Here is a 144,179-nt window from a genome sequence, read left to right on the forward strand (position 1 = left end):
TGCTAACGAGCCCCGCACGGTTGACCCCCGCACGCGGTGCAGCCGAGCGGGACGGGGAGCGGGACCCCGCTGGGTGAGGGGTGGGCGGCGGGCGCGGGGCTCCCACCGGGGTCTGAGGGAAGCGGCCGTGGGGGCTGCGGGGTTGGTTGGAGCTCCCAGTGCCTCCCAGTGCCTCTCTCCCAGGATCCGCTACCCAGGGTGACAGCGCTGTCACCGCAGGCAGGGTTGGTGGCCCCTGCCATCTCACAGAACCCTTCGGGTAGGAAGGGACCTCTGGAGATCATCCAGTCCAGCTCCCTGCCAGGGCAGGGGCACCTGGAGCAGGTGACACAGGAATGTCTCCAGATGAGTTTGGAATGTCTTCAGAGACTCCACACCCTCCCTGGGCAGCTGTTCCAGGGCCCTGCCACCCTCCATGGAAAGCAGTTTGTCTTCATGCCAAGGTGGAACTTCTTGTGTTTTGGTTTATGGCCAGTGCTCCTTGTCCCGTTGCTGGGCACAACTGAAAAGACTCTGGCACCATCCTCTGACACCTGCCTTGGGGATATTTGTATGCATTAATAAGATCTTCTCCAGACTAACCAGGCTCAGCTCCCACAGTCTCTCCTCCCAAAAGAGATTCTCCAGACCTGTCATCATGTTTGTGGCCTCCACAGGACCCTCTCCAGTAGCCCCTCATCTTTCTTGTACTGAGCAGCCCAAAACTGGACCCAGCACTCCAGATATGACCACATCAGGGCCGAGCAGAGGGGAGCATCACCTCCCTGACCTGCTGGCCACACTCTTCCCAATGCACCCCGATGGTCAACTGGTCACCCACCTGTCTTTTTTTGGATGACATTTTTCAAAGCTTTATCATCTGTATTTAATTGTCACTCTTTCTTCAAAAGACAGTTCTTTTACCGTTAACAAATATAAATAATCATAAATATTCCCTATAAGCAAATAAAGGTAAATTATGTGCATTAACTGCCCAGTATTTAGAAATAAAAGCTGCCTGAGAAACAGAAAGCTGCCCTGAGTGTGAGTTACGTATCTATTATGTCTGACCAGTGACAGGACTAAAGGGAAATGGCTGGAGTTGTGTTGGGGAGGTTTGGTTTGGATATTAGGAAGGGTTCTTCCCCCAGAGGGTGATTTGGCACGGGAACAGGGCAGTGGTCAAGGCCAGAGTCCAAGGAGCATTTGGACAACGCTCTCGGGCACATGGGGGGATTGTTGGGGTGTCCTGTGCAGGGCCAGGAGCTGGACTTGATGATCCTTGTGGGTCCCTTCCAAGGATTCCAAGGATATTCCATGATTCCGTGACCTATAACTGCGTGCTCTGACCAGCATGTCATCAAACGATCTGGCTAAACCAAGCAACTAATCAAAGTCCAAAGTACATTCAAATCGATAAAACTGCACTGGCACAACCAAAAACCTGAAGACTGGGGATTGTGACCGTCAGGCCCTGCAGAACCAGAGACAGAGTGACACGAACAGAACTTAGGGCACGGCTGAGCAGGGCTTGTGGAGAACCTTTGGATGCCACAGATGCCACCTGGCTCAGGACTGGAGCAGGAGTGTGACAGTATCAGCACAGGAGTTTTTTAAGGGTCACCTAACCAAGAAAAAAAAAGCCCTGGATTATTAAATGATTGTACACATCCCAATGTTGCCTCAGAAAGCCAAATTGCTGGTTACTGGAAACCTTTAATTACAGAGGTACAGATGAGTGACATAAAGATTAGGGCGATTGCCAATCCATATGCAGATGTGGTACAGAATGTTTGTTCTATGCTGTATAAAGAAAAATAGATACATTTAGCAGATATGATAAGCAGGGAAGAGGAGTAAACAGAAGAGAAGATGTAAATGTAAGGGGGATATTGGGAAACACCAGTAAGAAGACTAGTTCAGGGTGCAGTGGAGACTCAACTTGAGGCAGAAAGAAACAACATTTTCAATGCAACAGAACGACAGGAAACCTGCACTGTCTCACTGCTTGACACAAAATGGGGTAAATTACATGTAAATCAGTTCAAGAGTGGAATAAAAGGAAGAACCAGACACTGAGCACTGGGTACAGTTACAGACCCTGCATTCCCAACACCCAGGAGCTGGGAATCTCCTGGGTGAGAAAGGCAAAACAGCTCTTCCTGGTTTATGAACCTGCCAGAAAAGCAGAACAGAGTGAGTACCTGAGCAGGGTGCTGGAGCTGTTCTTTTCAGTTTCACACTACAACAGGAGCAGTAACTTAACTCCAGCCTTGCCACACAGGCAGGTTTCCTCCAAAGTAGCTTAAATTCCAGACTGTCAGGACACCATGGTGTTGTCTGTACCTACAAGTTACTGGTTTTTACTGGCTACAATTCCTTCGTGCTATTTTGACCACTGGCTGACCCACACATGCTGCAGTCCAGGTAAGGCCAACTGAGACGAAACACAGCTAACAACACACTACCTGAATTTCTCCATTTTCCAACCAAAATACTCTTTGTTGGCATGTGTTCTTAGCTGAGCATTCACCCATGAAATGTTTATTTTATGGCTTATGAAAGACTATGCAGCTGCTTAGTTTTTGTATAGAAATTATCTTGATGGGTTCCCTATTAAGAAAAAAACCCAATCTCATCCCATTTTTCTGTTACTACTCCTGGTTGTTTCCACTGCAGAAGTGGGATCATTTATATGGCCCAAAAATCCTATTCTTTTCAAACCAATTACCCATCGGTTAATGTACCATTAAGAGTTTTGGTTTGTTTGTTTGTTTGTTTTTTTTAATGCAATTCTTTCCTTTAGCAAAGACAATCTGAGAAGACAATTTTAAACTTGAAATTCCTTTATACTTTTCAGGGGTCCTTTTACCAAGGTGTGCTGGGGACACTCCCATGAGATATCTCTGGTGCCATACGGACAGCACGGGCTGGGGACTGCCAGGTGACCACAGCCCTGGGGCCATCCCACCTGGACAGGTGTTGGATTGGGAGTCCCTGGTAAAAAGTCTGAGCACCCACAAACATCCATCACTGCCCAGCTCTGAGCATCCACGGACACACAGACACACAGACACACGGACACAGACACATGGACACACGGTCACAGACACACGGACACACAGACACACGGACACACAGACACACGGACACACAGACACACGGACACACGGACACACGGACACACGGACACAGGGACACACAGACACACGGACACACGGACACACAGACACACGGACACACGGACACACGGACACACGGACACAGGGACACACAGACACACGGACACAGGGACACACAGACACACGGACACACGGACACACAGACACACGGACACACAGACCCACAGACACACGGACACACGGACACACGGACACAGACACACGGACACACAGACACACGGACACACGGACACGCGTGTCCCCCCCACCCCACCCCGCCGGTCACGCGGCGCGGGGGGAGCGCGCGGGGCCGTCACGTGAGCGCGCGCGGGCTGTGACCTACTTTGGGCCAATGGCAGGGCCCGCGCACAGAACCCCCTACCCCCAAAAAATAAATAACAGCCCCCCCAAAACACCCCCAGCCTTGGGCCGCCCCCGACCGGGGGTGTCCTGCTGGGAGAAGGGGTGTCCTGTCGGGCGGGGCTCCTGCCGGCCAGGGATGTCCTGCCGGGAAGGGTGGGTGGGGAGGAGGGAGAGTGTGATCTGTGCGGGGTGTCCTACCGGGGGAAAGGGGGGTGGGGGGGGTATCCTGGCGAAATGGGGGTGTCCTGCGGTGGGATGGTGTCCCTGCTGGGGATGTCTTGCCTGCGGCTCCGGCACCGACCCCTCCGGCGCAGCAGCGCCCCCGCCCCCCCCGCGTCACCTCCCGTGACCCCGCCGTGTGCCCGCCCTGTCCTCGCAGTGTCCCCGCCGTGTCCCGTGTCCGACCCCACGGGCAGGACCGTGCGGGACGTGCGCTCTGTGTGTCGGGAGCCCCCCCGCCCCGGTGGCCCCTCGGGGGGCTGCGGTGCCGCTCCCGCGGGGGCGAAGCCGCTCCGGCCGCGCTGCGGTTCAGAGGCCGCGCTCGGGTCGCGATCTCCCATCTGCAGGGACAGCGGGGACAGCTGGTGACGCGTTTGGGTGACCCTTGGCCTGGCCTGCACCTGGTCCTGCCCTCGGATTTAAATCTGCTCATGCCCCTTCGTTTAAAACTCGATATTAAGTCCCCGCCCTTCCCCTCTGCCTCCCTGCCCCAAGTTATTTTAAACGCACTTTACAAAGAAGGCACTGCATGTTTTAGGTAAAAAAACCCAAACCTTCAGCATAGATCGTAAGATGTGTTTTCTCCACTGTTTTGCAGCAGTCCCCATTCTCCTGCCCCTTGCGCTGGCATAGCCTGTAATGGAAATTGGGAATTCTGTCCTGAAATATCTCCTGGAAACATGACTGCAGTTTTCTTTCCCCATGCAGAAAGCTGGAGCGAAAGGCTTTTTTAGGCATCCAGCTGACCAGTCTGTTCCAGGGGACCTACTTGTATTAAAAAAAAAAAAAAAAAAATAAATTAAAAAGCAGGTAAAAGTGGGATAAAAGGGGGATGGAAGACAATGCAACAATCATGGCTCAGCAGAAATGGGGATACTGGTAGATGAAGAGACACCTGCTCCTGTGCTGGGACACAGGTATCACACAGCTTGTGATCTAGAGCTCTGTATGTATTTAAATATAGACTGGTTTGAAGAAGTCAGGCTTTTCCCTCTCTGTCTCAGGGTTAAATGGAAGCCAATACTGGATGTGCAGGGTGAGAAATTTTTCAAGCCTGAGCAAAACCTCCTCTGGTCAGGCATGTGTATGGTCACAGCTGGACTGCCACTGACACTTAATTCCTGTGTTAGGTTCTGTTAACTACATTCTGTCTGGAGAAAAGAACTGTAAAAGTAGGTGGACAGAGAACAAGCTACAGTTTGGAGGGGATAAATAATGCAGAACAAGTGTTTGGGTCAAGGCACAGGACAGGTTGGAAAAGCAAATGGTTTACAGTACCTTAAATACCCACTATTTTATCCACGGAGTGGATCTCCACCTCAGCCCTTTGGGAGCCAAAGAGAATTTGAAGAGGTTCAAGATTCAGCCTTTTAGTTCTAATTTGTCCCAAGCCGGTGGAAGGTTCCCAGGCTGGCCTGGGAGGGCAGTGCATTTCCAGCTCCCTTCTGTGACGCAGAACTCAGATGCTCCATGAAAAGCCGCATGAGAACACTCAGATACCCACACCCAACTGGAGCTGAAAAGCAGCAGCTTCTGAAGAGAAGGTTGGGAGGCACTGAGGACCAACGCCTGCCCCCCACTTCCCTCCCCTTCCCAGAGGTTCTGGATGTAGCCCTTGCTTGGCTTTCCAAGTGAAAGCTGCTACCCACAGCGCTGAATTACCGAGAAATGGATGTTTATTGTCCCCACGGGGTGCAGCTGAGTGAGCTGCTGTGGCTCCTCACAAGAGCAAAAATGCCTGTTGAATGAACCATGAGCTGCCCACGCCTTTTTTTTTATTATTATTTTTTAATTTTTGATTTCTTCTTTTTTTTTAAGTCTAATTGAACGTGGGAGAGACAGGTTTGGAACTGCTTTTGGGTGATGGCAGAGCAGCTTCTCTTAAGTAATCTGGGGTGGTTCCAAAAGGCATTCCAGTTCTCAGAAAAATAGGTATTACCAGTCATTGCTTATATGCTGAGAGTTGAAAGATTAATAATTTTCCCTGCCAAAGTTTACAGTCAGCCTTTACCATGACAGTAGATCAAATACATGTACTTGCCTGGGCAGCTGACCTGATTTGAACTCAGCAAGTGTGGCTCTCAGTGATGACTACAGTTTTGGAACAAATACTCTGCTATGCTTTTTAAAGCAACCTTACCCTTGTAAAGCATTAACCAGCCTCTCAAGGCCATTCCAGGCACCTCGTGCCCTTGGTACCTTGGCAAATTATTTAGGCCCATTAGGTGTAAGCAGCCAGATGACAGGACTGGATTGAGACGAGTGATAAGGGAGTAGCTGGCCTGTTTTGCAGTCAGACCTTCCCCTGAATAAGGACAACTCCCAGCTGGTGCCAATGGGAAAAACAACTTGATCCTTCCATTTATTCCTCTGCACTCCATTCCTCTTCCTTTCTCGCTTTTGGCTTGCATGCTGCAGGAAGACAGTTAGAAATAGCTGTTCTTACATGCTCAGGCTGTTTGATTTTGGAACTTGGCACTGGTTTTACTGGAGACAGGAGAGCACCCACGAGCACAGAATAAAACAGCCCATCCTCAGGCAGAGCTGCAGCAAAAGGGAGGAGGGAAAGGTGCAGGAGCTGAGCATCCCCTCCTTAATCGGAGTTTCTATTGAAGTCAATGACCCAGATTTCTCTGACTTCAAATGGCTGCTTTCAGAGAGCCTGCCTGAGGCATGGTGCCGGGGAAGGTCAGGCAGAATTTAGCCTGAAGTATTCCGCATGCATGGGCTTATCAGCTCCGGATCTGGGCAGCCTGATCCTGCAAACCCACCTTCTTCGACCAGGGCTGTGAAAGTCACTGAAGTGACTTGCACCCCGGGCTTCAGACTTGCAAAGCTGCCTCCAAGCTTGGGGTTTCTTTCTGTCCTGTACTTCTGTGATCAGTTCTGGGACATCCACCTTGCTCCCAGGTTTCCCTTTTCTAAAAAGAAAAAAAAAAAAGAAATGCAGAAAGCACAAACTAGATTTTAATCTTGTGAATTTACATTATTAAGAACACAGAAACATGATAAATCTCTCTTCTCTTTGGCAAGAAAGCCTGACCTTCTGCAGAAGACTGGGAAAATTCCTATAGACCGAAATGAGGCTTCTAAACATAAAGGCATTAAAATCATGCTATGTTTCTTTATGAAAGAATTGTTGTAGCAGCAGCAAGTAGTGCAGAAATGCACATTATTAACTGTATGCAGTTTATCCTGCAGGTTTAGATTCATTAAATCTTGTTGATGAGACTGGGGTGGTTTTCCCCCCCACTTTTTTAATGTGCTCCCCTCTCAGTTCCATGCAGCAGCTGAGCAGGTTCCTGTCACTGCTGCCAGCCCCCAGTGCCCTTCCTGGGTACCCCCCAGCCAGGGGGTTCTGCTAATTCACCATGCCTCTTATGGCTTATTTTATTCTGTTTAAATCTCTCATCAGAAATTTCAACTGGAAACTAGCTGCTGTCTCAGATCAGAATATGCACATGGATATGTTAAATATCAGCCTACCAGGCTTCCCAGGTTTTTGGAAACCTACTTATGCAAATACCATAATGTAACACACAGACTGAACGCTGCCTTAAGAGGCAAATGCACCCTGGATTCTGTGTGTGCATCTCCCTACTTTATCTGATACAGAAAGTCTGATTAGATCTCTAAAGATTACAGTTTAAAAGAGTATTAGTAACTTGGATTTTTTTTTTTTTTTAATGTATATCCCAACACAGAATCAGCTTTACTGGTAGAGAGCATCCCAAAGCTGGATTTCAGTGGCATGGCTGGGTGTTTATCAGAAGGAGAAAGGAGGTATTTTCCCATAATCATATGTTGGCTTTGTCTTACCCACGTCCAGGGCCGCCGTGTGCAGCAGTGTGGGATGGAGCAGCTGCACAGTGGGGATTGTGCTCCCAAGGACAGGGATGGACTCGGAGCCCTCCTGCCTCTCCCAGCTGGAGTCAGTGGCTCCACACAATTGCTGGTGGCTCCTCTGGAAGACCAAGCTAATTGGTGGTGTCTCCTGCGAGGACAGATGTGCGCAGAAACCAAGTGCACTGACAGAGACCCGCAGTGTTTGCCATCTCAAACAGCGCTCGGCCCTGGAAAGTTGTTTTTCTGCATTAGAGCGAAATGTTGGAGTTAATTGAGATGAATGCAATGATAGCTGGCAGCTGTATCATAACAAGCCCTCCACGTACACACAGGCACAAGAAAGCAGAGCAGCCCTGCTATTCTTTGTGGCTTTATTCTGCCTTTGACTTCTTTTTTTTAATTTTTTTTTAATGCCATGTTTTCTTTTAAAGTTATCTGCTCTAATCTGCAGCAATGTGGGTGCATAATTGACTGTATTTGGACTAAGGATATTCTTGTCCCTGTATTTTCCTGGTCAGGCATTTAAGAGTACAAGCTGTATTGAAAGCTACACTGAAAACATCAGACAGAACTAGTGCAATATTAAACCAGCTTTGTATTATTTTTATTCCCATTCATTTTTAAAGCCTTAACAACCCCTTTATTTAATTGTCTTGCAGAGTAAGTCGTTACTGAACGCTTACAATTAGCATTTTCATAGCCGGTTTCATGGGTTTGTTTCTTTTTTTTTAATTTGTTGGGGTTTTTATATGTATTATTTGTTTGTTTTAAACTGCCAAAGGGCATAAACATACTCCCAGTTTTCTGTAGCCACCTGACAGCATGTATGGAGAGGGAAATAAAGCTGTTCTCCTCCTGTATTTTCCCTTGAGTGGCTTTGACCTGGAGAATACATTATGTTGAGTGGCATGAGAAAGAAGGCTGTGATCTTATTTTTACTGTTTGTTATAGCAGCTTCAAACTTATCAAAGGAAGAAATAGAGGCTTTTTAGATGGCTGCTTGCCAGCAGCACTAATCAGAATTTTAATGAGGTTTTTTGAGGCCTAAATTAGGTCTAATTAACAATATATAAAGCAAATGTATAATGCCATAGAAGGATGCAGCCTACTGCATGTAGAACAGGCTTCAATCTCTTTACAAATAGAAATGTTGAACAAAATGCACATTTTGTTATGTGGTTATGCTGGTTTACATATATGCAACTTTTGGGCTCTTTTTTTTTTTTTTTTTTTACTGTGATGCCTTAATTAACAAATTGCCTTTGGAGAAACACACTTTTAAATTTCATAATGATTTTGAGATCTTTTTGTTAAAGGGAATAGTGCAGGTTCCAATGGCTGGGTGATTTGCACTGACTGGCACAGCCTCTGCAGCCCCTGCTCTGGCACTGCCCGAGTGCTCCCTTTGCCATCCCTGGGTGTTCCCATTGTTTGGGGGAGAGAACTGGCCTGCAGTTCCCATTTCCCAACCAGCACTAAGGGCTCAGTTATATTTAGTCCACACACACTAATTTTTTTTTCCAAGCACTTAAGACAGAAAACAATTAACAACTCCAAACCCTCATCCTCAAAGCACAGTTTCTGCCCCTAAAGTGTGGTTTGTGCAACGAGGGATGAACCAAAAGGACTTTTCTCTTTCTGCCTTTGCAAGATTTTCTGGGTATTTGTGGTACCACAGTTCAGTTCTGTCCTTCTCTGACTGAGCTGTTACATACAAACTGTTAAAAAAAAAATAAAAAAGGATTTGGATCCCAGTTGCTCAGATGCAGCTTAATTCAATTAAACACCTCAAAGTATGGAATCGCTGCTGCTTCTGCCTAAGCAAACATTTTTATTCACATACTCAGACCATTAACTGGGAACTCTCCTGCGAGGCCTTTTTCCAAATTTCATGTTTAGTAAACAATCTCATTTCTTTATCCCAGCTAAATCAATACCTCTTCTGATTCATTTAGCTCACAGAATGAAAGAGGAGCAGCAGCAGTAACAATGGGGGCAAAGGGCCCACCAAAGGACACCAGAACAGGATGAATATAAACCCCAAAACAAACACCCTCCCCCCCCCTTGCACAAACTCAGGGTCATCATTTCTGCAGTGCTGGGATGAAGAGTTCAGAACACTCGAGGGGGAGTTTAAATGTTGCTCTAGTCCAGGTTTATCTGCAAAGCTGTAACTTGAGTTTATACTAATTCATAGAATCTGTAGTTAATAAGACAATCTGTCAACTGACCATCAGCTTTGAACCAACATCAGACATACTCCAAGGAAGCTTAAATAGCCATTTCAGATGTGTATTTCTTGAAGTGTTTAAATAAATATATTCACATCACTTTTAAGGAAAGAGCCAAACCACAGGGCAGAGGGAGCCAGAATCACTTCGCATCTGTTACAACACTCAGGATAATGTTTGGGTTGATTTATAGGGGAAATATTTGTTTTTGAGCTGGAATTTTGGTAACTCAGAACAGATGTCCACAGCAATGCTGGAATACTGTCTGCCCCTGTGTCTCTGTTAACTCAACTGCTGTTACACACAGAGATTAATCTAGGAAAAAATTAATATACTGTGAAATTACGAATCTTAAAAAAGGTACAAACTAATTGGATTTCAATTTGATTATCTTTCCATTTTATCAGAATCTCAAGCCATACAAAAATACATGCAAAAAATTAACAGAGCAGTGAGATTTCATCTGTTTTGTGACCCTGGATGGAGAGGAAGAAATTGTCTATCACTACCTGTTTTCAAAGCTTTGTAGTGTTGAACCAACTCAGCTTTCTGACTTTTTTCCCACCTTCACTGAGCCAGGGAATATTTAAAAATAGGGAGAGAAGAAGGTCCTTGTAATGAGACAGGTATTTGTGTCTCCTAAAAGTCATTAAGAATTCAGTATATTATTTTTTAGAAGTCCTGGGTGTATCCCTTAAAGACCTCTGACTACAGAGCAGCCATGAATGCTGCTCTCTTTCCCCACTGATTTACTCACATCCCTCAACATTCAACGAGAAAAGGAGCAGAAAGACATCTCCACACTCATTACCTTGGCTGGGGAGCAGCATGGTCTGAACCCCAGATGTCTTTGCATTCACTTCAGGGGCACAAATCCCCTCAGCTTACAAGCAAATGGCACTTCTCAATTTGGAGAAGTTGCCTTTTATCCTTTTTCCCCTTTTTCCTAGGGAGGCAAGTCCCAGTCTCCTCTCTAAGTGCAAACATCCCCAACTATGTGCTGATGGGAAATCCATCCTGCCAGCAGAGCCTGATGGCTTTACCTTATGAGGTCTGTGATTTCTTCTAGGAACTCACAGATACCCCAGAGCAACGTTCTTGCTTCCCAGGAAAGATGCAAATAAGCTGGCATGCAGCTATTTAATGGTTATCCCATTTGCAGCTGCCTTTCCATCCAGGTGCCATCGCTCTGTTCCCAACACCTGATGGCCCTGCCCGTGTCAGGGAGGAGCCAGTGACTTGTTTCTGAGTGAACAAACACTGAATTACCAGAGCTGTGTCGAGCTCTTGCAGATTTGACTAGAGTGTATCCTTAACAAGCGAGTTTGTATTTATAGCTGTGACATGAGTCACCTCCTCAGGTGCCATGGATACAGCCATCCCTCCACTCAGCCCCATCAGCCTCTCCCAGTACTTTGCATTTGTGCTTGTACAACTCAGTGATTGTTTTGCTCCTCAGGGAACTCCTTCCTCCTTGTCCCGGCGAGGGCTGGGGACAGCAGTGCCTCCATGGCCAAGAAGCTTCCATGACACAGGAACAAAACTTCAACTGCTGCAGGCTTTTAGACAAGATTTTTGCAACTTTTCTCTGATGCCTTGCTCAGGCATCCAGCACCACCATTTTATCTGGGTCATTATCTAACTGTCTTGTCAACTGTTCTGTTCTGTGAGTTCTTCCCTGCAAAAGCTGTCCCTTCTGCAAGCCCATATTGTCTCATCATTTTAATTTTCTTCAGCAGGAGGTGTTAGACCCAGATGGGAAAGTTAAACACCTTTTTTTTTTTTTCTTTTAATGCTGTGTTTGAAAAATAAAATTGTCTTCTAATTTAAACCTTTACACCTGATCTGGAGCCTTATTAAGACAGTTCAGGGCAGGGGTGGAAGCATCAGGCTGGTGACCAGTGTTCACCTCTCCAGCCCCTGCCACCACTTGCTGCATGACCCTGGACTGAGTTTCCATCGCTGTTGTCTCTCTCACTCTTTCTTTCCTGTAGGAGAGACCAGAAAGAAGGTGAGAGTGGTTTACTTACCACATGCATTGAGGTCCTTTGGAAGTCAGTCAAAGGCTTTATTGTGCTAAGATTAGTAGCTCTCGAGTAATCTCTGCTAGAACAATTCACTCTCACTAGGCTGTTGGAACTTGGAAGGTGCTACAGCTCCCTGCCACAGGGAATGGGTTTTAAAGCCAAAGAAATCTGTGGAAATGTCATATTTCTGGCAGAAGTGTCAGAGAAGGGTCCGTGGTGGAGAGGTAACACTGACTTTGTTATCCATGTGGGATTTGTTGTTGATTGAAGGTGCTTGTAAATTTGAACACAAAACCTGCGTGAGTTCATGGGGGAGAGTTCTGTAGCTCTGACACACACTGCAGGTGCAGACACAGAGCACTGTGGGTTTGGTTTGTTTGGAGAACACACTTTTCAGCCCCCAGAGAGCCCCCTGTGACATGGCAGCACTGATGGGAGCTTGCAAATCAACCGAGAAAAAAACAAACTTAAGCTTTCCAGTTGTATAATACCTAACAGGAGATGTGATTTCTTTTCGATGTTTATAACACTTCCCTTCAAAATTACAAAAAAATCAGGTTGATTTAGTTGGTTTTTTTTTTTTTTTTTTTTTTTTCCCAGGTTGCAGGTTCTCCAGGCAATGAGTAACTGCTGTTCCTTAGCAGAGGATGCTGCACACAAGAACTGAGCACCCTGGCAGTCTGTCCCTGGCTGTCCCTGCTCACAGAGTGAGGTTGTGACAGAGGATGGCAGCAGCTATCCTGAGCTCAGAAGTCCTCCCCAACATCACTTTCTTTTCATTCAGGCAAGGGTTTAGATTTTTTTTTTGCTCCAATGCCTGCCATTCCATGTTACAAAGATCTCAGGTGGCTTTTCTGCAGCAGAATTTGCTCTGCTCCGAGCCCTGAGTGCCAGCAGTCCCTGTGCCCCTGGTTTTTTGGGTGCTATTTTACAGCTGCTGTAAAGCCCAGAGGGGCAGCCTGGCACCAAGCAAATCACAGGATTGCCACTGGGCTTTTCAAGAGCACTAAAATCTGCACTCCAGCTCTGGATCTCACCAAAGCAGGTGAGGTTTAGTGACTTCTCCTTCAGCCTCAGTGTTTGGACAGTAAGGGTGATGTTTGCTTGCCTCGAGAACTACGGAGGAATGCCGGTGTTCCCATGAGGATCAGCCTTGTTATGAGCACGAGTGAGGCTTCCCTGGAAATGTGGTACCATTTCAAGTGGAGACTCCAGGGAGAAGTCTGCCAGCAGCCTTTTCATCTTCCCTGCACCCCGACTCATGAATAAACATAGGGAGAGCTGGATGAAAAGCAGCCAGGGCCCGTGTTGCTGCAGAGCTGTGGATCTTCCCGGGCAGGAGCTATAAATGGCTCCTCTCTTTCAGGGATATCCAGGCTTTTAGCAGGTGTTTCAGTGTCTCCCTGAAGGGAGGCAAGAGCAGCCCGTGGCACCCACGTGCTAAAGCAGCTCCCACTGATTTTAGGTCACATTAACAGCAAATCAGGGGATTTGCTCTGCTCCCTCTGCTACTCTGACTCCAGGCATCAGCCTCCTTCTGATCTGGCTTCAAGAGAGGCTGGGATCTCTTTGAATCCCACTGTTACCTACAATTTTAACATGTGCCTCACCTCCCAAATTTGTGTGACCCAGCACAGGGCTATCATGTGCAAAAGTCTTAAAAATCTTGGCAGGTTAACTTTGAAGTAGTCCCTGCTAGCAATTACCAGGCTTTTATCTGTGGCTGTCAGTGCACTGTAAAAAGTGGCTGCTACTCCCATTTTATAGAAGAAACAGATGTTCTAGGGACGTCTGAATAGATTTAATGCAGAAATGGCATGCCTAAAAGGTGTTCTAGAAAATCCCATCATTATCACATGACTGATTTTATTCAGTGCACCCAGGAATTCAGCAGATCTGCTGGCTGTGCTTTGCTTCTCTGCTTATTTATTTTAAAGCAATAGTTCTGGTTTGAAGTTTTCCTCTTTCTCCCTTTCTGGGGCAGAGGAGGGGCTGGAATGAGTCTATCATGGTTTTCTTTTTGAGGCAAACTTTTAGGGAGGGATTTGTTCAGAACTTCTTGAGGTTTAATTTGGTTTTGTGATCAAGAGACACAGAAGTCACATTTGTGAAATCCAATTAGGCTCCAGCCCTGGCAGGGACACATGACATCAGGCACGTACATCCATCCCAGTCCCTGCCCTTCCCTGCTTTTAAAGCCCTCAGCCTCCATGGCAGAGCTGTGCTTCTTATCTCAGGTATTTGGGATTACTGCAAACTCAATTTACCAGCTCGGGAGCTGTCAGAGCTGACATCCTCCCCTTGGAAACGTGGCAGTGACAGGGAAAAGGCAGCTGGGAGCTGCTCTGCTCCAGGGGAGTGATCAGAGCAGGGTAGGGCAGGGGGAGAGGCAGAGGTGGGTGCTGTGTGGGCACCAGCAGCCCCAACAGCCTGTGAATGCAGGGAGCACAAAGAGAAGGAGGAGGATGCACTGTGGCCTTGGCTTTAGCCAGGAATTACGCCCTGCTGTGCATTCTCTGCTCACCCTCCTGCTGCAGCTGGAGCCTGTCGTGCCTTCACAGGGCACACTGGGTTTGGGGATTGACTTTCCACTACAATAAGATCAAAATTGCCAGAGCAAGGAAGAGCTGACCTGGTAATGATCCCTCCTTAGGATCCAGCTCCTGGACCTGCGCTGCGGGTTCAAGGAGGTGATGATGGTTCTGACACTGTGCCACTGTCCTCATTCCCAGGGACTCCTCGAGGACTGCATTCCCAAAGATGAGCAGAGAAGTGAATTAAGAGGAGGTGAATTGCATGTATACATTTTCCTTCAATAACAAAGTGATTCCTTTAGGTTGCACCTTAACAAAGAGCCAATTAACAAGCCAGCCACACCTCAACACGGTTGGGTCCTATTTCCTGTTCCTCTGTGTCTTTATTATTTACAACACTTTTGCATTTAATTTGAAGGAGTAATAAAGGTGTGAGAGTGCCAAGCAGGTTCTTAAGGGGCTTCTCTGCTCCTGCCACACCATCAGTGATGGACAGTTGTCTTTGACTTGGTTCGTGTAACCCCCCCAGTGACTAATTACAGTCTCTGGAATTGGGGTCCCCAGTGGCTCAGACTGGAGATTAAAACAAGCAGCTCAGGCTGCTGCTGGGGGCTGAGAGCTCCACCATCCCTGGAGAGCCCCGTGCTCCTGGTTTCTCAGGCCATTGGAGTTGGAAAGGAGTGGGGATGAAGTACCAGCCTTTGGAGTGAAAATGAAAACAGGAACTTCAATGCTTTGCTTTCCTAAGATCTTTTCTCTTTCCCACATCAGTGCTGTTACTGTTATATTTCTGTTTTAGGCCACAAACATGAATCTCTGTGTGTAACAGATTTTGGCCCATGCTTTTTTTTTCCCCCAACTTTATGACCTAATGATGAATAAAACAAAACTCATTGCATCTTTATGGGAAGTGAATTCAATACTGTTATCTTGTAATAAAATAACTTACCTTCAAAGAGTGTTGTGAAAATGTCAACCTATTAAATCCAAGGCAACATCAGCCACTGTTTGGGGGAAAAGATCTAGAATAAGCAGTAAATAATCTAGAATAAGCCACCAAAAATCTGAACAGAACCTGTATGGTACAACCTGTGAGCTGGCTGGTATTTTTAGTGTAACATGAAAACAATCCCCAGGGAAAGCAAAGCTGGTTACAGAGGACAAAGGTGAGGCTTTAGCCACTGGTCTTTGATTTTTGGTAGGCTATCACTGCAAGCAGTAAGGGGAAAGATTTACTAAGGTATTTAGGTACCTAAACATGCCTAGCAGCATTTATAGCAGCATCTAAGTAGGTTAGGTGCCTAATTCCCATTAACTCCACAAACGTGTTTAAGCTGCTAAACATCTTGGCCAGGCTGGCCCCAGTGCCTGGGCTGACAGGTGCCTGCTTGAACTGGTGCAACTGGGCTCATTCCCAGGAGCTGAAGCTCAGGCTGATGCTCCTTGGAGTGGGTGGAATGGATGTCACACAAGGACCAGGAGCAGAGAACTGAGCAAAGGCTCCTGAGCCGACTCCAGTTTTTGCTCCTGACTTAAGGTAGAGCCACACAAAAGTCACTCAGAGCAGCATTTGCAAAAAGGCCACTGAACTCTGGCGTGAGGTTTGGAGTGAGGATTAATGTTCCTGCAGGAGTATCTTGAGCTGAGTGTTAAGAATCCCATCAGTTCCCAGAAAAGTAGACATTTCACAGGCCAAGTCAGAACAGCATTTCCTGAGCTCCTGGAGAGCCTTTCCCACTGCACAGCCCAGCCTGTGCTACAACCACAAACATTTTTTCTTAAAGGATTTTCCTTGCCCTCCCTCAGTGCCACCAGGCACCTCCTGCATGTCAGAGCCAGACCTAAAGAAATGAACCAAACCACTCCTAAAGCAGCCTGTTACAAGAAGCATTTGAACAGATGAAGAACATTACATGGCACAGATCTACTGCCATATAAAGCTGTAGTTTCATTATTTTAAAGGATACAACATTCACTGTAATGTATTTTCCACTTAAATTTTTTTTATTCAGGAATAAAAATGAAAAGTTGCTGTTTACAGCGTTGCATATGCTGACAACTGCTCTTTACAAATTCTGTTCAAGTTATCCTACAACCATTTTCTCAATATACACAGTTCAGTTTAATGAAAATAATTTCACAAAACTATTTCATAGAAAGGAAGAGACGAGGGGAAATCAAGAGAAATAACCTAGGAAACGGTGTATGGCAATGTACAAAAATAGATTAGAACATTTTGGAGATTGTAGGTATGGAAATGTATTCCCAGCCATGGCAAACGTGAACTAGTGGATTATGTGGAGAGGTAAAAGCCCACTGGAGCAGCTGGAGAGATGCAGAGACCTATTTCTAACACCTTTAATTTCTAGGCAAATTTATAACAGGGAGGGGGGGAACAGGCTCCAGCTTTCTGGCACGTTCTCACCCGTGGGTGGGGACAGGGAGCAGGGCAGGCAGATCCCCCTCGTGCAGGGCAGGCTGAGCCTCCTCGCCCGGTATCATTCCCTGCTCCCTGGGAAGGGCAGGCAGCATGTGCAGGGCTGTCCTCCTCCAGCTGATCCAACAGAAGGACAGCTCTACATTGCTCCCTTCCCACGAAGTCCCTGCTCCTGCAGCCTCCCTGATCCACAGCCCCCGTCCCTAAATAGCTTCTCCTCCTTGGAACACCCGCTGAGTTGTCACAAAGCCACGAGCAGAATAAATCGAGGCTGCAAGAGGCAAGTGGAGATTCAAATCTCTCCTGAGCAGAACTGGAAAACTGGAATCTATGTGCAGGCTGGATGTCACGGAATTATGAACAGAAAGTGCTGGCATAAAGCATCCAAATGATTACTACGGCTACAGCAAACACCACCAGGAATTCAGAGCCTCACACGTCCTCTGTGGGTCAGGAGTCTGTGCCATTTGCAGAAAAGGGGATAAATAAAAATGCTTCTGGAGTGTCCAAGCCTGAAGCTGAAGCACAGGCTCTGTCCCTTGGGACTGTGCTCTCCAGGAGAACAAAGGAGGCTGTGAAGCTGCAGGAGCCACTGGGGTAAAAAATGGCTAAAATATTCATGTGTTATTGTTATGAGAAGTTTTCTTAGAAATATAAGTTACTGTGGGTCTGCTGAGCAAGCTCTTCTTAATCCACACCACCTGTGTAGATTCACAGATAATTTGGGTCTGACCTAGTTAAAAGTACAAAACAAGTTTTTGCTATTTGCTTATTCAATATGCCCTGACATCTACTTCCAGCAAAGACTGCAAAAGCCTCTTTTGTGAGCTGCACACTGTTCCTCCAGGAAGAACATTTGGTGATGTGTCTGCAGCTCTCAGACCAAGTGCAGGAGATTCCTGCGCTGCTATTCAGAGACATGACTTGGATTTCAAAAAAAGGTGTATTATTTTGACTCAAAAGGATCAGCAGCTCCAGTGTGCCTGACCTGGCACGGCTCTGCATGCTGAGGACAGACAGTGTGGCTGAGGCCCCAGAACTGTGAGGAAGTCTGATCTTTATATCCATTCCTCAGAGGACAAGGATTCTTAAATCCAGGGACACACCTACTGGACACAGACCTCAGAGATGTGACTGCAGCCTGTGCCTTCCTCACACTGTCACAGTCCCCTTCTCCCTCTGGCACTGAAGGTCAGAGTTTTCCTTTGGCATATCCATCAGTGCTTCTGCAGAGTTCAGGTCTGTCTTTCATTCATTAGGAACACCCACCATTGCACACACACACACACATATAAAAGGAGCCTCCAGAAAAACACAGCACAGAATCATGCATTTGACAAAGCTGACATCAGACATTGTGCTGTCAATAATGAGATTTAAAATATCCTGTGCTATTGAGGTAAACCCAAACCTGTTCATTAACTTACATCAGCACCCCCCGTCATTTTCTTTATCCTCTTTAAATCATCACCAACGTGTACAAAATGATTTTGTTCTACTTAAAGACCAGCTCTGAGGAGGTGACTGATTTCTGCTGATCCTGGAGGTGGTTTCACAGGTTTCATTGTACTTGAAACTTCACAGCTTCCACTGAAGTATTTGATGTGTGTATGTATCGGTTTAGCAGAACACAAAAGTGGAATAATTTTCATTCTTGCCTCATATTGTTGAAAGAGCATGGTGTCCTCTACCAAAACTTTCTTTTTACTTGACAAGATATCAAAGACTCATTTTTCTAAAGCTCAACAACTATTCTTAATAAGTATTCCTTTTAAAAGTCACCAGGGCTCCAATACTTGTAACAAATGGCTAAATTTCTATTAGCAAAACTTATTTGAAGATTTCTTTCATAAAAATAAGGATTTTCAGTAAAGCCACCTGCATTATACTCACCAGCATTGGTTTAAAAACCCCACCTGACCTTGCATCTCAGTCAGCCATCAGCTGGAATCTACCACCAACTGTCCCATCTTAATTCTATGTTGGCCAAAGCTGTGAAAACTTCAGGTCAGGGTAATTATGTCAGTGGGGAAGTCATGGAAAGACTGGACTGGGGCCTAAGGTGAGACTGATCCCTGCACACTAAACTGGGACAGATTAAGGATTCCTGCAGCACCTGCATCCTTTGTACCTCCATCAATAAACCCATCACAAAAATGGCAGAACCTCCTCCAGCCTGAAGGGGAGAAACGTCAGCAGGTACAACTACATTACACTGGAAAGCAGGTAGATTAAAACCTGGGCATCTTCTCACTATGGAACTGGAACCAGACTAATTACTCAGCAGCCTCAAGTCCTCAGCTCTTGGAGCCGGGCGGGTCTCTCATTCCATCCTCCTCCTCCTCGGAGCAGAGCAAGCTCAGAGCGCTCGTGACGGGATGGATCCAGGACGTTGTCTGTGTCACGTGGCTAAAAAGAAACAAGAAATGCCATTAGCAACCCAAAAGAGGCTTAGAGACCTCAAAACAAGAAATGCCAGATGCAGTCTGGAGTTGTAACCATCATTTCAAATGCAGAACTGTCCTTTTCTTGCAAACTGTGGGATTTCTACAAACAAGATGTGGTGTGTTCTGGGCGCCAGGACCTGAACTGAAGGTCCCATTTCCCAATACAGAGAGAATGCTTTTGTATGAGACTCCTGATACAAACTGGTGACATTGCCTGTTAGTTGTCTGAGCTGTAGACAATTAACCCAGCAATGATGTACAGCCCAGACAAGGGAGTCTTGTGAAACTCCAACATGATATTCATGTGGCCAGCACACCAGTTCCAGCCTGGGGAACACTGGGCAGGAGGAAGTTGAGCAAATGTGGAATCAAATCACAGAAATACACTCAGCTCCTTAGTACATGAACCCTGGAAGTGTCCAAGGCCAGGCTGGAAGGGGCTCTGAGCAACCTGGTCTAGTACAGTGTGTCCCTGCACATGGCAGGGGGTTGGAACCAGATGAGCTTTAAGGTCCCTTCCAACACAACACATTCTATGATCCTATGATCATTATTTTAACATCATTAAGTCATTCCTCTTCTTTCAGAGAAAGGCTGGTGAATAAATAAAAAAAATTATGTTTACACGTCCTCTAGACCAAATTCTGGATGTGCTTCCACAGCCTTTACATGAAAGGGTGTCAGTGCTGATTTTTAAGGCTTAAACCCTACATTTGACATGCAGTCTAAGCTGCTTTCCAGTGCTGGGAAAGCTTCTCTGTGAATGGCAAGAGCCCGACCCAGGCTGGGTAAGGACAGATCCACGGGCTGGGTTTAGTGTTTGAGGGTGAGAACACTGCACACCTTGTGATTGGTGTGTGCATGTGAGCCATACTGTGTGTGGGCAAGACACTGCCTCTGCTCCCTTCTGGAATAATGTGTTCTTGGGAAAGGAAATAGCTTCTCTTCACTTAAAAAAAAAAAAAGAAAAAAAAAAAGAAAAAATCCTGCTAATAAATTCACAGTTTTTGTAGTCAAGTCAGTGCAAAGATTAATTCTGTAATGTAAGTTCACTGCATGAACTAGCTGAAAAATATTGTACCTATAATATACACCACAAAGGACAAACAGCTCTTCTCACAAAGTCTGACACACAGTGTCCCTAAAGCCCATGTCTGAACTCACCTTTCAGGTGCTCTGGTTTAATTAAATAGGAAGTGCCATGATGAAACTACTCTAGATTTAGCTTTTCAAGTTTTGTCTTTCTGCCTTTAAAAACGCTCTCTTAAATACCTGATTATGGAAAGGGATATGTTAAAGTAGAAATCTGGGGTCACTGTTCCCATCAACAAGCTGGTGCCATGATGATCTTACCTGGTATTTAAACCTTTCGTTTGAGTACACTGAGCTCAGGCTCAGCTGGGTATGATGAGGATGTTACTGTTCGCCAAGAGGTAAATGGGATGATAATTTAAATCACAGCTCAAGCCAAATGAATAAATTAACCTGCCTCTGAACAGGTGACATGAATTTAGGCACCACCTCAACTGAAGCAATGCCTGAGTAAGGACCACATAAAAAACCCAAAATGTGGAATATAAAAACTATCAAACCCAAAGCTCTGGTTATGTGTAAAACAAATTCAGAAGTGCTCTTTTGGTGAGAGCAGCACTGGATGGACTCCATTCCTTTACAAGCATGTTATAAAAATGTCCATTACTGGAGCTGTAGAGAGCAGTTTCACAGGAGTTAAAATAGAGGGATAAATGAAAAACATGTTCCTACAGAAAATACACTGCAGCAGACAGTGACCACTCTCAAGCACAGTAATTGTTTCATTCTAAGAAAGTGAATGTACCATTTTTACTAGGAATGAGAGCCACTTGCCAATGTTTCCAGTGTTTACCTTTAGAAAGTCAGATGACAGCCAACATGAAGAGAGTCCTTTTACACTGTTTTATGAGAGACTTGTGAATAAAGTCTATCTAATAAGAAGCATAATTCCTACCATTCCACAACACAGGGAAATGTATATATTCATATTTATATTATGAATATATTTATATTTGTAAATATACAAGGGTAAAATATCTTGCTGTATTTTTCTGCAATGTTTTCCACAATGTCAGGAAATGCCTTCTTGTTTCCTAATTTAAAAATTCAGTCAGTAAGGCTATATAGTGAAGATAGCACTTTAAATTGAAGTCCCAGCATGTGATTTAATTTATCAGTGCAACAACACAGAACCCCTTCCAACACCTGCAGAATCATGGGAGTGAACAAGCCAGATTCCATCCATTCCAGCTCTGCTAATGCAAGATTTATTGCCTCCATTACTATTTTAAGTGTTTATATCGAACTGCTTTTATCAAGCCATTTCTGAAAGATCCATTATGGAGTTTAAATAAGAATAAAATGATTTTAAAATTTGTTTTTCTTCCCATTTGCCTCCTCCACATGGCCTGCCCTGCCCTGCTGTGTGTGCCTGAATCCTTAGTTCCATTTTCTCCTGAGCAATCCCGTGAGATGGGAGAGGCTGCACAGGAGTAGAAGAGTTACAGGGAAAGGCATTCACAGGGCTTTGATACAACCAACTGAAAAATTCCTTGTTAAGTGTTTCTTCAGGTTTTCCTCCTACCAACTCCAGGGCCAGGAGGCAAATGACAGCACATGTAACTTCCTGCTACTGCTGCAAGAACCTCAGTTTGCTCTCACATGAATTAAATGTAAAAAATTCTCCAGACCTTTAATAGTGCAGAATTGTGGCACTGAAATCAGGATTACAGTTTTCTGCATTCAATGGCATAACACTGGCAAGAAAGGACTAGTTTTCATCCCCTTTCAAAACACACAGGGCCAAATTTTGCCCCAGTGTCAATCTGCTGCTGTAGATGCTTCTGATTTGAACTCAGTTCCTTTCAACTTGCACTAGACTTTATCCCATGAGCGACTCCTCCTAGGACAGTTTGCTTTAAACCCTTGGCCAAAATCCTTACTAGGAAAAGAGCTCTTATAAATAAACATTAAGTCCAGATACCACGTCTCACATTGTAGGCACAGACACACACACACACAGTACACGCAGATTATTTAGGTAGAGAATAAATGTATAAACCCCGCTGCTATTTATTTTTAGCCCTCCAAAAGTGCTGTGGCTAAAGAGCTTTTGACATAATCAGTCCGAAGAGATAATCCCAGATTTACTGGTTTGCAGAACATTCTTGTATTAGACATACATCCTCTCTGATTTGTGTGCTGGGGCCAGCAATAAAAGTGAGAGGGAGTCCAGATCTACCTCTAGGTTTTGCATAATTGATGCAACTGGTTCGAATGTGAAAGGGATATTTGGGAAGCCAGCACCACAAATTTCAAGTGCGCAACGTTTTCCGTTTGCAAAAATCCTCCTTTCAAAAGTCTCATTTAGCGTTTTCAGAGCAATTAACAAATTTAAGGATTTTTAGGTTTTCAAACAAATCATTGCTATCGGAGGGCAGCCAAATTTATTGTTAGAAAACAGAAACATTTGATCTGGAAATATGTCAGCAGATTTAGTCTGTCGTTTTAACATTAACAAACTGCAGGACAAATTTTAGAGCTCGGGAAAACAAAACATGAGAACAGAGGGATGTTTTGGCAAAGGAATAGTGGTGGATTATTTCAAATGCCATTATAATTACCCTCCTTATGGCTCTGCCTTCTTCACATGGAAAATTATTTCTTTTAAAATGACAACTACAGATGATCTTTTAAGAAGAGAATCACTCAAAGAAATCCTCAGATAAAAACTAATTGAAAAAAAAAACAATGTCTGCACCTTAGATTTTAAGCATTGTCAAGACACACTTTTCACCTTAAATTGTGTTCTCCAGCCAGGGCCAAACTCTGGAGCCTGACAGGGAATTGTGAAGTCTTGCAGACCCCCATTTTGACATTCATAACACCTGGCTCAATGTTTCAAGTGCACCAGGGTTCCTGCAGCTTCAAAAGCAGCAATCTTGTGCAAGAGCCTTTTATTTGAGATCTGTTCAGGAGAAGAGATGCAGCTTTAAACAATTCAAACTCTCCTAATGAACAGGGACCACTCCTCTTTATGGGCCAAAGAGGATTTAGTTGTAGCTGAACTTGGAAAGCCAAATTCTGGCCTCAGATGAGCCCTGTTTTTCCCTACCAAACACCATGATGGAAAATGACAGTGAGAGCAGAACTCTGATCATAGGAAATAACACAAACCCCACAGTAGCTGTTTTCCTCCTAAATGAGCACACCCCATCAACTAAACCCACGAAACCCAGAGTGGTAATTTTGCTAAACTTTTAATCTTTCTTACCTTAGTTTTTGATTTCCTGAATTTCACTTGCCCTTTAAAGTGCAGTAATGCTGAGCTGAAAGGCATTGATGGAGCTGTTCCTGATCTGCTCACAACTGCAAACCTTTGCTGAACAGCCTGAGACACGGGCACTGCACACTCTGAAAGCTTTACTCTTTGCTTCTTTCACTGGCATTGAAACAATCATTAAAAAAAATGTAGCAAAGAAGAGAATAACTCAAACAAAGCCCTGCGAGATGTAGATGCAGTGGGTTGGGACATGCTCTACATTACCCAGAAATACATTCTGTACTGGGCTTTTCCAGCTTTTAGACTTACATGCACATCCCAGTGGGAAGTTTTGAAGTTCCTGAGAAAGGAGGACGTGCCATCTGCTAGAGGAGTGGGAATATGGAGACTGCACATCCTGTGTTACCCGCTGGTATGCACAGCCCTGGGCACTGGAGGCTGATGAGGGCCAGAACAACAGGAAAATAAAGAACAGTGCCCCTCAGTGAAGATCCTGAAACTTAATCCTTCCTCTAGAGGTTCTCCCATCCTGTCTGGTTGCTCTTGCACAGACTGTGTTGCTCTTTGCCTTGAATTACTGCCTTTGTCTTCTGTTCCCAGGCCTTTCTGTTCCTGTTCCCCCTGTGCTCGGGACAGCCCTTTGCTTGCAAGGATCCCTTTTCTCTTCCAAATCCAAATCTCACACCTTAGAGAAGGTCTCTAAGCTCAGAGACCCAGCTCTTTCATCTTTATTTTACTCATGTTTCTCTCACTTGCTAAAGCAAATCTCTTGGGCCACGATCAATGCTCCTTGGGCATCTTTGGAAATGCTGCATAATTAGAAAATACACCATCCAACAGAGATCCTGCACAAAAATGGAGCAGTCCCAGTTTGCACCAGGACCTTGAAGACCTTCCTGTCCTGGTAGAGAGAGGCAGAATCACTTTTCCCCATGCCAGCAGGTGGAAATGGAGCCTCTGTGGGAGTAGCAGGGAGCTCCTGCTCTTGAAGGGAGACCATGGGATCATGGCAATAGCAGGGCTTTAGTTATAGAGGAGCCCCCTCACATGACTGTGGAATTTAGATAAATGCGGCAGATAAATGCAGCAAGATCTGGTACACAGCATGGTCAAAATACTGGATGTGAGCTGGTTTTCTTGCCCTCAAATCTCTACCTGACAGAGTTTCTACATCACTCCATAACCAGTCTGAACATAACGTGGGGTTCCTGGTGCTGCACCCCACACATTTTGAGAATGCTTTCCTAATTTCATCTAGGATCACACGATTTTTGGGAGCAGAACTATTTCTCAGCTCTCAAGAGCCCGTGTTTTTAATACCTTGCTGTTGCCCCTCATGAATTTAAACCTGGTATCAATTCTTTGTTTTCTTCAGCACCACGAAAGCTCTCGGAGCCAGCACACACCTGCAGAGCCAGCCAAGGATGGTGTCTGTCATCTTTGGTATTCCCTCTGGAAATGCCAGTGCTTGGAAAGCAGATGTTAAATGCTGTAAGGGGATACCAAGTCAAGCAATGGAAAACTCTTGCTATTTTGAAAAGCAAACGCTGGGAAGATCTGCAAGGAATAACTTATTCTGAGCTGTAACTAAAGCATTTTACAAAATAAGACAAGTGAGTGACATTGATGCAAGTATAATCTATCAATCAACCCTGAGAGCATCCAGGGACAACAGTTTCCAGACACAAATCCTAAAGGCAGCTTGCATTCAGTTTTTGCATTGTATTTATCAAAATTGTATGATTTTAACTGAAACATTCATTTTTTCCCTTTCCCCTTTTCTGTTAAAATTGCTTTAAGCCTGTACCCTCTTTCAAGCCATTTCAAAAGGAACATACGACATCTAACAGTTCCCCAGGAGATGCTGGGCAGGTCCTGGAAGATGGCAGTGACCTTAATTTTATTGGCTGTAATAACATCAAGAGCTCTTGTCACCTCGTGGAGCTGTGTCCTGAGGCAACATAAATGTTGCTTGTATTTCCCTCAGGGATCACAGATTTTGTTGGAGTATTAATTAAAGATTGAGGGATATAAAGTGAAACCCCAGAAGACAGTCTTGCTATTTATTCCTTGATTAAACCGATTAAACCCTTGTCTAATAAGAAAAATCTGTGAGCCATTTCAGAAGGCAGTAATCTCTAGGCAGAAGATTTATCAAGCCAAATAGTGTGCTGCATCATTAAAAGTTGTCAACAGTAAACAAATGGCCCAAACTGAAATAAAACCAGTAATAACAGTAGGATCTGAGCCAAGGCTGAATCAGCCCTAAGGTTTGAGTGACAGAACGGCACTGTTTGAAAGCACCACCTGAAATCTGTCTCCCCAGTATCAGCCAAGTGCTGTTTCTCTAGAAGTGCTGGTTTAATATGTGCAGTTACCCAGAGTTCTGTGTCTCTAAGGGAACTTATAAAAATTCTGGTGCCATTTATTTGCAAATGCATCAGAGCACACTCAAGGTTTCTGTTTAAACTCCAGCTTCATGTACTAAAGTGACATGAAGCTGGAGCGATGCTTTTGGCCCAAAGCACCTTGCTGTGCTTTGATCTGTCTCTGATGGCTCTCCCAAATTCCAGGGAACAAAATAATTTCAGCTTCTTGTATTTTCTCACAGAAGAAATTTTAACAGCTGCCTTCTCTGACAGGCCAGAACCTGGACAGAGTGTGCAGGATCTGTGGAAGCTGAAAAGAATGTTTCTCCATTTTGGTTCTTGATATTAAAAAACAAACAACCTCTCAGGAAAAAAAGATTGCCCAACCAAAAGCAGCTTAAGGTCTTAACATTCTTGTATTACAAGCTCATGTTATCATAAAATCCAATGCCAAGTTTCCTGGTTTTACATCTGAGATTATTTTCCTTATAGTCATGCAAAATGATTTCAGTGAAAAAAAGCAGAGAAACTGAATTCCAAAAACCCAAAAGAAACATGTCAGGACTTCCTAAATTCATGTTACATCTGAAGGTGTGTGAACTGACATTATGCTGACAGGTGCAGATAGCTTTGGATTCTTATCCATTAAAAAGCAGTAATAGCAGTTAGCACTTGGTTAATGCTGAGCCAGTTCTATTTAAATATTTGCCATTTCTTGTGACTACACAACTATTCTTTCTCTATTTTCAGTCAGAAGGACTTGAGAGTGACAGGTAAAAGAAAGCATTTTCAAAACCAACCTCTGTTTTTTTTTTTGGTGACCTGTAAAATGGGAAAGGTCCAATTTTAAGAGAAGCAAAGTAACTGCAGCTCTCTCTGAACTCACTGGAACCAGCACTCCATGCCTCAAAATACCCATTTCTGCCCACAAAACATCAAAGTTAAGATGGGGACACCTCCAATGATGATTTTGATAACTGCTAATTTTGGTGGAACTAACTTGCCTACCACTATCCTGGGAGCAGGCTCTGGATTCAGTCCAGGGGGATTTCAGTAGCTGTTGAAATCAGTGTGGCAGATCACGGTTTTTCTTAGTTTGCTGCTCTGAAGTGACTGAAACTCGTGTGGAAGATACAGAAGTTTACACTTCTAGAACGGGTCTGCTAATGATTTGAATTTTATTGAAGTTGATTCCTTCTAGGAAGGGCTGCTCCAGCCCCTGCTTAGATAACCAGGAGATTGTGATGTGCCAGGATGGACTGGAATGAAACAGCAGAGGCAAAGCTGGACACACCTCAGCGTGTTGGGGTTTGGGTCCTCCTTTAATAAAGCAGCTGAGATGTGCTCAGTGCACTTATCTGAGGCACAACTTTCTTGTTGCAATTTATTTTCCCGTAAGTAAAATCAACTGTGATTTATTTTCCTTTTATGACGGCACCTTAACTCTAGTGCTATAAAACATCAGTGTTTATACTACAGGAGTTCTTCATCTCTCACACATTGCTATTCTTAGTTCAGCTGTTAGATCATAAACAGCTTCTGTGAATGCCCAGTTTTCAGTAAAATGAATGGTGGGTCTTTTCCAAGCAAGACCAAAAAACCCAGAATATTACAAAATATTGAATATAGAATATATGATGTGTCAGCTTTCCAAGTAGAAACCTGATTTTTTAGGCTTGATTTAAAAATCCACTAGAACACATAATGTGTGGTTTTTATGAATCTGTATTTTATAAGGATTGACTTTAGGCTTCTACTTAATATGAACCAAATTCTCTGCCTTCCAATGAAGGCACCTTCATTGCCTTCTTCGACACACTGAAGCACACAAAGGCCTCCATAGGAAACTTCTAATTTTTAGATAAACTGCTGAAAGATAACCCTAAATCAAACCCTACTGTTTCCCCTTTGCTGTAAGATAGAAAACATCACAGGCCCTAATACATCTGAGGGGAAAGATCCCCAAAGTTTAAAACATTTGGTAACTTTCCCTTGCCTTTCAGGGAAATTTAAGATAAATGTTCTTGAGGAAAGTAGCAGTTAATGTGGAATATTTGGAACGTAGTCCTATTAAAATGCTAGAAAAACAGTGTTTACAGGGGCAAAATTCACAGCTGGTCCTTATAAACCATATACATATGCAAGGAGTGGGTGGGAGTAGGAGGGAGAATAGCAAGGCCCTACCTAATTTTAGGTGCCAGCCTCATGATACAGAGCTGCCATATGTTAAAGGTGAACACAGTGGGAGGGTGGAAGAGATTAACTAGAATGGGTTTTCCGGGGAAAAATCAGTGGCCCAGCTCTGGGGTTTTATGCTGTTCCTGTGGGATTCTGAACTAGCAGAACATAACCATAAATTAGCATGTCTGGGCCTCACTGGGAGGGCAGTTCTGCAGAGACTGTTTGAAAATCAAACCCAGAAGTTTCTAATTCACAGAATCTGTTCAATTGTAGAACTCACACTGTTTGCACTGCTGGACTTCATTGCCAGAGCATACAACAAAAGTTGGATTTTATCCTAATATTGGTTACAGCACTTAGTAAACTCACTCAGCTTTACACCTGAACTAAGTCTGGGCAAAACCAGCCACAGGTCTTACTTTAAAAGTGAACAAGATGGCCTTTCTCTTATTTACAAAACTTTTCCCATCCTATTGCCTCCCAGCTGACTGAATAGTGCACACACACTCATCTGGATGTAGGTGATACTTTATAAGGGCTCATTAGCCCCTTTGTCTTTCTGGGACTTACAGATAAAATGTCTATTTCAGAGAGGAATTTCTATTAGAAAATCAGTAATTAAATTTCTTACAACAGAGCAGTCTTAATTGTCTAAGAAGTAAAATTAATTAATGAACTTTTTAACCTTATTATGTGGGGTTTCTTCAATACACTGGTCCTCCAAGCTCAAGACAAACAATGGAAAAATTGGAGAGGATCCCGTGGAAGGTCACCAAGATGATGAAAGGGTTGGAGAACTTGGCACATGAAGAAATGTTGAAGGAATTGGGTTTGTTCAGCCCCTCTTCTCACAAAGATGTACAGCACAGACAAGAAGCAAAGGGCACAAGTTGCTTCAGGGGAAATTCTGTCTAGATTAACAAAATATTCCTCACTGTGAGAACAACTAAACTTTGGAATAGGGTACCCAGGTAGGTGATGGAATCTCCCTGACTGGAAATATCCAAGTCCTGCTTTGCAGGGCTCTGGGTGACTTACTCTTCAACAGGTGGTTAAATGAGATGACTCTTCCAATCTAGACTTGTCTATGATTTTATTCCATCGCTTTGGAATGGCAATGGACTGCTGAAAACCCCATCAGGGTACATTCAAAACCCCATCAGGGTACATTCAGCTGTCACCTTGAGCAAACAAGGTCAGAATCTCAACTCCTCTTAACCAACCTGGCTGAAATAAATACTGACAGAAATTCCAGATGGAACAGGTGATGAAACAGGCACCAGTGCTGTGTTTCTATCACTCACTGATTGATGGGGCCGTGTCTAAATGACTGGCTGTGTTGCTACATGCAAAACACAGCTTGCCCTCTCTGATACATTAAAGTACACCAGGTTATCTTAAAACACATCTGAGGTCCAACTCAACCTTTCTTGTCCAGCAGGAGAAAAGTTACATTCTCAGTGGAGCTGATCCCTACCTACTGGTGTAATTTTTGTCCGTCTAAGAACTGATAATTTATATTATATTAGTAAGACACTTGAACTTGCTTTTTTTCCCCAATGCACACTGAGCTGTAGCTCATTATAGTTTACATTACAGTTTGCTATCCCATGGTAATTCCTGGCTTTAATGCCCAGCACAGACTCATGACAGTTTTAGCAGTCTAAAAGTTAGTTTGCTCACACTTACAGCACTTTGTGACCAAATCCTGGCAAGCTGGTTGATTGAAAATCATTTACTGAGACTGAAATGATTTGCTGAATAAAGGGGTGATTTCAGAAATTGTCATAAGGTGAGGCTTCATGGGCAAGATACAGCTTTCCCTGGTAGGTACAGGGAGCTGCTCAGCCCCATGTAAATGTTTTATTCATGTCAGTTATTCACATAAGTGGGTTTCACTTTAGTGTGTAACACAAGCCAGCTGGTTTGCTTCTTTTAAACTCTGATTTCTCATGCACTTCATATTGCTACACCCCTTCAGAGATATTTATGGAAATTTCACAGCAAGCTGTCTCAAGCTTATGTGCTATTAAGATTCCATTCTGGGGTGTTTACTGCATTAGATTTATAATGTATAGATTTATGGACTCAGCTACTTGATAGCCCAATAAAGCATGTTGGAACCGAAGGCAACTACTAATTAAAATAATATTTGATTGTCCTTAGCATACTGTAAAACTGCTGTGGATTTAAACAAAGCCTTTGCAGCTCCTACAGAGCCTCACAGCCAACTGCACAGTAAGAAAACTGGCAATTCACATCTGAGAGCAGTTCAGTTGTGGCACCACTTTGGGAATGTTTTCCTATTTGTATACATGGAACTGGGCTAGTGTTGAAATACTCTTAAGCCCCTCATGGCTTTGGCTGGGCTAAAAACGAAGGAAAGGATTCCAAAATAGAATAAAAGGATTGACATTCACAGCCAAAGAGAACAAGAAGGTTACAGCATTAGTACTGGGGTTGTGAGGTATCAACTATTCTGATAATCCCCATTTAAACAATTAGATTAAATCCTACTGGGAAGGATCAGCGGCTAAGATGCCTCTCAAGCTAAGTTCCTCCTAGAAAAGGATATTTTCAATGTTGGTTTTCACCTTGAAATCTCCACCATTGGATGTCAGAAACAAGAGGACTTATGCAACCCCTGCTCCTTGCTCCAAACTGAACTTTCTCAGATGACTCTGTACACATCACAGGGTGTAGTAAGAGGGGTGAATTGCCAAGCACACAAACAGCCTGGCTTACACTCTGCAAAGGCTTTTGGAAACAGCCATGAAAGCAAAATAAGGAAAGAGTTAAAAATAAGATTAGTTGCCATGATGTGCTATTGAAATGCTCAGTTAATTCCATTCTAATGAACTGCATTGACAGCTCTGAACACCACTTGTGGTGACTCCACTCAGAAGAAGTTTTCAGCCATAAAGGGTGATTTCATACTCTTCTCTGCAATTAAAATGGGTAAATTTGCCTTGCCTGCCACGCAAAGACTGACAGGCAAAACATTATAGGACAGACTACAGAAGGTAACAGTGATGGCAAACCCAGGGCACTGTCACCTGCAGTGCTGGGAGCACATGGAGAGAGGGCAGAAAATTCATGATTAATTAACAAACAGATGTGCCAAAATTCCTGAAAAAGCTTTCTCATGTGAACTCCTGAGTTCAAATCTGTAGTTTCAGCAAGTGGGGATAACACAGTAAATTAGGCTTCCAGCACCAAGAGTAGCTGAGATTCTACTGTTGCTAATAAGCATCTGGTTGTCACCTCTGTAATGGCTCAGCATTCAAGTGCAGAGCTCAGGAGGAAATGCCTGCACCCATTCAGCAAATCCAGCTTTCTGCTGAGTCATCCAGGTGCCTACTCGAGGGAGAATCACAGCAACAAACCCAAAATAAAACAGAAAAGGGGGGATGTTTCAAGAACGTGACATTTCTTCTATTCTGATTCTAAATTTTGCTTGCCACTGTTGGTAGATAACACTGTCGTCAAGCTCAGTTCCCAGGCACACAGGTACAAACCCAGGGTACTACCCAGAAAAGAATCCAACATCCACCTTAACTTCCCAACTGCCCTCTCATGGCTCCCTGTATGAACAGACAGAGCCCAAGGGAACAGTGCTCTATTTTAATAGTTGCTCTTGTATTTATTTTCATTGCTGCAAAATTGGCTTTTAATTCGCTTTCATTTCCTAAGTTATTTTTCTACCATTTTTTTTTTCTTTTATAAATCTTATGTAGTAACCTACATCTGTCTGGAAAGAAAAGCCACCCTTTGATTAGAGCTGGAATGCAGGATCATATACAGTGTGTTTGGAAACCTCTGCAGAAAAAAACCACGTCTGCTTTAATAGATCTTGCTGGAGGCAGCACGGGGTGAGGCAAGGACAGCAGAGCAGTGTGCTTGAAAAAAAAGGGAAAAAAAAGGTCCCTGCTTTTCTTGCCTAGTTAATGCATCAAATTTAATGTTACCTACCTGACTTTTGTAAGAGTTTGGGATAGAAGTAATTTATTTGCTGCCCTCCCTCTCTTTTCGGAGACTGTAGAAATCCACCTGCAAAATGGCATCTTTCTGGCACCTCTAAGAATTAAGCTATATGCAAATTTCAGCAGCTAGAATAACCTGCTGTTAATTAAATCCATGATATATATATGGAATGGAGATGAACTGTATTTTTCACCATTTGCTTCAATCGTAAAAGCCCCTATTATACAAGTTAATATTCACTATATTCTGAAAAAAACAACTGCATACAGTACAACGTACAATAAATATCTCCACTAATTCTAGGTTTAAAACTGTGCTTAGTTTGATGTGCTTTTATTACTACTCTGACCCGTTTTCCCCAGAACTACTCACTTGATAAAATACTTGATTCCATCAGCTGTATAAGCCTCTTCCCATCCATAAGGCAGACCTAAGAGGAGATAAAGAAATAAGATGTCTCTCTAAGCTCAAGTGACACACAGTACAGTTCTGAGATAGTGAAAGTTAGAACACTGTAATTTCAAACCATGTCATAAGGAGATTATAAATGCCTACTACTTTTGCAACAGTTAATAATGTAAACAATACAATTTAACAAATATTTGCTGTGCTATAAACCATTTTATGATATTTTTATTATTAGAATGATGAGTAATACTTTCAGTAGGGTACTATACTGTATTCCTTTAAAAATTAAATTTTCCTATCAAATCTTTACCTTTTTAATGACTATTTGTGCAAAACCAATTTTCTGTAGGGCTTGAAAAGTGCTGGAGAAAGAAGCATCAGTCAATGTGTAAAAATGCTCCTGCTTTTGGGATACTGTACTGTAAAGTATATAAAGTGCAAGGTCCTGAAAAAAAATCGCTTTTTTTGGAGACCAGAAATATATATATATATATATATATATATATATATATATAAAATTTAAACACGCGAGAAAAATTGCTCTGGAGGAGTTTTGCTTTGCAAGTCACCTCGAAATGTGAGTGCCTTAGGAGTTAAACTATTTTTGTTCCAGCCCAAGTGTATCTCAAAGACCAGCTCATTAGAACCATCTGTGAGGCTGCTTTAGATGGGAAGCTTTGATTTGGGGAATGTGCTGGACCGCACGCACCATATGAGCTCTGGGAGCTGCTTCCCACCGAGGGCTGCCCGAAGTGCTCACACACACACACATAGAGATTTTTTAAGATTTCTTTTCAAAGGCTCGTTTGCTTCTGTTGTCACCCCTTTATCTCTAGTGGGTCTTTATTTCTTAAAAATCTGGATGAGGGTAACCTCGGTTCTCCAAGAGACACTTGGCAGACTGAAGCAGGTACAAACCGTCTGAGCAGGAATTATTCCCTGTAGGCATCAAGGGAAGAGCACCAAGGAACCAGAACTCCAGAATTCAGGAAGGGAACTTGAGAGGTCGGGGTAAGAACAGCACCATGATTATTGAGTGCAGCTTGAAAAAGCCCATTGGGTTAATATTCTTCCTCTCACTTTTACCCCATTAGTCACTTGTCTCAGGCTTCTTCTCATTTTCAGTTTAGAACAGATCTACACAATCTGTTCCTCAAAACATGCCACCTACTACCTTGCAGAGAGAATAATCCACAGCCACTTCCCTTTAAACACAAGGTACCTGCTGTGGAGCAGTTTTCAGGCTCTGACTCCATTGTGAAGGAAGGAAGAAAAGGATGTTTCAAGTTATAAATATGCTAGACATGATCACTAGTTCTTCCTTCCTCTCCCATGAAAGACAGGACCTTTATTCAACATGGATATTTTCTGATGATTTAAATGGCAATAGGATTCATCCTTCAATTGCTTCCATCTGCCCTGGCCTTTCCTCGTTCCTGCCTGCAACATGCACATCCAAAATAAATGACAATGGATTTGCTCAATTATGAATAAAAGCTCAGCATCTGCTCTGTGCTCACATGGATCCCCTACATCACCTCTTTCATTCATCAGTGATAATTACACTTTTTTCACTAGTGATCTGATTAAAATGGTGTCTTTTTTTTTTCCCCCTTCTAAATGAAGAACAGCACGTAGGTAGCAATGGTAACTGAGGTTCTGTATTCTTCCCTTAACCACTGAAGACAAATGCTTTTTAAAAACACTGAATACATTTGTCACCTAGAAATGGAACTCTGGAGCTATCTCCACAGCTTTATTTGCCTTTTTGACTTTATATGCATTAGATTGTATATCCTGTCTCTTCTTTGCTTCAAGGTTCCACTGTATCTGTAGGTTTTTTAATGCTTTGATTTGCCACATTTTTACTCTCCACTAGTTTTTCACTGCTGTTCCCTTTACTCCTTTCCTTCCCTTTCAGATTTGTACTTCTATTTCTTGTATTTCCCATGGTAGCCAGGAGGCTCTCATGTTTTGCATCCTATTTCCCCTGACATCATCTCCACTTCCTTCAAGCTCGTTTTCTCCATGAATCATTCATAAGTTGTTCTACTTCCTCGTGCTCTATTTTTTCACACCCTCCAGGGTCAAATTTGTTGTCTGTCCCAGGACCTGCTTTGAAAGACTGCTGAGCTCTCACCTGGAGTAAATGGGAGGTAAAGGAGCTGAAAAAGTCAGAAATACAGTCTGAAAGATACAGGGTTTAGCCCACATAAACTCCAGCAATCTCAGATTTCCTGCATATTTATAATTTCTTGTGTGAACTGCCACAGTCTTTGATGAATCCTCATAAATAATAAATCTCGGCTGCAGTTGTCTGCATAGATCATCCTGAAAGATTACAGATTTACAGTATTTAAAAACTAGTTCTTTTCAGCAGAAAATACAAGGCTCCTTGCTATTCAAATATTTGTGATTATTTACCTTCTGGAAGGTAAAGCTGCAAAAGCAATTGTGCATGCAAAAGGAAGAACAATCTCCTGGGAGAGTGCACTTCAGCCAAAACACATTGTAAAGTACCAGCATTTTGTTCTGAGTATATGCATTTAATTAGGGTTAGTGCAAAAAAAAAAAAAAAAAAGGAAAAAAAGAAAAAAAAGTCTATAGTTCTATGTGAAAAAAGACCAACAAGAAACCAGTTGCTGTTGTTTGTGCCCCAGCACTGCTGCAGCTGGTCCCAGAGAGCCAGGCAGGATCCCTGGTGACTGCTTCCCTCCTTCCCTGCGAGATGCCTGCTGGGATAACCACTGCTGGAAAGCCACCATTATATAAAGCTGAAAGGAAATGAAGCCCTCGGGCAAACAGAGTCCTCCTGATCCTTGGTAAGTGCGGAGCTCACGGATCTTTAGCACTTCCCTGGGTTAACAGCACAAACAAACTGCACCAGCACTGGCACTGGCTGGGTTGCAGGAAGAAAGATGAGCATCAGCCCAAATGATAAACTTCCACGAAGTGATAGTTATTAAAAGCTGTGCCTCCCCAAGGTAGAATGTGTGTCCTCTCCCCCCATAACAGCTGCACACAGCATGAGCAAAGTGTGTCTCTAAAGGAGAAAGGGGAAAGTACAGATATTAGGAAAAAGCCTCATTTTCCCGGGTTATCAGTTATCAAACCTATAAACTAAGCAGTAATGCAGCTGAGTGGGGCTTTTTTCCTCCATAAGTTAGTTAAAAATTATTACAGCAAAAGGTATGTGGAGATCAGCAGATGAAGCCAGTAAAGCAGATACCAGAGCAGAATATTCAGTCGACTCAAAGCTGCAGTTATTTCCCTAACACAGAAACACTGCAGTCCAAATACCTTCCATTTTGCTTATTTTCTGATAAAATTACTCAAAGGAAATGAGAGATTTAGAGACTGTAGTAAGAATTGTTCAAAAAATAAAAATAAAATGCACTGTGCACTAGGATTCTATCTAGATTTGGCCTATTTAGATGCTTCAAGATAAGTATGTCCTTAAGTGCTTTATTTTGGCCTTGAGACCAGACTTTAAAACCCTCCTTCCATTACAAGCAGGCACCAAACACCAGTGGTGAATTTGGAAGCAGTGCTTAGGGACAGCTGCCTACCAGCAGTGCAAACCTCACCCTAAACACTCTTTTGTGAAGCACAAACTAATTTCCAGCATCGTGCACAGCTCTGTTATCCACCATTAAAAGGATGTCTGGCTGCAATTCCTTTCCTGTTAGGGGCAAACAGCCTCGTGGCTGTACCTGGAATTAATATCAAGTATCAAGCTTAAGGGATGTAATGTCCATCTGGAATTCAAAAGCCATATTGTGCAAATATTCTGTTTCACAGTGAACCATTCTGTGACCAACAACAGAAGTAAGGATGTCTTTTTTACATATCCTTTGACCTTTTACAACTTTTTCAGCTGTACATACCTTTTTAATGTACAAGAGTATGGGCTAGCTCATACCCTTTATTTATCTCCTTGTGATTTATTTATATTTAATATTAGAGTCTCAAAACTGATGAGTTTTTTTTAAAAAACAGGAAATACCTGCTAAAAGGATTTCTGATATCCAAGATGTGCTACAGGATATTAAACCCAGTTTTCACTGTCACTTCATAAATATGGGTTTGAATTCTGATCTCTTTTTCAATAGCCACCCATTTCAGCTCTTATCAACACTTAAAACCTTCCTCATGTGGCCTCAATAATGCAGCAAAATTTGTTAGTGAAGATCTGCAATGCCTGTGGCTCTTCCCTTTTGAGCTTTCTGGGCAAAGCAAAGGGAATGCAAAGCTGAAGGTCTGACTGGGTGGTTCTAAAGTTATCTGGTCTTGGACTCCAGAGTGCTACTGGAATATGGGAATATCCCAGATAAGAGACCACAGGTATCACATGATGTGAGAGCAGCAGAGGAACTTCTCTGTGATTTATTTACTTTGACACAGCTAAAGCAAAAATTTGTGGAGAAATATCCACCCTTGTTTGTTGAGCGTGTTCAGTGGGGTGCTGGCAAAAAAAATGGCCTTTTGTTTTTTGGAGGCTATCAATAATATAAACTGTATTTTTTTGCTTATTTGGGAATTAAATATGAACAATCAGATTCAGAAAAACAGCTTTCAGAAGTGAGTATGCACTTCTGGCATTTGCTTGTTTGTCACTTTAGACCATTTCAAGTGCTCTTCCCAAAACCAATGTGTTTCCTTTCATGAATAATACTCTGCTAAGGGGACATTCCATTCCTTTCTTTCACATATCAAATTCCATTTTAAAGAAATTGCTTTTTTCCTTTTGTTGTTGGTAATTTAATAAAACAAAGATGGAGTCAGTAGTCTTCAAGTGGAGACATCTGGGAAATACTAGCAACTGAAATTTATGTTAATTTAGAGTATGGCTGGCAGATTGGCTTGTCTCCCTTCAGTCCTGTTCCTAGAAACCATGCTTCAGGAAAAATATTTGTCTTACTTTGGATGTTCAGGGCGTGGTGAAAGATGAGTTTGTGTATTCCCACTGCCTCTAAATCATAATAGATTGACCCATCTATGTTGGCAAACTCATTAATCTCTTATTAAAACAATTACAAATCAAGTTACAATACAGAATGAGTTATTAAATAGTTTGCTTCCCATGCTGAAGGATTATATGATCAACTTTTAGATCTTTTGGTAATTTTGAAATTACAAACCGTTATAAATGTCTTTCTTCTAATACTTGTTTGTGAATAGCTTGGTTGGTACAGTTAATTAGAAACAGTTTGGACACAACAGCAATTGAAATATATGAACAATGACCAGTCAACTGACTGATTTAAGGAAATAAGAATGACCTCAAACAGTGCATGTGATCAGACATTAATACAGGAATATTCCTCTCCTACTTAACAAGGGAATTCCACATTTAGAACAAACTCTGCTCAGTGTGTGCATTTAAATTCTTCAGAAATGAGTGAGAGCCACATTATCTGAGCAATGAGGTTGCTGCTACGTGGCTTCAAGAAGGATAATTACCTTTAAAATTGTACCTTTTCAGAAGCTGAATATTGGAAATGCAACAAGAAAAACCCAAACTACGTATTTTTCAAACAAAGACTAATTTCCTCCAGGTCTGTAGGTTCCAAGCAATTCAGACAGTTATTAAGATGAGAAGCAAACAGAGGAACTGATGCCCATTTTTACCTGTGCAGGAGGTCGGGAGTCAAAGCACAGGTGATGTCATCACCTTTCAGGAAAAAGTAATGAATTAACAACTTGCACAGAAAAAAACAAGCTTATTTCAATGTGCTTCTAATAAAATCAGTATGTACCACATTTGGCTTCCAAGGCCTTTCCACACACCACACATTTGATAGTCAGATGTTCAAACAACTGGTTTTGAGGAGGACAAGATACCATGAAGCAATATGTCCCTCACCATTATTGTTATTTTAGTTATTTATTTATTTAGTCAGTAGGTCAAGAGAGCATCAGCCCTCAAAAGTGAGGGATAGTGAAAGCAGGGACGAGTTTCAGACCACCTCATTCTGACCAAACACTGGATTTTGCATAATCTACTGGCTCTTATTATTTGCTTATAAAAATGCTCTTAACACCCTGATTATCTGTCAATTATTTTTGTATTTTTCACCTACACTGCTTCTTTCTCAAATGTACTGCCTGTCCAGTGAAAATGCAAAAGAATGTAGTGACCAGCTACCCCCAGATTATTTTGCTTACTGTGGTTAAGAATCTGTGGATAAGGTGGAGGCAACACAGAAAAATCAGAGAGCTGCAGAATGCAGCAATCTACCAATTCACAGAGAAGGCTGCTAAGAAAAAAAAAATCCTAGCAGTCCTTATCCTCCAGTGGCTCCCATCTGCCTTTAGTTTGCCAACTCTAAGATGTTTTGTTTTATTTCAGTGTTAAAGGCTGCAATAACAGAGTCTCAATTAGTGACACAGCCAGAGAAATGCAGCACCCGGGGATCACAGAGTGCTCCCTGGTAAGGTCTTAAAAATGGTAAAAGCACATTTTTTTCAGTCTTGTCCAGCTTTTAAAAAATATTCCTTTCTAGGAATTCATTGCAGGCTTTTTCTTTTACAGTCTCCCACTGCTGACTGTTAACATGCCATTGTCTATTTGGGATTAGTCAAGAACACATTATTGCTTCCATTGCTGACTGAATACACACTGCAAGTTCCAAAGTAATTTTGGATGAATATTTGCATAAGTGAAATTGAAATTCATTTTGTTTATACCTGTGAATCTCAACCTGCTGAAGAGAAGACAGAAAACACATTATCAATCCTCAAATTAGAGAAACAGCCCATCACTGGGGAATTCTACACCAATGCCATTAGGCTAAAAACACAGTTAAGATCACAGAAGTAAGTACTCTCTTGAGAACATTCTTGTTCTCAATTGGTACAATCCACTTTCAGATGATTAAAAAGAATCTGGAATAACACATTCTTATTCCAGGAATACAAGGCTCTGCACACAGGGCTTTCACAACCAGCTCTAGGTAACAGCCTGGAATAACCGTGTGGCCCAGCTCTAAACTGTTTCTTTTTTCCTCAGTTTCCCTCCTTTCTTGCTGCCCTCATCCCTCTGTTCCAGAACTCAGCCATCTCCTCCTTCCCTTACTGGATCAACTCCTCTTGTCACCATCTATTGTGTGATCCACCCACTTCCATCACTGTCATCTCACATTGCTCACTGACGCATGTGATCGTTAAATAGAAGTTTAATTAGAAAGCATTCATTGGTAACAAATTAAAATGACTGGCTAAAATTAGAATTGAGCAGAAATTGTCTGAGATTTAAAAAGCAATAGTATTACATGATAGGCCTTTCTTGCTAAGTAATATCTTACTTTTTTGCACTGATGATGAAATTAAAACTGCTCAGGGGGCTGGAATGAACCACCTACAATTGAGAGACAGAACCACTCTCTGCTGAGCTCATTTCACGAGTAAGTACAGACCAAAGTAATACTTTTTCCTTTTGCAGAAAAATTGTAAAAATACATCAATTCAAGATATCCTTTTAGCCTGATACAAAAAAGCCTGCAGTTACACCTAAGTTAAAGAAGGGGTCTACTTACAGGAAGATATGATTTTAAAGCCAACATATTTTAATAGTAATGCTTAGAGTTCCTAAAATCTAGGATAGATGCATTTCGTTTTTTGTTATAAATCTGAAAGGAAACAAAAAAATGCACAGTGTGCCTCAATTTAGCAACCTGGATTTTACCTGAACTGTAAAGGTGACATTTACAGGTCAAGGTAAAATTGTGTTATCAAACACAATACCCAGAGCAATCAGTAATGCAAGGTAAAAATCCCCATCCCATTGCCAGTTAATGATCCATATGCCTCATGCCATGAGGTAACAGATCCAGTATGAGCCATACACACATTTTTTTGTACCTCTTTTAGATCTCCTTCATGAGCACCAAGCAATTATGTTTTCCTCTTGCAAAATTCTCCTTGAAATACACTTTCAAAAACCTTCCCCTCTCCTTCTTGGCAATCAACTTTCTCTGTACTTCTTCCCATTTAAATTATCACACTTGTGCACCATACATGTCTAAGGAACTCTGCTGGCCCTCAGCTTCTCACTCCTACCTACTGAAGGAGAAGTGAAAAAATGTGACAACTGCAGGAGCTGACAGCAAATCCTCCCAGCCCTCCGAGACAAGACGAGCCCTGATAGCTCCAGCACACACTGAATTCCCAACAAAGGTCTGCTCATCCCCCCCTCCCCTTGTCAGCTGCAATCCAGATCTCTCAGGATGCTCGTAGTTGTGAAGCCAAAGAAAATTAACTCAGCATTAGCTGCCAAAAGCAAACACTTCTTTGGTTCAGCTCCACACTGTCGGGTTGGGTTATTTGTTGAGACCTGAAATCCAGAGGCAGGTGCTCCCTGAGGGGGGTGTGGACACACAGAGCCATGGAGAGACATGGGGGTACCCACCTCTCCCCATCACCAGCTAAATCTGAACTGGGCTTGTGAGTCAAAAAAGAGGGATGTCAGCCCTGAGCTTGGGACTGAGAGCTCAAGGTCCAATTCCCATCTTACCACCTGCATGTTTTCTGAGTTTCAGACACTGATCTGGGACTGAGACCAATCCCTGTCTCACCTGTGCCTCTCCTCTGACTTGTGAGCAACTTGAGTCTCCACGCTGTGGAATTCCAAAGTTTCTTTCCTCCTCCTTCATGTCAAAACCCAATACTACAATGAAGGTTTAATACACTGAAATGCTAAGCATTATGTCAACAGAAATTAATAGAAAGACAATTTAGGAAGTATTTACCATCCAGTAAAATTGTTGATTCTGGAGAGTTATTACTTCAGTCTCCATAGTTACCAAGAGCAAGTACAACTTGTAGGGGAAAAGGCAAAAAGTAAAATAATTTTTGCATAGAGGGGTCACACTATGAACTAAACAAGTCTGTAGACTTTTAAAGGTCTGCTTTTTAATGAAGTTGTCCTTAAGAGACGCTGAAAATTATCCTAATGAGACTGCAGTAATCTTGTTAGGTCATCTACATTGTAAGATATTATTATATCACTTGTTTTTCATTATTAAAATGTTTTGATTTGAAAGTCAGGACAGACAGTGCCTATTCACAAGCTGACTCATCTTTTCTCATTAAAGGTAAGTGAATGGAGAGAGAATAATTTGCTTTTCTAGCAGCAACAACAGAGTTCTGAAATCTAGGTCACCTTAAAGAACTGTCTCAAAACACAAGCTTTAGACATTGAATTGTGGTTTTCCTTGCTGTGGAACATGGGGAATAACATGCATATCCAGTTACCAATAAATCAGCATGCAACTCCTTCATAATTGATACTCTAAATATATTTTCTGATTTGATCAGGCTATAAAATTATTCCATCCTTATTAGTGTCATCTTTTATCTACTTTCTCTGCTTGCACGTAATTACTGTAACGTTCTGATTCTTGGACATCAAATTAAACAAGCAGGGTCTGATTCCTGGGCCCTGTAACAACATCTACAAGTAAGACCAGTTGGGTGAAAACAAAGCCATTCCTCACACACATTCAACAAAGTGTGGGTCTGGTCCAAGGAAGGAGGGTTCAGGGATAATTCAGGATTTAAAACCCATCGGTAAACAGACATTTCCTTGAAATGCCATTGAAAAACAGGATTAGAATTTTGTAGGAGCTCGACTAACTGGATCAAATGTTTGAAATAAATAGGGTGCAAGCGAACAAAGACAACAGCAAAGTGTTGTATGTGAGGTGTGGATGATGAGCTGCACAGAAGGAAGAGGGTACACCCAGCTGCCTTTGGTTCTGGGGCACAGGAAAGCCCCAACTTCCCACAAACCAGCAACATGAAGCTACTGGGGCAGGGGAACACCAATCTGCTGTATTTTAAAGCAAACAAGCTTATTCCATTTCTTTCTCCCACAGCAAGGTCCCAACTGCAGAATTCAACACAACTTGGATGAATTGGAGAGGAGTCAGAGAAATACAAGGGTGAGGAAGAAAGGGAAGGGTAAGGAAAACAAATCAGCTAACTGGTATTATTTATTTGGGGAACAGAAAACAGAGGGGAGACACTACATGGCCTTCAAACATGTTAAAAGCTGCCACAAAGAGGAAGGTAGTGGGGTGTTTTCAATAACTCCAGGGGTCAAGACAAGTAGTAATGAGCTTTAACTGCAACAAAGAGGATTTAGGCCAAAGGGAAAGGTTTCCTAATGGCAAGGATAATTAAGGATGGGAATAGTTCGCCCACAGAGGCTGTGGGATTTACTAGACAAATACCTGTTTGGATTAATGGAGATATAATTCATGTTGCTGGAGGCACATGGATGCACTACCTGACTGCTGGAGGTCCTTTCCAGCCAAATCTTCTCTGATTCCTTGGTGGCAAAGTACTGAGCACTACTTTTACAAACTTTTGTGTGATTTACATTACATGCAGACAGCTCTTCTGCTTCCCATTTGCAAGGCATTTTTATGTCTTGTGTTCACAGAAGTAATACATTTTAATTTTATCATGTACCAAAAATCTCTTCTTGTCTCCTTCTAAGCCTTTCTTGTAAACCCAAGTCAATTCTGGACACAGAAACAGGGTTTAGATTATGGTTTTTAGGCTTATTATGCAGCATCTGAAGTCACATCCCAATAATAAAACTAAAGCCAAACAAGACAACAAACCCACAGCCAAAGGTGAAAATGCACAAGGTTTTGGGTCGGCTTTCTCTTTTTCCCTTCCTAAAAAACTATTCAACACTGATTTGGTTTCACTGATGTAACTTATTTCCATAACATTATAGGCACTGCTTTAAAGTACAGGCATGCACATAAGTATTACAGTTTCAGCAGTGTTGATGCTACAGCTCAGCATTCTCACTTCTTTCTTTTTTTTTTTTTTTTGAGTCAGGGATCACTACCCAACCTCAAAAACTCTCATAGATTATCATAATAAATCTTGTAATTGAGAAGAGTATAAAAGTGTCCAGGTTCTGCAGGCAAGCTGTAAATTGGTCATGAGAGTTCTGCGGTTCAGTGGCTGATGACAGAACTGAGCCTGGAAACCACAGCTGTAATTCTAAATTGCTCTGAAATATGTGGATGGCTGTGCATTAAAAAATTAATGTGGATCAAGCACACAACACTGAAACATTGCATCAAACATATAGTAACACAGAACTGCAATTAAAAAAAGGCAACAGACCCATTGTCAGATAATTATCTGTCTCTGTTCTCCAGTCTGGGCTTCTTTGTAAGTCATTCCCTTTCCTCAGGAAGATTTCCAGAAGGTAAAGGTACCACCCAACGTATTTTTCTTTTACATGTCAACTCAGGTAAGTCTCAACAGCAAAAAGTTCATTGAATAACTTAATGTTATTACTTCTGACAACAATGAAATTACCTTCCCATTAAGTATTTTTGTTTTGAGGAAAAAATCTCCAAACTTCAGGGACTTGCTAAACTGCGCAATTTTTCTTTGGATAAAACAGTTGATAAATTCTCTTTTGGGAAAACTCACCTGTTTTGTTGTTGTTGTTGATCAAAGTTTCAAAGGAATAATGCATTTTAATTTCACCAAAAGTAATATTTTCTAATGAAGGTACTGTCTCAGAAAGTGTTTAATTGACAAACAAAAGCTTTTTATCTTTAAAGCATGCAGCACTGATTTCAATTCTTTTGCTAGCAAAACACTATTAAAAAGGGAGCTGTATAGCTGTGTTCAGGATATACACTGTATAATTTAATAGGTCTCTTCTATTTCTGATTTCAGTAATTCACTGAAATATTTATGGCCTTGCCAGAACAATGAATACACAGAGTTATGTCCTTAGTTATCATTAGGCTGCTCCTTCCCAAGCAGCAATTCCAGTAAGAAAGAAAAGGCACAGTTCTAGTTTATTAGCTGAAAGAATGTCAAAGGTATTCCCTCCCAATGCAAGACTCATCCCCACAAATTGGATCTTGCAGGAAATAATTTTCTCTCTCTAATACTAAAAATACAAGAAGGCAAAGCAACATGAGTTTCAGCAAACCTGAGCAATCAGCCAGCACTCCTGGGCTCAGCAGAAGACCCGTATTTTGATATTCAGCCTCTGCAAATGCATCTTTAATATCACCGACCCAGTAATAGGAGTCAAGTTAACCAGGACACGCCTGTCCATGCTACAGTTACATCTGGATTCTGATGTACAGGCATAAAAAAAGGGGATGGGGAACAGCCCATGTTTACATGTCAGTTTAATAGAAATTCTCCTGATGAACTACAGCCAGTGACCTGTGCCAAGTTACAGCACTGTTGTGTCCATAAGATACGAGGGTCAAGAACAAAATAGCAATAATGTGTATGGCATTATTCTGTTGTAATAAACACCAGGCCTGCAATAAATAAACACAAGAAATGGGAATACTTAGCAGTATTGGCTCTTCTCAAAATAGCAAAATTGTTATTTGTGAAGATTTGCCTGCACTGCCTTATAACTTAGCTCCACTCACACTGTCGAAAGAACAGGAAGGGATAACTGAAATGTCCCTGACTATGGAATGGTTTTGGCAGTTGAACATAATACAGTTGAAAAAACCCTGAACCAAAGAAACTGCTAAAATTCTATATTTCAGTTTTTTATGCCTGAGATGTAAGACTTTGTGGCCAAGAATCAAAAGCAATTTAACTACCAAGAGACCAAGCCCTAACTGAGCCGAGCACCAGCAGATCCCACTGCCTTCTTTTTATCTAGTCAGCGTCCAAGGAAAACGAATACAAAAACTGGGCAACTGAACTTCTGCCAGGAGGGTCTTGGACATCAAATGCACAGTGACAATTGTGACCAGCAAGATCAATATGAGCCAGGTAAGCAGGAGTTTTGGAATCTATATGAATTTGGAGATCATGGCAGTGAAATTCAGCGTGATCGCCGTGTGTCAGATCCCAGGCTGACGACAGATTAAAGGAACATGATGGGATGAAACAGTTCAGGATGCACTGCTTGAGTTCCTGCCGACTGGAGAAGCAGGCTCCATAGCATCTCATGGATACAGATGGCTGGGATTATATCAACAGGAGCGAGATTGTATTTTTGGATGGAAGTTTCAGAGGCAGAGTGAGGAAATTAGCAGCCAAAATACTTGAAAGCGGCGTTAAACCAGTGCCCATTTCAAAATGCCGATTGCCTGCTATTTTATGGGGAGATAAGTATGTTCCAGGGTTAATCAGATTTTGCCCATTACCAGCATCAAGTGTATTTTCTTTTCTAATTTTGTAATAGAAAAGAGGAAAATGCTTTCTCTATTCTTTTTAGCCTGATTTGCACCATATGGTCTACTAAGTGCAGGCAGCAACTACTTTTAAATGCTGCAGTTCTTCCACTGAGGCATTATTACCCTTTGTATGATGAAAGTAATTTTATGTCTTCAGGAGATCCTTGCATTCTGCAAAGCAGAATGGCCTCTCAAGGCTTAGTTTCTAAAAATACCTTACAGCCTTTAAAGAAGATGAAGAATGAATCTTTCAAGGGATGAGCCTGATTATTCTGTTTATTGCTTTGTTATTTGCATTTCAGGATCTTGAGGATCCTGCAGTAGTAAGCATTGGAAAATGAGCTGTTGGTTTTGTGGGTTTTTTTTGGTTGTTTTTTTTTTTCCCCAAGAGTCCTCACTTGAAGAATTGCCAAACTGCCTTCACAGAGCTGTCATTCAGCCTGCAAAGCTGAAAACTGATCTGCAGCACTATCACCAGGCAATATGCACTTGAAGATTTTCAGGAATACACTGAACTTCTTCAAGCTTCTTCCCTCAGGCAAAATGTCTTGCTATTACAGAAGAAGGGGATGGTTCGTGGGGTTAATTCATAAATATGTCATTTTGACCTGGTTGTCAAGGATGATCTTTAACAAAGGATGCAGTTTTTCTCTGGAAGAAAGCTCCACAACCTTGTCTTGGCACACAGACTTAGTTTCAGATGTATTGTAAATGAATCGAAGAGGTATTTTGGTTGGGGCTCCTTTCCTTCATATTGCAGAAAATGAAGCAAAAAATGAAGGAGAAGTTCTTTTCAGAAGGCAAAATACATCACAATGGCTTCCCAGCCAGACATTCTCATCCACTGAGCAACATCAAAAATATTAGCTCCAATTCTCTAAGAATTCAATAACAAATTGTTATGTTGGGGACATCTTTCTGGAAAAAAGGAAAACTTTCAGTCTGCGGTGCAATGTCTTTGTTATTTTTTTTTTGTCTTTGATATCTGATATTTATGAAACGCTACATCCACAAGAGCCCCCTTTTTATGACAGCCCATCTGCAAGAAAACTTTAGATCACATGGGGAACAGTGAGTGAGAAGCTGGCACAGAGGACTGCAGACAGAATGCTATCAGATAGTTACTTTGCCTTAACTACTTCTTTTTTTTGAGGGAAAGAGTGAAAGCAAGAGAGGTTTAAAGCTTTAATCTCATACCCAAGCTCGTCAGAGCCTAAAATCTATCTGTAATACTCTCCAAATCAGAATGAACTCAGAAAGATGACGTTCAATCTTTAAATCCTTCTCTGCAGACCTATTTTTAATTCTCAGGTTCAGAAAATGGATCCCTGCTGTGGCTCCAGAGCTTTCTAACATGTATCCTACCTATTATGTTTGACACAACCACATGTTAGAATTCAGTTGCATTTAGAACTAAGAGTTTTCCTTGCACAGTTTCCTGTGTAGGGTGATAAAACCAACTCAGTGTGACAGAAATACCATTGTCACTAGTGGAAAATCAATTGTCTCCTCTCCTGGTCACTGTTATTTTTTTTCTCTTCTACCAGTAACTCTTAATTACAATATTCTGGAAACTTCTGAATAAATTTTAGCTTCTCATTTTGCTTTCTTTGGACTAGAGTGATGTAACAAATAAATGCCTCACAAATAATGTCAAATAAAACATTTTTCATATCTTGAAACATTTTTTCAAACACAGTTCTTCAGTCCCCTTCTAAATTAATTCTGAAACTATGTAAGATATTCAAATCTTTGATACAATAATTATTGACAACCATAATTAACCACCTTTCCCAAACCTCCTGTGGTTTGTACCAGGCCATTTCTTTTTTTTCTTTTTTTAATCCATCCATTTAAGATGGATTAGAACTGACATGTCTGCTCAAATGTGATCAAAATACACAATCATTTGGATGATCTGAACCAGGGATCCTACAATAAGCCATAGCTGTTTCTTAGTTTTCCAGCTGATGTAGCTTATTACTCAACTCGCATGAATTATCATCATTTTTACCAGTGGGAACAGCTTCCTGTTAATGACCTGAGGATATACATGGATATCTCCAAATGGAACTGCTGGCTACATTCACTCCCTACAGCAACAACATCTTAATGAAGACACTTTGATACATGTTAATGCAAATCTAGCAGAGAAACAAGTTGTAAATATTCCAGTATGAAGAAAAAGAGCATTAAAGTAACGAAATTCTGCAAGTTTTACATGATTCTGGTAATCTTCATATTCCTCACTTTAGCATTAATTTTCTGCTTCAAGTTTTTCAGGGAGAAATGTACTCTGGAATAACTTTATATTCTAATTCTAGTTTGATTAAGATGCATATTGAACTGACACTGAACCTGCACTATCCTCCGGTTCTATGAATGATTTATTCTGCCAGTTCCCATCCAATTTAGCATCAAATTATCCATCTTCTTTGGCTAATGAACTGATACCAGATTTCAAAGCACACAAAGATGCACACACTCACTCACAATCTACTTCCAAAATGGCACGGACAGACTTGGCAAGGTCTCTGGCTTCTGCTGCAAGAGCTGCGGTGGCGGCAGGTCCGACCCTTCCCAGCCGTGCAAGAAGTGCTTTAGTGGACAGTGTTGCTCTCCTGTCACTAAGAGAACAAACAATAGTCAGTGTTTCTTTAGAAGATGATCAAGGAAACTGCTGCTTTTGATACAGTAACCCCGTGTTTCCAGGTTGGTTTTGGTCTCACTGCATGAACAAAACCCACTGATGCTACCAAAGCCACGGGTTTGTCTCAGCAGCAGCTCCGTGTGTACAACAAAGGGATTTGGAAAGCTCAGTTCAAATCACAGTCACGGCTTAAAGGGCAGCATCAAGAACCCAGGGGGTGCCAGGAAAGGAACCTACTTTAATGGAATTATTGTATTAGCATTTAAGAAGGGACACTGCTTTATAGGACCCAGTTCTTATCTTTGGGGCTGTCACTGAGTCAGTTTGTCACCTTGGCATTGTGTTTGATACTTAATCCATTTACTAAAATAACCTCTATAAACTTTATAAAACAGACAATATCACTGTTGTGCAGTGCCAATGGGAAGTGCTTTTCATTGACTATCTGCAGTATCATCATTGGTCTGAGCCTCTATATTTTTTTTTTAAATAATGTTCCAGCTCACTTCCCTTAAATACATTTGATTTCCTCAACAGCTTTACTGAAAAACATCACAGGACAGAGACCAAACAACTTTACTGTTACCAAAATATTAATGGAACACTATCTGGGATAAATAAGTTACAATCATGTCAATATTCTGAAGGACAAAAGGCTGCTGAAATCTGTTTAAATATTCATAGGCAATATGCCCAGGATCTTCAATAAGATCAACTTCTTTTACAAGAAAAGTAATAAAATGTAAATGGATATGCATGTTATCAATTTATTTATATGCTACTGAATTCATCATGATGCAAAATCACTTAGGCAATTCTCAAAAAAAAATTAAAAAATTATACCCACTGTTAAGGTTCATTGCATTTTAACTAATCCTGAGTACATTATAATTACTTCATGGAAACATCCAGACAACCATAGCTATGTAATTACTAACTGTTTTAATTTAATTCAGAGGTTTTTAATGAAGCTGTATCCTGAAAGCCTAATTTATAATTCATGTCATTCCCTCTCCTCCAATAAAATGACACTCAGAACTATACAGTAAAAATATAAGGAAAAAAATAGCTACAAGAGAGTATTTGGAGACTTGGGAACAATAGTAGGGTTTTCAATATTAACATTGCCATTTCATTACCTTAAAACTGTTGAGGAAGTAGAGTTATCTGAAAGTATTTCATGCACAACCTGTTGGCCACAGTCAAGAAGTTAACAGTTTAGAGATGGACACAGTCAAAAAGTTAATATCTTAAAATTTAATGGTCTATTTGGGTGTGGGTAATTTGATTTGCAATTAAAGTGTCTAGTTTCTCCCAGCTAGAAGTGTGAAAGTATAAACCAAAACATTATATTTACTTAATTTAAAGGGGTTATAACAACATTGCTTTTATTGTTGTTTCATAACATTCATAAGTATTATCAAATATCAGTTTTTCTGCCTTTTGCTTCTTAGGAATTTCACAGAAATTGATATAGTTTGTGAAAAAAAAAAGTGAAAAATAAGTTTTAATATGATCATTTCCATTTGTTTAATACAGCAAAACAAAGATTAAGTAAACTCCTGGATGGATCTGTACACTTGTTGACCATCCTTTCTAGCAACGAAAGGATCCCTGCAAACTAGTTCATAGGCAGTCTACTATGCTTATTGTTCAGAAACAAGGACACAAAAAACTTTTCCAAATAAAATATTGCCAGAAATGAAAGGCAAAGTTACCTCTACAAATTGTAGCAACTTTTCAGTAGCCACCTCAAAGGTCTTCCTTGCTGATTCTGATTTCCTCAGCTGGCAGTCAAGCACCGTAACTCTCTTTCTCAAGTCTTGAATGTTATCCTGGGAAAGGTATTTTAAGGCTTTTATTCTAATAATTTCCTCCCATGGCTCAAACAGATACATGGTGTGAACTGAAAGGGATGCTTGAAATTCTATGAAATGCTTAACACACTCTTTCCTACATTTCTGGAAAACATGTCACTGCTCCTGAGGCAGGAATGCCTGACCTGCTGGCAAAACAGCTCCAAACTGCAACAGACTTTGGCAAATGATATAAAGGTAAATTAAAACTGGAAGATAATAACATTGATAGGGCTGAAAATGAAGGAAGTTTTAACTGATTTATGAGTGGATCAAAAATCTAACCTGATGGTGAGAGCATCTGTCAGCAGCGGGGCATAACCAGCCAGTATGTGAACAAACTCAGTCCTCCAGTTTGCAGCCACACATCCTTTGGCCAGCACAATAATTATGGCCCAGCCTGGAGGAAATTACCCCCTGGGATTTCTCTGCATGCACTTGTGTAACCTATTGATCAGTGTTATGTATCCCTCCCTCCTTCGGCTGTGGGGAAAGTGAGCCCTGTCAGATCAAGTCCCGGAGGCTCCAGGTTTCAGGCTGAGCCCCTGTTTGTGTGAGAGGAGCACGAGGAAAGCCTTCACATGGGCATGTTTGTTCAGCTGAGCTGTCTGCTGAATGGGGCACCTGAAAAGATCTCTCCAAAATTAAGAAAATGTCACTATAACTAAAAACAAACTTGTACATCGCACTGTAGGTGGTCATTCTGAAAGCCCACTACCTACTCCCAAACTCTCACAAGAAATCACCATAACCCAATTATTGCCTTTACTTGAAGCAAGTAAGTACAGATATTTGTTTGTATGCATTGTACAAAGCAGCAGAATCAGCATCACCCTCAATGTCAGGGAACCTGTTGAATTCAAACACCTTTCTTTGCTACTCTCACTGTCCACTCTTGGAGAAGGAGCTGGTGAGGGACCTCGCTCTTTCATACCAGAGAGAGTATCCTATAGAGTTTGGTACCTACTTGATACTGAAATGTAGAGACTTAAATCTCAACACAGGTATTCGAGTACTCAACCAGAATTTCAGGAATTCAAACTAGTATCTCCAGAACAAATCTCTAGGAGAGCAACCCACACCCTCTGAATTTCTTAAAATGTTACTATTTATACCAGTCCTAGAAAACAAACATTGCTTCAAAAACACTTGACACAAAAAATGGGGCATCTCACCCAGATGTTCAGAAAGAAGAACTTCCAGGGCATGAACTCACAATTAAATGAGAGGAATCCCTTTCCAACAGCCACAGGGACTTGCTGTGTTGTTCTCTGCAAGCTTGGTTACCAAACAGCTTGGGTTTATCTTTTAATGCCTTGTAATATTGAATTAATTCTAATGATGAAATAAGGCAACATTTCAGTAGGTTTTCTTCATCAAGTCATATTCACATCCATTTCTCATGAGAAAAGTAAGGTAACCACACAATTGCCAACCTACTTGCTCTTCTACTGTCAGCAGAAAATGGGTCTGCCATTATTGGGAAAAACATAAAAGTGCCTCAAACATTTTCTTCCTTGGCATATTCTTAAGTGCCTCACTGGACATGAAGTGAGTTTAAAATACAAGGCTCAATTATAAAGAATTTTTTTTTTTTTGCAAGATTAGTAGCATTTAAGTGATTATCTTGATTAAACCTAAATTTACTTAAGGAACAGGACTGGACTTTAGATTGTTGTTATTTGCCTACCAGAAACATAAACATGAAGGCCATTCTTACATGAATACAAAGGCAGATGTGTAGCTTTTAAAGACAATATATCTGCAGCTCAGAAAGTACTCCGTGCTTTAATGCTTGAGATGTGCCACTCTGACCTATGACCCACATATGCCTGCAGCTCCTGTTTTTCCAGCCCAAAGATATCTGGATAAAGGAAGACTCGTACACTCCACATCACCCCTTTCACCACGCATCCTCCCAGTTATTGAATAATACAAGACAAACAGTGACCTACTTTAAGCAAAGCAGATGAAAAGAAAATGAAAACAAGACACACGACAACAGCAAGGAAACCATGGCAACCATGACAGGCGACGGCTTTGCTTACTTTATTTTGGCCGGAGTGATCGGCGAGCTGAGCCTTCAGCTCTCCAATTTCAGCCTCCAGCAGGCGAATCACTTCTTCATAGTCCATCTCCATGCCCCGCGCCTGCCTCTGGGCGGCCTCGGCGAGATGGATCCGGCTGCGCAGGGCTCTGGTCTCCTCCACGGCTGCCTTGGCTTCCTGCAGGTTACACAGTCCCACTGAAGGGTTACAGCTCCACTGAACAGTTACAGCTCCATTGAACAGTTACAACCCCAGCTCACAAAGAAGAACAGGCTGAACTCACAAGCGCCGCGGTTGATGTCAGGGCTACCTGTCAGCGTTTACGCTTGGATGGTTCAGTTGATAGTTTTTAAGTGAAGGGACGTGCGAGCTAAACCCACGTATTTACTGAGACAGAATTTGCCTGATAAATTAAATAATGAGAGTTATAATTACTGTAAATGGAACGGAATGAAAGGTTTTATAGAAATGCACCAGGTGCTGTTCATCTGCCCCCTCACTTCCATACTAAAAAAGTACCTTACTGAGATATTACTTCCTTTTATTATTATTATTGCCTGAATTCACACTCCAGTGAGTATCCTCCAAGGTGTATATCACCCAGGCATATCCTTGGTTTTCCACTCCAGTCAGAGCTCACACATCATAGAGATGGACTCTTAATTCAAGTATTCTCAAAATCATTTGCTTTTTTAAAATTTATTTTTCTGCCTTGTTCCTGCTCCTATATCTTTATCTTGTATTATCACAGAAGAGTGTAAAATAAAATGTATATATAAGTAATGTATGGAAAACAGAAAAGCAGAAACTGTTAGCTTTTAATGCAGCTAACGTAATCCTTAAATGCAAAATCTCATTTTGAGAAAGATACTACTCAGCTCATTTCACGTCTGAATATTAATTCAAGTTAATTTTGATTTGTAAATTTAGAAAGTCAGACTAAAGGTCTGGACAACAGATGAGTTTATACACTAGGAATAAAACAAACAAACTGCTCATAAAAAATGTAGACATACAGGCTCACTGGCACCAAAACCAATAAACCTTTTTTCCCCCTTAGCTTTTAATTAATCTGTGAGAAAAGTAACTTTATATCAATTTTCTGAAGAATTAATGTTCCAAGCTTTAAACACACAAACGCACAGAGGCTTTTTTGTACAAATTCCTCAGTTAAGGACACTTAGGTGAATATCCTATTTCTAGTCCACCTATTATATCTTATTATTATAACTATATCCTGGTTGGGAATGGAACTAGAGGGAAAACAGGTGGGGGAAGAGGGTCACTGTTTCTGAAAAACCTAAATGACCAAATCTCCTATTTTTGTGGAAGGAATGGCATATAATATTTAAGAGGTGCCATAATAGAAATGTCTGGAGAGGTCAGTCAAGCTTACAAATGCAGATTTAATTCTTTCCTAACGTAGAAGGTTTTGCTCTGTGCAATCTGTCCTTCAAGTCATGTTTTCCTGTACTTTGTCATAATGTTTCTTCTGTAAAATGATCTACTAATCTCAGCTCCAGATGACTTTTGACCTGCACGCTGTTAGCCTGAATGAGCAATATAGTTCAGGCCATAGGTCAGCTCATCTCAGTGACATAAATACAGGACATAATTTTCCTCATATTTGCAAGGGTCTGCCATAAAATACCACTGTGCACCCCAGCCTCTTAGAAAATACAGAAGTAGAGGTGATCCCACATGTAGAACAGCAGCATCAGCAGTGAATACAGGTGACATTTGTGGTGTATAATTTCAAGGTTTCTGTTACAGAGCACAAGCAATAAGAGATCTGTTTAAATGACCTTTAATTTGACAGCAGGTAGAATGAATTTTTTTTTTTCCTTTTGAAAGCCTAAAGCATGAAATGAGCCTCTTCTACACTTATTCACCTCCACCTGGAGACACAGGCTATTCCAAAGGTTATTGCTCCATGTCTGCCTGTGTATTTGGTGACTTGGTTTCACAGTTGTCTGCTTGCAGCGCTACGAGCAGCGCAAGGGTCATTACTGAAAGCACACTAGAACAAATCCACCCCTCCTTAAAGCTGCTCAAAGCAGTTCTTTTTCCTAGAAACAATTCAGAGAGCACAGGGACTTCTTAGAAGTTATGAATCTATACAAGCAGAGGTCAAAATTACTGCCTCTGTAGAGGGCACTTTTTTGCCACTCTAAGAAACAATATGACTGGAGAGTAAGAAGAGCTGGGCCCTGCTGATACAGAGTTGTGAGCCTTCAGCAACAAAGCTATCCTTCAGAAACAGGTTGGAGGTGGTTAAAAAACCCTCTTGGAGACAAAAGGGAAAAGATGCTCTGATGTTAAGTTTGACTAATATAAATGAATACAAAGCCTTGACAAAGGGTGGCATCTTAAAAACCCCCACACAGGAATTATTTAAATAAACTGACACCAGGAAAGTGAAGGGAAAATTGCTATAATGAAAAGGGAGGTCTTAGTTTTGAAATAAGACCTCCTTGAGATAAAGGTTTAATCTCCTATAATCCAGAATTGCCTTTACTCCTCCATTGTTTTTTTTCAGAAACTCAGTTGTTGAATATTAATTTCTCTGTAATAGCAGACTGAGTATGACCAGATTTCAACAGTGAGAGACCTAAAGGAATAATTAACAAACAATGGCTTCTTACATTACAATGAAACAATTACACACACTACAACTGAATTAGTAAAATTTTCTGACAAACCAGAGCTGTTTTCTGGAGCAGGGAGGCACAGAGGGAAAGGATACCACCAGGTTTCCTTGTCCTCTCGTTACTGGAGCTGGCACTGGGGGTTCTGTGCAGGTAAGGGGCCCCCAGCAGTGAAGAACAGATGGGTAACACCACAATTCAGCAATGTTTGCTCCTGTCCCACTCAACTGTTGTGTGCCAGAAGTGTTCCAGGCCAGGTTGGAAGGGGTTCTGAACAACCTGGTCTCGTGGAAGATGTCCCTGCCCACGGCAGGGGGTGGAACAAGATGGTCTTTAAGGCTCCTTCCAACCCAAGCCATTCTGTGATTCTAAGACACAGCAGAAAAAGGATCTGCAGCTGCTAATATTGCATTTATATAAATGCCTGTTGGGACCATTTTTCCTGATCTGGTACAAAGCCACTTCAACCAATAAGAAACTGAAAGTTGGAGGAGAGAAACCAAACCCTTGCAAAGTTTCAAGGTACAGTTTTCTTCCTGTGCCAGGTTCTATTTCTGCCTTGGATAAATCTAAGTGTCTAGAGAAGGTTTTATCCATGTAATACTCCAGCCACCACAAACACTGGAACTAAAATATTCTTTTAAACGATGTGAAAATTCTAGTTGCAATTTGATTATATTTAGTCATTAATTTTACAAACACTGTATGCTGAAAAGTTAATGAGATGAAAATAAACCAAATACTTCTTTCAGGCAGGGTGAAATAAATTACAAAAAGAGCAGCCATTCAAAGCCCCTCTTTTCCCCTTCGATAAAATGAATAGAACAGCAAATCTCAGCCCTATGAACAATGAGTCCAGCAGTTTGGGATATCACAAACAGCATCTTTACAACCTTTCTCATTTACTAAGTTTAGCTGAGGTGCTTCAGCTGACAATAGCTATGGAAAAAGCTGCAGTACAGAAGAGATCATTCAGGTTGATATGACCCAGGACTTTCAGGCAGCACAGGATACAGTCAAACTCCTCCAGGACGACAAAAGACATTACAGAGTCTACATTCATGCTGTTGACAAGACTTCAGGGGCTCAAAAGCACCTCTCTGTGTTTTGTGCCAATTTCACCCCAATTTCAAATTAAAAAATATCAATTCACGTATTTTAGTTGTCACACATCAGTATTAGAAAATAATTACTACCTCATTTCAAATTTAGCAATAATTCTAATCCTAAGAGCTCATCCCTCCTGTTAGGTACTGATTCAAACACTGTTTAATGAACTGGTACTAACAAAACATGTTCATTAACCAGAATATTTGTACCCCTGTCTTAATTAAGCTGTAATCTCTGCAATTCACAATTAGTAGACAGCAAAAATACCACAAAAGATACTCCCATATATGACTGGTAGCCTATAAAACCTTGGGTTTTTCCAGAGGAGCAGTGATTTAAAAAAAATGTTTAAATGACCCTGAATTCAGAAGGCCTTAAGCACATACTTAAATTGGGGGTTTGTTTACTTTGGTTGTTTGTTGCTTTTAATCAGGCCGTTAGGGCTCAGTAACGTCCTCATTAACTCATTTCACGAGCTTGCAGGCATCACAAGTTAAATGGAAACTTGTAACCTAAGTAGCCTGTTTTTTTAAACCTTTGTATCACTATGAATTGCACTGTTAATATTCGTTCCAAACGACAGAAATATATATAATAATATAGATATATATAAAACAATTGAAAATGCACCAAGCATAAACAGAACTAAAATTTCCATTAAAAGCCCACTTGTAGTGCTGTAATTACACATAATTTATTATTTCCGTTTCACTTCACTATGTGGAACCTTTTCAAGGCTCACTAGAGGATCAGTATTTATCTCCGGGAGGTTTGCACGGCAAAGCTGAACTTGCCCACCACAGGAACAGTACCTGAGAAAAATAAAAGTGCGAGGACCTCGAGTGGTGGCAAAGGGGCATTGCTGGTGCTTAAAACACCCTCTCAGAGCCGCCTGGTCCAGCTCTGCCTTCCCAGTAAGAGCAGGTTTGCACTGGGCTTTGCACTTTCTAATAGCTTTAGTCTAGACTAATAGGCTGAACATCTGCTCTGGTCTGAACACCCATTAGCGAATGGAAACGTGAAATGCATTGTTGGAACACACTGCCAGTTACATTTTATCCAGAAGATAATCCAGTTTATTTCCCTGCTGTCCCACAGTGCCACTGTTGGAACGAGCTTTCAGGCAGCTCCCTAATATTCAAGGAGCAAAAGGTAATAATGAAGGTGCTCAGCAAATCTACATATACAAGCAAAAATACAGAATACAGCAGTACCTAGAAAGACTTTTTAAACTGTATCTTGCATTTTTACACGACATCTGATGGAGCAGATATTCCCTATAGGTGGCTATTTGTAACAGTACAGGAGAGAAGAAGGGCAGGCAGCTCATTAGAGGAAATGAGCTGACAGGATGTTCAGGAGAATCAGGCAACAGGAAAGTTACTCAGGTTTAAATCCAGACTATAAATGACATAAGACTTACATGCAATTGAAAATTTCCTTTAAGAGACACAAGAAGGCTGAATTTTGTAAGAAACTGTGATTCCTTCCCTCATGATTACAGATATATTTGGAGACAGAAACAAGACATTCCTCACAAAATCCTTACCACCATTTCTTTTCCTGGTAAATGTCAGGTAGCATTGTCAAGTGTGTCTGTTTTTTCATGCTGAAGACTCTGGCTGCCATACAAAGTAGTTAATGTTAGGACTGTAAATTAGGGACACTGTTGCCTAAGAACAGCAAAATCCCTTCTACCTCATTATCCATCTTCACTGATCCAGGTTGTCTTAGGGTTCCTGCCTCAATTCTACAATTACTGCTCTAAAAACTGAAGGATTAATACTCTCCACATCTAATCAAAAGATTTGTAGCAACAAAAGAACCACTCTGTGTTGAAATCAGTGTGAAAGCATAGTCTATATGAGCATCGAGACACAAAGAAGTGTTCCCTTCTCCCTTCCACAAGAAAACAGTTAAAAAAATAAAAAAATAATTATAATTTTAAGACACTTCAACATACTTGCTTGACTGCTTGTAGCTGCTCTGTTAACTGTTTCTGTGCATTCACAGATTCAGACAATTCTTCCTGTTAAAAAAAAAAAAATAAAAGAGGAAATAATTAATAATTCAGTCTAGAAGAGAAGAGTTTTTAGTCCTAAAACCCAATTAGCTCCTTCAAAACTACAGGGAGCAATACTTAAATTCTATCCATGTATGTTCTGCCTTCTGTACAACTACCATGTCTGTTAACAGTGCTGTATAATCAGAAACACACATATTAAAAAAGTTCTGGTGGGAATAATAAATAATCAACAGCTTTTATAAAACCTGTGACAACCCCAAATTTCCCCCTCTAAAAGCCAGCTCTTCAGTGAGTTCAGTGATACTGGTTAGGGTGCTTGGGCATTTGAGGATTATTTACTGAACATTTCTGGGATAAGTGGGAAAAGAGTGTAAGAAATGAGGCTATTGCAGATTAATCATTGTCAGTTTTCAACGTTAGCAATTTAGGGACTCATGATTTAAGTATTCACTGCTTCAACACTCAATGTAAATTGGGTTCTTTCATTTCAGTACAAAGCTTTCAGAAGAAGAATCCTTGTGCACAGAACAAAGCACAGACTTTTGGCCATATCAACCCAATGTTTTCGTAATTTGTAGCAAGAAAGATTTTTTTTTTTGGACCAGGAGGGAATTTGTATAATTGTCTATATCCTCAGATCAATTTTCCTGTCCAAGAACAAAAGCTACATATGCTGAATACAACATTTTGTATCTTTTGGTATGTTAATAAAGCAATTCAAGACCATAGGGTTGTGGTTGTAACCCAGGGTATTAAGAAACAATAAATACATTTGTTGCTTTAGGTTTTAGGAATTTTGTGAAGTCTGTGAAAATATGTATTACTTTGGAACATGATTAATTTATCCCCCAGTTCTGATTTCTTTCAAAAGTATCAGCACTCGCTCAGACTCGGCAGTCACTAAGATCACACATTTCTAAATAAAACTGCCTTGCAAATCACTCACTTCTCCACATTCACTTTTGTGGAATGTCTGCTTAGTTTCATTTCTCTGTGGATCAGATTAAAAAATGTGCAATCTTCAAATGTATTAGGGCCGTTTGCTCTGCCTTTTTTACTTAATCATGACAAATTCCACATAAAATTCCAAAGGAGAACAGTAAATTACTACATACAGTCCAAGAAAAAGATTAGTCTCTTGAATAATTTAAAGCAAATAAAAATGGTTACCTTTAATTTACTCATTTCTTTTAAAGCTTCATTTCTTTCTTTCTTAAGTCTTTCCACTTCATCCTCCAAAGAATTACAGGTTACAAACTGTATTTAAATACATAAGGTTAGAAAGTATTTCTAACTGTAGCTTCCATAATCTTTAACATCTTATATTAAGAGGTCTTGTTAATAAAATTAGAGGAAAATCTTAATTTTCCAATAATTTAAAGCTCTGAAAATGCTAAAAATGTTTAAGAAAATTTTGAACAACTTATATCTTCCCAAGGAACAATTATTTTTACTGTTAAAGTGGATTAATAAAAGTATTTTTTAAAGTATCAAGAAAACATCAATAGCCCATTTTCTTCATTACTTTATCCCCGGATCTACTGAATACTGTCCATTTATTATAGTATGTCTTTATTTTAGTATCTATAAAAATGCTCTTTTTAAAAGTCAGCTCTAGAATAAAATGATTTTCACTGTAGCAGTAGCTCAAATCACTGGGCCCAGTAATTGTTTATCATTCACACAGGTTGTAGCAACACGAATTCCATTAAGAAACCTCAGTAAATCCCTGTTGTCCAGGCTTATAACAAACCACAACATAATTATATTAATTGCTCTCTGCAAATTAGGCTGCTTAATAAAGCTTCACAGAAACTGGGTTACCTTAAAGAACCCCGGCACATGGAGCTGTTTTAAACATCTGCCCAAGATGTGAAGTAATTTCACAAATAATTCACTCCAATAATCTCCTCCCAGCAGTTAAAACACTGTTCAAGCACATATTTTACCTGTGAATCCTGTAAGCTGGAAACTTCACTGACCCCAAACGTTACGGGTTTGTGGCCATCATCTGCTGTATCTGACTGCACAGAGAACAGATTCCTTGACACTTCAATGAAATCTGAAAAAACAGTTCACATTTTGTTGCTGTAGCCCATAAGTTCAGGTCTAGCAGCAGCATCACTAAATGCAAATACCTCCAAATATCACAATGAACAGCCAGTCTTTAATAAATGCAGCATTTGCCCTGTGTAAGCTTTCTGAGGGAAAATATGAACATCAGGCACATCTCTCTGAAGAGAAACTTTTGGTAAAGCTGGTAAATATAAAAATGTCCAAAACACGTCTTGGGAAGAAACACCCTCAAAATTAAGTTGTGAAGGACAAAAGAAAACAAAGGTGGTGTGAAAGTTCACCTTCCAAGTGCCTGGTTAGAGATGGAAAAATTTCATGCTCGTGGTTTCCTCTGCAGGTCCTTTAAACCCCTGGTAGAGACCTGGGAAAATTGATGTTGGCCAGATTGAAAGTTCTAAACACAAACACTGCATCACTCACAATCAACATGGCTTGGAGGACCATTCATTAGGAATAGATTAAAAAAATACCTGCTACAATATGACAGAAAAGTGGAAATATCAAGGTCAGTTAGTTTATTCCACATAAAATCTGATGGAAGATCCAGGATCTTTCTTGATGAGATACTTGAAAATCCAGTGTCTTTTTGGACGGTTAAGTATAAAATATTACTTTTCACACACTAGTTTTTGATGCTGTTCTTCATAAACTTTAGGAAAAGTGAAATTTCCATCAGTTTTAGCATCAGAACTTTCATGTCTCACAGCTTTTGAAAAATATTTTTAAATTGTCAGTGTCACCAACCAAAATTGTCATAACCAACAGCAGCAACTCACTCCCATCAGAATTAGGTTTAGCCAGAAGAATTGTGATGTCTCCATGCAAATCTCTTTCTATGTGCAGTAGCTGAAATGTTCTTGCTTCTCACAAACTGAAGTTAAAAAATCCATCAGTTTAGTCACTTCAAGCAGTCTCTTTAAGCATCAATACTTTCCCAAGTAATTTCTGGAACAATTACAGCTCCCTATCGTCAAGGCAAAAAAATTTAGGAATTTGTGAGCACAAAATAAAACTTTCCCAGGGCTGCTCCTAATTAGATAAATTTGTGATTTGCTTTCCCAATACTTAGTTTCAGAGTTTCGAGCTTATTTTTATACAGTAGAATAAGGTTCTTGCCTCAAACTATCATTTTATTTGCAGCAGCAACTCAATACTGACAGAAAATATATTAATGGTTATTATCTATCATTTCTGTACTCCTACTTTTCATTCTTTTCCATAGTAATTAACAAATTATTACCTCCAAAAGACACTGTTCCTTTAGAATCTTTCTGAAGTTGCTGCCTGAGGGCTTGCTGCTGTTCATCTGTGAGCTGAATCCCAAGATAATTCAATGCCTGGAAGGAAAAAACTTATTTTGGAGAAAAAAAAAAAAAAAAGAAAGGACTAGGGATAATGACTGCAGGGACATGGGGGAGTAATTAAAGAGCTATACTTCAAAGAGCCTTTGTATCCTGGTACACTCTCATTGACAACACTTTTATTCCAGAGCCACTCTGTGACTTTTCCTTCTAATTGAGAGATGTACAGATATTATTTAACCTTGAATACAGATGAGTGTAATAAGCAAAACCCTTTGTCCTTAATAACTGCCTTAAAAATCCTGAGGGATGTTCGGATTCCCAGCAGAGTTAATCAGTAATTAGATTAATAAAAACAGTAATTTGCCCAATATATAAAATGAAGCATTGCCCTGCAACATGAAAGAACTACTCAAATGGAAAATTTTGTGTTGTAATTTACACCTTCAAAGTTTGTCAGCCTAGAAATATCATCCAGATGTTTCACCTGCATCAGGAGGGGGAGGAAGGAAAACTCAAAAGATTGTTAAGTATTTACCCTCTCCAGCTTTTCTGTTTTGAGACGAATAGTCGAGTTCCTTCCTTGAGGCTCATAATCATCATTCTGGCTGGGGGCAATAACTAAGAGGAAAAAAAAATTAATTAATAACGATCTAGTTGTAACTATTGCTTTGAAAAAATTTGTTCTGAAGCTCTGCTTGTCAAGTGGATGCCAGCTAAATACCCACTTGCTAAAAAGACATGTTAACACTTAGACTGACTTTTATTTTTTCAAAGGACATAGTTGTAATAAACAAAAATTACGGGTATCAATCACCTACACTAATTTTTTTTTTTGGTATAAAAAAGTGACAAGTAGCAAATTGGCAGAAAGAAACCAGGAATAACTGAGTGATCCATCAAGTATATGGCTTATACTGGTGGTATTTTCTCTTCTCTCAGAGATACACAGATACTCAGGAAAACAGAAGGGGAAACACACTTGTGAATTCCAAGAGAGACCTCCAAGACACACCCTCATCACAGCTGACAGCTCCCCAAGGCATATGGAGTGATCCAGAAAACACCGTGGAAAGACAGGGAACGACACCTGTTGCCAACTAAGGGCTGTGTGGAGGGAGCTTAGACTGAATTTCCCAGGCTCCTCAGGAACTCTTTTCCAAGAGCTCCCACCCATCAGGCCACCAGCCCCTTCTCCAAGTTTCCATGATTTTAGCCAGCTGCATTAATAACTTGTGGTGCACCTACTGTATTTCCAACACACACAAAGCATGAGGCTGAGGAAGGGAGCAGAAGGCAGCAGCACCAAGCAGCCCCTATGCAGGACTTCAGAATAATTGCCTTTTTTTATTATTATTATTCTTTTTTGTGTGTGCATGCTGAGTTTTAGTGGAACTTGAGAAACACAGTCACAGCTTTGTCATGTTTCAGACACACCTGTGGGTAGATCACAACCACCTTTGGCAGCCTTTGCTCACAGACAGGAGGCAGAAGGAGCAGTGAACTACCTATTTCTTTGGATTTTAGATGTATGAACAAAGAAAAAATTCATTGCTTGCATTCATTATTTATAAATCTAATTTAGATCTTAATCCATCGTTTCATTAATGGATTAGAGAGGTACCAAAACCAAACCCAGCATTTAAAAATCGAAGGATTTTGCAGCTTGAGATTCTCTCTATGGGAACAGAAGGAATTGCAGAGAATTCTATTTTTTTCTTAAATTTTTTTAGTTTCACAGTATATCTGTTTCCAAGCTCAAAGTGGTTTACATTCTCTTTATATGCCAAAAGCATAAACCAAAACATCTTGAAAATCTCTGACACTAACACCTCTCACATGCTATATTAAATTCTGAAGACAGTGGGCTAAACCTCGGTGGAATTGGCACACTTCCTTTGAGCTCAGAATGAAAAAGCCTCTCGTACGGGTTTGTGCAAAAAACTTCTCAAAACTACGCTGATTTTTCCATAAAGCATAAAAAGAAAAAATACCTCTAAGAGATACTTTAATTTTTTTCAAGGTTATCTTTCAAAGGTTATCCTTGATAAAAGGCAGCATGAAAGAAGTGGCAGCTTTGACAAAGGATGTGCCATTAAATAAGAAGAAAATGAAACATAAGCAACAGCACAAACTGGAGCTGCAAGTGTTTGTCCTTTCCACTCCACTACCCACGTTATTCAGATGTGTTAAGAAACTGTGGCCTTCTTGGTCTCCTTAAACAATAAAGCTCCTGGGTATTGCATTATATTAACCAAGAGTCTCATATCCTGAATATATTAAAAAAACCAGCCTTTTGTCTTGTTTCTTTCATTTAGTTGAGGTGTTTGTCATGGTCAGTATGAAATTCTGTGTGATCATTAATCTCCAGGTATATTCAATACTACAATCTTCCCCATTCCAAAAGTTCACATTCATTCAGCTCACCCTTCAAGGAAGGGAGACAACTGGTCAGATTTGCACTATAGGAAGTGTTTCATTTTAAATCTGAATATCTAATAGGGGCTATAATAAATGCAGGTATAATTTAAGTAACATCAGTGGAGAAACCTCTGGAATTAATCAGACCCTGTATGTTTGTTCTTCCTCTTCTCAGTACATTAGACACCAAGCTGAGGAGCTCAGGTTATGCTTAATTGCTGCTACCTGAAGGAAAAGGATACAGTTCAGATCTTCACACAGAAATACAGAAGAGTCAGTTCTGTCACTGTGTCAATGGGGACTCTCATTATTGGGTCAGACTCCTGCATTTTCACTGTTTCTAAACACAACACATATTTGTTTCCCAGAGGAGTTACAACTGTTAAGCCCAGTTATCTGGTTCTGACCAAATTCCACAAACTCTGTTTTTCCTGAAGTGTTGGTTCTCAAAATAGATATTTAGAGAGATGATCCAAGTGACTCTTGTCTTTGTTCAAATGTCGTGACCCTCCAGTATTAACATATACATTCTATTTGTCATGAATTGCAAGGCTGTTAGAGGTCTGCATGTTGTTCCTATCCCTCCAATATGCTGCCCTGATTTAAACAAAAAACCCCATGCAAGCAGCATACATCCACAGAATTTCATCAAATCAAGAAAGCACAGTTTCCATGGCAACCTAATCTTGATCTATATGTGAGTCTTCATTATCTGGTTTCTCCTGAGTCTATTATCATTACTGCTGTACAGCAAATGTTGTGATCACTCGTTTTTGTTTGGTTTCAGCTGTTTGTTCAAGACAATGTAAGTTATACTTGACAGAAGCTCCTAAAAATCCATCGATCTCAGTCCTTTCTTTAGGACTATAAAAATATTCCCTTTTTTTAAAGACTGCTGAGTCTCACCATGTACTGTGTGCTGCAAGACAGTTATCAAAGGAAAAAAAAAAGGGTGGCAGGGAATGAAATCAGCACTTACCCGTGGCAGACACATCAGCAGGACTGTTGTCTAGAGGCGTAATTGGAGGTTGCTCTCCCATCTTGACTCCAGTTTCCATCTATGAAAGAAAATCAAAAGTCATGATACACCATTCCTAAAGCAGATCACAAGCCAAACTAGAGATACACATTGATGTAAAAAGAGAAGGACAGGAAGGAAGACCAGGGGGACTAAAAAGGGCTGGATGGATCAAAGCAACAATGGAAGGCATGGAGGGGGTGCTGGTGGTGAGAGGGAATGGCATTGGAAAAACTCAGATCAGGGCCTCTTCAAAACCTTGGGTTTTGAATATCTCCACAGATTAAGATAACACAGTCTCTCTAGGCAACCTGTTTCAATATTTATATCCCTAACAGGAGAGAAAAATGGGCAAGAATTTTAAGTACAAACAGAAGAAGAATTGAGAATCACCTGCTCTGTCTTTGTGTTTGACACGGAACATTTTATTCATTCTTGTTCCAAGGCAATATTTTATTTAGCGTTAAAAGTAAGATAAACTGAAGAAGTTCTTTCAAAAATTAAAATGATAGTTTTAAAATCATCTTTCTTATGGTCAACATTATTTGTTTTACAAATTTACTTCTTTAAGGTGAGCTGTATGAATTAAAACAACAATTGTTGTTGAGCTGAAAGGGGAAAAAGCCCACATTCTTCTAGGAATTTTTTAAAGCAAAAATCTCATCATCACAGAGCAAGTGTAACTTGTGAGATTGTCCTGTTCACATACTTGTAGTAAACAGAGAGTATTTTATCTCTGAAATATATAACTACAGATATCAAACTCCAAAACTTTACGACCTAGGGAAACATTAGGGAGAACTTTGTATCTAAAAACACAGTTAATGTTTATTTTATTTGATTTGTTTTCTTACCCCAAGTCAACTAATAGTCTTATTCCTCTCATCAGTGTGGTTTAATCTCCTGTTACAAAACATGAGTTTTGCAAAACTTTTGATATTCCAAAGACTTAATATTGTGCAGAAAAATAGCCATTTTCTTACTAAAATGGAAACTCAAAATTAGGAAAAAACAACCATTTGCTCACTTTTATTCTAAGAGGAGTAATAAGTGTACTCACAGCATCTGGAGTGAATGTTGAAACAAGCTTCCCATTAGGAGATGGAAGAGCCTGTTGCTCTCCATATGCCACAGAAGATGTTAAGAGGCTGAAAGGACGTTGCAGATTCTCTGGATAACTGGGAGTATTTTTTTGCCTAATAAAAGCTATCTCCCAGAAGTTTTCCAACCTAAAATTAAAGTTTCAACAAATTATATGCTATACTGTTTCTAAGATTATATGTTACTTCTGAAAAAAATTACAAGTTTCCAAACACTGTGTGATTTTATTAAATCTTTTCCTAAAATGTTGTTCTATTCCCCATCATTAAAAAGGCTTTGGGTTTGGGTTCCCTTTTGATTTTTTATTTTTGAAAGCATTCAAGTATCACAATTTTGCAGGTCTAAAAGGTGCATCTCAGTCTTTTCTATGAAATAATATTGCAATTGAATATTAAAAAAATTAATATGCCTGTGTTTCCTCTAAAGTCAATTCATTTCAGATTAATCTGATCATAAACATCACATAATAAACCATTTTGGAGGGTTAGCTGTTTGACAGTAGCAGATACCTCATCTTTGTTCTGTTGATTATACTTTTTGCCTCTTCATAGGAGACACCAATCATGGACTCCTTGTTGATGGACACAAGTTGATCTCCAGGCTTCAGTCGTCCATCCTAAGAGAACAAATAAAAAACCAACCCCACTATTTCCATATGAATTGCTAACACTACAGAAAGAACTGTAAAATCACAGCACTTTCACATATTCCTCTGGATCTGCTGAGACAAGAAATACCAAGAGCAGCTGTGCATTCTGCCTGACAATCTCCCAGGAATAAACAGATCAAATGAGCATTAATCACCATCACTGCAGTCATTAGAAAAACTTCATTAGACAGAACACACCCCAGATATTGTCTAAAGAAGAAATTTGGACCCACATACATATTCTGTTAAAAAAAAACCCACGCAAAGGAACCACAGATTTTTCCAGCAAGAAGCACCAGCCCATCTGATTTTAGGAAGCTTCTTTAATAATTAATTCAGCTGTGAGCTCGATTCATTTGTATTTCAAACCCAAATGTTCACAGCAATACATGGGACTCATCAGGCACTCACTGGCCATCTTAAGTTAATGAGAAAACTAGATCAGTCTGTTAGGAATTCACCAGGCAAAACCATGACAGAAATAACACTGTCAGCTTTGTGCTTCTGTTAAATTAATTGCAAATGCTCTACCAACACAAGAACACATCACATTTCTGTCTGAGAGACTATAAGACTTTAAACATGCTAGGCTAGACTTCTCACTAAGAAAAAGCTTTCTTTACTCACATTTTATAAGAGGCCTCAACAATTCAGTTGGAATTTCATGTAACCCACCTATAGTGCCAGAGTTTGTTATGACATTTGTCAACTGTAATAAACATCCAATTACACGTCTCTGTTCCTCAGCTCTTAAGAAATTAATCACCAGGTGAAACAAACTGTGCACAGATGATACACGGGAAATAAGAAAAATACCTTTTCAAGACCAGTATAATTATACCTATTTAATACCCACATACCACAATTTTAGCTGTGTCATCTCAAACCTATGATAGCACTTTATTACATTTATTTTTTCCCTTAGTGTTTTGGTTTTGACTAAAGAAAAAAGCTGTAGATCTTTTACTTTGCTTTCATCCAGTCTATTATAAAGAATATCCATTTCAACGGTGCCCTCATGTGGCAGAGGTTTAAAACACGTTTTCTGCTTCAGCTTCCCAAACGGGATAACCAAGATTGGGAAATTACCTCTATCATTGCTAATATTGGAACTCACTGAAAATTGATGTCTCGGCCTGTTGATTATGTGTGACAGGCTTTCAATGACATGTTTGCAATGAGAAAGAAATGTTTTAGAAGCCACAACAAAATAGGAGAAACAAAAGGAGAATGATTAACATTTATGCACTAAAAGAGGTCTTTGAGAAACACTGAATGTTTTCCTTTACTTGATCTTTTAGGATTAAACTTAGCCTACAAAAGTTCAGTAACAAATAGTTGTAGACTGTTTGGGGACAAAACTCATTGTTTGTGAAATCAGCTTGTACCCTTTTGCTTGGCCAGAGGCAAAAGCTGGTTATCTACACTTCAAAATAATCATAATAACTCAGGATGCCAAAGGAGATTCTTGGATAAACAGTACTGTTTACTTAAACCAGATAGTTACAGTATTTATTTACTTTTTAAACTGACAAGTCCTCCTGATTTACATAATGCAAGAGTGATCAGAACTGATTCATACATTTTATTAATCTGCAGTTTCATAGTATTGCCTTTTAATTTGCCTACACAATGATTTCCAACTGCAAGGATTCATCTAAATAAAGCCTCAGGGAAACATGATTTTTAGAATGTCCAAGAATGACCAAAGAGATGCAATTTGTAGCTCTGTCCCATCCTTCCTATTTACCTTCCACCATGCAACCTCTTACAGAAGTTGACTTTGTACCTTCTCATACATAAACTGGGGAATAAGATTTACCTCAAATCGATTTATGAATAATTTTCATTACCATGCAACCCTGCTGCAGTGCAGTGAGATAATTCTGTTTGAAGACAAAGCAAGGAGAAACACAAACACATTTTGTATTTAAAATATGACTGTATATATAACATACTGAAGTAGGTACTAAATGAAGGCAAAAATACAGGTGTCTGAAGGGAGAAAAGGTCTTTACCTTATGACAATCTCCACCAGGGATAATTTCTTGAATATATACCAAAGGCCCTTCATTTCTGTTAATTCCTCCCACAATATTCAAACCCAGGCTTGTTCCTTTGCAAACAGAGATGATCTGAAATGCACTATCCCTACAAAGAGAAAGAAAGGTAGAATTACTTCATAGAACTCAACAGAGATTGAAACATCATATTATCTTTATCTTATTTTGCAAATACATATTACAGCAACAAATAGAAAGAGTGGACATAGTCTCAATGTTCAAATATTACAGTGACAAATTACTACGAAATCAGCAACTTCAGGTGTTACTTCTGACAATTACAAAAAAATTGATACATTATATTACAAAGTTAAAATCTTCTGTTATCTATATATATATATAGATAAATCTCCAAGGCTTATGAAATCACCTGGACATAAACCAGAAGCATTAATTCTTCAGGAGACAGATCAAAAGTCAACCTGATTAATCAACCTCTACCATGTAAATGACAAATAAACAGGAAAATAACTTATTAAAACTGAAAGTCTGCAATATCCATGGCATTATAAGTTACAGGATTAAAAATTAAAAAAATAAAACAAAAGTTTAACACTTAGTGCTCAACCCAAATTCTCCTGACCAGCCAAATACAGCATTTCCTGCAGCTCACACAAGACAGTGACAGTCAGTTTTGGAAATTACTTTGCAAGCTTTGGGGATGGTGCTGGCACAGAATTATTTCTGCTGCTGGTGGTGGTATTTTCCTTTGGAGGCAACTGAGGACTCTGTGACCTTGAGGATGACCCAGAAGAAAGGCTCTCTATAGATTTTGCTTCAAGAAAAGAAACGGTGACAAAAAAGAAATAAAATACACATTGGGGAAAAAGCACAAAATTTCAGCTCATGGAAGTTCAGCGGGATTATTTTCATGTTGGAAAACAGACAAATAAAGCAATCAGACAATCAAAAGGAAGTTTCAGTCTACACAGTAAGAAGTGCAAGTCACCCACGGTCCCAGGAATAATACTTTAAAATACAGCAAATGACAGCTTTTTCCAATCTAGGAGCAAAAAACAAAATCTGAACTGACTTTCCTAAAGAATAAACCCCTGTGCTATATAAAGCATCTTAATTAGGCAGCAGTTCCACAAAGATCAGAATTTATGGGACTCTAGCTCAGATCTTTTATTAGTGCTTTGAAATCTTACAGCACATTTCAGCTTCAAATACCAAATACTTGTCATGTCATCCATTAATTAAAATTGCTGAAAGTAGACGGTAATATGTTTAAAAGTTGAGGACACTGACACACAAAGCCCTCAAGGTATATTTTTAGCCTCTAAATGTCACAGTCTAAGTAACCATGCGTGTTTTGCCTGACTTTCAGTCACTTCCTCCAAGAGATCTCCCCCCAGATTAAGAGTTTTAAGTGCAAGTTTCTACTCCACCCAAGGCTGGCTGTCCTACAGGATTATGTCAGGCTTGGAAGTGATCTCTCACCAGCTAACAGATGTGTTGGAGAACTTCTTGCAGAGCTGTTGTCACTGTGAGAGCCATACTTATCCATCAGGTCGTGGAATTCTTTCCTGTGGCAACAAAAAGATCCTCTTTGTCAGGATTTGGCGTTAGTTTGAATGCACCCCGTGGAACCTGCACTGTACTGGAGTTTTCCTTCCTCGGAGAAGGAAGCTCAACCTCAACTGAAAGAGGAAAGCCCTGTCAAATGTCCAGAAAAGCCAAGGAAAAGATCATGTAATACAGGATAAAGATGGAAAAGCAACAGACTGTGAATGGAATGGGCTATGCTAAAAAAGTTTAATTATGATCTCTCTTTACCCTGGATTGCAAAAAACTTGTAATCCAAGTTAATTAGAAATGATAAAACAGTGGTATTACCTAGACTCAGAAAAAGTTATTTATGTTAGGAAGGAATCAGATTACAGCATACTCATGCTTTTAAAGAATGCTTTTATTTCAGCTACACTGAACAAGAACTCAGAAGAGACAGGCAAACAAAGACGTGGCACCTCAAAAAAAAAGAGAAGAAATATTTATCAATTACTCAGTAACGAGCAAAACAGATGCAAATTCTAATTTCTAGTTAGTTTTCTCAGAAATTTTTAGTCCATTTCATCATAATTATATATTAAATATTGTCTCTCCTTAGGCTTTATCTTTTTCATGATGGAATATCTGTCACTGAAATAAAGAGAAATTCTTGGTCAGGTGCACTGTTGAAATAATGGACATAGTTGAAAATACTACAATTAGTAAAAAGCAAAAGCTGTTTGTTACCCATCATATTGTAACAAACTGGCAAAGATGTAAATCTTGGATCACAAGCATCAAAGAGAAAACAAAAATCTTGGATCACAAGCATCGAAGAGAAAACAAAAATGCTTATTTCACCTAATATTGAATCCAGACTAATTAAAAAAAAAAGTTTATAATCTGAGCTATGATTATCTCGGTGATATCTGATTTAAAAAATGTAAGTAATCTAGAATGATGTAAGTCAGAAACATCAGCAAATTAGTATTGCAGGATTAAACAGAGAGAAAATAAATTAACTGTTTGCAGGGAGAGCAATTCCCAGGTAATTCCAGGGAGTGCAGTTGAAAGCTACTGGATGCATTATTTTTTAAAAAAAAAGACAAGATTTATTGTACTAAATAATCTATAATCTTTTAGCACAGGAATGTAAAGTCCTAAGAAATGAATTCACAGGTGTCTGGGTGAGGGACTGTATGGAGGGGCAAATCCAGCCCAGGCCACTGCTCCTACCCCCGGAGTGGTTAAAGGACTGATGGATTTTAATTATTCAAGGAATTTAGAGGAACTAAGCCAGTGTGTTTTAGATAAAAGCAGATTAAGAGTGGACCTCACATATATCTGGGCAGTCTGAAAAAAAAAATAAAAGAGAGATCAGAGACTACAGAGTGATTTAAATGTCTGTCAAATACACAAAATAAAGGAAACAGAAAGAAGGAAGCTTAACTCGGACAAAAGGCTAAAGGAATTTAGAGAAAAATCCTTTATGCAGAGATTACTCAGTAACTGGAACATCCCAGGAAAGGCAAATAGCAGCAGATACTCTTGCAATGATTATCAAAAATAGTTACATAACAGCTCTTTTCTCTGGAGATTTAAGTCACAAGGGGACACAGACCTGGATCCAGCGCTTCTGATGATGCTCTGCCAATATAGGTTTATGTGCTTAACTTCCAACAGTGGGGTTAAAGCAATATTTAACATAAATGCCCTTATAATGGATGTATTTTGGACTACCTGTTGCACTGAACAGTTTAACCTACTTATCCAAACCATTCAAAGCTCATTAAAGACTGAAAAGCAAATTTCTGAGGGGAAACAATAACTAAACCTGACTTTTTTCAGAAGGCAAGACCAGTTTGCAATGTATAGTTTTGTGGTTCTACAGCTCCAATGTAGATTCTTAATTTTTTGTTATTTTAAAATGTGAGAAGTATTAAAAAAAACTACCACAGCACATAATTTTTAATGGTATTAGGTGGGAAGATAACATTGAAATCCTTCTCTTTAAACTCTTTAAAATTGGCCTGAGCTTGCTACTTGAATTGATGCAAGTGATCTCAGAATGAACTGGCATCAAATACCACACAGAAAAACATGACACGGGGTGTAATCCTGCAATTAAATCTAATCTGAAAGAAAAAAACCTGCCAGCCCATCCCTCCAACCCAAAATACAGCACTGGAGTTCTATTAGTTTTGAGGTTAAAACAATTTTTCTCTTACTTTGCTTCTTCATCTCTGGCAACGAGCAGGGACATGTGATTAGATGCTGACGCTGTTCGCAGGATGTCAACAGCCCTACAAGGGGGAAAACAGCCAGATAAATACACCAGGGGGCTGTCAAGAAGTACAGAGCAATGCTAAAAGAGCAGGAAAATGGGCAAATTCCTAGCAGAGTTAATCATTTTCACCGACAGATACAGAGAAAAGAGCTTTTTCCAGCAACATAACTCCAACTAAGTGTTGGAGAGTGGAGCAAGAGAGACTGTGGTGCATCTGTGCTGCTGACAGCAACAAGCTGGGACTGACCCCTCCTTCCCTTCCCTTTTGTCCCCATCTCTCCTTGGCCCATCCCACCACCTTCCTGGACCTCCTTCAGGATTAACAGCTCACACCAGACAAAAAAACCACTGCTCAGATGTGGTGCCTTGCTCAGGATTTCCCTCAGCAATACATACAGGATTTTCTATTTGAATTTTTAGCCTCTGTCTCCAGCACTAAGCTGCACTGATCTCTAGTGATCCAGTTACAGAAACCACCTCCAGATTGTTCTAAACCATTTCCCCTTCACTGTCCCATTACCTGTTCACTGAATCATTTACATTCACCAGCACTGAACCAACAGATAGTCATCAAAATATTTTAACAGCTTAATATGTTCTAATGCTATTTTCACACACATTCTGTAATCTGTGGCATTAAGAAACCAGTTTATTCTGGCACTATAAACACTTAAAGTCATTCACTTTTCCACAACAGTTTTGCTGAATTAGATTTATAGGATAAATTAATTGCCAGTTGAACTACAAGGACCTCAGGGGAGTTGAGCTCTTTCCCTCAGTCATTGATAATGTTCAAAATAATCTGCATATGATATTCCAAGCTCTAATAAACATTCACTAATCAAATTTACCTTTCATTTGTTACTCCAATCAAGTTTTCTCCATTGACATCCAAAATTAGGTCACCAGTGAGCAAACGGCCTTGTAACGAAATCAACAGTAATTCATGAATCAACAGCAAAATAATGAATGTGGCATTAAAACAGGACTTTTCCATTCAATTTTATGTGATTTAATGCAATAAACAATGTTATGACTTTCATGACTTCCTGATCCTAATTAAGATGGGTTACTGTGATAAGACTTATCAATCAGTCTTACTAAACTACAGAATAGCCACTGAAAATAAGTGTTATTTAGCTATTTGTATTATTTACACTCAGCACAAACATTTGTGGGACTGGAATTTGTATTTCACAGTTGTGGAATTAACACTGAGTTGAAATTTCTTTTGAGAGATTTTTTTTTTTTAACATGTAGTGTGTTTGTAACAAACAAATTCAAAATTACTTACTATCTACAGCAGCAACCCCTCCAGGTAGAATTCTCTTTATAAAAATCCCATAATCTTCTGCTGTTTGTGCCCGATAACCTCCAATAATTTTAACTCCTGCAGAAAAAAAAAACCAACAAGAAACGAGCAAGAAATTGGTTATTCCACCTCCTGTGCTAAATGTATTAACAGTCAAATCCCCAAAAGCCAGATAAACTATTGGTGATGACAGTGTGACCTGGAAAAGCTCACCAGGTGTTTTTTAAGCTTTGGTTTACTCTGCAGCACGAGGATGTGCAATCTTAGTTACCTAATCCATTCTGACAGTCGGAAAAGGAAATGCGGTGAACGGCTCGATTGATTCCATGGGGGCCCATGATGGTCCTAAGGAACAAAATAAAAGCCATTAAATCACAGAAATGCAGGCAGAGCTACGTTAATATAAAAGAAGTTACAGTGACCATGTTTTTAACTTCAATGCAAACCAAAATCAGTGTTCTCCACTGACAAGTTCATATTGTTGGATCCCTCTGCCCACCCCTTCCCCAACTGAAAATCAACCTCCTCATCACACAGTGTCAGATGACAAGGTACTCCAAAGTGTACACAGTTTACTTCCCTTTCCCCCAAAGCATTTCAGGGGAAACTGTGAATCCCATTTCGTTTATAATAAAAGGTTTATGATTAAATATAAACAAAACCCCACAACCTGGTCCAGCTTAGCATGTAGGCAAGAAAAACATACCATAACATCTTAGATCAGGTGATGAATATTCAAATAAAACCACAGCTAAGACAATGTATACAAAAGCATTTCCTAACATATAATTTATGAACACAATATTTTCCCTACAGTCCCTTAATTTCTTCACTCAAAATTGATTTCCTTTTCTGTTGTAAAGAAGAGTTTCTTTCCAAACTCTTTTGCCGTTTTTGGAGTTTTTTGGAGTCCCCTGTGTACCCTCCTAACCCAAGAGAAAATACCAGGGTGGCACTTGAAACTGTCTAAAGGCAGAGGAATATTTTGGAGGCTTGAATTCGTCATGTTAAAGAATTAAGGAAGAATAAAAGCAGAGTTTTCAAACTTAAATTTACAGTTCCATGGGACATGTGACCAGCACACCACTCTGAGAATGCAAAGTGTTAAGAAGTCCTGTAAGTCCAGATTACCCTTTAACAGTTTTTATTTTTTATTTAGATGAATTATGATTTAAAAAATGCAAGTTGTATCACAGCTCTTTTGTCCTGCCACTGTACCATTTTTGGAGAAGGCTCACCAGATCTCTTCCAGAAAAGAGCAGAAGCACCACTAAAGTTTTTCTGTTTTGACCTACATATTGTTCTGTATCAGACAGGGAGCTGTATTTTCTAGAGAGTGTTGTTAAAGTGACATGGAACAACCAGAATTCATTAGCAAGGGGTGAAAGAAGATCAAAGTGGAGGACACAGTGACCCAAATCCTCCCACACAACCTAATCCAGCACACTGCCTGAACTCCGTGCCTGAAACTGGGCATATCTGCAAAAGCCAGGGTACATGTCATTAACTGGGCCATGGCAATGGAAAAGAGAAATCCAGAAGGTCCAAATGTTCTTAAATTCTAGCACCAGGCAGGAGATCCAGCTTCTAAAGAACATCTGTAGTACTTATAGTTTTGTAGAAGAAAACTGGATGAGGGTTCTTTATCAAGGGATAAACACTTGCTCTGAAAAGCAAGTTTCTCCAGCATTTGCAAAATTTGCCTTTGCTTTGGAAAGGCTGGCTATAAGAACAGACCCAATAATTCATATTTAGAAACAAAAAGTAGGCCTATGCTTCAAACACTGTGTCATTTTCACTGTAGTATTTCTTGAGGTAATTGTTTCATGGGTTAAAGAGAAATTATGAAACCCAGAGAGTGTATTTGGGCTGTATTTGACACAACTGCACATGGCCTTGCAATGACATGGCAGGGCACAAGGGCACCCTTTGTAAGGCTAAAAGTGAACCAAACTGCTTTTATTTAGTAGTGTTACTACCCAGTACTGTCACCTGGATTATCCCATGAATTTAAATTGTTTTGAAGCTGAAAGACAGCACCTTAGCCATGTTCTTTGCAGATCTGTCCTGACTTGTATCCATCTTTGCAAACTCAAAAAGGCTACACTGATCTTTAACACAGACAATTATTGTAGTTTTTCCCTTTTGCCTTTTACTACTTCTGGTCTGATTCTTGCTCTACCATGCTCTCAGCAGTTCTCACACAGCATTTTCTTAGTAATAAAAGATCAAATCCCAGACTCAAAGTCTAAAGTTCAGAGTTCACCAGAAATTGTGGGACCCATTTATATGCTATCATATAAAATGACCATGAAATATGATCAAATTTAAGCACAGCACAATTAATAGGAAAGGATTTACGTTGCCAGAAGGAACAGGCAACACTTTCAAAAGATTGATCTTAATTAACATAAAATGACAACAAAGATACAGAGGATATACAAACTAACAATAAATAGTGGAGAGAAATAAGGTAGCTCTGAAACAGTGGAATTGTCATGATGCTGCCACCTGCACTTACAAAGAACTGATCCTTTGAACAGGTACCTTTAAAGTATACTCAGGTGTTTTTATGCTCTAGATACAAAATCCCTCCAATACACACAGTTTAAAATTACTTTATCATACAAAAATAAAGACAAGGATCTTCAAATGCCCCGAATTTGTTTAGCACATCACATCTAGCTGACTTCCAGTGTTAGTTTTTCTTCCCACAAAACTTAGAGACAGATCCTCGAGTCAAGCTGCTTGTCAGAGTTCTAATAAAATAAACAGGGCTTTAACAGTTTCACTGTAAAAAGACTTGGATTCAGCACCCATCTAACATTTACCTCATATTATCACTATTTAATATTCATGAAGTGTTAGAATACTTCCCCCAGAGCATTAGAAATATGCTCAACAGTATAAATAAGGAAATAGGCTTCTAAACAACTTGGCAGGAATAGCAAAAAATATTTCAATGTTCTTTGTAGAAAAAGATGCAAATTAAAAACTCAGATGTTGCTGCTCATTTCTCGAGGTCAGGCAAAAGTAAGCAAGGTTTTAGCACACAGAGCAGATGTGAGGCAATGGACAAAACAAACAAGCAAAATTCAGCAGAATGTGCACTGTAACTTTCTTAGACTAGAAAATGCTAAACTCAACACTCCAAGTGAAGTCCTGGAACACTAACAGACTAAGTGCACATCATTTTGTGTAGATGCTTTAGTAGAAGCAATTAAAATGAACTTCCTTCTATTACTTTTTAGCAGAATACACAAGGAAATTCAACAGCTTTAGGTTTTATATCTTCTAAGGACTTATCAGAACATACAGGATATTCTTCTGGTCTCTATTCCTGAGAAATCATTAGTCATTTATGTGCACAAACAAAATATTTATCCAGGATAATACACTCCCCTCACAAAACAGATATTACTTGACACTTAAGCAAAAATCTAAATTATAAACTCTGGCATCTTATGAAAAGAAGCTGGAAATGCCCACAGCTTTTAAGTGTTCCTTCCTGTCCTTTGTCCAGTAGCAGACCAGCACAGTGCCCCCAGCATACCAGTACAAGAGAGAGAGCCCATCAAAACGCTCGGGTTCATCTTCAGCCCCTGGTGAGAGTAAGGACATTCTTCAGGCCGGCAGCAAAAACAAAGACAACGCAACCAAAACACTCTGCAGGCTTCCAGTTCAGCTGGATAAAGGTTATGAGCTGGATGATTTCTGCTGCTCACTAAAAACCCAAAGACAGAGCTCCAGCCAAGCGTCTCTGCCCACTTAATCTCCTCTGAAACCCTCTGCGTCACATGGACTAATTCACCTAGCGAGGTAATGTTTACTTTTTCTCTGCTCGAAATGGCAATCTACAGCAACTTTAAAGGTTGATAAATACAAAGGAGAAAATTTACCACACTGTGACTAAGGAATCTGGATCTAGCAGCCAAAGGCAAGTGACATGATTAAAATAAATTCATTTTCTCCTGTTCTTCCAGTAATTTATTTCTATGCTGCCTCCAAACAAGGTCAAAAGCAGTAACTCACGACCTTTCCAAAGCAATCTTCCTACCAGACTGGATTATGTACAGCCTCACAAAAGGGAAAGCCAACAAAGCAGACTGAAAGCACTAATGAAACAAATGCCATTATGCTATTACTTGGCATTCCCAATCATGCTATTGACCTGTGTCATGCTTTAACCTGGTTTTTGGACTTTCAATATACAGCAGTCAAAAGTTAACACAGAACTTGGGTTTTTATTTTCTCTAGGAAGGGAAGCTGACACATCTGCTTTTCTGTGAAAGGAAACAAAACTGGTCAATTTATGTCTTTATGCTGAGAATAAACTAATTGAAAAAGTTAAAAAGATAATCCTGCTCCCAGAGGTCAGACCCTGCTGACAGGAGGCTTGGCCTTGCAGAGATACACATATTTTCAGAAGTTCTGAGCACTTGACCCCTATTACTCCCCCTTTTTCTAAAATATTATAAAAAGACTGCAGTTTAAAATGAAACCCAAATATCCTGCATTCACTGAGGGCTTTAAGCTGAAAGGTGAATCCTCTGTGGCAAGGAGTGCCCCTGTGATCAGACAGCATCTGTCAGGTCTGGAGCTGTGCAGCAGGAGGGCTCAGCTATGCCAGGAATGCACTCGCTTATCTCTCAGGCATCTTTTTTTTTTTTTTAAAGCTGCAGTGACTGTGGTTTCATTAGCACTTAATCGTTCTGGAGAAAGGATCCCTTTGCTTACAGACAACCAGCTGTACAGTGTTCAGATAGGGCCAGTCCCCTGAGCCTGCAGAGCCACCAAAGGGGCGGAGGGGTTCAGTGACCCACCGCAGATTAAGGAGCAGATCAGAGGTGGAAGTGGGAACATAAAGCAGCCTTCCCAGTTCCCAGAGGGTGAAAAGCTCCACTGGCATCCTTTGGATTGCTCACATCCATTCAGAGATAAAAATGTGGCCCTTTGTAATCTTTTCTCAATCAGTTTACTCTGCTGGTATTGCTGGCATTACAGTCAGGTGAAAGAGAACCCACTGATATTTTAAGCCTCGTGTCAATTAGCTTTGCTCCAGACAAGGTTACAGAAAACACCAATAGCTTTTCTCCAGCAAAACTGTCACTGTTCTTAACACCAGTGGAATTCAGTTTGTGGTATCAATATCAGGAGTATTTGTCAAAGCAAATCTCTCAGACCAATCTGGCTTGATTCCAGCGTCACGTTTTCTGCAATGGAAACCTGTCCCCCAGTTATCAGCCTGGCTCAGGGCTCTGCATTTTCACTGTCAAAAAGCCAAAAGGTATTTTTATTAAACCAAAAATGACAAACTTCTGAGCAATTTAAGCAGATATAAACTGGTATTAAGCTTATTGCTCCCATTTTATTAGTAACTATCAGTAACACATCACTTGCTCAGACAATCCCTCCTTCAAAGTAAACTGTGCATTGTTCAGCTGCCTGAACTCATCCCTGATACTTCCATCCCTCTTTACCTTCAAATTCTGCTGCTGTGCTGCTTTTAATATTTATAAAGGATTCATATAGAACAACTGCATTATTGCTTCTCTTGCAAATCCTCTGCCTTTCAAGAACATACTCAGAAGAACACAAATCACCTTTTATTTCCAGAATGATCTAGGAATACTGCAACAACTCAAAAGTCCACAAAATTTAGTATAAATAAATTAGATTAAATTTTCAAGAGGTGTCACATGTTATTAAGTAGGATTCCTTTCCAAACAGCCAGTAAACTATTCTATTCTGCCAGCATTTGTAATCATGACTTGCCTTTCCCAAAGGAAGTTTTGCAATGCTTTAGCAACTGAGATGGATTACAGGATAATTTAGCAGATGACAAAAAGATTTGCAGAATCTTTGGGCGTATAATTGACAAGATCTTTTTGTTATGAATATAACAAAAGGCCATTTACAAAAATCCTATACAAGTCCATTAAGCAACTGCAGCCTTTTAGGGGCACTAACCCTAAATTCAGATGCTAAGGACCACAGCCAAAGGAATGCTATGTCATAGAGCATGGAAAAGCACTTACTCTGATTTATCCAAACCCACTAATTATTCAAAGGACATTTTGCTGATTAGGTCATAAAGAGTAAGAGAAAACACATGTCATTATATGGCAACTGTTAAACATGAAAAAAAGCTTGGGCAACATTGTAATTGTGGAGAAGCATGAATGGTTTGAGGCTAACCCCTGTGTAGAGAGGAAACCTGTTATTTAAAGTTTAGGTAAACCTCAGTTAACATATAACCAAGTGCATTCTTGGAGCATTGTGCATCGATACTGCCTCCCAGAAAATAAGAAAGCACAGAAAATTATAGTCTACCATCATCATGTAGCTCAAGTGCAGTTAGAGGTGCCTTTCCTGTTCATCTCATATGTGAAAAATTGCCTGTGGAATACCGTGATCCAGGAACTACTCATGAAATACACCTTCCATGTGATTCTAGCAAGCCACAGCTTCTTAAAGATGTATCTTTGTGTCACACAGCCTGAACTTCCACGGCACAAGCAGAGTGCTGGCTTGTTCAGGTCTCAGTAAAAGCCATATTTTTTTAATATTTTGTGGATTTCTTTTCAAAAAAAAAATCAAGTTATTTACGAGGCGGCATAATTCTAAATCTATGCTAAATTGGTTGACAATGCTTTTGAATTCTGTTTGCTGGATTCTACTACAAAAGCAGAGCAGATATGATAGTCCAGAAAGAGCTATCTGTGCCTGGTTTTAATTCTGGTTTGGATGACAGTGTTGCCACAGTTACTTGGCAGTTTGGGAAGGGTCTGGAGTTATGGTTTTCAATCATGACTGAATCCAGTTTTGCTATTTAGAATCTGATCCAATTTTTGAGTGGATAATGTTACAGTCTGTACTATTAATATAATTATCATTTTATATCCCATAATATTGGTAAAAATATGATGGTTCCAAACCACTACATATAAAGCATTAAAGGTATACAGACATAGTATTCTGAAAAATTCCTGCATTATAATAGATAAACTCCACACAGTGTCCTATGTTACTGTAGGTACCCTATATATACAAGGAAATAATTTGCTATATACCTTACAAGTATGTTTTCATAGTTGCAGAAGCATTAAGGAATTTCTGTGCAGGGTTTTATCTCTACAGAACCAGTCCTAACCAAGTGCTGATTAACTTAATGAAAAGCTTAAGAGACATTTCCTCCCTTAATGTGTAAATTCACTGGTGTTGGTGTCACCTTCTCTAGGATGTTAACTCAATATCAAAGTTATTTTTCTTTAAGACTTCATCAAAACAAGATCCTATTAATGAAACTTGCAAGGATTTTCATATTATAATCCAGTAATTGCTGTATTTCTGTGTCTGAGGAGAAAAAAAATACTTACTTCTTATCTGTATTTATTAGGGGATCTGTACTGGACATCTTCTTAGGTGCACTATTTAGATAAAAGTTCAAAATGAAGAATTCTGACACATGAACACATGAAGAACTGGCTCCCAACCAGGATAACAACTGCTGGGAAAAAAAAAAAAAAAAAAAAAAAAAAAAGACAAGAGAAACTACTTTTGGAAATTTAAATGGTCATGTCTTTTTTCAGACACTGAGAACAGTCTTATGACTAGTTGAAATCAAGCTGGAAAAAGAGAACTGCCATGATAAAACAGCTACACTTCATTGCTGAAATAGTTAACAACTCAGACTTCGCTGTATGTGGTACCAAAACATCTCACATCCTAATGCCCTCTTAATTTATGAGGTAGGAATTAGGATAAACCTGAATCCCTTGTGATTAAAATCTGCTAAAAAAGGAAAGAACAGATTACAATTTCAAGATAAAGTAATGTAACTGCTAAAGGAAAAAAAAGCTCTATTTTTTTTCTCCTCTATCAAAGGTTTCTTGTGGAGGCAACATTGTCTGGAATGTGATAAGGTGTTTTGTGTGTCTCTTCTCATGTTTTTTTAATTTACTGTCTAGAATTCAGTGGGTATGAACTTCTCACATGAAGTACGTAGGGCAGGCCAAAACACACAAAATGGGGTTACATACCACTAATGTAGCAAAACCCCCAGTAATTCACACTGTGCTTTTATCAGCACATACAACTAGTCAACAGGAAACAGAAACATTGACTAATTCCTGCAGGTCAATATGTGTGTGGAAAAAAAAGTTACAATCACTTTGGAATAACATAAAATTTCCTGCAGTTTTCAGATCCCCCGTTAAAAGATCAAAAAACCACTATGTGAATACAGTGGAAATGCCACAATATTGCTTCACTCCAGCCTTTACCATTCTCTTATTCGACACATCTAAATGGAAAATTAAGCAATACCGGGAGCTGTCAGTCCTTGTGTGGTTCATGTTACTGGAACCAGCACAGGAGAAGAGGAGCACTGCTCCAAAGCTGTAAATTCCAAGTATTGCTAGAGCAAAGTTTATTACCGTGCATGGGACCAGCCGTGAGAAAAGCTATTGTTTGTGAATTTACCTGACCGTGCCCATCCTGAAGTCATTGCTGTTTGCAAACCGCTCCTAACCCCTTTGCAGCGTGTCAATATCTGTGCCTGAACAACAACAAATCCCTACGCTGTGGGAAGTGAAATTACCAGGAACCAAAACACAGCTGGGGAAAACAAACAAACAAACAAATAAATAAACGGCCGGTGTCAGTGTCCACAACCGGGGGGGAGATTTGCATGGCCCCAGAGGGACCAGCGCCGTGCCCATCGCCCAGCCGGGGCCGCTGGGGTGGTACCCGAGGGATAACCAGGTACTTGAGGGATAACCAGGCAGCTGCGGTACCCTGGTTATCCATCAACAACCTGGTACCATATGCCTGAGGTGCCCTGGTACCAGGTTCATTAAGTAGCACCGGGTTACTCCTTGGTCCCTGGTACCGGGGGTATCCTGGTTATCCCTCGGTCCCTGGGTACCTGAGGTGCGGACCCCGCTGAGACACCTGCGGGATAAAATCCCCCACCCCGGCCGTGCCCCGCTCGCTGAACCCGCTCCTGGCCGGCCCTTCGGTGCCTCTCCCGTCCAGCACCGCTCCGTGCCGGGAGCCCTGGGGGCTGCGCCAGTTACCTCGTACACAACCCGGCGCCCGAGCGGTCCCGCTGGGGAGGGACGGAGGGAGCGAGCACGGGCGGGTGCGCCGGGACCCCCCGCGCCTCTGCACCGCTCCTTTGGGGGGGTACAGCGGGCGGGGATGCGATGGCGGCTCCACCCGCCCCGTTCCTGCCTCGTCCCGCCTTCCCTCCCGCCCCTGGGGCGGCACCGCCCGGCCCTTCCCGCGGCTGTCCCGAGAGCCCCCGCGCCGCGGCCATGGCGCTGTGCGGGCCGGGCTGGGCTCGCTGTGCCCGCGGGCTGCGGCTCGGGGCGCTGCCCCGGTGCGGGCTCCGCGGGAGCCGCGGCGTGCGGAGCTCCAACCCCTTCACGCGGCAGCAGGAGGAGGAGTGGCGGCGGCGGAACCGCTCTGCCGTGGGCTACATCGCGGCGGCCGCCGTGGGCATGGTGGGGCTGTCGTACGCGGCCGTGCCGCTCTACCGCCTCTACTGCCAGGTACGGGGGGCCCGCGGGCGGCGAGGGCGCGGCGGGCGCGGGGCCCTCACTGCCCTTCCCTGACAGGCCACGGGGCTCGGCGGCACCGCGGGCGCGGGGAGCAGCGCGGAGCGCATCGAGAGCATGGAGCCCGTGCGGGACCGGCTCATCAGGGTCACGTTCAACGCCGACGTGCACTCCAGCATGCAGTGGAACTTCAAGCCGCAGCAGAGCGAGATCTACGTGAGTCGCTCCGATCACACCCCTACCTTCCTCCGAACCCTCACAGAACCGTCAGGGCTGGAAGAGAGACCTTCAGACATCGCCCATTCCAGCCATCCACGCGGCACTGCCACTGTAACCCCTAAACCACCAAACCACATCACCCCCCGCCAGATGCAGGTGCCTCTGGAACACCTCCAGGGATGGTGACTGCACCGTTCCCCGGGCGTGCTGTTCCAAGCCTGACCCCACGAACAGTGAAAAATTTTCTCATCTCTAATCTGAATCTCCCCTGTCTCGGTTTAAGGCCATTTCTGGTCCTCTCGCTGCGGAAGAGACCGGCCCCATACCTTACTGCAGCCTAGGACTGGTTTTATATTTTAAAAAATACAAACATTTTAATCTACTATTTAAAATTGGTTCTCAAAAAAGCTCTAAAAAGGAGTTGTGCTTCTTAATTGTTTCTGAGCCCAGTACTGAAAGAACAACCTCAAAAATTCAATGTACACCATATATAAATCTGCATATTGAAAAATCTCTGCGTGCTGCTTAACTGCTGAGAATAACAGAAGTCTCAGGTTAAGATTAAAAATAACACACATATAACAATATTGGAGCTTTTAGTTTTGAATGGGGGTGAATTCTATATAAGCAAAATATTTGTAAAATAGCCAATTTGAAACAGCAAAAGAGAAAATTAATTCTAGCTGAAGTTCAGAGAACTTGGTTTGAGGGGTGGAGGGCTGCAGTGGATTAAAAAAAAAGAAGAAAAATCACTGTACAATTATGTTACACAGGTGGTACCAGGAGAGACTGCACTGGCATTTTATAAAGCGAAAAATCCTACTGACAAACCAATAATTGGAATCTCCACCTACAACGTGATCCCCTTTGAAGCAGGACAGTATTTCAATAAAATACAAGTAAGTGTGAGCAAAGCAAAGATTGCATTTTCCTTCACACGAAAGAAAAAAATTATCCATAAATTAGTACCACTGACCCTGAGGGCAGGTGGGAACAAGGTGAGCTGGGGTGGCCCACTGGCCCCTTTGCACACTTCATTAAAAGCTAATTTCTTTCCCTGTAATACAAGAGGAACACAGTTGCTGTCATGTTGCTCATATGACTGATCCTTCCCAGGATTTTAGGGATGTACAGGGAATGAGAGTTGATATTAAAAGACTAAGCTTTCTCTCGTGTTGGCAGAGATAAAACTGCCAACCATCACTATTGTCTAATTGTTTGTTTGTTTGTTTGTTTTTCCTCTCCAGTGTTTTTGTTTTGAAGAACAGAGGCTAAATCCTCAAGAGGAAGTGGACATGCCTGTCTTTTTCTACATTGATCCAGATTTTGTAGAGGACCCTAAAATGGCTAAAGTTGATTTGATCACCCTCTCTTACACCTTCTTTGAAGCAAAGGAAGGACAGAAGTTGCCACTTCCTGGATATCAGTAATGGGCCATCTCTACAAAAAAAGGACTTCTGCTGCCTGACTGACAGTTTTAAGACCATTCTTCCTTGGAAGGAAAAACTGCAGGAGTACTGTGCAATATGAAATTATGTTATTAAACCAACACGGGCACATGCTGTTATTAAAGTATATATATTTTTTTTAAAACTGACTTAATGCAGTTGGAATGCTCTTTCTTAGTGATAGCATTTCTTCAGTGGAAGGGAACACACTGTTCCTGGAATTGAGAGGGTTTTCTCAAGCCATCTTTTTATAAAATGTTACCTGAATACTTTGAGGCAAATTTTTAAACCCAAGGGTAAATTAAGATCTTCATTTAAATACAGAAGAACGAACCAGTTTATTAAGCATCTAAAATTGCATTGCTGGCTCTGGAGAATAAATTCCATGTTAAGTTACTTTAAAAGAAGGTAAAACCAGATAACCAATTAAGGAAATCTCATAACTAAATAAAGTTAGACTGTATTCCTGGGTAACCCTTCCTGGCACTGGAGGAGATGATGATTCAGAAGATGAGGCACCCTCTCAGATTATTACTGCATCAGTAGTTCATTTGGTAAGAGCAGACTGCTCTGAAACTGTTATCATTAGAACAGTAATTTGAGTGTAAGCACATCAGATCTGTGGCATGGCTTCCATTTAGAAATACCACCTTATTTCCATGTTGTGTTCTACTCATTTCAAGTGTCTGTACTCTAATGAGTGCTCTGTGCCTCTGCAGAGGGCTGCACCCTGAGCACCTGTGCACAGAGACAGGCTTGGCTTATGTACGAAATGCTTTGAGGGAAGGGCAGTACATAAACAACTGCTCTAAACTGCAGCTAAATTAACAGTGTAGGAGTCTCCTCAAAAGCCAAAATCAGCCCCATTCCGAGGCTGAGTCCAACAGGACCTGCCCAGCAGCACAACAGTTCTTCAGAGGGACTCACTGTTTACCACCAGACCACGTAAGCCTGTATTTATGTAACTTTTGGTCATTATCTGCAGGGTGGGTGTAATAACACTTTATCACTGCTTTGCAAACGAGGAGTTGCAGAGCAAGTTTAAGTGACCTGCTCATTTTCAGACAGGAATTAATCTCAGCCAGTATCTCATCTGCTAGGCCAGTTCTTTCTACCCCTTTCAGCAGATGAGATCTAACAAAATAAGACTAATGTTGATTTGCTTGGACTCTGAAAAGGTAATGGGTACATCAGAAATGTCTTCCAGTTACTTGAGTCTCAGTTATATTTGCATACAATAACTCAAAAAGTGCTCTTTTGAAAATAAATGGATGGTACCTTTAAAATGCATTACTGTACCAATTACCTGTGTTGGCTAAACAGATTCTGGATGGCATTCATGTCAGGTCTTCACTGTATATTAAAGTTTTAAAAGTTTTCATTCTTTCATCTCTCTGATGCATTTTATCCAGCAAAACATGAGCCCACACAAATTAAATACATCTGTACTAAGACAGCAGCAAGCTTTATAATTCCAACATGCTTCAGGAAAAGAAACCCCAACATCAAGACCAATCTTTGAATCCAGGCTAGGGGAAAGAAATTCTTACCTGGGTTGACTTTAGTCCATTGTCTCTTTGAAAGCTGAACTGATCAGGGCAGTTCTCCACACATTCCTTCTTCAGGCCACCTGCTTCAGAAGAAAAGGAACATCCCCCTGGCAAGTGCCAGTTCCTTAAAAATGTGGGTTTCCCCCCCCGAGTTTGAAAGCCCAAGTTTGTGTGGATGCTGAGCACATTCCAGCTGTAAAACAAGCTCTGTAATTAGCCAGTTCCCTTCCATTTATCTGTGACCATTTTGCTGCTTTAAATACATGGAGGTTCAGTCAGCAATCACCCATTATGGATTACCATGCTGAAATAGCCCTTTTTGATTTGTTAGCCATCAGTGTGTGTGGGTTTTGCCAATACAACTAACTAAGCTGTAGGGAAAAAAATTGATCCACCTCAAATCCTATTTTCAGCTGTTTTCTCAGGCTGCTGCAAATAATACAAGAAAAATTATAGTAAAACAACTTGCCTTTTCACCTCAGCTTATGAAACCCCCAAACCTGTGTTTTGGGTAGAAGCAAGGTGTTCTAATGGTCCTGCAGCAAAGTTGCTGACTATGCAATGACACACCAAGGATTTACACTAAAATACTTCCAATATCACCTACACATTTGGTGTTTCAGGGAATACACAAATATGCAAAAACTCAGAAGCAATGAGAGTTAACTTCTCAGTAAGCATTTGCTTTTATTTGGAATTTTATGCTACAAAAATTGCAAAACCAGCTGAGAACTTATCCCTTAAACAGTTAACATAGGGAACATTTAAAATGCAGTATTTCACAAAAAAATTAGCTTATCAGCTATGAACATGAACTAAGTTCTCAAATTTTATATCACCTATAAATTCAGAGAACTATACCTGTTAAAGTGCACAGTTTACATTCAGCATTAAAATAGATAAGGCACTGTAATTATTAAAAGATAAAACTGTTATTAACAGGGTTAAACAACTTAATTAAAGTAAATGGATAACTACTGCTCATCTGCATTGTAGATAATTAATTTTTCCTTCACCAGAACAATCTCTGCAGGGCAGGAACATTGAGAGAAATAATTGATCCCCCTTCAATATTTACTGAGGAAATAAAGCAACAACAACAACAACATAGGAACAGACAGGGTTTTTTTCTGTTCTGTTAATCATGGATGACAGCACCTCATGTCCCAGCTTTGGTTCTCTATATTGGGGGTTTTTAGGAAGGAAATAAAAAATAGAAGATATGTATTCAGGACATGACTGTAGGAAAGTAACACTGTGTCTTCAGATATCTATGAAGAGACCCAATTTTAGAACTCCTGTATATCAAAACCCCCTTATAAATTTCCAGGGAGATGAACACAGAGAGCAGTGAGGCTAAAACAGAAACTGAATTCTGCAGTTTCTGTAAATGTAGTGTCCTTTTTGTTTGCTTGTGCCAGGTGTCAAGTGTTACTTCCTACACAGGTGAATTTGGAAGTCATATTTTAATACCTCGAAATAACCATGCAAGTCACCTTGAAGAATGCACAGCTGAGCATTTAGGACAAATTGTCAAGGTGTAGATCCAAGTAACTCTTCAACTTGCACACAGCTTAGCACTCCAATACTAATTATTTGTTGTGTCACAACCTCTTGCGTGGTGAATACACTCGTGGGTTACGGGAAGCACTGCACAGGACCAGCACCGGAGAATAACGTGGTCAGGACAAGACTCCCCCTCTACCCTCAGCAGTCTGAATTCTTTTTAACTTCTGTCTTCAGCACATCATCGATTTCTTCATAAATAGCTCTGAAAGAGGAGGAACTACATCACAGGTGTTTTGGTTTGGACAGAAAGCACCAATGAAAAGCTGTCCAAGCACGGACTGCCAAGGGCTTATGGTGTTGCCTCAGAGTAGCTTTGGTTGCAGGATGCCCAGGTTTCCATGGAAACCAAGAGGCAACCCTGTGGTGCTGCTCTGATTAGACATTTAATGAGAAACTTCTGGCCATTGTCACTTCTGATGGAACAACTTTGGGAGCAGGACTGCGAAAAGCAAATGGCAAGTGTACCACCATGCAATTACTGCACTAATTAAAACTAAACAATGAAAGCTTTGTTGAGGTTTTTCTGCCTCAGAATTCAATGGTTCCTTGGAAATAAGTTTTGTATAGATAGCTCTAAGGGTTTGTTGTTTTTTTTTTTTTTTTTGCAATTTACTGGTAGAAAGGAGAGTTCAGCCATCTGTTTAGTTTCATATTAATTTGCTGTCTGACTCTTTTGGCCCTCTGGAGAATCCCACCATCTATTCCTTTTTGTGGTTTGTATTTAAGTTGATGATTTTCTTGACATGCAGTAGAAAACCACTCTTAAAAATCATGATTGCTGTGAGCTGCAATTCCTTTGGTTACCTTGTTCCAGAACTACCTGTGCTGAAGTGTCAATCAGCTTCCTCCACCAGGACCCTTTACCATATTTCATTTACCTTTCTGTATCACTGGACAGGATTTTAGTAGATCATTTCTGACACAGCATTACTCCTTTGTTTTTACAGATGCCATTTAATGAGAACCTTATAGGAGTTTATTCCTTAATTGGTTATGCCATAAATATTGGAAGAAATTATACAGATTGCAGCCACTGTCATTTACATCAGTGATCCAGTTGGTCAGTTAACTCAGTCTAAGTGGTGTGGTCTTTTTTCTCTCTCAGAAGAGAAAGCCATCTTGCCTTTGGCATGTAAAAAACCTGGATTTGTCTGTTTTAAAAGTTACTTACTCAGTGGGAGCCAAGGGATCAAATTCCATTATCTCGTAGTAATGAGCTGATTGTGGCTTGTTCTTTGATGCAGCTGGAGAACAAAGACAGGCAGATACATCCAGATTTAAATGACAATGAAAGGCATATTTGCTGCATGTTACTCTTAGATTACCTGCTATGCATCCAGCTGCTTTAAATTCTAAAATGGATAGACTCTAATAAAAACCATGAGCAATATGAGAGTTTGTCACTGATTGTTGTTGCTCACAGACTTAGGCAATCATTATGTAAAGGACTTAAGTTCTAACAAGAAAAATAAATCTCTCTGAAACAGGTGGTTTGCAGTACTTACTACCTGCTGGTGATGGTCCATTCAACGGTGTCTGTCCAGCCTTCAGATTTATTGGGTTCAGAGGCACTGGGCTTAAAAGAGTTGCCAGCTAAGGACATCAAGCATAACAATGCTTAAACAGGTTATTCTATGAGAACTGGTTTGATTTAACTTATGTAACTGCTGACTTATCTTTACTCTCAGATTATTTCAGATGAACTTCTATGGTCAACAGTTAACCAGGCAATTGATCTCTATTCCCTACATAAACTTTGAAGCATCTTTTAGTATTATCTGTAACACATTTATATAATTTACTTCTGTGTAATTTGTTACTCTACACAGACTTAAAGATTGGCTTTTATTTGCAGTTTAAAATAAGGACTATACATGTGTGTTTGGAGGCTGCTTCTTATCTTCTCTATATCCTGCTGCCTACCCCAGAACAGCATTCAAATTCATACCATTACCTCAAAGCCCCTTCATGTTCTTTGCATTCCTTCTGTCATGGCTGTTTCTCTGCACATGACATTTGTCTTACACTGTACTTGGGGTTTAAGTGTTTGATTTTTTTCTGTGAACTGTGTTTTTGGGGTTTTCCTTTTTTATATTTCTTTGTTTGTTTGTTTGTTTTAAATATCTTATTTGCTATAGGAAATACACCAGAGTAACATAATGGCTATGCTTCACATAGCAACAAATTAAACACAAATAACAGAGCAACTGCTTTCTGCAAACTCCCCTGAGATTGTGCTGGACCCAAGGAAATATCCTTTCATATTAACATCTGTGAAAGCTGACCTGGTCACCAAGCCCAGTGTTCCCTGATGTATGGAGAAGGAGCAGAGAACAGATCTTTTGTATCCCATTTGGAAGCAGTCTTGTACATCCAGGCAGTTCTCATTTTGACAGCTGCCAGACCAGAATGACTATCCTGAACACGAGCATTACTCACATTGCTATAGATGTGTCCAGCTGGGTTGTTTACACTGTGGTTTTGAGCTTCAGTTGCAAATCTAGGAGAGAGCAATACATGGAAAGTAACTAAGAAATGATCAAAACTGTATAATCCAATTATCATTATTTTTTTGGCTGGTTTGTCTTTCCTGTAAGGCACAACTGAGAGCAGCACAGGCAGGTGGGCCAATGTTCCACTGAACAAATACACCCAACCTACAAGGACACCTCTCCTGCCTTAAACTCTTCTACTGACCTGTTTCATGTTTCTTCCTTTCACTGCAGCACTCCAGCAGAAAGTCATAGATATCTCAAATATATTTTGCCTGTCGAGACACATCTCTCTCTATAACTGAACAGTGTATTTTAAGCCTGTTTAGCAATGTCTAGCACACAGGGAGTTTTCACTTGTGTAAAAGTAGTAAATCTGTGTTCTCAGATCTTTCTATACTGATTAATTGAATTACAAAGTACTAATACCTCTGAGGGTCTGTTATCTGTTCCCATTCCTTGGTAAGAGACTGATACTCACGGGGATTGCTGAGCTTTTGTAGGAGTTGCTGAATCCAGCTGTGGATAAATTGATGGATGATGCCTGTTTTTATCTTCAGGGTATGTAGATATGAAATCTGAAATTCAAAGCAATAATTAATGATCACTTAAACATTATTAAGCTGATTTTAGTTACTTTGAACACTGTAAGAGTAAAGGTTTTTTTGGAAGGCCTATAAAGGGTCTGAAGTGAATTGCTGTTTATCACATGAAAGGCAAAATTTTAATAACTCTGAGAAGTAATAGATCCAAGACATTTATCTCCTTAAAATACCAGAACAACATCAGTAGTGCTCTACATGGTAGATACCACTTAAAACTCTTTTCACTATTTCTAAAAGATTAAAATGGAATTCTAGGCATTTATTCCTGGGGGCATATGCACACCTTTAAATTTAGTATATGGACTTTCTTAGAGTGGGTAAAAGAGGGGCCTCTATAAACAATAATTCAAGGCACCTGAAGCCAAGTCTTTCTAACTCCAAGTGCCTCCTGAAAAAACTCTGGACATGTTTCTTTCTTCCAAGCCTTCCAAGGACAAGCAACTCCAAGATTGTTTCACAGGTCTCACTGGAGTAGAAAACAGAGCATGTGCTACTGCTCAGATTTACATAATGGGGGAAAAAAGATTATTGCTTCCCCTGCAAACAAATTACAGGGAACCTTGTACTACCACTTACATTTTTTTCCCTAGGTAACCATATCAATTCTCCTTTTAAGAAGATTTAAGGAGCATCCTTGAAGTTAAGGAGCATCTTTGTTTTCTTTCCTGCAAGAAAATTCTTGACTCCTCCACTAAGCTGTTGTTGGCTTTTTTTAGGAAAGCAGATTGCAAGGGAAGGGGTTTCACTACTTACTGGGGCCTGAAGGAGCCACTGCAGAGTCAGCCTGGACCACTGCGGACACAGGAGGTGGAGAATCTATGGAGAGGCCAAGTAGATCACTTGAGGGAGCAGATGGCTGTTTCCTGTACAGCTTAACATTTAAAAAAGAGTAAGTTATTTTAGGTGTTTTTCTTTTTGTTTGCTTGTTTGGTTGGTTGTGTTTTTTTGTTTGTTTGTTTGTTTGTTTTTAAAGAAACTTCTATAGATTTAAAAAAATTGTTATTTTCACAGAACATAAACTTTTAAAATCTGGATATTAAAAACTGGCAAGTATGAGAGAAGACCAAGAGTCTGTGTGTGTGAGATATAGCTAATAAAAGAAAAAATGCATTCCAGAAAAAATCTGTTTCAAAAGATAAAGAAAACTGGCTCTAATGCAGAAAACAGAAAGGACTCAGTTCTAAACAGCCACTGTGAACTTATTTAGATACAGTTTGATATTGAACTTCTGATCAATCCTGTACAGTTATTTTCATTCTACTTATTTGCGTTATTTAGATTTGTTACATTCTTAGGAGATTGATTTCTTTTCGTCCTGTATTGGGTAGGAAAAGTTCAAAATCACAATATTTCCTAGGACCCAAAAAAGGGTTCCCTTTGTTCCTCCTGTGAATATGTTGGCATTAAAAATGTAGCCAACCAAAGCTCTTAATAAAACCATATACTTGAGTCATTCAGGTTTGGTCACTCCAGATGAAAATTAAATAATTAAAGATGATGCATTTTAAACTCAGAGACTCCTGAATAATATAAAAAAGCACAGAGTGCACCATTTGGACTATTAACTAATCCAACAGTGCATCCAGCAAGCAAAACCATCCACCTACAAAACCAGTCTGTAGTAATAGTGACTTTTCAAGGAAAACAAGAACATCTTCTACCTTTTTTTAATAATTGTCAGCAGTATTTCAGCATTCACAATGCATTTTCATGTTGAGTCCTAGACTACACAATTAGTAGAAGCTGAAACATGTGCAAAACTACTTTGGGCAATATAATTAACAACTATAATTATCAATCAATAAAGGATAGCCATTAAAGATTTGCTACAAGCCATTATTCACAATTCAGAAAAAGCTTTGAGTCAGGAAAAAAAAACCCCATCAGCAACAGTGAATTCTGATAGTGCAAAGGCATTTCAGTCCATAAATTCTTAACAGAGAACAAATGAAAAGGAACATTATGGTTTCTCATTTTGTGTATGGCAGACAATTGTGCTTAGCTGGAGAGGTAATAAACCAGTATTTGAATAGATCTCTCTCTCTCTTTTTTCCTGACCAAGCCTCCATTTCAGATTTGACACTTTTTTGTATTTTAATTACTTGAATTTGCATGTAATTCTGCAAGTGAAACTTTAGAAAATCAGGAAGAGTAGCGTCAGTGTGTTGCCTCCTGTACCTCTCAACTAGAGAATATAATTTTGCATGTATCAAAAGGGTATTTTTCACAACAAAAAGAAAAAGGAACGTTTGCAGTCCTGCAGTTGATGAGTTCAGCCATAATTACCTCTTCACGTTCACGCTGTATTCTCTGGTTCTCCAGAAAACGAACTCTGTTTCGAGAGAACCTGTTGAAGTTGCAGAGTTAAATGTCCATTCTTGCATTTCTGAGATGTCACTCATAAGAAAATGAAACTGGTTCTAATTAAAGTTTGATTATCAAAAGAGTCCAGAGGCACCAAACAAGCACTACAGGTGGTGTCTGTGGGGCACTGCTCCCTGCACAGGCAGTGTGAGCCCCCTTCCAGGGCTGTGCTCCTGGGGTCACCTACCCTAACACCCCCTGCTTTATTCCTGGGCTCACATTTGGAGACAGCCCTTTGTTTGTTCCCAAACAAAACCAAGGCACAGCTGACAATGGTTTGCCCCTATTCATGCCAGGCAGGTGACTGTGAGCACACACTGCACCAAATCTGGCTCCTCCTGACCAGAACACTCTTCCAACTGAGTCCCAGGAAGCCTCCTGGGCAGCTCCCTGCACTCCCTCATGCCATCCCAGGGCAAAGCACATGCCTATTCTGGCACACAGCCCTCTCACTAGTTCAGAAATTTGAAATAATTTTTTTAAAAAAGGAAACAAACAAAAAAATCTACCTGCATAGGTGTGTATGTACTAGGAGTGACAACAGTGCTACTGTGGGTCCAGAGGACACCCAGGCAAGTGACATTCAGCATCCAGAAGGTCACTGTTTCAGCACCAAGAGCCCTGAGTGACAAGCACACGAGACTGTCCACACTATTCAGTGTTACTGCAGCAGTGAGGCCCAGAAAGAGAATACAGAGGGACAGAAGGAAAAAGCCTTTCCAACTGCAGAACACAAAATATTTCTCTGAAATCCAGGAAGGGCCGAGAGGCTGCAGACACTAGAGGGAAGCACTGTTACACACACGAGCCGTCTGTTGCACAACGGAGATTGCTCCGGATTTAATTTGGGTTCTACATTAATAATGAGAAACAGAGACTGCAGCACGACTTGTCCTCAAACAATACCCACAGTATGAAGCAGATGCAGCTCGTTAAAATCAGTTTGCCCTTTGCACATCTCTTTGTTCAGAGGGAGAGCCAAAGAACAAATCTGCAACACAGAATTCACTAAATACATTTTCATACTTTATCAACTCCAAAGTGCAATCGATCTGCACCCAGGCAGATTCATTACATATAAACCCTAGCATTATAATATTAGAATGCAGTATTTTCTGTCCAGTTTCATAATGGCAAATTAATTACTCCTTCAAACACCAGGTCTTTCATAAGGAATTTGTTAAATTATACCCACAAGCTTCTATTCACAGTTCAAGAGACTCTTGGCCTTGCCAGTATTCATCAGCTGTAACAAAAATGTAAGCCCACCTCTGACTTCAGTGGATTTACAAAAGCTGAATAGAATTCCTTTTTTTGCTTTTTAAAATGAAAATCTTCTTAAAGCAAGAAGTGAGCACACAGTTCTTTCAAGGCAATTGGTGTAAAATTAGGTAACAGTACTGCAGACATAAGATTTAGGGATAAATGACAACTAAATGTTGTCAAGATTAGGCCAAAAGTTTGGGCCTATGACACTTAGAAGAATTAGTGATATTTTCAGGGCAGCATTTGGAAGAAGATTAAAAAGAAAAGATGACTGAATTCTATAAATCTGCTAAATTTAATCATGAACCATTGCACTTGATGCAGAATGATTTCTAGAACATTTCTTAGCCATGGAAGAGATCAACTACTTAAGATGGAAGTGTAGGTCCTATTAAATCTGAGTACTGAGTGTACTCATGTGATATTTTGGGGGCCAACACTGTAATTTTGAGTTTAACAATAATCTCAGTTTTGCTGGCATTTAGTCATGCTACCAATGCCATAACAGGCAAACACCCAGCACGTCAACAGGAGCCCTGCAATGCTTTCATGTGTGAAAGAAAGAAACATTTTCTGCTGTAAGACAAGCAGAACAGTGTGTTTCAATCCAGCTGAGAACAGCAAGTGACTCTCTTAGGTGTGCAATGAGGCAGAATGCTGTTCCACGGCCAGTTCCTGCAGTAAAGCTGTCCAAGTTGCTTAGAAAGGAGAACAAGTATTCCTTCCTGGAAGCACAGACACTTAACAGAGATAAGGACCATCACCAGCACCAAAGGTTTTGCAGCAGGCTGATGACAAATTCACTGGGCACTACCAAAAAGGAGTGTCAAATTCTGATGGTTCTCTAACTACCTTCCTGAACCACTCCTGAAGCGTGTTGAAAAAGGCAAATACGTAACTTCCTCTTTTTGCAATCATATTTCTTTTCTGGATTTAAGGATAAAATCAGTCCCATGTGGAGGATCAACACTAGGGACCATCTGTCCACTAAGTGCACTTAATTCAGTTAGGATTCCAAGTGTGAGGAGAGAGGCCCTGTACTTACCTTTCATGTCCCAGGAGGACATTATTCAGATCTTCATTTACTTGTATTAACTCAACTATCACATCTTCATTCTCCACTGTCACCAACAATTCCATGATCCTTTCCTGCATCATCCTACAGGTCTTATACAGTTTCTGCCCGAGACAAGGGAAGAAAAAAAAAAAATAAATCGTAACTGTGATCTCTCAGTTTGTCAGTTCTGGAGATGAATGATAAGACACTGGAGCATTGCAGACTCACGGGTAATACTCCTTAATTTACACAAACCACATGTGCCATTTGCTTGAGTTGCAAATAGCACAATGTTCATGTGTTTGACCTCTGCAGTGCAGGTTCCAAACTCCCACCACCACAGCCAGCACTCTTGCCCAACCCCTCCCTACCTCTTGACCCACCTTTATTTCTAAAGATTAAAAAAAAAAAAGTCTCTAAGGTCTAAATTACACATTGCAAAATAACACAGACCCCTCTGGGTGATGTAAAGCAAATGTGATTTGATCCTGCTTGAAGCTGATTAAACTCAGCAGGATGCTTGGATGTAATCCTGTTCAGTGTCTGCTTGAAGAAAAGACAATAGCGGCCTGAAGGTCAGAAGTGTCACAAGTGTCCAGCTCTAACTATTCCTCTAAGTGGGGAAGTCTGGATTCACTTCACCTATGCACTCAAACCTTACAGGACCACCTTATTATGAGGGTTCATCAAGCAGAATTTTTCACTATTACTGGTTGAAATGGAACACAGTTTGTTTCTATTACTCTCCTCTGCAGAACTTTGCATGTTCAAAGAAACAAATTCTTTAGCAACAGGAACTTTAACTCAGCCAACATTTTTTTCCCCCTGCACTTGCAAATGCTGGCTGGCTCCACTTAAGGAAATAAAAAATGAAGGGGGGAAATCACTCTATTTGCACCCTGCTATCCAGAAATTTCTCAGGTATTATTTTCAAAGTGACCTGATTTTTCCTCACAAAAACACATACTTCACATAGATAAATTATTTATGTAAAAAGAAATTTTGCACCCCTTTGCCAAATCTGTGTCAGGATTACAGAGTGCTGTACTTTTCAGTACTGTATCTTCATAGCCCAGGATAAAACACACAAAAACCTATTCAGCTTAATATCTGTAATTAAATTTAAAACCTCTCAGACTCCACACTTTACTACCTGATCAGCATTTAAAAATATGTATTTCTTATGGCTTCATTACACAAGCAGACTGGCTCCTTTGCAGGTATCAATAATCCAGAGAGAAGGAAATTGAGACACTCATTTCAGGCACGGATTTGCCAGGCTTTGCTCCTCGTGCACTCTCCTGTTTTGAAAAACTGGAGTTTTACAATGAAGGAGCAGCAGCTGGAATAACAATCATCAGTGATTCCCATACATTTGTGCTAATTCTTACCAGCTGCTGATCTGGACCCACATTCCTGCACGTCCATCCAGTATATCTATTCACTATCCAGCACAAAAGTTTGTGACTCTTCTTGGCTGACACTGAGCTATTCTTTAACTACTATTATTGGCCAGCACATTATTTCAAGTAAGATCTGATATCTTAAACCTTGTCCAAAACAGGGTGGAGAAAGGGAGGAGCCTGGCCACTAATGAAGATAGAGAACTGAAAACATGTTGCACTGATCAAGCTCACCCTGTTTTAGCATTTATTGAGAGACTCAATGCAGTCAGAAGGACTGAAATCAGTGCCTCCAACTCACTCAAAGCCTCAACAAGCAGCTCTTTTAATAAAGGACTTTGTTCTCTGACAATAAAAGCCTAATCCAAGCAATCCAGGTAGTGCCACAAACAAAAGGGAACATTAAACACTGTTCAAGGAACAGGCTGGCCACGCTTGATGCTTTATTCCACTCCATGGACAGGGGAAAAAGAACGGAAAGAACAGTGAAAGGAATGAGTTTTCAGTCACTCTCCCACATATGGGAACTCCACACCCTGTCCTCAACCTTTTGCCAACAATTTTATTACTGGGAGTGTCAATAGGAATCCACTCCTTTACTGTGGGCAACTGAATCTGTGCAGCCACATGCAGAAGGGCCACAGCAGGAGACAGGAAAGGAAAGCCACACTTTTCCTGTTTCACAGCCAGAAACATTTACCTTGTCATGGACTGGGCAGAGGTGGCCATGCAGTTAAACCACTGTATTCTCAACAGCACCCAATAAGGCGTTCCTTGCAAAGGAAAATTTCCACACTGGGCAGAAGAATTGCACTCAAGGCTTGCAAAAAATTAGATCAATTCTCCAAAACATCTAATGCTGTAAAACTGCTAAAAATGCATCCTCATCATAAAAGTTTGGAGGTAAGTTTAGAAACAGAAGGATGGGATAAAAGCTTTTTAATCTCTTGCACACAATATGGAACAGAAAAACTTACATTGACATAGGTCACTATTGAAATGCTACAGTAATACTGTATTTTTAATTTCTGAAATAGAAAACACAGCATAAGCAAGTAGAAGAAATGATATCATAGAAGGAACATCTACACGTTCACTGTCAAATCCAACATGGACTATTGCAATACAAGTCCTTCAGGCTACACTTTAGGAGCACGTGGATTCACCTGTAGCACAGCAAGCTCCCAATCTCTGAGGTCAAGCCAATGCCTCATATTCCTCACTGGCCTTCAGTCTGCCTCCAAGGTACTGGTAATAACAAAGGGAGCACTGAAAAGTGCAGGACGGAGATGAGAGCGAGACTGTGTCATCACCTGTTTTCCCACAAGGCAGCTGCATTCAGCTGGAATGTTCTCTGGGCTGTTTGACAGAACATGCTTAGCAGAGAATGCTCCATTATGAAATTCCTTTGCCCTTGGAATTCCCTAGAGCTTAAATTTGCATTGCAAGCTGTATTGTCTTTTCCTGACTATCTCGATGTCAGGGGCAGGTGAAGGAGACAAAGGAAAAGCTGAGCAAAAAAACCAGAGATCAAAACCTGTTGATGGATTCCATTTGTCAGTCTGAATCCAGATGTTAAAAGAAAGGATGCAACATATTTTAAAAACAGCTTTAAACAAATCTACATGCTCCACCAATGAATTATCATATACCTGTAAAAGATTCATATCATCTGGGTTTTCAGAGCCAGGAGCATTTTCTTTTAATATTGATGACATGACTCTCACGTTCATTTTTGCCATATCCAGTTCACTGTACAGTTTCCCAATCTGTTGAATTCAACAGGAGAGTATTGTGTAGGTGAGCAGAGCAAACAGAATAATTCTTACCCCTAATACATACTTTCTTCCCCCTTAGGTACAATATGAGTCTAACTAGCATTATTTTACTCCAGTGACATGCCATGAAAATGAATGGAATTAGCTCAGCTTTTATATGTGCAATCAAACTAAGATCCAAGCCTGATAGCACTATTTGTTTTCCTTGCAGCTAATCCCTCTCACTAATGTTACTGTTACTCCTTTTAGTTAGCTATAGGGAAGCAGGAATGGAAGTGAACTGTCCTGAACTGTCCTTTCCTTCCTGCTTTTCACAACAACCTTTTCTCACAAGCCTTATGTAAAAGTAAGTTTGGCTTTCTCACTCACCTTTGAGGTAGTTTTTATCAATTTGCACAGCAGGATTGTAAGATATTATTAGATATTCACAAATTCAAGTAAATGATTCCAGGAAGCCAAACCCATGAATTTAGAGCTGAATCACTTGATCTGATGGTCCCTTCAGTGGCCTGAGAATCCAGGCTGCTGGAGTCACACACTCACAGCACCCTTCAGGTGGACCTGCCCTGCTCTAAGCCTGCAGTACTGCACCTGCTCTGGAGTCAACAACAGTGTTGGGCCCGTGGGAAGAGGCAGCAAGGAACGCTTGGCAGGACAAGCAGAAGACGGTGATGACTTCGCAGAAGACCGAGGTGTCTATGGAAAGACAAAAGAGCAGAGCTTGGGCTGAACAAAAGAACTGATGCAGACATCCTGCTGAGAGAGGATCAACCCTGTCAGACCAGACAACTGGGCAGCAGCTTTCTCATAATCAATGCTCCCAGGGAATTTGTCGAGCAAGGTCTATTTACAAAAATGAATCTAACGGCTGTTTTGCAATGAAAGGAGGCTTGGAATTCAGATATCTTTGGAAAGGGCCTGCAAGTAAATTCCAGCACAGGAGATGAAGTGTGGCTAAAGAACAGGCTAGCAAGGAACTCTTGAGCCATCCAATAGCCAAGAGTCCTTTCCAAAGTGCCACTGCAGTTTTACAAGGAAGGACAGTTTAGAATGAGATCACTCTTGGAAGCAGTAGCAAGGCTGGGGAATTGAGTCTGGGGCTCTGCAGAAGGTGAACTACAAAAGCCTTCTGGATTAAAAAGCTGGAACACTCTCCCTGCATTTCTGCTTCACCTGCATTGCATGTGATCTGACTGCCAAAAACAAAAAAAATCCAAATCCAAACCCATCCAGCACAGGAATACACACCACAGGTCTTCACCTCCTAGAGACCGAGGTAAAAACTCTGTTCAGGTCTGCTGTTGATGAGATCAACAGAAGGTTTGCCAGATTTTAACTGTCAAATACTTGTGGTTGACAAAATAATCTCTACTGTATTTGGTGAGGAAAATAAATTTTCGTCTATTGAGGGCATTCTTCACACAGCTTGGTCAAACAACCTTCAAATACATAAGCTTTTGTGCACTGCACTATTCAGCCATCAAATCAAACTCAGGATAAATCTGAATTATTCCTGTCTGCACTGATTATAGACATCTAGGTCTGTAGTTGCAAAGTTTCACCCTGTGGTTGATGGCTTTCACACTGCTCAAAACTCTTGTGAAAACTCCTATAATAGAAAAAGAAAACTGGAAAAAAGGGCTTTAAAACATGTACTGTATTTTCAGCTGATGCCCAATGCTCAAGTCATATTTATATTTAATGTTCTGGATGCTACACAATGCTACCTATGACACAGGTTTAAATAACAGTTATTGTGTATGGACTGTGAAAACAGCTGGAGAGATACATAGATAATAATCTTTTTTATAGTTCTACATCTCTTGATTTAAGGATAGATGGATGCTCATGTTCTGAACAGTATGTGTTTTTTGAAAACCTTACTCATTTTGGTTGAGGTTTTCAGAAGCTGACAAGTTTGGAGCACTCAGCATTTTTTTTTTTTTTTTTTGAAGTAAATAGCGTGGCCAAACCTTTGAAAGTCTCGAGACAGAGATGCTTCGTTTTTGAGAACATATCCACTAATCTGTGGTTGGAAATAAACTATTATATAGGTCAGGTTTCTTTGTTGTTATCTAAGCTGTTATAATTGAAACCGATTCCTGCTCACGTGCTTAAGCAGCTTTGTCATATTCTGCCCTGGAGCATTTTAATAAAAAAACCCCAAACCAAACACACCTTCTTTGTCTGCAGAGCTCAAACAATTAACATATCCTGTTTTTGAAGTATTCTTGTATATCCTCACCTTAGGTCCACCACTGCTGGTGTCAGGGGATGGAAACTCCACTCCTTTCTTCAGCAGTTCCAGGTAAACTTCTTTTACTTCGCTCACATCCACCATTCCCTGAAAACCTCGAGCCCAGGTCTAGTGTTGAAATGTGAGGAACAAAACAGCGACAGAAATGGTCAGACAAATGCTTTTAAAATGTGAGGTCCTAAAGACCTTATGTTTTAAGGTCATTCCCTACACCCACCCTGGATGACTCCATTCAAAGCAGAAGGAACCACAAAAGCTCCAGAGTTACCTCTCATCCTGCTTGCTGAGTGCAACCACAGTCACAGCACGTGCACAGATGGGAAGGGAATAGAGAAGGTGGAGGTTTTTCACTACTACTGTGCTACTCCTGTGTGAAGCAGCAGCAGCAGCAGCAAGAACAAGGTCTGCTTTAGGGAGAGGTTCCCAGGGCATGTTATGGTACAGAAATGGGCTGCACCATTACATATTTCCCATATAGCAGAGAAACTGGGAGCACTTACAGTTTGCTCTATAGACTCACCATGATGAAGGTCAAGATTTTCTCCTGCATGTCAATTGGCAGATTGTATCTTGGGTTCAGTAATTTCACCAGCTTGTCTTTGCAGAAATCTTTCTTCACAACTAGAGACTGGAATCTTGGGCCACAGTTCTCTAGACACATGTCAAGCAGCTGCACACACAAAAATCCTTCTGTTACACAGAGACCAGGGAAAAAAAACCACAACTTGACTGCTTTTGTTTCCTTTTGTTTAATTGGTTTTAAAGAGTTATGAGGAATAGTAGGAAAGAACAGATTATTGCAGCTCACTGTGTGCTCTGTTATACCTGTGCAGTACAAAGGAGATGTGTCAGCCAGAGTTAAACTATTTTTAACAGAGAAGCATGGTCACACTTGTTTCCATGTCATAGCAGTAACTGAACATACAGTACCTTAACAGCACAAAATCTATCCAAAGCTTAAAAAAATTACTTATTCAGACTTAGCAATAGAATTAATTCACTGCCTAGCACATAGGTCTGACAGATTCTGAGGAGCTCTGCAAGAGAAAAAAATCACGTTATTAAATGCCTCTCTTCTAATCTGCCCTGTAAGAAGGAGACTAATGATAAAACAGAAAAGAACAAATTCAACAGCTCAGAGCACAGTTTCTTCATGCTTTTCAAAGGTCACATTGATTTGAAACAGAAGAGGCTGAAATGTTCCAATTGTCAGATTCATCTTCATGACGAAAATCTACTTCCAAAACTCTGCTTGGAATGCTTAGAGCAGGATCCCTGTAAGCAACATATCTGCCCTTATCAAACACAGCAGCATGAGGTGGTGGCATAAAGCTTCTCTCCCTTGTACATTTGGAACTGGCCAACTACAATTCCCATTTCACAGAAGAGATATCAAAAGCTGCCTCTACATCCCAGTCGCCTGAGATGAGGCCAATACAAGTCTTGATGGGAAACTGGGATCAGTCAGACTGGATGGAGAATCAGGAAAAATGGTCACCCTCTCTTTTGCTTCTTGTCCTTCAACTGCAGCTTCCCTTTCCCTCCTGGTGTAAGAGGGGAGGTGAGAAGGTGAAAGCAAAGGGTTGACATTAACAGAAGGCTGCAAAATTTTATGCCTTTCCAGAGAAAACCTCCCCTGAATCATGTAACAGACAGGACATATTCTCAAAAGGAAAAACATATTTTAAGGGATGATAATGTAATCTTGATAAAAGTAGGTTAAATATACTTTCCTATTCAGAGCAGACTATATTTGACTAAGTGAAATCATTTTAGTAACTCATTTTCTAGCCTCAGGACTTGGGGATTTTTCTCTCAGTGTGATCAGGAATTTACAGGAGAACAGGTTTAAGACCAGTAGAAAATACATTGCCAAAATGAAAGCAGGGTAGAACAAAGAGACTCTGGCAGACTGCTGTGCAAAAAACTAACTGAAAGATAATTACAAAAAAAATCTTGGCTCGAAACATTATTTTTCATAGAGAATACATGAAACATATGCTAATAAGCCAAGTTATTTGCCTGTGCAGTACTTCAAAGATGGTCTGTGTAAAATATTTTCAACCTAGTGCATGGGAAATTTGGTATGCTACTCCCTGTTATTAATTCCCTACTTAAGGGACTGGGTATTTACCCACTGAATGAAAGTACTGAACTAATGGGCTGGATCCTCCACTCAATTATACCAGTCCAGCCCACTCAGAGAGAAACTAAGCTGGTATGAGAAAAAGAAGAATTTGACTCAATTATTTTTAACTGGACCATTCATGAACAAGCCACTTTCATGCTAATAACACCTTTCATTAGAATTTCAATACGGGTATTTATTGTGCAAATAGGACTTCACCATCCCACAGAGCTCCACTGGAAGGAATAGATCCAGGGTGGCCAAGTCAACTACTGTTCCACATAGCCCAGTGGAATCTCAACAGAAACGTGTTTTAATAATAAAACTGGCAAATTAATTTCAACCAAACTTACTGTAAGTGACAGACTGGATATGAGAAGGGTTGGAACGGACAGAGCTGCTGTTCCAGGCTCACTGATACCAGAGGAGATCTGCACTGAGTAAAAAAGGGGGAAATCTGTGTAATCCAAGCCCTCTGGTTGGAATCAGAATCACAGAACTAGTGTGGAAAAAAGGCATCTATAGAGAGGTGAAGACAAACTGTAAAGCAGGAACAAAAAAAGGTAGAAGTTGTTGAGTACATAGAAAGTCAACTACATTCCTATCAATAGAGACCTCACTCAGAATTCCACAAGATTTGCTGCTCATCTAAAGCAGGCAGGAATGGTCCATAAAGCTGGAAGGAATGGGTGCAGTGTGTGTTGGACACTTCTCAGACCTCAGGTCAGTGCAAGAAAACACAGGTGAACTGTTTGTTTCTTCGCGTTTCTGACTCAAAGTGAACAAGCCATTAATCCATCTCCAGGATTACACCGTATAAACACACACTGATGTCTCCCCAGAAGAGTTTTTGAACAGCAAGATGCTATTTCCGAGGCCTGCATTTAAAACAAACCGGTATGAGCAGCTCTTGCAGCTGCCATTCCCCAATTACAGTGCAGGGGCTATGCACACTTTACCAAGATCCAGCATTTCAAGAATATTCAATTTTCAGAAGTCTTCAATTTTTCAAATTTCACATTTCAATGTCCCACTCAATGTCCTTTTCTTTTCTTCTTTGCCCACATATACCATAAAGTATAATAAAATTGATGAGGACTGTTTTGATTGAGGAGCTGGAAGGCTCTTTCATGTTTTTGTTTTTTACATCCTCTGCTTTGTGACATGTTAATTTAACAAAGTAAAATCTGAAGGCCACATTTGCCATGCTAAATTTTTTTTACATCTAGAAAATGACTAGACTATTGAAAGGAAAAGCAGAAACATTCTTCGGAAAAACAAACAAACAAACAAACCTCCAAAATTTAAATCTTGTCAATCACACCATCACAGAATGGTTTTACTTGGAAGGGACCTTAAAGATTAACCAGTTCCAATCCCCTTGCCAAGGGCAGAGACACCTTTCACTAGATCAGGTTGCTAAGGGCCTGATCCAAACTGGCCTTGAACACTTCCAGGGATGGGACATTCCCAATTTCAGTGGGAAAATGACTTCCTTTAAAATATTTCCCAACAATGTAATGCAGAAATGAAACAATAATCTTACATTTCTGGCCACTGCTTTGAATGTAAGAGTGTGTGGGTGGACACAGGTACAGAGAGGGACAGATTTAATTGAGATTTAATGAGACAATTGAACAGGTATCTCAGTGTTCACCACAGAAACAGAGTTCAGGTATCCAAAGTCTATCAGTAATAAAAAGTCAGGTAACACACACACACTTGGTTGGATTCCAGCCTGAAAGTTCTAATCCTCTTCCCTCTGATTGCACAATCTCCACTGCCAAGCCTCGGTGTTATCAAAGGCTGGGCATGGAGCAACTTCATGGCCTGACACACACAAACCTCGTTTCACATGACCTCACAGGCCAATTCTGCAGCTCAGAGTACACGAAACCGAGCACATTATAGAGGTGGCACTCACCCTTCTTCCTCCAAATAAATAAATGTGCATTTATAAGCCAGGAGAAGGAAGACACTGCTGAGATTTCACACGTCTCAATAACAGAATCAGGGCTAACACGTGCAGTTGTGCTGCTTTGATGAAGACACTTCACTCTCTGCTCCTCAAGCAGCTTCATTAGAAAGATTAAATTCTAGGATTTCAAGGCTGAGCAGAGGGAAGTGGATCAAAGCACCTTTCAAAAGAAATGTGATTTGTAGATCCTTCTTAGTTTTATCTAATGCAGGTAAGAGAGAAGGTGATGTTGAGTCTCAAAAGCTGGAGGACCAGCTTTTTTTAATATTTACTATAGGAAATACAGGCACTCAGTTCATCAAAAAGGAGTCCTTATTGCAAAAATATGGGAGCAAAATAACTTTGGGAGATGAGAATTGCACAGGGAGGGAAGGGCTTGTGTTTTAGGAATCGAAAATTATTTGTTTTTCCATTTGCAATAATTTCCTATTGTAATTTAAGCATTTCAAAATGGGAAACAGGAACAATTTCATTAAGGCAATTAAGAAGATAAAACCAGAAGATACAGCACATAGGAAGAGTGATTTGGGAACAAAGTTAAAAGCCACACTTGGCCAGCAGTGGGGTCATCAAAGGAAAGGTTTTACACATGCTAAACTGATGGCAGTACTGGTAAAAAACCATTAGGAAAGAAGTCAGGGGCAGAGGGAGAGGCAAAGGATGGAAGATCTTACATAAGAACTAAAGCTGAAAGAGAGAGAGTTAGAGGAAAGGCTGGAACTCATTTAAATTAAAAAGAAAAAAAAAAAAAGAGAAAAAATATTGAGGAACTCAGGGAGGAGAAACCCGCAGACAGAAAACAGAAGCTGGGCCAAAAGGATGCAACTGCCTGGCAGGCACAGGTAACTCGTGTAAATGTGAGTGGGTGAGAACAGACATGGAGAAAGGGGCCTGGGATGGTACAGAGACTGAGAGTGTTGAACTGCAATCCCAGCTGCACCTGGTACACACTCCTGCTGCGAGCAAATGCAATGAGCTTTCGGGTCAATTTGATGAAGTTCTTCCCTGGATACACCTGAAACAAGATCCTTCTCCCACTTTCATGCCCTCAAAGGCTGAGCTATAATGTCACCTTGGGTGTATCTGCACTGTAAATACCCCAGGAACGGCTCCTAAACCCAAACACTGGGTTATCACAACTGACTGCGTCAGACACTCAGAACAGGACCTTGGTGCACAAGGACTGGAGGAGAAGGAAAGCAGATCTGATACAGGGATTGCGAGTACAGTGGAAACCCAGTGTTTCTGTTAGGCAAACACATAAAACACACACAAACGTGACTCATGAGACAGTGGAGGAGGAAGCCAGGAAAGAAGTGCGGAAATGGAACCAGCTGAAGGCATACACTGACATGTTAAACACTTTTATCTGCATCTCTAACTTGTCAGGAGACACTTGGGCAATTGCTAAGCGACCTACAATTCCACACTATCCATCACTGATCTTCCCTAATCGCTTCTCAGCACATGTTGATGTAGATAATGATTTTGCACAACAAATGCCAAACCCATGAGTAATAGTAGTCAGTGTGATGCAGACAGGCCTCTACAACCTCAAAAAAGGAAATGGTGAAGAAAATAGTTTTAGGCAATTAATGAAAGACAAAAGTCTCCAGCAACTTAAAATACAAATGGTATGATTCTCACAGGTGCACTATCATTAGTCAAGAGTAAGTCAAGTCAGAAACTCAGGACTTATGACAACATTAGGAACTTCCTGCTACTGCCTACATTATCAGTGTAGTGGAAAACAGGGAACTGCATTAACAAACCCCGGTAAATCTTAAATTGACTGAAATCACACCTCCCCAAACTCTGGAGCAGTTCAGAAACACTGCCAGGTTTTGGAAGCCAGGTTATGTCAAGTGAGGATCTTTCCAGTCGCTACAACCTTTAGTCATAACATCTGGATTTCACATGGCTTACCCTGTCTCCTGCTCCCTTGCTTAACTCACCAGTGCCACCTTTTCATGCAACTTTCTCATTTATATGTGATAACATTTATCTTGACAAAGCAGTTATCACACATTCCACCACGCTGCACAACTGTGCTTAGTTTAACTAAGATCAGTACCACAAGCTGAGTAATAGAATGGTCAAATGTAGCTTTTATGTAATGTCCCAGCCTCCATCTCTTTCACAAACAGGTGGGGCACTCACAGAGGGACAGTCACTAGAGTAAATAAGAGCTATACTACTTTCACATAGTACAAATTAAAAAAAAAAAAAAAAAACAACCACAACAATAAATGTCAGAATTTGCATCATCCAGGATTCCATGGAATGCTGGCAGACCATCTGATCTGCACTGTGGCAGTGCTGTGCACACAAACAACAAAGACTGAAATCATCCCGGAGAGTTGTGTCAGGGATAATTTGCATGCCACCTTATCGTTTTGAATGTTTACCTCCTTAGTGTCTAATTAATATAAACATAGCTGTACTTACAGACAGGGTGAGCCTGATCTCCTTATGGTTACAGTTTTTTGAAAGCCTTTTCTTTAGTGCCTTAACTGCATCTTTAGGCCTGTGACAAGAAATTAAGGAGAAAAAGTTACCAGTGAAGTTGGGCTGTTTTTCTAGTTCATAACTTCATCCAAGACCCAAAAATATCAGCCTGGGATACGAGACTAAGTTCATCCCTGTATTTACACCCACACAAAGCGAGAGCAATTGCCCCATTGATTTCAGTAAAATCACTTCAGCACTGAGCTAGAGCAACCAAGCAGTGAATCAGGTTTGTAACTGCAGACCGTGCGTTACTCCAGAGACTGTGCAGACAAACAAAGTTATTCTCCTCTGTAAAGTCTGCTCCAAAATTATATTTTTCCACTATGGCACAACACAATTACTTATCTAGCTTTTATTGCCAAGAAAGGGAATATCAATTGCCAGCTGTATCAAGAGTTGGCTGGTACCTATTTTTCATGTATGATGCAATTAAAAAATATTCTGCAGCGAGCGCTGTCAGGAGCAGGGGTGTCACGGATAACTTCCAATCTTATAATTGCAGGATGCATTTAACTCATCTGAGTAATTACCATGTATGGATGGACAACCCATTCCAGCCCAGAGATAGGGCCATTTCCAGCCCAGCCATTCTGATTTCTATATATATCCATCCCACATCTTTTAACTATCTATGTAGGAGGAAGAGGGTGGAAGGTGGTATTGAGATTATCACCTGGGAAGCAGTTTTGCCTGATTAATATGGACTATCTATAGCGTACAATTATTAGGGCCAGCCCAAAGCTCATGATCAACATAAACAAGATGTCCTAATGTCTCTTTAGCATCTCTCTAGAATCTAAGATGGAGCAATAGGCACAAACACAATGTTTCAACAAGAAAAAAAGAGAAATCTTTGTTGAAAATATTTCAAAGCCAATAACATTAGGTGGGTATTTACCATCACTTCATTTCTCAGTTTGAAATGTTTTACTTCATGTGAAAAAAAAACCAACCAAACCATACTTCTCATTTTTTCTTAATCCTATGCCATACCCAGGCATACCAGGAGAGCATCAAGGGATGGATGGGAGCATGAGTGTGGAGAAGAAAACTTTCCCTTGCAGAAGGCTGTACTATGATTCCACTCCTGCTTCTTGTTTCCCCCACTGAAGCATCTGGAAATGCTCTGGTCAGGAGCTGGATATTGCATTAAAATAACCATTTACCTAATTAGATACAGCAGTTGTGCTGTTCCTAGTATCCTGTTACAGACTATGACTAGTAGTAGCTGCCTAGGAGGAAGTTACAAGGAGTTCCTCTGTAAGTATAAGCTGTGCACAAGAGGAAATAAGTTTAACAAGAAAAGCTCTGTTGCATGGAAACTTCACATCAAAACTAACACTGAGGGTCAACGCGTGCTGTCGCTTATGGCAATAACCAGAAGGGAGTTATTACTGACATTCCAAGCACTAGGAGCCACGGGTGAGAGTGTGGGATCCAAAAAAATGAGAGGGAAGAAAAGTTGATACAAAATAAAAAGATACGTGTGCAGCAACTAAGCCCATCTCACTCTCCGAGAGAAAACTTTTCAGCTGGTGTTAAAATATGCCACTGCTAGCAATGGAACACTGACCTTACATGAGAACAAATTTCCTTCTGCCCCTTTTACAGGTGAGAACAAGGAAGCTCAGAGCAGCAGGTGGCTGAGCAAACCTGGATGTGGCTGCTCGGTGCAAGAGGCCACCTCAGTCATGGGAGCCTCTGGGAACACACCCTGATGAGATGGATCCCACTGAACAGGGACCCAGCCATCGCTTCACCCCTGCCGCGACACGGGCTGGCGGAGCAACTGGATAGTGGAGAACTCCAGGTTAAAAGCCCGGAGTTTTCAACAGTGCTGTAGGCACCCAGGTGCTCAAAGCCTTTTTACAGGTGGGTTTTGCAGAGGGCAGGCGTACCCGTTTAGCCTGATGAGGAGTACGGGTTGTACAAAAGCACATCAGACTCAGGTGAGAAACACCTGTTACCACTTTTCCTCTCGCTCGTGTCCACGGCGAAGAGCCTACGAGTCTAAACCCTACAAGTTCTGTTGGTTCGGTGATAGGCAGAGCTTTTTTTTCTACGAACCACAGGTACTGCTGTTTCGTTTTGGGTCGCTTCCCATCAGCGCCCTTCACCTCCTGCTCGATGTCCCTTTGCCCTCGAGCAGCGCCGGTGCCACCTCCGAGCCGCGCACCGGCCGCTGTGGGTCCCTCGCCCCCGGCCGCGCTCACCCCTCCTCCGTGGCGTTGATCACGTCGCAGATGTGCATGAACTGCCCCCACTCCTCGGTCTGCAGCGATCCGAGCGTCGCCCTCTCTGAAAGGCCAAGGGGAGCCGCCGTTCAGCCGCCGGGCGGGGAGAGGGGGCGGCCCCGGCTCCCCTCGGGGCGGGACGGGGCGCGGAGCACCCCCCTCGGTACTCACCGACCAGGCTGCCCACGGCGGTGCCGAACGGGTCCTTCGGAGCCTTCCCGAAAGCCATGGCAGCGTCCCGCGGGCTCTGCGGGGCGGCAGCCCCGTCCCGTCCCGTCCCCTCCGCCGGATCCGGCCGCTCCCTCCCCTCCCGCCCCGCCGGTCGCTCCCTTCCTGGCACTGGGGCGGGGCCGCCTCCAGGTGCCGTCGCGGCCCCTCGGCCCGGATCGCGGGCGGGACGAGCGGGGCTGCACCGCCCCGGGGGGCTGGACCCACCCCGGACACCCGCCGGGGCTGGGCTCCCTCCACGGGGACAGGGCTTCACCCCGGGGATGAGCTCCCACCCGGGACAGGGCTCACTGCGGTACAAGGCTCCCCCCGGGCACGGCTGAGCCGCACGGACGGGGCAGCCCCGCAACCCCAGCCCGGACCCAAAGCACCCCCTGATCTCTGCGGGTCACACAGCCAAACGTCCTTTCTGTCCTGCCCCGTGGCCGGGATTGAACGTGTGAGCCCCCCGCTCAAAGGCAGCGGTCCCTGAGCCACTTCCCGAAGGGACTTCATGGCTGAAGGCACGAGAAACTTGGCGTTTCACGAGGCAAAAGCTCAGAAACTCCTTCACAGCCCCTTCTGCTGTGCGACACTGCACCGCATGTGCAGACGCACCTCAAACCTCAGCATCCACCAGCCCTGCTCCTGCAGCCTGCAAACAGGCTCTCTCAAACCCCTGTGTCCTGCAGCCTGCAAAGAGGCTCTCTCAAACCCCTGTGTCCTGCAGCCTGCAAAGAGGCTCTCAAACCTCCGTGTTCCTTTCTGATTCACGGGTTTAACAGGAGCAGAAGCACAGATCTCAAAGCAACAGGGAGGAAACTCCCAACAGTGCATGCAGGTTACATTCATAAAATCATCCTTTCTTTATGCAGAAACCACTAACACATTCCTTTCTCCACATAGACATTTCCACACTTGGGACTTTCTTGCTACTATTACTGTCAATGACTTCCTTTGACACTTCATCACAAGCATGACTGTATCTCAGACCTGCACAATACTTGGGAACAAACGTAGCATGAATGAAGATTAAAACCTCAGTTGTAATTTTTGTTGACTGAGAGTTGTAATTATTTCAGTATCAAACACGAATGAAATTGTATTAACTAGCATTTGAGTACAGCTTAATCAGTCTTACAGTCAGGACATGATATAAGCAAATAAATTATTTGCCTGGCATTAGAATTTAATGAATTATCAAAGCTCTATTTGCACTGATTATGAGAGGTTTTCCTAGGATGAACTCATTTTACTTCCTTTCGCGGGTTGTACAACTCCGTGGCCCCATCTACTGGATGGCTTTAACAGAAAGGCTGGACAAAAATGCAGGTTTTTTGTGTACCTACAGGTGTATCTATGAAAAACAAGTTATTACAAGAACTATTTGGCAGACTGATCTTATACCATGAGTGTAGGAGAAGTCTTTTTCTGACTTGTTCCATAATAAATGGGTGTTCATCATGCGGCTCAGGGAGGCTCCACTTGAGACTGTTCTAATGAACACATCCAATTTTCCTTCTGTCAGTCTTGTCGTTTGTCTGTAAGCCAGGCATCAGCTGTCAGAGCAGGAGTTTGTTTATTCATTCTTGTCCACAGAATTTTGACAGACATCCCCTCAACTTAAGTGTTTAATCCATTTGCTCTTTAGCACCGATACTGAAATAAGGGCCTGTTAAAATTAGCCCTTGTTAAACCTGCGATGTGAGTCAGATCTTGTTTCAAAGAGCATATTTTATTGAGCTACTCTGGGGAAAAAAAAAAATCTGATGAAGCCTTTTTTTCATTGGAATTTACTAATTAAAGTCACTCATTGAAAGCAGTTATTGGTCTAGATCTGTGAACTCCTAGTGGACTTCAGGTTCTGCTTGAAACAAGCCTGCCTGGCTCTTCAGCCTGTTCCTGGCTGGAGTCCTTGCTATTCATGAGCTGGTGGTCAAAGACTCCCAGGAGAGTCCAACTGCACTCCTTGCAATTTTACCATTATTGCAGATGCAATATTATACTTAATTATTACTAAGGGACATTTTCTGTCTTTTGCAAGCACACGGAGTGTGTTATAAAAAGAAAGAAGGAAGAGACTAAATAATTTCTCTTTGCAAAGTGTTTTGTAACAAAAGTGTTGAGGGGCATAGCTGATGTCTGCCTTGGCTCAGCTAACATGTATTATACCAACATAAGCAGGCTCGTCAGTGTAATTTCATTTGCACCAGAGATTTTGATGTTGTTGCTATGTCAACTACAAATATAAGTAATTGAGTGAAATACTTAAACAAACTGGCATATTCATAATTTGATTTGTGTTATTGACCTTTACCTGCTTTTGTTTGTTATATGAAAATTATAAACCATGGTGGTGATTTTTGGTTTAGTTTAAAACTGAGAGAGATTCTTAAAAGATCATTATTCATCAGAGATTAGGTGAGGAGTTCCAAAGTATTCATTCCCTCTTTCATCTTCCAAGGGCAGAATTTACTCTCACAAACTTCACCAAAAGTCTATTTTAGTGTCATTCTTCCTTGTTATCCAGTACAACAGAGATACAGTCGAGGGGATTCTCACTCTACCTCATTAGAGCAGATGCCAGTTATGGTCTTTGCTGGTAGCTCAGCTTGAACAAACAGCTTGAGGGTTAAATCAAATCCCTTCTGCAGCATCTCCATTAACTCATTGCCTCCAGATAACAGCAAACCTAATCAGGAGCTATTTGGGCAGATTAAACTGATGTCTGGGATGCAGTCTCACTAAGAATACAGAGCTGTCTCCAAATATCTATTTAAGTAATTACTATTTTACTAATAAATAAATAAATATGTATATATATATATACAATCCAAATCCTGTTATGTTAGCAGCACATTTAATTTGCCTGTGCAGAAAAGGGAACAAATCTGGCAGTACCAGAGGGAGATGGTGGAGGCCTGCAGAGGGCAAGCTTGGTCAAGGAATCTCCTCATTTTTCATGCAGCAGCTACTCGAAGTTAAGGAGGGTTTAGGAAAAGGCAATTCCTTATCAGCCATAGTGGGTTTTCTCATACACACACTGTGGTTCAGATGCAGCTCTTTGGCATTACAATGCTTTCTTGTAATTTGAAATAGTTGAAAAAAAAATCTCTGTAAATGCAATGTCAAGCTCTCAAAAGGTAGGACAGGGTCAGGGATGTGGCATTTTTGTGGATGTCTCTGTACATTAGAGACTACTTAGGGAAGTTTATTTTGTAGGACATCCTTTGTGAGTTTGGACAGTTATGAAATACAGTTGTCCAATTAAACCAGGAATGCCTTCTAAGATACATGACACTGGTACACAGCAGGACATTCAGATTACACATGGTACCCTTTTTGTTTTCAAATTATTCAAGTTCATAATAAAAATCTCTCATACCTCACTTTGAGCTGCAGCACAAATTTCTTTGCCTTTGATCAACAAGCTTGAAAACAACCTGTGATATTAACTGGTGCACTTTTTTACATTAAAAAAACTACTTGATGAGTGATGAGATCTCTGGATCAATGTTTTCATCTATAGGTGTGCTGAAACCCACAGAACTACAAATATTTTTGTCTGCTGTTTAAAACAAACAAACAAACAAACAAAAACCAATAAACCTGTCTCCAGATCCTTATGTCTCAGGCAGGTGGTATAAGAAATAAGCTGCAGGAATCAACCTGCATCAAACCTGAAGCAAGCTGATATTTTTAGTACCAGGAACAATCTTGATTAGTTGGACACCACTGCAATTATCAGTGTAGAAATCAATCCTGGAAGGAACTCAAATCCTCAATCTTTGCACATTAGCTGCAGGTATGGCCTTTGCCAAGAAGGTAATTTTTCTCCTTGTGACACTCCCACTTGAAGAGCAAAGCAGCTCTCAGCAAGAGCTGAGTTCAGCACTGATCCTCCTCATTTTCTTAGTGATTGGAGAATGGCAACAACTAAACCCAGATCCTTTAAAAATCCACATTCAAAGATAATAATTTGCAGGCACTGCGTCCTAATTAAATGATTTCAGCAATATTTGATTGCCCACAGACAGACATATTGGCTCCTGCACCAAATATCCCAAAGCTTCATGGACTGGTAGGAACTCGTCACCCACAGAGCCCCTGGTCCAAATCCAAGCCTTCTCCAAGCCATGTAGTGCCATGCTGCTCACATGGCTGTCTCCTGTCCTAATTAACCAGGAGTCTCAGCTGAGCTCTCTGCTGGATTTTAATTACAGCATTATTAATTCATGGGGAAAAAAAAAAATTGACAGATGTTTCAGGTTCGTTGTAGCAAATTAAAAGGCAGGTGCTTGGCAGGAAAGCTCAGAAATGATGAAACAAATGACTCGTGGAGGTTTAGCTGTTTTACAGGGGGCAGGGTATGTGGTACCAGTTCCTACACTGGAGGGCAGGGTGACTTGGCAGCATAAAAATAACAATAGCAACAGATTTTGCTCTGTCTGGCTTTTAAGGAGCTTATAAACGTGTTCATTTTACTCCTCTTTCCTCTAAACAGAAAAAACACTCTTTTTTCAGGTTGTTAGTTTAGACAAACTGTGTGATGCAGAGGTAAACAACAGAAGTGATTGGTTACTCTGCAGTGATTGTTACTCAAACTGAGCAGATATCACGAAGTAGAAGACTAACTTTCATCTCTTATAAGGGATATGAGATGTTGTCATAATTCTACTGATAATTTCAATCACCTGACAAAGCAGCTCAGGAAAATGCTGGAATCAAATAAATGCATCACAGCAAACACAGGCAAGTGCCTGGAAAGCTACCAAGGTCAGGATTTTAAGGAAAACAAGAAGAAACCAGTGCCATGGTTTTGAGCTCTCCATCAATTATGCTGCTGCACAGGAATCTTTATCTGAAGTCTCAGTGAGTCTCATCTGTTGTGATGACACACAGCCTCTCAGGTGAGCTGAGAAAACAGTCTTTCAGTAGACACTTGATTATTAAAGAGTTGTTTGGATACAGGTTCTGTCTCTGTTTTGGTGATTCTCTTCCAGGGAAGGAAATGTACATACAGAGTTTGTGTGCTTTGTTTGCTTTGGTTTCATTTTTTTAAAGGGAACATACATATGCAATATGTGGTATAATTCCCTTCAGAATGAGCCATTTCGTATTGTTTTCATGTGTTAGTATCATATAAAAACCAAAATGTTAGGATTTCCCTGATGGTTTTGTCTTTTCTTCAACAAAACAATAATTTAAGTGATGCTTCTCCTCTAAGTGCATCCAAAAATTATTCAAAGAAAGAAATAATTAGGTTTCATTTTGAGAATGCAGAATTGAATGCATTGGCAATTTCAGAACTAGAATTTTGGACAGTTTTGGTTTTGATAAATCAGTATTTGCTTATCAGAGGTGTTTTGATGGAAAAAATTCCCCACCACCTGTAGGTTTATCACACATTAATTGCCTCAGAGCTGGGACGTTAAAAACCCAACCCAAAACCTCTTTCCACTAATGGCGACAGAGTTATGGGGACCTGCCAAAAGACCCCACTTCAAAGGCAGTGGTTTTCCTACTGCTGGAAAGAATCAGTTATATATCTACCAATTAACAGAATAAACAAGTAAATGCAGATTTTAATGCTGTAACTCAATGAAAGCTGAAGATCATCTTTCCCTGTTTCTTAAGGGGACAAACATTCATCCAGCTTCTTAATCTGGACACAGAAACAAAGTCTGCTTGAGCTTGGACTGAGCCTTCTCCTAAGTAGAAAGTATTCAGATTTCTTTCACTTCCACCACACTTGGGCACGGTCAGTGAGTGCTGTCAGTGCTCGTGGCTCTGACCTGTGGGGTTTCTGCACAGTCACTGCTCACAGATTAATTTGTGTGGCCCAAATGGAGATTTATGGCACTGTCACCTCTGGGCCATCCTGAGCCTCCTGTCTGTGGAGAAGGGGAACACACACATTTCTCACAGAGTTCAGACTCTAACTTTGCATTGCAGGTCACTGGCTTTTGCAGGATAAGCATAAACTGAATGACTTGTACAGAGCCTTGTCATGGAGCCTGAGCTCACTGAAATTAAGTTCAGGAAGGAGAGAAATTGCAGAAGGTACATCCACTGTACCAGGATGGAGCAGAGTGAAATTATTGCTGGCTGCTCCTCTGGAACTCAAGGTCAAAATCTCTGAATCTCTGTTCAGAACAGCTGTAAACCTCAAAACCTACTCACTGCTTTGGCTGCATCTCCACACTGCTGTTTTTGGCAAACATTTCTGTGCAGTCCATTTTACCCAGGGAGCTGGAGCACTGGCATTCGCAAGACCATGCAGCTACAAGTAATTTAATGTTGTGTGAAACAATTACCATTATGTCTAAAAGGTACAGCTCACACACTGCAGGAATCCCTCTGGTATTTCCAAAAGCAGAGAACAGTTTTGGATGCACAGGCAGCACACAAGGCCTGCAGGCAAACTAGAAATTCCTGCATGGCTGTACTTGAGTTTTCACCACAACTATTGCTGGATAATGATGCACCAGTGTCAGCAATGGAGGGATTTTTTACTGAAATATTTAATGCAGAAGAGTATCAAAATTGTTTGATCTGTTTGTTGTGAAGACAGCTGTGAGGAAGAGCATCCCAGAATTGCTTTTCCCATCATGATCAATATGTCAGAGGTCTTCCCATACCAGACTGTTACACCAAGTCTGTTGCTGCTTCCTAATGTGGTTGGTTCTGAAAATAAGCAAGAGATTTCTTCCATCTTTTTTACTAATTCAAGGCACATATTTTTCCTTGCCATGACATTTATGTGCACTCCCTACTTCTGACCTTGTGAGCAGAAGGACTCCTAAACTGTACACATAGCTCTGCCCAAAAAGACAGGTGAAATGCAGAGCTGAACTATACCTTTGACCTCTCAGCTTAGGAGAATCACAATCCATTCTTATTACAGAATTCCCTAAATTGTTTTCCATGCACTTATTCCTGGAGCTGTGCCCACAGTAACAATTTCCTCCGTTGTGAATTGAAACACAGAGCTACACAAAAGGCACTGACATCACTGCTCGCTTGACCACTTGCTTGCAGAGCAGCTACATCCACTATTTGCACCACTGCTGTGAAAGTGCCTATTCTGCAACCTTGTGTGCAGGGCAGACCCTTACAGGCTGGCACATCTCCACCCAATGTCCCCCCAGACAGCTCCACCTGCATGGATCAGAGATCAGACTGTTACCTCTGAAAAGCTCAAATATTCCCACCATTCACCCTGGTGTTCAAGCTCTCAGCAATTATAAGTGACAGCATCCATCAGTTTTAGCTTCTTACATGTTCCCCATTGCTACAGTAACTGAACGCTTTATACTCCTTAATTCATTTACCTTCCAATTCCATATTGAGGTTCTGAACCAATTACAGAAAGATTTAATATTAGAGTTGTTAATTTCTCAAAAGTCCCCCTTTTGATGCCTAATTCCAGAGATCTGAGGTTTGAAACGTGCTCTCAGCTGTGGAAAATGGAAAATTTTGCTTCCATACCTGCCCACAAAGCCTTTTGTCATGACTGAGCTGAATAGCTTGGCCCCTCATTCCCACCTGCCTTCAGGAGCAGTAAGAAACTGGGGGCTCTGCTGTTGATGTCAGCAACATCAGAGGATTGTCACTGGAAATATGTAGGGTTATGCCTTCCTTCACAGAATTGTTGCCCTAAAGCACATAGAAATTACTGAGGATGCTGAAGGTGCTTCCTCAGTGTGTGGCCACTGCATATTTAATTCTGCATTCCATTTAGTGAGCCTTGCTCTCCTGCTCATCATGTAGGAAGCCTAAGCATTGTCAGGATTCAAACTTTACTCAGTGATTGTAAACCCTTATTTTTATCTAGATAGAAGGAATTTGGCCAAAGTTACAGAAGAGATCTGTGGGAAGTTAGGGAATTGAGCCTAAGCCTCTTATATCTTAGAGTAGCAGCCTGACTGCTGCTTTCAGAAGAGCTTCACTACATTACACCAGCTAAGTGTCTGGCTCAATCATTATTCTGTGGATTACCAGAGGACAGATTAACTGGAGTCTCTTGAATTTTTAAAACATAAAATAAATACCTGCTATAAGCTCTTAGCAGGTTTCTCCTAGCAAGGTCTGAGGAATTTCCACTGTCTTAATTCTGCACCTCTGTATATGCACAAAAATTGATAGTACATAAACCTACCTAGTAAGGAAAGCAAAGCCTCATAACTTTACTTAAGGTTAATGAAAGGCAATGTCGTTCCTGACATCCCAGATAAATTATGTTTTCCATTGCTATACACAAATGGACTGGAATATAGTTAGCACTGAGTCTGCTGGGCAAGAGTAACTCCAGTCCCTTTCAATTTGGAATTCTCTAACCACCCATGGACTATAAGATGTTGTGCACTTACCATCAATTTTCTGACTTCGTGGGGAACAGAGACTGAGAGCAAGAGAGAGCCTTGCATGCAGTGCCTTGTTACTTATCATTTCTTTTCTGAGTTTGTGCTTCCCCTCAGCTCCAAATCCGTGTTCAGCTGCATCTGATAATGCAACACCCACAGCTCAAGGTCACCAGCTCGAAATTGGTGCTTGCTTTTAACTGGTCTCACTTGAATGGTAATAAGCCTCAAGTGCTGCTTAGTCTTAGCTTTGATTCGGTTAACAATGCACCATCATCCTGTGAGCAGGGCACTTGAGCTGCAGTTACACTCTTATTGTTCCAGCTGCTCAAATCAATTGAGAAAATACGCAATTTTCTTCAATATTATCAGTGGACTTTCGAATACACATCTGTTTACCTAAACACCAGTAAGGTGATCACTAGTTTCTCAGTGTTTCACATCAGTTCTAGCTCTTTAGTAAATTCTGTGCCGATGGAACACAGATGCAATAAAGGAAGTTAATTCTACAACCTGCAACAGCAGCACAATGGTAAGAGGTGCAGTGTCAGGGAAGCAGCTCACAGCACACTGGCAGGCTGTGGTCCTGAGACTGCTCCATGGGAGACAAAAAACAGTCACCTTTCCACTGCTCTTCCTTCAGTCCTTTTATTTCTGAGGCCTGAAGGCAAGCCCAGTGAAACGTGGCTAATTAAACCTCTGGTCTTTAACCACTGAGTGCCTGGTGTGGCCTTCACACACAACATCACACAGTGAAGCTGCTACAAGTAACATCCTGATAACCTGCTTGTACTCATTAACACCTGTTAGAGGGAATTGGTTTCAAAGCCTCTCTGTTTAACAGAGAGCAAGAGTTTTACATCTGCATACAAAACTGTATTTAAAAACCCAGCTCAATTGCGAAGTGAAAGAGCTAAACCCTATGAGAAACAGTAATGACCTTTCTGGTGCATAGTTTTCTTTGCCCAGGGATATTTAACTTCTTCATTCAGTCAGTCAGTTTGGACAACTCAGTTTGCCAAGCCCTTTGTAATTTCCCTCCTTCTTATGAACACAGTTAATATTTAGCTATCAGTCGAGTCAATCTTTATTCCCCTGTAATTTTTTTCAGTTCTTTTTACATTTCTAAAGACTGATTATAAATATACACTCCAGAGAACGAATGATTTTATATTTTTAACCAGAAAATCTTAGTGCTTAGACCTTGGGTTTTTGATAGGAAACTTATCAGGGATTTCATTTTAATTAGGACCATGATATTTCCCAACAAACTTCTATAAATAAGCAGTCATTCATTACTCTCTCTATATTCCCAAATAAAAACGTTTTGCTTAATGTGTGTCTTATCTAATGTAAAGTGTATTATTTCTAGTCCATACGTGCTTCTATAGCTGTGGGAAGCACTGCTGCACCTCACAGGAGTTACAGTTCAGATGCTCACAAGTTCCTGCTCTGAGGATGGAAGTGTCTTTGGATTATCCTGAGAAATCACAGCTTTCCCTTAGGATGAGGCATCACATGAAATCAGGGGATACCCATGAGCTTGGTAACATGGAAAACTCTTCAAACTTTCAGCATTAACACTGCTTTTCCAAATATTTCTCAACATACCTTATCAAAGTAAGAACAGCAGTCACTGACTACAGAGGAGTATTTTAGTCTGGTTGGCAAAACATTAATAAATATAATCCTATTGTGCAGCACCTCCTCCTGTTTGAATGCACAGGGAGGACCTCCAAGCATAGACACATCTACCTTCCCATCAGAAATTATATTTAATGCACCAAAATAACTTACCAGGACTTTGTTAAATCAGAGATAGTGCAGTGCAGGTTATGAAACCAGGATAAAGGAGGCAGGACTGTTGGGATCTCCCCTTCTGGCTTGAAAGCTGTTTGCTGTGGTCTCAGGGAAAAAGAATATGAAAAAAATCGCTCCTCTATGATGCAATTTACTCATCTGAAATAATGAGATACCTCACAGTGAGTCTTCAATAATACTTGTGAAACTATACAGTGATCTCTTGGCAAGAAGTGTTCTAATAGAACCCAAATGCCAAAAATTGCTTTCAAATCAGGGAGTGAGCAAAAAGTATGTAGCAGACTGACATGGATAGTGCTGTAGTTATTTCCACTATGATGCCTCTCTTACTGTTTCATCTCTTTTATGGCCTATTTCATGGCCTATTTTGATGAGTTAGCATTGCCTAATACTGTTTTTTTCCCCTCCAAAATTTCATGTGTCCTCCTTTGCCCCGCTCACAATTTTTTATTATTTTTTTTTTCCTCACAAACTGTTCACAAATTGCTTTGGCAGTCGGAGGGTAAAGTGATAAGTACTTTTAGGATATGGCTCATGGTTCAGTGGCCATCAGCAAACGCTGTCAGAGCCCATAACCCTCAGCTGGAAGGGAACAGCAGCTTCGCTCACGCCATCATTAACCTGCTGCACTGCCCCTGTTCCAGCTCAAAGAGGGCAGCCTGGCTGGCAGCATTCCTGCCTTGGCAAGCACAGGCCAAGCCACGCCACTGTCAGGGAATTTTATTCATGAAGGTGACCACTGGCCATGAAATTCGAGTACCCAAATAACGGTGACATCACACACTGAGGAAAACAATCAGCTTTTGAGGCAGCTCCGTGGGGCACTGGAAGAGTTGTGGTTGTCCAGATACATCCCCCAGGCCTGTTAGGGTGGATGGGTCAGGCATCAGGTGAGGGCACCAGACTGAAGGATCACTACTCCCATAAAATATAAAAACATGAACAATCATGACTGTCTCTTACTGTTTTCCTACAGCATTAAGAAAACTACCTAGATTGATCTCAGCAGTTTAATACCATGCCTGTGCATTGAAATAGAGCCTCCTGAACACAGAAAAAAAGGTCTTGTTATATCATTAGGTGCTTTCCTCAAATGTCCATTTTCTTCAAAAGACATGAAGAACCTACTTACCTTCAGCATGTTATTAAAACTCACTGAGTTTAGACATCTGCTTAAATGATTCAGGAACTTAGATTCTTAAATGAAAAAAAAAAAAGAAAAGAAAAATCTTATTTGTTCTGCTTCTCTGTGCAAGCTGTATGTGGTAAAAGAACAACTGCCCCCGAAACAGAAACATCAAAAGGAACTAAAATTCTTTTAGGTTGATCTAATACTATAGTTGTTTAGAACCCTGTGATAACAACAGCTGCTGCTGCTGACTAGCAGATCTGTTCCAGGAAGGCACAAATATGTTATGCAAAAATAAGTGAGTGCTTACAATGACATGTCCTTTCACAGACTTCTGCTGGAAGTCAAATCCAGTGGAAGATTTACTTACTGTGCACAGCTGTATTTCAGATTTTGATTACTGTGTGTGTCCTTTGGAATGTTTGCACTGTGTTGGTTACCTGTTTTTATTCCCTACACGGTTAGAGAGTTTGGAGCCAGGAAGATGAAGGAGGGGAAAAATCCCACTAACTTGAAAAGAAGTGGAGACTGATTCGTGTCACCAGTTTTTCCCTGTGGCACAGCAAGTGGCCTTTTATTTCTCTCTCTCATCTCCTGATATAGACTGAAGAAACAAGGCATACCTGAGAGATGTTAGTCCTGACTGAAAAATTCTAAAGTGAGGAAAATGGTATGAAGATGTTTAAGAGAACAGAATGGGAGCTGAAGTTGCAAGAGGCTGCAGGGGCAGCAGGGATGGTCTTAGTGACCAGACTGGTAAAAATTCACTTACAGTGGCATGTTTAAACTGCACTTAACAAAGTGGGAGCTCTTCCAGTTCTAGCCTAGAGATGGACCACAGGGGCAGACACTTGTTTTCCCCTTGCATAAGAAAATTTATTGTGCTTATGCTTTACCCCTGGTTTTAGTTCTGCAGAAGTACTGAAAGGGCAGGGTGAGAGCAACTAGAAGAATTTAGCAACAGAAAGGTAACAAAAGATCAAACTGTTTCAAGTTTTAAATTTATATGAAGCATACTTGAAAGACAGGTGGAATTTTTACCTAACCTGCAATATCCCATGAACACAAACAAAACCTTCCCGAAAAATTTCAAGATGATTGCACAGGAAAAAAAAAAAAATCTATCCAAGCAGCTGGCCAGAGGGAGAAGGATAAGGTCAGACACTTCTCCTGGTTTTGTAACAAAGACTGGAAATATTGCATTTAACTTCAGACCTCCTTGTTTCAACCAACTCTGCTTTTCTTCTGTGCACATCCCTTCCTCTGAGGGCTTTCCTGCTAAGAGTCTGCATCAGCAGCTTAGGTTTAAGTCTGCATCAAGCTGGTTTTTATAGTAGTAAGTACACTCGGAAGCTACAAAGACACAGCGTGTTTCCTGCTGTCCTGCTTATCAGTCACAGCCAACAATTCATAGCTGCACTTAAAAAAAAAAATAATTAAAGCAGTACAGGCTTTAAAAAAAAGCAGGGCTTAAAAAGGAGTGAAGTGATTCTGTCCCAAGGTTTTGGCACAAAAAGTAGTTGTGAGTCAGGTAAGCTAAAAAATTACTATATCTCAATTTTTTGAAAACGTTTTAAATGACTTATTGAGACTTTGGCCTTCAGTCTCAGAAAAGTCAAAAGCTGCTGTGTTAAATTATCCACATAAACCAGGATGTGCTGAATTAATTTCATATTAGAACACAAGCTCCATTATTGATGGGGCTGCAGACCCTCAGGCCGACCCTTTTACTCGCTCCAAAATCTAATTCAAATTGCCCTGAAATTTAATTTGCCCCATGGAAGCAATGGATAAAGTACGTATTCCAAATTTGGGCTAATGTATTTTAAAGAGCCTGGTATTTCCTCTCCATGATCCCAAGGAAAACACACATAAAAATATAACACTGGAAAAAATCCATTGCTAACACTGACACCTGATTTTTTGGGGGTATATATTTAGTTATTTATACGGGTTTTCATTAGACCTTAAACGCATTTCACATTGATCCCAGACCCTGAAGAGCTCTTCTGCAAGGTTCCACCTTCAACTACAATTAGACAAAAGTAAAAAAACTTGGAACATCAGATTCTTTTACTAATTTCTTTTCTATAAGCAGTGCGTTTGTGTTGCTGAAGTGGCAAGCTTATTTAGCTTACCACTGTAGCAGAATGGCTGTTAAAAATGGTATTTTTTTTCCCCTGGAAACTGGCACACATTAGACTCCTTTCATATGTTTTGTTGCCTTCTCTATGAGGATTAACCTTCTCAAATACCCCCCTCTCCCACATCCACCAGGTGGCTTGCTTTCTGTGGCCCAGTTTTCTTTGTTCCTACCATTGATCCGGATTTCAGCTCAGCTTTGCCAACCACAGCTGCCATTCCCACATAATGCTAACGCCACTTCTGGAGAGAGCTCAACCCCCTCTGTCTGCCCTGGGTCCTCCCCTGCTTGCTTGACTTTCTTCCTTCCATGCACCCACTATCTATCCACGTGCACACACACTTTTAGCTTTACAAGGAAAGCCCAGTTTAATGTGTGGACAGGGATAAATAATCACTACGCAGGACCAGGAACCAGAGGTTTTAGAAGGCAGGGCTGGAGTTGGAGCCCCCATTAACGACCTTGAACTTGGTACCTGGACTGTGATCTGTTAACAGACACAGAGAGGCAGCAGCAGCAGGAGATGCAGAGTGCCTGTGAGATGTACTTTGCTGAGGTGTTCATGATTAAGCCAGCAATCACCTCTTTGCAAACCTTTCTTCGCGGAGATCAGCAGCGCCGCTGATAAAATTTGTCCGAGGTGTTTCTTCTGTAGATAAACCAGAGTGGAAGGCAGGGTTAATTATATTGCCTTAAGCAACAGAATTTTTCTTTTCAATAACATTTCAGTTGTCCTGGGCTATGAAATACTACTCAGTTGCTCTCACACTGATTCTTTGGGAAGTGCTGTTGGAGATGCTTATCTTGTGCCGTGGCAGCCACATCGATGTTTGCAGACAGGCAGGAGTTGGCCCTTCCAACCTCTGCTTCAGCTTGGTGATGGTGGTAGAATATGAATCACTATTAGCCAGGCAATGTGCATATATCCCTCATTAACTCTTTTCCTAATTGTGATAAATCCTCCTTAAATTAGCTTTAAAATGTCAGTGCCGTAAACATTCCCTGCTCTTGTTTTGTCTCACGGGAGGATGATGTTTTTCCAGCACCAGGAATTACTATTTAATAACTTGGTATTTAACCAAGATTAAAGTGAAGGCTTGTAGGGATCATGTGTACATGAATATTTTTATAAACAGATCCCTTCCCAGAAATATCCTGAAATTTGCAGAGGACCACTGTGTCAACATCTGCAGCAGAACCACAGAGGGGAATCTTTTATGCTGCTGCATGTAAGGAAGATTTCATGGCTTGAATACTCTTTGTAACTTAAAGGAAGGATTATGAGTCCAAGCAGCAACAGTACCAGGCAATTAATGAAATTACTCTTTTGGGAGGTCTCAGTGTACACTCTTAAATATGTTGAAAATTAGCCACAACTCCTTAAGGAGTCTACTTGGAACAAAAACCAAATTTAAATCCAGAAGTTAATTTAATAATGTGTAATACATCCTAAGACTGCTGGTCCACAGGTTCCCTCAACTCATTTGGTTTGGGTTTTTCTTTTTCTTTTTTTTTTTTTTTTTTTTAGTATTTGGAGTTAGCATTTTACCTTTTGCACATTTATCTCTTTATTACATTTAGTTTACTATTTTCCTCCTCCTAATATTGTTTCAAATGTAATACATTTAAATATCCTAAACCTCCCTGGCAGATAAAACAAAAGTGGGCTGTGAACAACACAAAATTTAGTAAATTTAGTTCAAATCAGCCAGGCACAGTCTCACATTGCTGGAAGCAGCAGCAACCCCTGTCAACCCCACTGATACCTTTGCTGAGAGAGGCAGGAGTCCTTTTGGGTAGAAGAACAGAGACAAATCCAGCCACTTTATTCAAGAACTGCTATTTGGAATTTGAGGTGCTTACTGACCTTTTGAAACTGTTCCCCAGGTTCCTGCAAACAAGCAGATCAGGATGGAGCTGTGCCGGTGTCCAAGAACTGTGCTGTCAGCAGAGCACCACCTCTGCCTCTTGGCAGGTGGGGATTCTCCTTGTGTATCCATGAAGATTCCCTGTGAAAACCACACAAACCCCTCCCAAACCTCCTTGAAGAAGGACACTTTGGAGAAAAGAGATGGAATTCTTCGTGTCCTTTCCTTTTTCTGTAAGGCTTATAATGTCCCAACTACAACAGACTGGCCACTCTCCAGTGCTTCATTAAAAGGAGTCTCTGTGTTTCATTAACATCTGTCAGACATGGTTTATTCCTTTTCTTTTATCCTGCCTCTGGAGAGCACCGTGTGAGACATGGAGTGCTCTGCTTTATTTTCATGGGGTGTGTGTGGGTTTGGGTTTTTTTATCCACCGCTCTGTATTCGTTGAGGAAAAGAGCAATTCAGAGATGCCTGGTGGGTTTTGATAGGGAAGATGGAAAGGTCTGTGGGAATCATTTACTCCTAGGACATTGCTCTGCAGCCTCAGACCAGCAGCCAAAAAAGCTCTGTCTCCTGCACCAAAGAGGTGACATTGCCTTGCACCAGAGACGGATTTGTGTCAGGAGGACAAATTCACTCAGGTGAAATTCTCAGGCCCAGGAGCTCAGGATATTTTGCAAGTCATAGCAATGTCTTGCAGCAGTAAAATTCAATATTTTTATGGCTCCTGGAAAAAGCTGGGCATACTGATGTGACACCACAGAGGTAAATAGCACAGCAGTGCAAAGCCAATTTCAGGTTGAGAATTGGACCCTGTCTAGACTGACATTCTTCACTGAAACAGCAGCATTTTTTTTGTTTCAAATACTACTGACAATGAACTTTGGCTCATCTGTCAAAGAAACAGGAGTCTGAGGAATGAGATTTAGAGGAATTTTTGCCTAACATTGGATGCTCATTCATATGCCAAGGACCAAACACCCTTCCAAAACAGCTGGCTTTATTAAGAGCTCAATTCATTGGTTACTGATGTTTATTTTTAACTTGTCTAATGATGAGTATTTCTTTTATGTAACATCTCCATTTTGCAAGACCAATGAATGAACTGAAAAGCAGAGATTTCTCTCACAGGCCACGAGAAACTGTGAATTCCGTATCTTCCTTTGGCTACACTGGAAATGTGTTCAGGAAACACCTTGTACTGACTGAGGAGTAAAAAGAGAAGGGCTTTAGAACTGGGAAGTAAGGTTGGAAGGAAATGGGTACAATTAAGTCATATATATATGTGACTTATATATATATATATATACAAAGAGAGAGAGAGAGCTCCAAATCATTATTCATTTCTATCTTTCCTTGACTAATTTAGGCCTGTGACAGATCCAAGTAGTCTTCCTTTTTTCCCCATTACCATCTCAAATCCCACGAAGGCCAGACAGCTGAACTACTGGTAGGTAGTGGGTTCTGTACTAGAGGCTACTTTGCTGTATAAACCAGGGAGAAATGATCTTGCAGTATTTCAGACTATGACCTTTCAAGTAGACAGACCCAATGATTTTCAGTCAATGCTCCCTCTGCTTGATTTAGAAGCCCATTCAGAAGGTAAAAAGGCCAGTTCGTTGTGGCAACTCATTATTCCACTCTGCTGCTACATCCTGATAGATAACAAATCTGACCTTTGCTACAGAAATAGGTTGTTGTGGGCAGTAAAAGTTCACTTTGAGTGACACCATGAATGCTAACTCTCCTGTAGACAAAGGTGGCATGGGGGCAGAGCATGCAATCAATGCTCCAGCTTCAGGAGCTTGCTGAAAACCTGTGTGAGAAAACCTGTGCTGCCTTCCTATTTCAACAGCCAGGCCTTACTTTACTATCCTGGGAATTACTGTAAGCTCAGGAAAAACCCCACAAGTTACTTCATTTTTGCTTAATAACGTGAGGATCAATTGAAATTAAAAAAAATACAGTGAGGTCTTTCTTAGATCTAAAAGTGCATTGGCCATATTCTTGGGGCCAACATTCAAACTGTGTTCTTCTACTTCTGGCTGCAGCTGATGATGGTGAGCATTTAAAAGTGGAGCTGTAACTGTGGTAAGTTCAGCGCTGAAAATGGTGTGTTAATAGGTTTATTAGGAATGCACTAATTATGGCAATGTTCAGTGGTTCCCTATTCAGAAAATTAATTCCAAGCATAAAAATCAATTCTTGCTATTCTTCATCAAATCAATTTTATTCTAATGTTATCTGACTTGGTATAATGAGATATTATTTGCTCTCAGGACTTTTTTTTTTTTTCTTCTTCCCAGTCAGGCAATTGAACAAAAGCTTGGATAATCCATTTTGCAAAGTTTCATAGATGAAACAATAATATTATCCAATACCTACCAGAGTCCAGAACATGCAATCTCATGAAAATTGTTCCTCTGTTCCTCACGCTGCTTCTCTATGAAATCCAGGCACTTCTACTCCCTGCCTGCCAAGAGAAAACAAACAAAGCCACTGATGAAGCCATTGGTGAATTGTGACCATACATTGACCTGCAAGAACTGATGTGCCAGAGAAGTCTGTCCAGCTGAAGAACACACTGGCCACCACTGTCCAAAGACAGCAGCAGCAACGCTGAGGAGACCTGCAGATCTCTATCTACTTCACTGAAAGCTTCTTTATTAGTGAATGTTGACATAAAAATCAATACACAAACCCATCAGCAAATTAAAGATTCTCTCTAAGAGAAAGGTCTTGGGCATTCTGGAAATAATTACTGTTTTTTGCTCTGGTCAAATCACGTTCTTCTTGCTCCACTGTTTAAGCAACTTCTTTATTTTTGACTGGGAAATCTGCAGCTTTGTGAGCAGCTGAAACACTGACGTTGGATTCCTAGGAATGTGTGCCTTGAAGTTTGGCTCTTGTTTGGATCCTGCAATGGCCAATGAGGGTGGTGCTTGGTGGGAAGCAAGTGCCATCAAAAAGCTAAAATACTGGGTATAAAATAATTGGGTATGGAAAACTGCTGTTTGGTATATCATGTAGTGCTTTTGTTCTCTTGCATATTTTATATTGTTTTATGCCAAGCTGGTAGCAATGATTCATTATATGAAATTGGAACATTACAGATTCAATCCTGGAGCATTTGTCTTGCTGACAGGGAAGGATCCTTTAGGTCACTGAGCCACTTCTCTGCAACTGAAGGAAACTGCAAAGAAAGCCAGAAATATCCCCAGAAGCTTAACTCCATTCAGCTCTGTACCCCTGGATTTATAAACCCCTGAGTATCCCACAATAAAATGGAAGCTGTCAGAGGTAAAGAAAAACCCCAAAAGCTAATCTGTGCTGTAAATCTATGCTATAAAACAGAGCCCAGAATCACTGAGGGTGCACTAAGTCCTGGTGCTGGCACAGACTTTGTAAGGTTCCATAAAGCAAACATTCAAATCAGAAAATGAACTTAAGGACAAGACATTCATGTCCATATGTGTTGTTTTCTCTGCAAGGTCATTTGAATCTCTGCCTTTTTCATCCAAGATCCAGTGACTCAGTAGCCTCCCTGTTGTATAACACACTACAAAAACTTGATAATGTTGCTTCATGTCTTCCACAAGTGATACCTTGCCATGCCCATGTAACCTCCAGTGAAGGAAAAACCCACACACCTTCTGAGTGCACAGAATTAAGTTACACAATTGATGCGGGGCTGGTGGTGATGAGGAAGAGTTCTACTGGTTTAGACCAAATAGCATTTCAACATAAAGAATTCATTGGAGTCCTTCAAGGAGGAGCAAATGGCCTGGCAGAGATACATTGCTTACCTGGAAATGCCCTCCCAAGCTCTCCGAGCATCAGCTGCGCTTCACCGGTCCAGAAGGTGTCCTTGCACAAAACTCATATCCAGCCCTATTTATAAAAGCCTCTTCCCTTAGCTGTGTTCTTCTAATGCTTTGTCAGGTGAAAAAAAACCCAGCAGAATTTGTGAAATGAACAGAGGGAAGCGCTGACCCAGATCTATCGTCCCACCAGCAATGTCACTGAATTATGCATCCAGCTCCAAAGGCTCTTTCTACACAGGTATCTAAATGTAAAGAGAATTAGATCACACAACCAGCTTTCAGAGCAATCTATGTAAGGGCTGGTGTAATTAAATTACATTATTATTCATCTGAGCTGCTTAGAGTGCTTGGAAGATGTGCACAGCTTTTTGCAGAGGCAAAGAGAAGACTTTTGATTTGGATGACCATGAGCCAATACAGGTGAGTGAGTGTAAAGCTGCCTCTTGAAACAGGACAGGGAACAAGGGCCACTCTAAATAAAATGAACTCATCCCAGACCTCATTCAGAATAGCATCTGGTAGTTTGCCAGTGATGTACCATGTGTTTGTTCATTGTAGTTTTTAAATATCTTCTAACACTGTAAAGAATTGTGAAGTGTACACCGTGGTTTTAGAAACTCAGACTGTGGTGAGTAACCAGAATTTCTGGCTGGCTGGTAAAAAGAGCCAAGGTGTTACCTGGGTTGTCTGTGGAGTCACTCACTGAGGGGCAGGTGAGAAGAGCATCATGAGATCTTGCTTTCCAGGCAGGAGCTCCAAACCACCAGACTTTGTCTTTTCACTTCTAAGGTTGCCAACCAAATGCATGTGCAGAAGTAGTTACAAACATGTCTGTGTTGCAGTCTCTCGGGTTGTCTCTCTCTCTCTCTTTCTCTCTCTAAAGCTCTAAAAGGAAAAATGCACATAGAAGTATTATAAGATTATGAAACGTGCCTGGCTGATTAGAAGTGTAATTACATCCCTTTTGATACCTGTCAGCAGCAACTGGTGTTCAAATAGGCCAGCTCATAACACATGCACTCACAACCCTAAACCTCATAGATTTCTCAACTGCCATTTGAAGGTAATAAAGGAAATCCATGTTTTAATTTTTAATAATTTCAATGCCTGTTCTTACAGCCATTATATATTTTGGGAATGAACAGCTGAATCCATCATCCTGTCTCCAGCTGAATCTCCAGAGGCATTTTACCTGAACCTTTTTTCTCCCTCCTACACAGACTAGCTATATTTTCATTTTTTACAACCAGGCTGTATATGAACAATAAGAACATTAACTCATAAAAACATTAACTCATTGGGGGAAAATCATACCATGAGAGTGCATCCAACTCCTCATGTATTTTGACATTCCATTTAGCAGACTGTTATCATTTTAAGAGTGAGTTATCTCAGCTCTGAAGCACTGCAAGGGAAGTAGAAGGCTTGTCAAGAAGAAAATGTAAAGACAGATACACGTATTAAGTCTGTCTTGGATGATGTCAAGGCAGAGAGTCAAGGCAGAGAGTTTCATCTCTCACACAAAAGACCTGGATGTTGAAGTTCTAAGGGGCAATTTTTGTCACTGGGCCTGGCTGGGTTCAATTTTTGTCACTGGTCACCACAGACTGGAGGCTCTGAAGGGCCAATGGGCACAAAACTTGTCTCACATTGCCCCAAAATCAATGGGTCAAATGTCAGAGAAACCACCACTACAGGTGCTTTAAGGTCCACATTTCTTTAATGGTGCCAGCTGCAAGAAAAACAGGGTTCTCTTTTTGGAAAGCAACTGGTGGAGTTGGTCCCTGCACTAGAAATGCCTCAAGAAATGCAAAACTGCAACCAAGAAGCTAGAATATTTTTTTAATGAAGAAATGAAACAGCAGTAGCTGATGGAAGTTTTGATGTTTCCTCTCAGATCCCATGTTAGCATCAGCACTAAACAGATGTCCCATATTCCAAAGAAATGGCAGGGTTGGCACCTCTGCACTGTTAGCAAATTTAATTATGGCTTCAAATGCAATAATGGAGCAACCTTGCTTGGCTATAATTGTATCTGCAATTGGCAGCAGCTTTGCTTCCCTCTCTGCCATACGGGGAACTGCAGAACAAGGTGCTGCATGTGTTCCTGCTGAGTTATACTGGGTCAGGTTGGGGTCAGATAAAAATATTATGGAAAGGAGGGGATGGAAAATCAAAACCAAAGAGTAGGGGCAAACTCCATGTTTTCCTGCAATTCCAGCTTCTCCAGCCAGATTATGTGGGATTCAACTGGATGCTAGTTCCAGTAAAATAGCTACTTTAATTAGGAGAACTCCCAGTCTGTCTGAAATAACACCATGTTCTGGGCAGAAGATCAGGAGAGGCAGAAGAGCTGGCACTGCCTGAATACAAGACAGTCCTGAGATAAGCATGAAGAAAGGAAAATAACCCTTAAAATATACCACAAATACTGGGGGAAAAGTTTCCTTCTTTTCCCCCCTCTTCTCTGAACTAATGACATTTCAGAAGATTTGGAACAGGGCAGGGAAAAAACTCTTCTGCCAACCCACATTACAAGTCTGCAACAACACGACAACTAAGAGGAGTAAAAAGAAAAATAATGCCCATCTTGTTATTTGGTTACATGAAATATCCACCTTAGGCAGCCCAGGCAGCAATATCTGAGTATGGCTGCCTGACATTTTCCATGACAAGGCTGGTTTCTATTGTCAGTAACTTGGCCAAATTTAAACTCTTTTGGGCTGAAATTCCCATGTTGACTCTGTCTCAGGCTGAGTTTGCCTGCAATGTTTCCCTGCACATGCTTTTATATCTAATTGGCATGGCTGACTGTGATCTGGAGTAAGAGAAAGCAACCTATAAAAAATTTCTCCACCAATTTCATAACCCCAGAAAGGAAAAATAAAATTAAAATAATCCTTGTGACTTTTTTCTTGCCAGAAGAATAGGAAAAGTCACTATTTGCAAGGCAGATGCTACTGAAAAAATTATCTGATGCCAATGCAAAAAGTGCTCAGCCCAGCCACTGCCAGCAACAGACACAGGTGATGTTCTTACCCTACTTAATTTAATTTAGTAATATTCTGATGCACAATCATTTTCTTTCTCCTGCTGAAACTAATGGGACTTTTCCATTAAATTCATGGAACCTCAAATCCTCTTGTTTGTATTTCTTTAGAATTGTATCCCCCTGTGACATCTCTTAAGGCACCACAAATTATGCCCCACTTATGCTGTTTACTATTTGAAAGCCCAGTTTTTATCCCTGACATTGGTGAGAAGTTAATTATTCTTATTTTCCCTTTCCTCAGTACTTTATGCTTCGTAATTTGAAATTATAATTATTACCGATTCGGAATAAAACATGAAATTACCCCCGATAGCACCGAGAGCGGAATGCACAGAGGAGCCAGGCTTTCCTACCCTGCACAGCAGTGCTCTGTGAGAGGGGCCAGTTGACTCTGCAATTAAATAAGGTTGCCATGGCACCAGGTGGGTCCAGGGAATAGCACGGGAACACTAATTACAGGCGGCACAACCGGGAGACAGTCACGGGCGGCTGCTGCGCTGGAATTTCTGCTCTCTCTGTCAGAAAACAACAGAGCAGTTTATAAATATTAATAATGGATTTGCAGGGCCTAATAGCAAAGAAGAAGGCTGCACACTGCAAGGAAGAATGATGAACTGGGAGAGCCGTGTCTGGCGGTGCCTGTGCAGGGTTACACAGCAAGGCTGCAGCTCCCTCCTGGGTCAAAGCCACCAGTGTTGCCCCTCCAGGTTTCTCCATCATTCCTAAGGAAAGCAGGGACTTTCCTGTCACCTGGGACCAGCCTGGGCTTCAGCCCAGGCTGCTCTTTCTCAGGCTCATTCATTCAAGGCAAGCAGAGCCAAAGAGAACCTGCTGCTTATTCCATTAACAGCCATTAGAACCCTGCAACAGCAACAAGGAAACGATTTAGTTCTCCATCTGGCACGCTGAGCTCGGCTGAGGAAGGACCTGGAGGATGGGACTCCACCTGCGCTTCCAGAGGTAATTTGGACTCAGTGACTAAAGCAGTAACATGGAGCTATTTGTCTTTGTATTGTAGCAGTATCCCGTTTGTATGAGCAGGTCTTAAGGAATGAAAAATGATGATTTATTCTCATTTTAGTAGGAAAATTCCCTCTTCTCATCAGTCTTTTATAACACTGTAACAGACCTTCAGGAGATAAAGCTGGACTAACAGCACCTGGTGGAAGTCCTTCAGAGGAAAGAAAATAAGTTCCAGTGGCTTTTTGATTAAATTCTTGTGGACAGAAATGAAAAATAATACAGTTCCCTGACACCTTGATATCAGCAATGGTTGTACTAGTTATTAGAAGGATATTCATGTCAGAAACATTTCTGCAGGTCTACTCCATGCAACTCATTTTACCTTTCCACCACTCCTCCCAAATATGAGAGAACCAGACTAGATTATTCAGGGATCTTTGTTATAAAAAATAAGACCTTACAGAGTTTCAGCTAGCGAGCCAGCTCATAAATTCAGCATTTTAGGTGGCAGCCCTTGGCAGAGAACCACCACCCCATTAAATCATGCTGGGCAAGAAACTGTCATTTCAGTGAATCATGAGAATTACTAATTCTATTATAATGTGTGTGTGTATGAGGAAGGTAATTCAGTGGGAGTTTCAGTTCCATCTTTATGGCGTCCTTCAGAAGATTATGAGCCTCACCACTTTTCCCTGTTGTCCATCCAGTTTCCAGAGCGACTGTTAAAAGTTCCAACAGCAGCAGTTAATGAAGACAAGCAAAGTATAAATCTTCGCAAAACTCCTTCCTGTCTTGCTGCTCCCTTCGTTGCTGGCATTGCCCTCCCACCTTCCCACCAAGGGTGCATTTCCAACAGGGTGCAATGCAAAGGTCCCAGGGGTGTCCCAGCTACTCTGTAACACCTGTGGGCCACACTCTTCGTTGTCTTGACACTCACATTTGGAGGTAGTTCAGGAAGATCAGATGATCACCCAAAAAAGGAACTGTCTCCTGTGTGCCCATGTTTGAATCAGTGCACACCCAGGAGACGAGCTCTCTGTATTACACCTGAAGTTCCTCAGGACTGCACTTTATGTATTATTAAGGACTCTCTGAATTTTAAATTTGAAACTCCCCCCACCCCCCCAATACATATGATCACAAAAATTACAGTTAATTAGAGAACAAGTACTCTTAACTGCGAAATTCTCACAGTCCAATGGCTAAAAGAAATTCAAACATCAGTCTGCCCTGAAAACAAATTCAGGAGGGGAGCAAACAGTCATTTCTGAACACTGCACACTGAGCCAGCTTTTGTGGTAGGTGCTGGTAGCAAATATTTAATTTTGCACTCAATTGTTATTTGGTGAGAGAGGTGGCAGTAACTTCTATTTAACCTCAGTCATTCTGAGATACAAAGGCACGTGAAAGATCCGAGAAATTTTGTCTTCTCACCATTACACATAAAATATGTAAATCTTCTCCCAGATCAAACACATTTGCACTGTTAAAGAGATACCTAATGGAGGCAGACAGATTTGATGTATTAATCCACCTGAAATAATACACGTTACATAATTCAGTATTAGCACATTTAATGGGGAACTGCACAAGTCCAAAGTGTTGGTGATTTCAGGCCCATAATTTAAAAGTACCTGATTTAATTCAATGTAAAGGAAGAGATAAAAAGCAAATTTGTTCTTTCCTCCACTAATGAAACAGTACTTCAAGGTGCAATAAAGAAAAAATTTGGCTCCACTCTTACTACAGTCTGTGTTTGGAAATGAACACTGTTCTCGATTCATAAAATCTTGCATGTGTTTAGGTACTAAAGACGAAGTTGATGCTGGGTTTTGTCACCAGTACTTGTGAAGCAAGCTTATCCATTTTTGCATTAACAGATGTAAATTGCTGGAGGCAACTATTAAGCACAAGTAAACATGTGTTGCCTTTTAAACACTGTCACTCCTATAGCAGACCAATAGCGTGATTATAAATATGGCCAAGGGGTTTTCTGTGAATTATTTCAATTCCTTTTCAAATTATTGCTCATTATGTCCTGTGTTTCTTCCTATATGGTCCCTTGGCAAGTATATATAGCCCAGTTTAAACAGTGGGGCAGGGAGTTGTTCCCTGGTACATCCTGCTGTGTATTTCTGTCAACTCCCCCTCACCCTCTCTTGTGAGACACTTAACTACCCTTTTACTTCCCCCTCATAACAAAGCAGAAGATGAGCAGAATAACCTGGGATTGAGCTACACAAGATTAAGGACATGTCTGCACTGTGCAATGGAGCATGGTGAAAACAGTTTTAGGGAATCTGTGCCTGTGTCTAATAACAGCCACAAGCAGTTTTACCCAACACACAGTACTGTGTCACCACTCAGGTCCAAACAACCAGAGGTAATTAGGGATAATTACCCTGGCACAGCTATTTTGCTCCTGGTTTTGGAGCTGACTCGCAGCATCCCCATAGGTTTGCTCAGAACAACATGCAGAACTACTTCTGGCTCAAGGTCACACCAGAAATCAATGGCAGCAGGAGGAAGGGAGCCCAGATGTCTTTAATATCAGCCCAGCTCAAAGTCACTTGGTGCTCTCCTTCCCAAGCACCACCACCCTCTTTTTCTAATACACAGACAAGTGTTGGAGAAGCTTCCCAGCTCGTAACACGTGCAGAGAAAAAGCATCACATGCAAAACTGAATCACCAGGGTATCACTCCACCAACAAACTGTCCTGGTGCAGGACTATGGAAAATTTGGCCCTTTGCCTCTATCACTGTGATGGACCTGTACAAATAAATTACATCTGTATTAAACAGTGGGGAATTCACTGTTCAATAAATGCAGTATTTGCTTGATTACAGACAGCCACGTTTGCTCCTGTCAGAGCCCTGAGAGGCAGCTCCTGCTCGGGATGGCACAGCAATAAATTCCAAGTTTCTCCAGTCACTGCTGAGTCTCCACTGGAGATCCTTCACACTCCCACTTCTGTGGCCAGCAGCAGGATCTGACTCTTAATACATGAACTAGTGACACTTAATGCCTAGAAGGAGAAATTCAGTTATCTGCAGCAACTGAAATAACACTGTGCAGCTTGTCATACCCAGTCCAATTTGTTCCACAGTCTTTCAGAGACACCAGGGAAATACTCCATTCTCCAGTTCAGCAAGCTTCATCTACAGTATATATTGCTTCCTAAAGAGCTGCTACAGTGGTGAAGAGGAAGAAATAGAATAGAGGCTCAAAACAAAACTACAAGCTTTCCACCATGACTCCCATCAACTTCCGTGACTGAATTTAAATCTAAATCCATTTTCTCTTTGAAATAATTGCCAGTTTCTTCTGTTTTCTCGAACTACTTGCTTTGGTACAATTCTGCACTGATTTATGCTTGCATTTGAGTTCACTTGTTAAAGTGTAAGTGATGGGGAAAATGGCTCTAAATTTCACTGCTTTAAACATTTCTCGAATCCATAGATAACACAGGCAGACTGACTTTCTAAGTTATTGTCATCTCTGTTTCCCTGAAATCACAGTAGTTGAAACCATTATGTTTTTTTTCCATGCACAAACAAAATTCATATCCTTTCAGCTTAAATTATTTTTAGATGGTGAGATGCAGAAGTAAATACAGTGACAAAGCACAGTGGGTTTCTCTCAATATATTTGGAGCAAAACCAAGATGGAGCTGTTTGCAGCACACAGCAGACTCCCAGAAAATTGCACTCACAGTACACAGCAGATGTAATAAATTTCCATGCCTCTAGACAGAGCATCCAAGCTCTGCTTTCTCTGCCCCAAACCAGCAGAGTAAGAGGGAGTTCTGATAAAAGGTTATTTTCGGGGCTGTTTTTCTTCAATTCATTGCCATTGACAAAGGATTCCTCTTGATTTTGTAAAAACTCTTTGTGGGAAGTTTGTTTGGCAGCTGCTGGCACAGAAGGGAATCAAGGATAACTATCCCATTCCCCACAGACTCCACAATGAGCAGCACTGGGGCTTTCTGAAGACAGTGGTGAAGATAACAGGGTACTTCCAAGGGAGATTCCCACAGCAAGAACGAACTGGATGAGCAGTCAGGAAGAAACAACCAAAGGAGCCATTTAATTTTTCTTTGGGGCATTTTGCTTCATAAATCTTCAGACAAGCCATCAACTTTTCCATTTCGGAAATCAAATCCCAACTTGATTCTCCCCGCCAACAACAAAACAAAAGATGCTCTGTGTCTGCCCACAGAGCCTATTACATGGCCCACAGTTATGCCATCTCTTCTGGGTGCTGATAGTGAAAAAGGAAGAATTAGAGCACAGAATAAATGCTTTTGATGATGTGTGAGCCTCAGAAGGACCACACTAATTTAAGCTCTCTGTGCTTACAAGGAACAGCTATTACTGCGGGTAGTCACAAACCAGAAGAAAGGGTTCCTTCAGTGGGAAGAATTCAACAGCTGCTTCCCTGAAGGGTCTTAACTTTTTTAAACCATGTTAAGGAAAAGACAAAATCAATGAACACACTTGTTGAAGGAGGAAATCAAAAGCTATGGCCCTGCTGAGGCCAGTCCTGCCCTCGGGGAGCTTAAAGATGGGCCCAAGGTAAGGTTTGGATAGCAGGAGGACTCAGATTGTAGGAATACAGTGAGATTTGACTTCATTTGTGAAGTCATCTTAAAAAAATAAATAAAATGTGAATGCTCCCCATTGTGACAGGATGCATGGACTTGGGGGACTCTCCCTGTCCTTGACTGCAAATCTGGGGAGTGGATCTTTACTGGGCATCAGTCACACTCTACCTGCAACAGCCTTTCCTTTATTACTGCTTTCCTTTATTACTGAAAATCTGCCTGTACTGGTCCTCATCGGGCTGATCCCATGACAAGTGTTTCACACCCACTTGCTTTGCTCATTGTTATTTTAACTGGGTGGAAACATGGGAAAAAACAAACAAACAAAACACAAGAAACCAGGCTTTCTACACTGTCACAGAGCCCAGTGCTGAGCTGCAAATGTCTGCCTGCCTGGGACAGCCTCCTCAAGCCATCCACATTAGCAGGCAGCAAATGTCCTCGGAATGTGCCACCTGGCATGACTGCTCATTGCCTCCTAATCCTCCTGGAATAGCATTTTCCAGACAACTCCTATCACACACCGAGCAGTCGCCGTATGTTTGCAAAATGAAGTCAAATTGGTTTGACATCTCCTGCAAGAAACCTTTATCGTCAAAATTTGGCAGAAGGAAAAGACAGGACTTGCTTCTGACCTAATGGTTTCCCTCCCCCTTCAGGTAAATTCTTACACGGGGAGACATTTACATCCCAGAGATGATTTTTCTTGTATACTCAACTAACTCCATGCAAAACAATCTGGCAAGGCATTGCATGAGAAAGGATAAAGTCAGTTTTCTCCTCTATCCAAGCTGTGCTGAAGGCAGGCAGGTTTACAGCAATTCTTGCCTCTGCACCTCTCCGAGTGCCTTCCTGATTTATGGCAGAAAGAAGCTCCAAGCCAGAGCTGATTTAAATTACTCTACTGTGGCAAAACTACAGGAGCTATGACAGCAGCTGGAGCTGCAGAGCCACTGTTACTCATCTATATTTTTGATATTTCCATGCATTGAGTTTGTTTCCTGATGGGCGCATCTGCTGCATTTACAGCTTCATTCTACCACCATGGAGAAGACACTACCACGTGTTCCTAAGCTCTCACTGGTGGTAACAGCAAAATGTGTGGCCTCAGGATGAGAGGAAGGAAGGAACAGCTCTTGGAAAACCTGACCTCCCAGCCTGTTTCCAGCAGCTGTGACGGGAACCTGGATTTGAAGGTTTTATAGAGGAGTGAGACAAGTTCCCAGTTCCCACAACTGATTACAAAGTTTCCCTGGACAGCTCAGTTACATGTGGACATCTACTGATGGATACCTTTAAGCCCATATGCCCAGAGCTGATTTTCTGGAGGCTGCAAGTTCGCTGCTTTCATACAGAAGAGCTGCACCACAAGCAGAAAGAACAAAACGATCTGGTGATTAACATGCCAGTGATTTCACGTGCAAAGCACAGCTCTTGCTGCAGACTCCTGACATGAGTTTTGCCATGTGCCTCACTTTCCCACCCACAAACTGGTGACTGGAATTCCCTCATGTCTCGCTGTCAGTGAGGACTGTAAGGTCCACACTGCAGGAACTATTTTTCAGTGGTGCTTTTATCATGCTGTGCTCAGGACGCTCCAGTTTTGGTGGCCTCAGCTGCACTGCAAGGGATAGTACAGCTCCTGCAAGGATGACCTTGCCTTCTATTCCCCAATTTCCTACTGATCTCAGCATCATGTTTAAAAGTAACATTTGTGCACTTGGTTGAAGTGTTGCAGGAATTCTTTAATTACTTCTAAGCCCAGCTACTTGCCATTCAGAAGCTTATGTTACAACATTAAAAGGCTTTGACAAAGTAAGGTGGAATTTCTGGAGCAGGCTCCAACAACACAGTTTCTCCTTTTCATCTTCTATTTCAAGGAAGAGTGACAGCAAAAGTTAAATGCTGTTTTTATTTAGTGCTGTTTGATTGAGAGATTAAGGGTTGAATTTCTAATTTGAAGAGCAATTCTCAGTGGAGGCGCAATATTTGTATCTGTTAAGGACAAGGTGCCCCTGAAATTGCAATCTGCTGCTCTTCAGAAGTTTTAAATTTCAGGAAATTATAGGTTTCTACCTTGTCTACAGAAAAAATAGATGTGGTTTTATGAGAGCAGAATATACATGTATTTCAAATAAAAAAAGGAACCCATTTAATCTTCAGACAAGGCATCTCTTCCAGCCACCAACAGCCTCCCAATAAAGCAGCTGTTGATCTTAATTCATGGACATCTCCTTTCATAGTGTGTAAATCCTGTTACATGCAGTTGTATTCCCTATTCTCAAGCCAAATCCTTTCCAGTTCCACATCATCCCAATTCTGCTGTGCAGCAAATGGAACGGGGGGGATAATTACGAGGCAATCATTTGGAAACAGTCTTAAATCACCCAGACATCCTCTGCATAAGGAAACATCTCATCATCCTGCAACACCCTCCTGCCAAAGGATCTCCTCTCCTCCTCTGACAGTGTCCAGAACAGACAGACACTATTCCTGATCCCTGCACAAGTCAATTATATCTACTTGGCCCTAGGAAGACCCCTGTAGGGGTAGTGAAGATGTGGAGAACAAAAGATCTGACATCAGGCTATAAGGGGTGACGTTCCATCACCACCTCAGCTCCTACATAAATCTATTAGACTCTTCATCAATCCCCCAAACAAAACACTAGTGACTTATAAGCAAATGACCCCTCACCCAGCAGATTAATTCATTATAAAATAGCTTTACCCAGTCTGATGGTTGCAATTAACTCGTAGAACTGTCAGAGGTTTCAAAAACCTAAGTCAGGCTGGAGAGCAGAGGAAATGACAGACACCAACAAAACCCCAGGCATTTCAAATAGGGAAAAAACTATTTCAGCCTTATTCCCAACAAAATCATTTCTGTCTGGAAAACACTGCAGCTATTTATACTAACTATTGTGTTAAGCTCTGTATAAAGCACCTGCTCCAGGCCATAGCAGCTTGCATCCTAAATTAGGCAAAGGTGGGGCCATCACCCTCATTTTACAGATGCAAAACACAGTCACAGAGAGAAGAGGTGACTCCTACAAAACAAGCATGACAAACACATGAACTGAATTTGAACTCAGGGGGTATATGGGAATGCTTTAACTGAAAGCCTTCCCTTTCCTGTCAGTGAATTTCCCAAATGCATACATCTAAATTCCTGTGGCTTTCACTGCATTCACAGATTTGGATTCCTTCTGTTTCTACCAAATTATGTAGGCTCCCCACTTTGAAGAAAAACTACCAAGGCTGTTAAAGTTATTTCTCTCTCCTTCCATTTCCTTAAAGGAACCTGACTCCAGGCATCAAATACAAAGGCAGTTCTTGTGGAAACTTTCAAAGTTGCTTTTATGTCTGATCATCTCTGTGCTGAAGTCGCAGGCTGAATTACTGCTGGCACAGGAGGATGGGCAGAGCATGAATTCTGGTGGTGCATAGGCATTCTTGGGGAGCAGCTACAGGCACAGTCCCTGCTCAGAGTAGGCAGGATGCAGGCAGGAGGCTCCTTGCCCTCAGCTGAAAGATTGTCCCAAAACTCTGCCTGTTCCTTCTCTGGGATGTGGGTTTGTGGAGATTTGGGTCTGCCTGGCATGACAGGACAGCTGCTCTGACAGCACAGCTTGGGAATGATGGCTCTACACTGAGTGCTTGCACCACAGGAGCAGGAGATAAGGGCAGTATTATAGTATGGAACTGGGATGGATGAGTCCTACATCTTTTTCTTTCTGAGTACAAGGAAGAAGAAGCCCCATAGAGTCATTTAGGTTGGAAAAGACCTCTGAGATCATCAAATCCAACCTTTGACAGATCACAACCCTGTCAATCAGAGCAGAGCACTGAGTGCCATGTCCAGCTGTTTCTTGAACACCTCCTGCAATGGGGAACTCCACCACCTCCCTGGGCAGCCCATTCTATGCTTAAAAATCCTCTCCATGAAGAAATTCCTCCTGCTGTCCAACCTAAATCTCCCCTGGTGCAGTTTGAGGCCATTTCCTCTTGTCCTGTTGCCTGGGAGCAGAGCCCGACCCCCACCTTGCTACAATCTGCTGTCAGGGAGCTGCAGAGAGTGACAGAGTTGCCCCTGAGCCTCCTTTTCTCCAGGCTAAACAAGCCCAACTCCCTCAGCTGCTCCTCATAGGACTTGGCCTCCCAGAGACCCTCCCAGTACTGGGTTAACATGGTTGGAGAGTCTGGGCTGCTTTTGAGGGACTCCACTATCCATCCTCAGGCATTACAGGTCTGCTGGAGCAGGAAGTTTATAGTGGAGGCTCTCCATGCTGAGTAAAATTACAGCAACGTCTGGCATCCTGCCTCCAGCTTCCTAACCCAAACCCAAGCTTCCTAAACTGATGCTTCAGAGGGCAGCAGAATAAGTAAACCCCTCAGCAATATGTCTAGCCAACCATACAATGCTTTACATGAAGAAAAACATCTTTCCTGAGCCCAATAGGAAATCATTTTGTGCCCTGAAGCATGAGATTTGTTTACCCTTAGCTTAACATGCATAATGCTAGTTTTGTCTTTTTGCAATGAAATTATCCATTCTCTTTATAAATCTGGCTCTTCAGATTCCCTTGAAGAAGCTTATGGAATAACTTGGAGAAATAAACCACTGGAATGAAACTGTGAGGAAATTACTGTTATTTCTCCTAAGCTACCTCAGCGTCTACAGAGGTTGGACAAAAGTTCACGCACACATCCAGGCGAGCACTCTCCTGAGCAGTATTTTACTGCTAAGAGCGTTGGCTAAATAACAAGATGTATTTCATACTTAATTCCCCTTGAAATGCAGCACAAAAAGTGCAAATAAGAAAGAAAGCTGAAGGCACTGGTCTGCATTTAACGCTGGAGTTGCTGTTTTTTGCTTTTCTTCTCGTGTTCAAGACAATTTTGGAGGCTGAGGTTAAGAATACCAAGGACAGTTCAGACAGACACCATTCCTTAGTGCATGGGGGTCATCACCCCGTGGGCTGGGTCAGATTCCATTGAACATTTTAAAGAACCTGTATTTTCATAGAGGACACAAAGGTTCTGCAGGACAGTTAAGGACTTCCACGACAAGATTCTGGTCTTTTCCAGAAATGTCTATTTACACCAAACATTCATTCATTATGAGCAGCCACATGGTTTGTTGGCTGCCCCCCCTGGGTCCTCCACACACAGATTTAATCAAAACTCAGATGCTCTTTTTCTCTCATGGGAAGAAAAAGGGTAGAAGAAGCTGCCTACAAAGGTTAAAGATCTTCTTTTTGAAGGTTATCTGGTGAGAACCAAAAACATTATTCCAAAGAGAATGAGTACTGCTAATCACCAGTTGATACACCCTCAATATTGATGAGAACAATATTTGCTGAAGGGCATAGAAAATACCTTTCATATTCACATGCAAACAGCACTGCAGGAGAGTAAATAGCATGGTCAGAGTAGCATGGCTGGTTTTTTCCTTTCTGGTACCTGTTGATGTGCTCTGGTTGTGTATCTCCTTTACACTCCCGGCATTAAGTCTTGCAAGAACTTGTTGCAGTTCCCGAGGGCTTTATTTCCACTACAAACACTGAGTGCAGTGTAGGAAGACACTGGAAAAAATCTAAAAAAATCATCAGTTGAGGCAATGCAGAAATAGTGGGGATTCTTAAGGACTGCTGCCAGCCTAGTGAGGTTAAACTCTCCAGGCTCCTCTTCACAGTTAATAAAGGAGGAAAGGCCCTCCCGGGTGATAAGTCAGAGCAGCTAAATTAAGATCTTGCTCTAAGGTGCAGGATCTTGATCATTAACTGTAATAGGGCCCAGGTACATTAACTGCAGTGAGCAGGAGCCTCACAGCCTTCAGTTTGCTCAGTTCCTTCTCCAAGTTCTGATCTGGATACAATTCAGAGCAAGCAAAGTTGGGAGTCCAGATCCTACACTGACTGTGGCCCTCAGGCCATTTCAGACAGATTTAGGACACCTGTATTGGGTGTATTTTCATGTCTATTGAAAGCCAAGCCCAGTGTTTCTACTTTTGGGGC

At 41.1% G+C, this 144,179-nt stretch overlaps 3 protein-coding genes across 8 annotated transcripts; 1 reads left to right on the forward strand and 2 right to left on the reverse strand.

Annotated features, from left to right (window-relative positions):
* Positions 1-16,354: 16,354 nt before the first annotated feature.
* On the reverse strand, positions 16,355-82,972 carry STXBP4 (syntaxin binding protein 4). 5 transcript variants are annotated; one of them, XM_050319495.1, is made up of 23 exons: positions 82,841-82,972; positions 81,140-81,270; positions 74,032-74,105; positions 73,743-73,838; positions 73,300-73,369; positions 72,390-72,464; positions 70,114-70,199; positions 69,316-69,445; positions 68,626-68,758; positions 66,468-66,574; positions 65,918-66,086; positions 64,819-64,897; positions 61,957-62,039; positions 61,358-61,454; positions 59,991-60,103; positions 59,212-59,298; positions 57,979-58,044; positions 52,258-52,434; positions 50,072-50,188; positions 49,493-49,542; positions 48,197-48,330; positions 32,466-32,523; positions 16,355-19,206 (listed from the first exon to the last, which is right to left on the reverse strand). In XM_050319495.1, the coding sequence occupies exons 2-23, from the start codon at positions 81,175-81,177 to the stop codon at positions 19,095-19,097; spliced, it is 2,151 nt and encodes a 716-aa protein (XP_050175452.1). In that variant the 5' UTR covers positions 81,178-81,270; positions 82,841-82,972; the 3' UTR covers positions 16,355-19,094. The 5 variants fall into 5 exon arrangements, with proteins under 5 accessions (XP_050175452.1, XP_050175451.1, XP_050175450.1 ...); XM_050319494.1 differs by having other exon boundaries at positions 81,140-81,267; positions 82,841-82,941; XM_050319493.1 differs by lacking the exons at positions 81,140-81,270; positions 82,841-82,972 and adding an exon at positions 77,314-77,422.
* On the forward strand, positions 82,970-86,280 carry LOC126642196 (cytochrome c oxidase assembly protein COX11, mitochondrial). The gene is made up of 4 exons (XM_050319624.1): positions 82,970-83,317; positions 83,384-83,539; positions 84,316-84,441; positions 84,790-86,280. Exons 1-4 carry the CDS (start codon positions 82,970-82,972, stop codon positions 84,970-84,972), a joined length of 813 nt encoding a protein of 270 aa, XP_050175581.1. The 3' UTR covers positions 84,973-86,280.
* Positions 86,281-87,202: 922 nt separating this feature from the next.
* Positions 87,203-110,444, reverse strand: TOM1L1 (target of myb1 like 1 membrane trafficking protein). Of its 2 annotated transcripts, none has more exons than XM_050319425.1 (15): positions 110,354-110,444; positions 110,162-110,246; positions 107,886-107,964; positions 101,852-102,001; positions 101,320-101,439; positions 99,666-99,770; positions 98,949-99,065; positions 95,882-96,015; positions 93,493-93,553; positions 91,960-92,077; positions 91,083-91,179; positions 90,549-90,609; positions 89,618-89,702; positions 89,281-89,353; positions 87,203-88,311 (listed from the first exon to the last, which is right to left on the reverse strand). In XM_050319425.1, exons 1-15 carry the CDS (start codon positions 110,409-110,411, stop codon positions 88,248-88,250), a joined length of 1,407 nt encoding a protein of 468 aa, XP_050175382.1. In that variant the 5' UTR covers positions 110,412-110,444; the 3' UTR covers positions 87,203-88,247. The 2 variants fall into 2 exon arrangements, with proteins under 2 accessions (XP_050175382.1, XP_050175381.1); XM_050319424.1 differs by having other exon boundaries at positions 89,615-89,702.
* Between the last annotated feature and the right edge of the window lie 33,735 nt (positions 110,445-144,179).

This window comes from Myiozetetes cayanensis, unplaced genomic scaffold (genome assembly GCF_022539395.1).
Source record: "Myiozetetes cayanensis isolate MyiCay16 unplaced genomic scaffold, myiCay2020 scf22, whole genome shotgun sequence".
Classification (NCBI taxonomy): Eukaryota; Metazoa; Chordata; class Aves; order Passeriformes; family Tyrannidae; genus Myiozetetes; species Myiozetetes cayanensis.

Excerpts from the sequence above, each read along its gene's own strand:
- STXBP4 (XM_050319493.1), bottom strand. The coding sequence starts at position 77,381 with ATGTCCTTACTCTCACCAGGGGCTGAAGATGAACCCGAGCGTTTTGAT. Across the intron at positions 66,087-66,467 it reads ATCAACAGAACAAAGATGAG|GTTGGAAAACTTCTGGGAGA; the intron begins GTATCTGCTACT and ends CTTTAATTTTAG. Across the intron at positions 60,104-61,357 it reads AGGAACAGTGTCTTTTGGAG|ATTTCATTGAAGTGTCAAGG; the intron begins GTAATAATTTGT and ends CTGTTTTTTCAG.
- LOC126642196 (XM_050319624.1), top strand. The coding sequence starts at position 82,970 with ATGGCGGCTCCACCCGCCCCGTTCCTGCCTCGTCCCGCCTTCCCTCCC. Across the intron at positions 83,318-83,383 it reads TCTACCGCCTCTACTGCCAG|GCCACGGGGCTCGGCGGCAC; the intron begins GTACGGGGGGCC and ends CTTCCCTGACAG. Across the intron at positions 84,442-84,789 it reads AGTATTTCAATAAAATACAA|TGTTTTTGTTTTGAAGAACA; the intron begins GTAAGTGTGAGC and ends TTTCCTCTCCAG.
- TOM1L1 (XM_050319424.1), bottom strand. The coding sequence starts at position 110,411 with ATGGCTTTCGGGAAGGCTCCGAAGGACCCGTTCGGCACCGCCGTGGGC. Across the intron at positions 102,002-107,885 it reads AGATCAGGCTCACCCTGTCT|CTGCTTGACATGTGTCTAGA; the intron begins GTAAGTACAGCT and ends TTGTGTGTGCAG. Across the intron at positions 99,771-101,319 it reads CCAGCAGTGGTGGACCTAAG|ACACCTCGGTCTTCTGCGAA; the intron begins GTGAGGATATAC and ends GTCTTTCCATAG.